This window comes from Marmota flaviventris, chromosome 9 (genome assembly GCF_047511675.1).
Source record: "Marmota flaviventris isolate mMarFla1 chromosome 9, mMarFla1.hap1, whole genome shotgun sequence".
In the NCBI taxonomy this organism is placed as follows: domain Eukaryota; kingdom Metazoa; phylum Chordata; class Mammalia; order Rodentia; family Sciuridae; genus Marmota; species Marmota flaviventris.
The window spans coordinates 128,263,351-128,407,529 of NC_092506.1; the positions used below are offsets into that span (position 1 = coordinate 128,263,351).

Below are 144,179 nucleotides of genomic sequence, written 5' to 3' on the forward strand. Positions count from 1 at the left end.
CTTAGCATGATATTTTCCAACTCCATTCATTTATCTGAAAATGCCATAATTCACTCTTCTTTAAGGCTGAATAATGAATAATATTCCATTGTGTGTGTGTGTGTATGTGTGTGTGTGTGTGTATATATATATATATATATATATATATATATATATATATATATATTCATATATTCATTCTACATTTTCTTTATCCATTCATTTATTGAAGGGCATCTCTGTTGGTTCCATAGTTTAGCTATTGTGATTGAGCTAATACAAATGTTGATGTGGTTGTGTTACTGCAGTATGTTGATTTTACTTCCTTTGGGTACAGACTGAGGAGTGGGATAGCTGGATAAATCGTGCTTCTTTTTCATGTTTTCTAGGGAATCTCCATACTGCTTTCCAGAGTGGTTGCACTAATATGCAATCCCACCAGCAATCCCCACTTCCTTGCCAACACTTATTGTTGCTAGTATTCTTGATAATTGTCATTCTTACAAGAGTGAGATGAAATCTTAGAGAAATACAAATCAAAATTGCTCTAATTGTTAGAGATGTTGAACATTTTTTCATATATTTGTTATAGATTATATATATTCTTCTGTGAATTATCTTTTCAGTTCCTTAGTCCATTTATTGTTTAGGTTATTTGGTTTTCTATATGTGTCTGTTTTGAATCTTATGGTTTGGGTGTATATTCACAGATGGTCTAATTAATAACTGAGCATTTTCCTGTTTCATTGGCTCTTTATCATCAAATTCTTCCTATTTTTTCTTGCATACAAAACCTCTGGTTAGTACCTCCTATTTCTATGCTGCTACTTGATCTCATAGAGGTACTATTCTCCTCAAAAGTGACACATTCTCTGGTCCAAAGCACATTCTAAGTTCCTACCTTTAATTTAATTGCCCTCTTTATCAGATTTTTTCATAATCAGCCTCACACAGCACTGACTGACATGATTCAAATTGCATCCACAGTGGTATTCCCCTCTCATCCTCCTTTTCTCTGTTCAATCTTTGATAATTCTCTGCTTTCTTGAAAGGTTCAGAACATTGTTCTCATTTTGAATGTTGATTTACTCAATTTGTGTGAGTTGAAACTTGCAGTCATCTCCCCCTAGTTATGTCTAAACATAAGCTATGGCTAATGCTATTTCCTTTTCTCTTTCTGCATGGTTTCTTGGAGGCTTTGTGAAAAGACATGACTTTGGGATTCAGCTATTATCTTAGAAGAATCATGAAATGCCAAGTAATAGAGCATTAGTACTCAATTAAAATAAAGGCAATTAAAAATCTTTTATTAGAAGAATTATTAGAGAGTCAGAATGTTAATTGATTTACATTTCAAACTATAAGAAGAATTGAAAGATCTAACATTTTGTGGTACTTTCAAAGAAGTTTGAATACAAAATTAGCTTAAAATAATCACTTTTTCCAGAACTCAACAGATGAATGCATAAATAAAAATATGTGAATTTGGAAATTGTGCCAATATTTTAATATCATAAAAGCCAATAGATCAAAATGGTACACAATGTTGTCCCTATTCAGTAGATTATCAAATAGTATCTATTAAAACATTTGCTCTCAGTGTATGATAATAGACATATATCACAAAAGTTCCCATCACCACATAGAAAATGTGGTAATTTATAAATGTACTTACAATATAATAAATATAGATTATATTTTAAATATTTTTAAAATATTAAATATAAACTAAGTACAACATTATACTTAAGCCAAGGAACAATATTTCTTTTCATCTTTTCTAAAATATTAGATTAATAGTGATGAATTGTTGATATTTCTTAGTTACTGTTGCAAAAGTCATGATACATAATTTCCACCTCATGATCTCTCCCTTTCCCTCATTTCAACTATGAAAAAGAACATACTCTGACCATACTTTGTTTTCTCATTTCCAAGACTCTACTTATGGAATTCCTCCTTTTCTGAAAATTAGTTTGGTACTGGCTTATTTCACTTAGCATGATATTTTCCAACTCCATTCATTTACCGTTCCTCATTTCCTGGTAAAGTCTCATTTATCCACATAATTTTTGTTTAATTTTTTTTTCCATAGATATATCTTTCATATCCAATCTCTAGAGCTCTAAAGTTTTGTTTCTCTACAAGAATCTTAAGGCTAACTGTAGGATATATGGTCAGTTTTGCATTACTATAATGAAATGCCTGAGACAATCTTATACCTAGAAGATAAAAAAAAATTCCACCAGAAGACTGCTAGAGATGATAAACTAATTTGGCAAAGTAGCAGATTAGAAAATCACAAACAAAAAGATCAACAGCTTTCCTATATATCAACAATGAATCTGCTGAGAAATAAATCAGGAAAACAATTCTATTAACAATAGCCTTTAAAAAATCATAGGAATAAATCTAACCAAGCAGGTTAAAGAATTTGACAATGAAAACTATAGAATATTGTACAAAGAATTTTAAGAAGAACTCAGACAATGGAAAGACTTCTCAAGTTCATGGATAGGCAGAAATAATAGCATCAACATGGTCATATTATCAAAACTATATATATATATATATATATATATATATATATATATATATATATATATCTCAACAAATATGTAAAATGTATATGTAACAACAACAAATACCACCATCATGTACCATTATAATGTATGATGGTGGTATTTGTTGTTGAAAGAAAACATACCACCCATAACCTTCTGATTTTGACTTATTTCACTTAACATGATGGCCTTTACATTCATCCATTTTGCTGCAAATGATGTAATTTCATTTTTCTTTATGACTGAATAAAACACCATGGTGTGTGTGTGTGTGTGTGTATATATATATATATATATATATATATATATATATATATATATATATCACATTTTCTTGATCCATTTATCCATTGGTGAAAATCTAGGCTAGTTCCATAGTTTGGCTATTGTGTATTGGAATATATATATTTATATTGTGTTTGGAATATATATATATTCCAAAGCAATCCCCCATCAAAATAACAATGATATTCTTCGTAGAACTACAAAAAAGTCCTAAATTCATTTTGAAGGAAAAAAGACACCCAGGATAGGCAAAGCAATTTTAAGCCAAAAAAAAAAAAGCAATAATAGAGGCATCACAAAACCTTCAAATTATACTATAGAGCTATAGTAACAAAAATAGCATGGAACTTGCATAAATACAGACATACATACTAATGGTACAGAATAGAAGACAAAGAGACAAACCCATGCATCTTGTTATCTAACCCTTGACAGAGATGCCAAAAAACATACACTGGAGAAAATACAGCCTATTAAAAAAAATAGTGCTAGAAAACCTGGTTATCCATATGTAGAAGAATGAGAACTAGGAATTAGATCAGAAACGATACAACCCATAGAGGAAAACATTGGTTCAAAACTCCAGGGTGTAGAAACAGGCAATGACTTTCTCAATAGGACCCTTAAAGCTCAGGAAATACTTTTAAGGGTTAATAAATGAGATGGCATCAAATTAAAAAGCTCTGCACAGTAAAGGAATCAGTTCAGAATGTGAAGAAGTAACCTGTAGAAAGGGAGAAAAATCTTTGCTAGCTACTCTTCTGACAGAGGGTTAATATCTAGAGTATATGAAGAACTCAAAAAACTTTACACCAAAAACTGAAGTAATCCGATTAATAAATGGGAATGAATTAAACAGATACTTTGCAAAAGAAGAAATACAAATGATCAACGAATATAGAAAAAAGTGTTCAGCATCATTAGCAATTAGAGAAAATGAAAATCATAACTGCACTGAGATTTCATCTCATGCCAGTCTTAATGGCAGCCATCAAAAATACAAATAACAATAGATGATGAAGAGAATATGGAGAAAGGGAACATGTTTACACATTGGTTGGATTATAAATTAGTACAACTACTATGGAATCAATATAGAGGTTCCTCAAAAGACTAGGCATAGAACCACCATATGACCCAGCTATAACTCTTCTTCATATTTATCCTGAAGAATTACAGTGATTATACTATAGTGATACATGCATACCCAGCTTATAGCAGCACAATACACAATAGCCAAACTATGGAACTAGCCTAGATTTTCGTCAATGGATAAATGGATCAAGAAAATGTGATATATATATATATATATATATATATATATATATATATATATATATATATATATATATACACACACACACACACACACACACACACACACACACACACACACCATGGTGTTTTATTCAGTCATAAAGAAAAATGAAATTACATCATTTGCAGCAAAATGGATGAATGTAAAGGCCATCATGTTAAGTGAAATAAGTCAAAATCAGAAGGTTATGGGTGGTATGTTTTCTTTCATTTCTCTAGCGGGAGCTAGAGAGGAAAAAGGAAAAGAAAGATGGGGGTAGATCTCATGAAAATTGAAGGGAGATCAGTAGAGGAAATGGACCAACAGGTGGGATGTGAAAGGTATGTGGGATGGAGGAGGAAAGTACTGGGGTGTGATATTGGCCAAATTATATTATTATATTGTGTGCATTTATGAATATGTAACAACAAATACCACCATTATGTACCACTATAATACACCAATATAAATGTGGGGAAAATCTATTTTTCACATCTAATTTCTACAACTCTAAATTTTTGTTTCTCTACAAGACACTTGAGACTAACTGAAGACTACAACTTCAGACTACGCTTTTCATTGCTGTAACAAAATGCCTGAGGCAACTTATAAAAAAGAAAAGGTTTATTTAACTCAAAGTCCTGGAGTTTCCAGTCCAAGAAAGTTTGGCTCTGTCACTTTGGGCCATTAGTGGGGATACCAGATGGTAATGGTGCAAGTCACATGACAGAGTAAACTTCTCACATCAGGGGCCAGAAAACAGAGAAAAATGAAATTGGGGTCCCACAGTCCCCTTTGAAGGCATACTCCCAGTGATCTAAGGTGTGTACCTCCTATAAGGGTACACACCTCCAAAATGTCCACAGAACCACCTAAACGCACATCCCTGAGATCAAGCCTTTAACACGCGGATCTTTGGGAGATAGGCTTAGACTATAATAAGACTTATTATAAAATCTTCTTAAAGATAATCTCAGTATCAGGTTTTATGTAATAATCCCAATGTTATTTTATTAAGCAATATTGCAGAAAAAAATCTAATAAAGAAAAATCGATCATTTAATGGGTACCCATGAATCATGAAACTCCCTTAAAAACTTCACAAACTTAAAGTAAGACTTGAGGTAAGTCACAGAGATGTCAATAGTGGCTCACTACAAACCTTGAAGTTATAGCACCATATTTCATAGTAGTGGTCAGCATCAATCATTTATTTATTAGCTATTTTAAAATATTATCTGTACTGTGAAATTGAAGATATTCTTTAATGTTCTGACAAAAGCCACATCCATCCCTTGAGCTGTGTTACTACCTCCTTTTTTAAAAAAAATATTTTTTAAGTTGTAGATGAACACAATATCCTTATTTATTTATTTTTATGTGGTGCTGAGGATCAAACCCAATGCCTCATGCATGCAAGGCAAGTGCTCTACCACTGTGCCACAACCCCAGCATGTGTTACTACCTCTTTCCATCTCCTCCTTTCCCCACTCTTACCCTATCCTCACCAAATAACTCAAAGGCCAGCATAGATATTGAATTAGTTGTTTCATCCTTCTTCTGACAGTGTCATAGAGCTAGCACACTTTCATTCTCTTCTATGTATGACATACACTTCTTTTTATATTGCTTTCACCACCTGTTCACACTCAGTTTCCTTACTGGAATCATATCAAGTCACATCCCAATAATTTTACACCTGATATTGTGTAAGCATATAATATACATAATGTGAGATGGGAAAGAGTAAGGACATTGTCTAAGCTTTTCTAAATGGAAGTTAAAAACTAAGGGTTATAGGAAAAATTGTGTTTATATCAACAAACATCAAAAATACAAATGCTCCACACCAAGAAGGAAATCAAAGATCAGGGAATCTGGGATCATAGAATGAGAATGAAACTCAACAGACTTTCCCACTTTCCAATAGTTTAATTCTGATTTATCTATTTTACAAATGTAACCACCACACTTCCCAAGTACTAAATAAAAAATATCTGAGAGGTGGTATCAGGTGAGGAAAAACCATCCTTGCTCTCCTGTGTGGTTTTGCAATGCTGTGTCCACTCTATCATAATGGCCATGATAGTTTAAGAATTAATTAGGTACAAATAATCTTTCAATAAATTTTACCCTACTAGTATTAGCTGAATTGTGAGTAATTTGATAGGAAAAAATAAAATGGAAAAATAAGAACTATTTCATCAAATATACTAAAAATATAAAGATCATATTAATAAAAAATCAATTTAAAAACTATTAAAAACAGGCTAGAAGCATGAGCCACAACCCCAGCACGTGTTACTACCTCTTTCCATCTCCTCCTTTCCCCACTCTTACCCTATCCTCACCAAATAACTCAAAGGCCAGCATAGATATTGAATTAGTTGTTTCCATCCTTCTTCTGACAGTGTCATAGAGCTAGCACACTTTCATTCTCTAGAGCAATTGCCTAGCATATTTGAGGTCTTGGGTTTGATTCCCAGCACTGCAAAAAGAAAAAAAAAATGAAATATAATATGATCATGGGGCTATGATGTTCATTAAGAAAAAGGTAAAATAGATAATACAACAACATAGGCAAAAAGCAAATATTTGAACAAAAATGTTTCTGTGGTGTATAATAATTAGTAACATTATCTAAACTAAACATAATCAAAACTCAACATTTGAGATATAAAGTACTTTAACCCTTGATATAAATACATAAAAATTAGAACTTCCTCATTTTGAAACATTCTAAGAAATTATGGGGCTTTTGTGTGACTCAATGATAAGACATTTGTCTGGTATGCTCTGGAGTCAATCACCAGTACCATACACATACACAAAATCTTTAAAGAAAGATGAAACAGGGTTAATATGAACTATGGATATGAATATGATGAAGACAAATATAATTAGAAAATAGTTGATTTTATATTTAATATTAAAATGAAAAACTTACAAAAAGCACAAAGACTTATGTAACTGGCAATAATTCAATCATAGTGTATATTTTCATTGAGAGAAGGATTGTTAAAGCAAATAACATTAGCTTTATCATCTCAGAACTAAATGCTAAATAGCATTATATTTAATTAATAAAATGTATCTAGTTCACAGTTTAATCATATCAACTCAAAGAACACTATTGTTCTGGATATTTTCCTAATGTCAAAGATTACTAGCTAGAATTTTAAAGTCTTATTTGTTATAAACCTTTGAAGACTTTGAACATTCATTTTATCAACTTTGAATATCTTATATAGTAAAAAGTGGTTATATACAAATTTCTTGCAGATATAAAGAAATGTAAGGACAAGGAGATCAAAGAAAGAAAAGTCTCTTTCATCCTATGTAATGCAACTTCTTCAAAATGAAAACAGTAGAACTGTTTTCTGTGAATATTACAGTTACTTTTAAGTAAGTGATTCTTACAATTAAAACTACTGGTGAAATAAATTATCAAAACAAGTAACCTTCTACCAAATATTGCCATGACACCATGCACCGTGGATTGTTTCTTTAATTATTATTATTTGGACAGAAGAATGAAATGCCATACTTTAAAAGGGGAAAAGAGTGCTGTAGTTTTCATCTTAATACTACAGTGGGAACTCATGATTCACACTATGCTTAAGTCTGTTGTTGACAATATGTGCAAAGCTGATACTTCTTTTCAGATTGAGGCCACTTAAGCAGGCACCATTGATAGTTTTTATTAATCCACAAGAAAGTATTTGTTATCTAACATTAGAAAAAGCCTAGAATAGAAGGAAAATATACACTAAAATAACATTTCTAAGCAAAGTCTATGAAATACTGCAAAATCTATGAGAAATTAAACAAATACAACATTAAATTACAAATGACATAAGTGTATCAAATCTTGGATGAATTGGGTTATGGTAGTGGTTTTTAAAACTTCACTTTGAAGTAGTTTTCTAGTGTTGTGTATGTGTACATGATAGCACTTCCTGAGCTTCCTTCATAACACCTTGGTGACACTCCCCAATCTGAACCCAAACATGAACTAAGCACTCTAATAGATGAATATTCCCTGTTAGGAGAAGTTCCCTGGAATTTTTCAAACCTCCAAACTCACCTTTATCTTCCATGTTCTTGTTAAATTTTGTAAGCACTCATTTTTATTATTGTACATTTAGCAAAGTTAATCAAATCTCACATATATTACATAGATTCTAAACACAGAGATCACAATTGCTTTTTTTGTAAGATAAAACTCTCTTCAAATAAAAATCCAAGGTCCAATACTGGAATGGTGTGAGGCCATGAATTAATCATTACTCCTTGGACAGCTAATTGGGTCAAAATTTTTCTAGGCAAGATCTGACCTTGTTCTCTCAGTCCCCTCACACCTGAGTTCCAGCCAGTCACTGAGTACCTCCATTTCCCACAAAGAAGAAATTTCCTGTCTTTGAAGAGCACTTTTATATTTGAGAGCAGTTGGCTTTAAGTTTTTGTTCAGAGTCATTCTTCCATGTCTTTATTGCCCCAGGATTACCAAGAATACAGCTCCCCATATGCTGATCCTACTGTATCAGAATCAAACAGCAAGACAAACAATGCAGGAATGAGGAGAGAATTCACAAAATATAATGCCAGAGTGCAGCCTTATATTCTGGACCTGGAAAATAAGAATGAATATTGTCTATTGTCTATGGTAAACTATTTTGAATTGGAGTGTTTTAGAATTGTTTCAATTTGCAAGTGCTAAGCTAAAGATTTTCATTTGTAGTTAAGTAAAAGGATAGCTTTATTTAATGAGTAATGAGTTTGAAAATTGTCCTGAGATTTGTAATTTAAAACCGCTGAGGAGCCACTTTAATGAATATCAAACTATATTAATAAGACATAAAGGATCCAATATTACTTAATCTGACAATTGTTCAACTAAAAAGACATGAGTTGCTGTAAAAGATCAGGAAAGACTACCATGCCTAAGTGGATGCTGATCAAAGGAATTACCTTAAAATATATTATGACAATTTTTCAATTAAATATCAGCAGTAGACATTTATTATTGTGAAAATAATTTGAACAGATTTAGAAATACTAAATTAATGATAAGAATTATCCCCCAAATTTTGGATGTGTATCATTACCTTATTCTATTTTGTTTGATATTTTTGAATATTCATTGATATATTTGATTCTTTTGGTCAGCCTTTTCACCACTGTAACCAATAAAACATGAGAAGAACAATTTTAGACAAGGAAAAGTTTATTTGGGGGTTCAGAGGTCTCAGTTTAGAGATGGCTGGCTCCATTTCACAGGACCTGAGTTAAGTCAGGACACCATGGAGGAAAGACATAGCAGAGAAAAGCAGACTAGGACAATCAGGACATGGCATCAGAAAACATAGACAGAGAAAGACTCCCCTTACCACAGACAAAATATATACCCCAAAGGCAAACCTCTAGTGACCCACACCCAGGTACACCCTACCTGCCTAGAGTTACTACCTAATTGATCCCTATCAGGGGATTAATGCACTAATTTAATTAAGGCTTTCATAGCCCTTTCTCACATTGTCTCACACATAAGCTTTGGGGGGATATTTTACATTTAAATCATAACATTGACCATCAAAAAAGTCTTGAGAAATAGAAAGACAACCTGAAATTTGACTGAGATATCTCGAGTTTAGAATACTACAAATGAAACATGCCCATTTTATTTTTAGTATTCCCCAACATGCTGCAATTTAGACTAAATTATATGAATACTATGGATATAAATTCCTACTTTATAAAAGAGGAAATCAAAGTTCTTATAAGAGTAATAGATAATAGAACTGGCATTGACCAGGAAGCTTCTGATCCTCCATTTTTAAAGGTATGTTCTTCCAAGAAACAGGGCTAGATAATTTCTAACATGTATTTTTATTTTTAAATAGATTTTTTCCTAACAGAATGACTACTAATTGGTAACCAAGTTTCAAGACTTGTAAAAGTATACAAACAGTTACTATGACAAAAAAGAAATTCATATTTCAAGAATCAATTTGTTACAGTTGATTAAAAATAGAAAATAGAAGGTATGATAAATTAGAAATGACCAAAAAGAGTCTTTGAGATTCTTCCCCCAAATAAGTGACTCTATGTTCACTAAACTTGAATCTGCCTGGGTTTTGTGACTGTTCTGAGTAATAGAATATACTGGATGTATACTCAAGTCAGTTTCCAGCCCAAGGCCTTAGAAGACTCTCTTGAATTCTTTGTCTCTTGAAATACTTTGGGAATTTTGAACTGCAATGTTAAATCCATCTACTAGAAGAACTGAGTACTAAGATAAATGTGTTATGTTCAAAAGTCTCAGAGGACTCAGACCAGACCAGGAGTCAAATCAAAGACTTAGGGACCAGGCATGTTTGTAAAGTAATCTTGACTTTGCAGACTATCCCATCTACCAGATGAATCTTAGAAAATGGCACTGTTCAACATCATAAAGAGAAGTGTGGGCTATATAAGCCCTATCAAATTAGTGAGTCAGAAAATCATGAAATGTATTAAATCATATATTGTTATAAGCATCTAAGTCCTAGGGTAATTTGTTATTTAGAAATAGATAACTAGGACAAAATTTGATACCTGTAAACGTGTTGCTATTATTTAAAAAAGTATTTAAAAAAGAATATTTGAAACTCAAGTTTTATGGTGGACAGGAACTGGATGGAACTATTGATGAACCTTTGAATGGTCTTAGGGAGACTAATGGAACATTATGGATGATGAGGAAAACTTTATTAAAGGCCAATATAAAATACAGTTGAGTTATGTACAGAGGGAGCAGCTAGAAAAACTACTGTTTACAATAAAATATGGAAAACATAAAAGAACTTTGCGATCTCAGAAATCTTGCTAAGATTTGCAGGCTCAAATTTTCCTAACTTCCTATGACAAAATGAAAGATTAAAGAGCCAAACTGCTGAAAAACTCCTGGAAAAAAAATACTAAGATCTCAGGACATCTTTTCCAAACTAAAAAGTAAGAAATAGACTCAGAGAAGATGTCACATGCAGGTCCCTCTTAGTAATGCATGGTCTGAGGGTGAAAGTGAAGCCAAGAGTGAACGTGTAAATCCCTTTTTTAAGACCTCAGCAAGACTAAAGGTGTTTTTTCATGGTTTCTTTCATTTGGACCAAATGACTACTAAGGACAAAAAAAATTCTTAGGCAAAACCTGTAGAATATATTTGTTAAAATAGTAGGCTTACAAAAATCTTGAGGTCATCTTCTTAACTTCACAGAGTGCTCTAAGTATAGAAGAATCTATTTTGAAAATATTTGTGGGTGTAGTATTGTCTGTTGGAATGAATTGTAAATTAATACACAGAAAGTTTACAAAGCTTTTAAAAGATTTATACCAGTTGGACTGGAAAAATATAGTTACATTACGGAATGAAAAAGACAGTTGGGTCTCTAATTTTCTGTAGATAAAATTAAAGCTGAGAAAACTACTCAGCTACAAACATAAACCATGTTTTATAGAATGGAAAGATAAATCCAATGTCCCAGATGAGAATCTTATCCTTCAACAGCACTGGACTCCAATAATTAAAATGGCCACATGTACCTGACTAGATTTCACAATTGCTATGGGCCATACATTCCCATATGCTTCCTGTTTTTCCCCTCCTTTTTTAACAAACATGTCTATTGCTGTTTTTAATGACTATATCATCATTGTATATTGTGTGTGGAGAAAAAAAAAGATAATTTAGCTCTTAATCACAGGTTAAGCTCCAGAGAAGCCATACATAAAGCTGTGTAATACATACCAGTCCTCATTTCAAGTGGAATGAAATTTTGAAATTCATAATAATACTGAAAGAGGATGAGACAGTGAGATTTAGAAGTGAGTATATTTTCCATGTAGAACAAATATAAACTATTTACAATTCAAGGCAAACCATGATGGGTAAAGATGACTGCATATTTGAAATACCTCTCATGATAAGAGTGGACCTATCATCCTTCTCTTTGAATTAAGTGGACTGTATTATTGCTTTAACCAATATAATTCAATAGAAATGACACTAGGCCTATTTAAACTCAGAAAACTCCTTCAACTCAGTAAAATAAAAAAAAAATGTGCACAAATAGTCTACAGCAAATATATTGTATCTAGTAGTGAAAAGATTAGACATTTTCCCTCTATGATTGGGAACAAGACAATGATGTCATGTCTTAGTATTTCTATTCAAGATCACACTGAAAATTCTAGCTTGTATAATAAGAAAAAGAAACAATAATTATACATTTTACAAAGTAAGAAATAAAATAACAATTTCCACATTGAAAACTCCCAAAGAATCAACAAAAAATTAAAATGGGACTGATTAATAAGTAAACCAACTTCTCAGAATCCAAAGTCAATCACAGGCTAATTATTACTTTCTTATAAGCCAACAATAAATAGTTAAAATAAGAAATCACAAAACAATATCATATCCAATATCACCAAAAAAGGCAATACATTGGTACAAACTGAAAAAAAAACTACATATAGGATTTGTATGTAAAAACTATAAAACACTGATAACTTATATCAAAGAATGTCTAAAAATTGAAAGATATTCCATGATCATGGATTAAAAGACTTGATATTATTAAATTATCAATTCTTCAAAATTTTATCTTTAAATTTATCTGAATCTTTCTCAAAACCCATGCAACTTCTTTTGGAGATATCATCAAACTGATTTTAAACCTTAAATACAGAATCAAAAGGCCCAGAGTTACCAACAAAATACTGTAGAAGAAAAATAGTAATAACTAATTCATTGATTTCAAGACCTACTTTAAAGCTAAAATAAATCCACATGTACATATGCAATATAGATATATACAGTAAGGTAAAAGAATATACAACCTATAAATAGACTCTCAAAAGTAGTCAACTGATTTTCTTTGAGAGAATGTATTTCATTATGTTGCCCAGGCTAGTTCTGAGCTGCTGAGCTCATGCGATCTTCCTGTGTCTGCCACCTGAGTAGGTGGGAATACAGGCATTTGCCACCTGTGCCTGGCTCATCTAATTTTTTTCATAAAGTCTTAAAAACAATTCAATGAAGATATGATAGACTTTGCAACAAAATGCACTGAAAGAATTGAATATCCATTAAAAGTAAAATAATACAGATGCTATACCTTCCAATAAAGTTACCTAAAAATGGATTTTAGATAACAATGAAAAACTAAAAAAACAAACAAAACATTTTTTAAAAATTGCTAGAGGAGAACATTGGAGAAAATTATAACCTTCCATTTAGTGATGAGTTCATAAAATAAATATAATATCAAATCATAATCCATTAAGAAATAATAAATTAGACTTCTTAAATTAAAACTAAAACTTCTGCTCTGAAAACACACTGGTAAGAGAACGAAAATGGGGCTGGGTTGTAGTTCGGCAGCACCACATTTGTCTAGTACACCCAAAGCTTTGAGTTCAATTCCTAGCACTGCAAAAGGGAGAGACAGGAAAAAAACCATACAAGACAGAAACTGTGAGAAAATATTTGCAAAACACATATCTGATACCAGATTTATATTCAAAATATTTGAGGGTCTCTTAAAGTTCAACAGTAGGAAAAAAGTCAGCCAATTAAAAATGAACAAAAATGTGAAAGGATATATAGGTAGCAAGCAAGTACATGAAAAGATGCTTAATATAATTTGTATTTAAGAAAATGAAAATTAAAACAACAATAAGAAACTACTAAACACCTAGTAAATGACTTAAATCCAACATTCTAACTCCATGTATATATGCCAAAATATATTCTCCTATCATGAATATCTAAAAAGAACAAATAAGGAAAATTAATTAATTTATAAAAATCCAGTATTCTAAAATTATTAATTCCTGAAGACCTGCAGGAACTCTTATTTGTTGCCAATGAGGATGCAAAATACTACAGTCACTTTGGAAGACAATTTGACAGTTTTATACAAAGCTAAACACAGTTTTATTACATGATCCAGCAATCACATGCTTAGGGGTTTACCTGATGAATCTGAAAACTCACATACACATAAGAACATGCAAGTGAACATTTGTAATGGATTTATTCATAATCACATAACTGGAAGCAACCAAGAGGAGCTTCATTGGGGCTATATAAACTATTTGGATACATTCATACAATGCAATACTATTGCTATGGTCTGAGTGCCTTTCCAAAATTCATATTTTTCCAATTTTAACCCTGAATTGATTGTATTAGAAAGTAAGGCTCTAGGGAGGCAATTAGATAAAGAAGGTGGGGAGCATCCTAAGAAAAGGCCTGAGAGAGCTGCTTGCCCCTTTCACCATGTGAGTTTGTGGCAAAAAGATGGTCATCTAGGAAGCAAGAACTTGCATTAAATTTGCTAGTGTCCTGTTCTGAACTTTTCAGTTTTTAGAACATGAGAAATAAATTTATGTGGTTCATAAGCCTCCCATTTTATGTTATTTTGTTATAGCAGCCCAAACAGACCAATACAATCATCCAGTGATTAAAAAAAAAAAAGGAATGATCCCTTCAACCATTTGAAGATATGGTGAATCTTACTAGTATATTGTTAAGGGAAAAAAAAGATCGACTGAAAAACTTCTGTATTGTATTGTTCCAACATATGACATCTGGTAAAGACAAAACTATGGTTACTCTACCAAGGGTTGGAGAGGGAGGGTTTAATGAGTGATGCCAGGGGATTTTGTAGGTCATGAACTTATTCAGTATGGTAAGATTATAGTGGATACATGATACAATGCATCTGTCAAAACCAAGAGAACAAGAGAGAAGCTTAACATAGTCACTTATTAAAAAAAAAAAGGGAAATAGAAGTCACAGGGCTCCAGGATAGAATACAAGTGTGACAAAACAATGTAATTGTATTACAGGTATCTGAAGCCAATTCACTGAAGGGATTGGGGGTTGGGGGTGAGCTTACCTTAGTAATGTGGGAAATGATAGAATCTGTAAGACTAATGGCAGAAGGACCTATGCACAAGTACTATACTTTAGTTGACAAAACTGCTTCCCTGAAGGTATAAGCTTACAATTCTAGAATTACTTTGCATAAATACAGAAACTGAACACATAAGTAAGTGGATGGCAGACAGCGTTAAGTAGGTTTTCTCATTGTTGAAATGAGAGATTATAGAGGATAAAGGAAGGAGGCTAGAATTAACCATGTGGAAATGGATTGGAGTTGGTTTATGAACTCATGTTTAGCTTAATAAAGAGATAGAAGGTATAGAAATGTTTATAGATATGTAAATACATATTCATGTCTCTTTGCTCAATTGGCTAAGAGGGCCTGGAAGCAATAATATTACAAGAGTAACAAACATGCTTAGGACTCAGATAGTAATTTCTAATAAGATTCTCCTAGGATTCTTAGAGAAATTCCGGATTTTAGAACTGAGCAGTAAATATACATGACTAATTTGGAGCATGCTGTAGTAAAACTCCTCCCCCCCCAAAAAAAAAAAAAAAAAAAAAAAAACTAAAGTATACTACTATGATGGAATAGTTAATGGGAATAGAAGCCAACTGAAAGTTCCCATTGGGCAAACCTGGAGCAACAAAATAAACAAATTATCATTTCATTATTAACCAATGTATAAACAACATATCCATAAATAAATACATTTTATTTATTGATATAAAAGATTTCATAAATAGACAAATGAGAGAATATTCTGTGTAGATAAATTCCAAATGATTTATATAATACTCTGTTCTCAAGGAGGTGGTCCCTAACACAAACCAGGTAATCAAGGTAAACATCAATCATGTGGTAAATCACATTGATAGTATATACCCTTCATAAACATCAAGGTATGCATAGCACACACCCATCATATAACCTTGATGTCTTGAAAAAGGCATTTTACTTCTGTGTCTTCCTCCTGAAAATACATTCCTTCAATCTGATCATGAGAAAAACATCAGACAAATCCCAGCCAAGATATATTCTATAAAATACCTGATGAGTACTCTTCAAAACTGTCAAGGTCATTGAAAAGAGGAAAATCTGAGAAACTGTCATTTAAAGCCAAGAGGAGTCTGAGAAGACATGCCTACTAAATTTTCTGTCATTTGCTGGATAAAATCTGTACCAGGAAAAAATGGCATTAAGGGAAAACTAAGGAATATGAATGATGTATGGACAGCATTCAATGATAATGTATTAACAGTGTATTGCTAATTGTGACAATGTACAAGATGCTCATAATGAGGAAACCTGAATATGGATTATATGGGAACCTCTGCCATGTTCTCAATACTTGTGTAGATGTAAAACTGCATTAAAATAGAAAGTTGAATTTTAAAAGGAGGAAGTTTGGAAAATTTACAGTATGTGAATTGAAATTAACTTACATTGCTAAACTATGGTAATAAAGACTGGTGTTAGCATTAAGAGACACATAGGATGACGGAATAAATACATGGTCTAGAAATATACTCACATTAGTATTATCAGTTGATTTTCAGCAAACTTAATAAGGTAATTCAATGAAGAAAGAAATTTTTAACAAATGGAAATGGAAGAGTTGAATATCCACACACAAATAATACAAAAAAATATTTTGTTTGTGTTTATAGAAAAGTAGATAAATACAATTTAGAGACATGTATAGAGAGAAATCAAATGTCATTTTTAACTATTGAAAAAACAACGTGACATATGAGCATTCTTTTCACTATTTTTGAAAATTATCTGTATGTCTGAAAGTTTTGAAAACTAAATATTTGGGGGGAGAATATAATAATAGAGTCAAACAGAGAATAATAAAGGCTGCACTGCTGGGTTCAGTGACACAGCCTGTATTTCCAGCAACTCAGGAGGCTGAGACGGGAATCACAGGGTGTAGGCTAGAGTCACAACTACAGAGACCTGCCTCAAATAAATAAATAAATAAATAAATAAATAAATAAATAAATAAATGGATTGTAGATGCTTCTCGGAGCTAAAGCACCTCAGTACCAAAACAAAACAAAAAAACTGCTTTATAACATTTCTGCAAATGACTTGAAATAATTAAATTTGATTGTATTAAATATTCTAGCCACAGCAATCAATGGCTTTAAAATGAAACAAAAGGAATTGGTAAATGCTGACAAATATGCAATAGATTAGAGTAAGATAATGACAGAATAAAACTCAATTGAATTTAGCATCATAAAGGTCATTTGTAACTTACAGGAAAGTAGTCTCCACGGGCACTGAGGGTGGAAATGAATTGTAAGTAGATGGGTGTAAATAAACAGTGAATAAATAAAAACAGCCTAGCAATAACCTCTTTGAGGAGATAGATACAAGAAGTGTTTCTATTCTAGGAGGACAAAACCAGGAGGAAAGGGATGCAAAAGTAAGGTTTGGGACTGTGGGGAGAGATGGCAGATTTTGCATTGGTTGTCTTCTATTTTTTTAAATAGAGAATGAAGCAAAGGTCTTCACATTAAATTTAGTCTGGAGAAATCGAGAAGCCTGAAGAGTTGGAAAGTTAACTTTTTAGAAGATCATAGTAAGATTTCTATGCTATTGTGGCAGTCCAGAATGAATTTGTAATAGAATATGGAATATTCATGGATGTACATAAATTATTGTTAATTAGGTAGCAGTGTATGTTTTGCATTTATCTGAGAGAAATTATAACTATGTTCACTCAGAACACTGTATAGAAATCATTACAACAGATTTAATTACTCAAACATCTCAAATGTCTTTCAACTATTAGATTAGATACATTCATACAATGGAACACTAGTCCCCTGCAAAGAGGAAGAAACAAAGTTCTGAAACATGCAGCAACAAGGAACCCAAAATGTCTTATGTTAAGTGGAGGAAGGCAGACTTGAAACAATGCAAAATGCAGAAATTCATCTATATGAAGTTCTAAATATGCAAAATGATAACCTATAGAAAATAAACCAGTAATGACTTATGGCCCAGGGATGATAATGGAGTAGGCTACAGGGGTATTCTTGGGCATTTCTTATATTGATGAAATTGGTTTACCTTTTGATTGTGGTGATGCTTACATGGCTCTATATGTTCATCAAGTCTCATAAAACTGTACACTAAAAGGAAGATTCTTATTATATGTAAGTTAAATATTTTTGCAGTTTTTTTCTCATTTAAAGAATATGTATTTTTATCTTTTTAACCCAACAAGACTTTTAATACTAGCCCTAAATTCTTATTTTATTGGTTCTTCAATATTAAGATGCAATATCTTAATATTAAAAATGTAGAGTTTTGGACTTTAGATATTGCCTGAGGAAAATAAACAATTACATGAAATATGATAAAAGTGGTCTTGACAGTCTCTCAAAGTAGAAATTCCCACTGTCCTTCCAAGTGGATGTTACAGGTGTATCAGGGATGCTGATCTCTTGTAGTTCCAGGGGCAGCTGAGTAGACCTTGGGCCCCAGGGCTCCTAAACTAGCCATTTCAGCAGGAAGCAACTTCAACTGTTGACTACATTCTGACAAGGGAATGGGAAATTTATTTTTTTTTCCTCTAAACGTAATGAACATGTAAAGGAAAGATACTGCTACACATGTGCTATGCATGCTGAAAGAAAGTCCCTACTTGTCATTGAGGGTGTGGCACAGTAACATACATGACAGAACCAACACTTCTCTATGGGTCTGTACAGTGATGGCAAAATAACAATGAAGAAGGTAAGAAATTTTTTTTTGTGTGTGTGTGGTGCTGAGGATTGAATCCAGGGCCTTGTACACGTGAGGCAAGCACTCTACCAACTGAGCTATATCCTTAGCCTAAGAATCACTTTCATAACAGGAGAAAAACTAGGGGAAAAAATCCAATAGCATGATGAAGAGGGAAACACTAGAATAAACTAATCACATCCTCAGTTTTTTATTTCCTATTCCCTCACTAATTTTTTTAACTGAGTAACAGTTTTCAAAATTATCTAAGACAAATTCTTTTAATTAATGGTGGACTATAGATATTTCTAAGTATTGAAGGAAATGGAGGTGAGAAGTACAGTAACATAAGTGAAGAAATAATTCCAAGGAATACTTTACATCTTTACCAAATGAGTACCATGGGAGACATGTACCAAGGAATGAAATTATTCCAGGGCCTTGAGGAATTTCAGAAGATGTGCTCTATGTAAACTAAATTCCTTTCCTGTGATGGAAATGTAGTGCCAGCAAGAAAGTTGTCATTGCATGGTTGCCCATTTCTCAGAGAGCTCTAGAGATCCTTCATGTTGGGGATGAGGATGTGGGAAGTTATTAAGGAAAAAAGTATCTGAACTTGATCCTTGGAATCATGATAGGTAAACAGATATTTATCAAATTATTTCATATGTGCCCTGAATATACATTGCTATAAAAACTTTACAAGGAAAATATTTTAGAACAAACAGAAAACAACAGAAGGGTAGCCAGCCATTGCAGATAGGAAAAGACCATTTTAAATGGGGGATGATCATATATTTTCCAATATGGAAAATTTCTGTATGGGATTGGATCTAGACATATTCTATTTTAGAAAGATGATAAGAAAATATAATTTTATAACTGCTGCAAGAAATCATAGAAGAGAAAATATAGCCAAATACTGCAAACAGTTTCCTGATTTTTTAATCAGGGGACAATATTGATTTATTCATTCACAAAATATTAATAAACACAGAATACATGTTAGTTCCTATGATAGATTGGAAACTAGAACAATGAAAAAGAAACATTGATTTTCCCATGAATTGGACTGAATAAGATAATAGACATTAAAGTTGATGGGAAATGAGATAATTCACTAGGGTTGGAAGTTAAATACTACAATTTCTCTTTAAATTCTCACTTATAAATAATAAATATATAAAGCTATACTAATATTTAATGTACAAATTGGCATGAAATTTCTTTTTGAGCCCAAATGCAAGACCTCATATGTGCTGTATAGCTTCTTGAGATAACCTGATGAAACTGTGGGAGTTCAATAAGACAGGTGACCTTGCTCCAATTTGAACTGTTGTAAGTTAAGCACACTAGTTAAGTATCTCGACAGATCACATTGTCTAGTTTTAATAAAACACACACCAAAAATGAGGAAGAAATCTTAAAAGATTTTTACAAAGTAGTCCTCAAATGGCAGGCTTAATATAACTGAATAGTTAGAAACTGATAGTGCTAAGATCTTGATTCTTCTTCATTTTTTATCAGACACTTATGAGTTAAAATCAATAATACTTCCATGAGATCTAATATAGTCATGTTCATTAATAGTATTGATATTGACTAAAACATAATTATTAAAATCTAATGAGAAAGTTTTCTACTAATGGGAAATTTTGAAAATTATTTTCAAAAAAGAAAATAATTAATATTACATTCACCTTTTCCTCATTCTTTTTATATTTCTATAATTGGCAAAGTTTTATAATTAGATATCATATATTTTATTATGTTTATATTTTAATACAGGCCATAATTTATATATTGTGTTAGCTTTTCATCACTGTGACACAATACCTGATAAAACCAACTCAGTGAAGGAATGATCTATTTTTTCTCACAATATCAGAAATTTTAGTCCACGGTCTCTTGGTATCATTGCTCTGAGTTTGAGGTAAGGAAAATCATCAAGGCAAAAGGGTGTATCAGAGCTGCTTACCTCAGAGAAGCCTGGAAGCTCTTGCCTAGCATGTGCGAAGCACTGGGTTTGATCTTTAGCATTGAATGAGAAAAACAAACAAACAAACAAATAAATGTTACCTTCAAACAAAAAAAGATGTCCTTCTAGGACATGTGTCTTCTGGCTTACTTAGTCCAACCAGGCCCCACTTCCTACAGTTTCCATTGTCAATTCCCAATAATGCCAAATTATAATTTCATCAATGGGTTAAGCCTTTTTGTGAGGTTAGAGGCCTCATGATCTAATAACTTTTTCAAAGGCCTCACCTCTGAACACTTCTACATTGGGGATCAACCTTTCCATTGGGGGATATTCTAGATCCATATGGTAACATATAATTAAAACGTTAGTATACAAATTCATGAAAATATTTACTTTATGAGAGGCACATCAAAAACATTTTCTAAATACTAGTTCAAGGAAACTAATATCAATAACCAGGAACATGATAAAAGAGATGTTTTAGGGACATTTGAAAAGCAATGTGAACATGATACAAAGAATGTAATAATCATTAGAAACCAACATGACTTTTCTAAAAAAAAGCACACAACTGACTTCATTTATCTTTTCAATATCATTCTTATATTTAGAAAATAGATTAAATATCACCATATTGTTTTGAGCAAGACACTCAAAAAAAATCAAGATGTGAATAAAATAGCAGACTTGGAAGAATAGCTTGTGTGATAGATAACCAGAATAATCTTTCCAGCTCACTTCCTCTAGACCACAGCCCAAATTTCTTCGATTACCCTGAGAATGAGGTCTACAATCCATTGATTCTACCACCCTTCACTGACTCCCAAGTGATGCCTTCACTACCCTATTTAGCCAGTTTAAATTTCACAGCTCAATCATTACAATCACTCTTACTAGGCCCTTAGCTCCCTTGGCTCTTGCTGGCTTTCTCCACTGAACTTCCACCCTCTACACCTACATCTATGATTGAATCTTATCAAGGCTACAACTGAGCTACTCTCAATCACATATCCAGTATCACTTTAAATTCATGAACACATATTCTTTAGTACCACAAAAGATCACAATATTTGTACAAATTCTTGTTTGTTCACATTTTCACCCTCTTTAATAAGAGTTTTAGACATTTTTGTCCTTTCCAGTCATCAATAGGTTTTCTTCCATCCCTGCTATGTTTTAATAAATTTGCCTCCAATTGAATTGAGATAACTGGAGTTATCACAACTATTCACGTCTATGATCATAAATCCTACTTACCCTTCTGTTAACATAGAAAATTGCCCAGATCCTAGATGTTACCTGTCAAGAATTATGAAGTTTATTTGTTTATTACAATTATTTTTATTTTATTTTATTATTTTTTTATTAAATTTATTGTTTTAATTTTAATATATTTAAGTTTAATTATTTATTTTACTTTGAACCTGAAAAGTTAGCTTACCAAAAGCCATGAGAGTCTTGGTTTTTATACAAAGCACAGTTTAGTACTGTTAGAAATTTCAGTACCTCATTCATATATCGCTGGTAGGACTGCAAATTGGTGCAAACACTCTGGAAAGCAGTATGGCGATTCCTCAGAAAACTTGGAATGGAACCACTATATGACCCAGTTTTCCCACTCATCCACATTTATGCAAAAGACTTAAAATCTGCATACTATAGCAATGTGGTCACATCAATGTTGTTAGCAGCTCAACTCACAATAGCTAACTATGGAACCAATCTAGGTGCCTTTCAATAGATAAATGGATAAAGAAAAAATGTAGCACATATACAGAATGTAATATTTCTTAGCCATAAAGAAGAATGAAATGATAGCATTTGCTAGTAAATGAATCGAACCAGAGACTATCATGCTAAGTGAAATAAGCCAATCTCCAAAAAACCAAAGGCCTAATGTTCTCTCTGATATGCAGATACTAACTCACAATAGCATTAGGGGGCAGGGGCAGGAATGGAGGTTCACCAGATTGGATGGGGGGGACGGAGTGGTGGGAAGGGGAATGGGAATGAAAGAGAGAGTAGAATGAATTGGACATAACATTTCTATGTTAATAATGGTTACATGACCAGTATAACTCCACATCATATACAATTACAAAAATGGGAACTTATACCCCATGTATATATGTCAAACTCCATTCTACTATCATCTATAAATAAAAATAACAAATTTTATTTTTAAAAAAGAAAATGCAGAACCTACTATACATACATTTTCTTGTGATGTGTCATCCTAATCAGGCCATAGGGGCCCCACATATTTGTCTAAAATTATTTTGGGGTGTTTCTGGTTTTCTGGTAAATATGGTAATTTCAATTGCGTACTGATGTAAGCAGATTGCCCTCCCCAATGTAGGTGAGTCTTGCCCAATCCGTTGAATGCCTGAATAGAATAAAAATCTGAGTCAAAAAGAATTCTCTTTTTTTCCCCCAATTTACTATCTTCAATCTGGAACTACAACTACACCATCAACTTTCTTCGGTCTCTAACTTGTCAACTGCAGATCTTGCACTATTCAGCCTCCATCATTGTGTGAACCAATTTGTTACAATAAATTAATTAATTAATTAATCAATTCTGTTTTTTTATACCCTAATATAGTTCCCTTGGCCCTGATATCCACAGGGCTTTGTATTGAGAATAAGCAACATCTGTATATGCAGTGGGTTGCATTACAGGAAAGGAATTTTGAGTTTAGGGAACCTGAATATTTTATAATGGGATGTGAACAACTTCTCTTGACCTGTACCCATAGGGAGACATTATCTTTATTATACTGAACAGTAAGAAAACCTATCTAACTTGCTGTGCAAACATCCTTGAAAAAATAGTCCAGAAAAAAAGAGAAATATGATACTTTTCTCTCAAGACACATATGAATTTGAGAAAAGATGAAGAATTCATTTCTAACTTGGCCAACCCCTCAACATACATGTTTATTTTAGCCTGTCCCCTATTGCCTACTCAAGAATTTTGCACAAGTAATTTCCCCTTCTCCCTCCTGAGTGTGTTTTTCTTTCTTTCTTTTTAATTGAATCATTTCTATTTACATAAATTTCTCCTATCTTAAAAAATGGGCTCTTTTTCCTCTCATTAACATCCTCATCTCTCTTCTTTCTTTCATACCAAATCTCACAAGGAAAAAGTAAAACCCTATTTAAATTCATTGCTCCCAGTTTTCTTCTTCCATTATCTCTGTAACTCATTGTAACTAGGTGTCTTCCTTCCAGTCACTCTACCAACCTCCTCTTACCAAGATCACTTTCTTAGTCCATATAGCTGCTGTGACAAAATATCATAGGCTGTGTATCTTATAAAGAATGGAAATTTAATACTTACAGTTCTACAGGCTGAGAAGTCCAAGATCAACATCACAGTGAATTCAATGTCTGCTAAGTGCTTTATGGAAAAGTGCCTTCCTGTTGTATTGTCACATAGTGGAGAGGGTTGAGCTAGCTCCCTAAGGTCTATAGTGTATCAATATGTGGGCTCTTCTGTGGTGACTAGTGACTTCTATAAGGCTCAACTTCCTAATACCACTGACTTGGGAGTTAGAATGCTATCCTAACAATTTCTAGGGGACACAAACATTCAAAACATAGGAACCAACAATGACTTTCCTGTTGTTAACTCTGATGACAATCATCACTTCTCATCTTGGTCTAGTGGCAGCACTTGCATCTTTTGGGCTCCCTGTCCATTTTGACCCCATTATTCTTGGGGCTTTCAGGAAATCATTTCACCACATTTCCACTGCTCTCTATGTCCAGCCTTTCCTAGACTTCTTGGCCAGTTTCACCTCTTCTCTAACTTTTAAATGCTGAAGTGCCCCAAAGATCAGTCCTTAGATTTCTTTTTATTTATATCTTCATTAATTCTCTTGATCATTCATCTAGTTTTTAATAGCATCAACTATATGCTGCTGACTCCCAAAGCTATTTATCTTTCTGGCTCATATTTCTTGCCAGAACTCTAGACTCATGTGTCAACATGTTTTTCCTGAATATTCACTTGTTCTCTCAAACTAAGAAGCTGCTGATAGCTCCTGCTTGCCTTGCTTCTATTGTAGTTTTCTCCATTTAGAAGACTTCTCCATTTATAAACTCTCTTAAGTCATCCATGACTTCTCTCACATTCTGCATTTTATCCTTCAGCTGATGCTTCATATTTTTCCTTAAAAATATAGAAAAGATAGCTGATCTTTACTACTTGCACTGTTACATCCTAATCCAAGCCACGGAAATCTCAAACTCCTCTCCCTATCCCCAGAGAACCTGGTCCTTCTTTTGGATCTTGGCCAACTTTTGTTTATTTTCAAAAGAACATCCAAAATAATCCTGATTTAATGTAAATCACACTATATCAATCCTCTACTTAACTTCTCCCCATGGTAAGAACTCACATCTTTTGCAGTGATGTATAAAATAATTCTTTTTCCTCTAATCCCATCCTAATCTCCTTTTTTTATATCACTTCATCTACACTAACCCTGACTTGCTTCTTGAACAAACCAGGGAGGCTTTGCCCTCAAGACTTATCCAGGAATGATCAACCCCCAAAAAAGTCAATTAGCACTATACTGTTTCCTTTACATGGTAACCATACATGGCCATCATATCTAAAATTCTAACACCTTTCCTCTTCCTTCACAGTGCTATCTCTCATTACATTCCCTAACATTTATTTGTTTACATTCCATATCTCATTTATTTACTCTGCTTATTGCCCCCACTAGAATGTGAGCCTAATAAGAGAAGATTAGTTCATTGCTCTGTGCTCAGTACTTAGAATAGCAACTGGGACATGGAAATGGCACTCAACACTCATTTACAATAGTCACTCATTCAATGAGGAGTTCAACAAACAGGGATGGATTACATTTAGATGCAAAAATCATGGGTGAACTTGGATAAGAATATTCTAAATGAAATAATTTAGTCACAGGAAAACACCACAAGAATCCACAAATGTGACTTATAGAAGCAGAGAATAGAATGGTGGTTGCCAAGGTTGGGGGGTAGAGGGAATGGGGAGGTGCTATTCAATGGATATACAGTTTCAGTTACGTAAGAAAAATAAGGTCTACAGATCTGCTGTACAACATGGTACTGTAAGTTAATACTGGGTAATGCACTTAAATTTTTAAGGGGGTAGATCTTATATTAAATATTCTTGCACATATGAGCACAAGAAGGTAGAGCACATGGACAATTTGGGATGTGATGTTTATTGCCTTGATTGAGGTGCTCAGTTCAAACTCAGCACGATACACATTAAATATGTATATTTTCATATATAAAAATACCACAATAAAGCTGTTTTCAAAAACCTATCACAAAAATAAAGGAGAAAACTTTATTTGACTTCTCTTGCAGTTTTCCACACACAGCTTATTTAGACTCAGTGACTGTGTATATGCATTTTTTTCTGACCTACAGTCCCTTTCTTCTCATTACTCATCATAGGTTTCAATTGCTCGATGAAATCTCTCAGGTTATTAAGTGGACTAAATCCTCTTTTAGCATTGCTCTGTAATATGTTCAGACTCTAGTTGTTGCCCTTATTATGCTATATTGTAATTATTGGTCTTAAACTGTCTCTTAATAAGCTATATGGTCCTACATGCTAAGATCCATGTTCATAATATGCTGCCTTCCAAATCCCTGTATTCACAGTACATAACAATTATTCAAATGTAATTAAATTTATTATTGAAAAAGAGCTAGAGTGAAGAAACTTTCCAAGAGCTTTAGTATATGGCAAAATTGAAAATACTAGATATTCATTATCCAACTATGCAAAATAGTTATGAAATACTGTGCCCCAAACACTGCCTTATGAGATACTGAGCCTCCCATGAATGTGGAGTGTAAGGGGAGCTTGCATGGCCAGTGCTCAGGGATCAGGGTAAAAGACTCTCAGATCACAAAGGGAATTATACTGGGAAGCCCTCCTGCAGGATCTATAGAATTCTAGTACCTCATTCTCCATTTTTTCTGTTTTTAAATTTATGGTACTCTGAGGTCATTAGCATTCTATACTATCCTGATTTAGTACAATTTGGATCCAACTTAAGGATTACACAAAGTTAAATGTAAATCTATACTGAATACATTTGCTCAAATAGCCTAAATGACTTTATAGTCAAAATATAGTTTGTTTGTTTGTTTGTTTATTTATTTAGGTACCAGGGATTGAACTCAGGTGCACTCAACCACTGAGCCACACCTGTATCCCTATTTTGTATTTTATTTAGAGACAGGGTCTCACTGAGTTGCTTAGCACCTCGTTATTGCTAAGGCTGGCTTTGAATTCCAGATTCTCCTGTCTCAGCTTCCTGAGCCACTGGGAATACAGCATGTGCTACCGTGCCAGGCAGACTATATTTTAAATTTAAAGGTCTCAATCTATTTTCATGTTGCATGTTACTTTTTACATTATTAAGTTTAGCTTTCAAACAATATTTTGCATTTCTAAAATGTTTATTACTATTGTCAACAAGTACATGAAAAAATGCTCACCATCTCTAGCAGTCAGAGAAATGCAAATCAAAACCACCCTAAGATACCATCTCACTTCAGTAAGATTGGCAGCCATTATGTAGTCAAACAACAACAACTGCTGGCGAGGATGTGGGGAAAAGGGTACACTTGTTCATTGCTTGTGGGACTGCAAATTGGTGCGGCCAATTTGGAAAGCAGTATGGAGTTTCCTCTGAAAGCAGGGAATGGAACCACCATTTGACCCAGCTATTCCCCTTCTTGGACTATTCCCTAAAGACCTTAAAAGAGTGTACTAAAGGGACACTGCTACAACAATGTTCATAGCAGCACAATTCACAATAGCTAGACTGTGGAACCAACCTAGATGCCCTTCAATAGATGAATGGATTAAAAAAAATGTGGCATTTATACACAACGGAGTATTACACAGCACTAAAAATGACAAAATCATGCAATTTGCAGGGAAATGGATGGCACTAGAGCAGATTATGCTAAGTGAAGCTAGCTAATCCCTAAAAAACAAATGCCAAATGTCATCTTTGATATAGGGAGAGCAATTAAGAACAAAATAGGGAGGAAGAGCATGAGAAGAAGATCACCACTAAACAGGGACGAGAGGGGGGAGGGAAAGAGAGAGAGAAGGGAAATTGCATGGTAAAGGAAGGAGACCCTCATTGTTATACAAAATTACATATAAGAGGAAGTGAGGGGAAAGGGGAAAAAACAAGAGAGAGAAATGAATTACAGTAGATGGGGTAGAGAGAGAAGATGGAGGAGAGGGGAGGGGGGATAGTAGAGGATAGGAAGGGCAGCAAAATACAACATACACTAGTATGGCAGTAGGTAAAAAAGTGGATGTGTAACCGATGTGAATCTGCAATATGTATATAGGGTAAAAATGGGAGTTCATAATCCACTTGAATCAAAAGTATGAAATATAATATGTCAGGAGCTTTGTAATGTTTTGAACAACTAATAATAAAAAACAAAGTGAAAAAAGGAAAAAAAGCAACAATAAAAAAGTTTATCTTTCAAACAATATTTTGCATTTCTAAAATGTTTATTACTATTGTCTTTTAGTTATTATTCCCCATTTTTTCTTCTTTTCTTCCCTCTTTTCAAAATTGAAATGCTCTTGATCTTTGTATATAATTTTAAAATGATTTAAAATGATTGGATTTAGAAGCATCATTTAAATACTGAGTGTAATACTTTAGAAAAAGTGCATTCAATCATAATAGTGTTAATGCTTTAAGAGTTTTAATTCTATTTTGAAATACCTTAGTGACTCTTAAAACATAAAAATAATGATTTTATTGATACTTTATCATACACCATATTTTATAAAGTGGTTATTTTTCTCAACTTTGTCCTTAAAAAAAGTATCAAATGTAGACACTGCTGTCTTCATTCTATGTGTGTATTCTAGCATGCAAAGGATTAAATGTCTTCTCCAAGATCATATAGAATGTCAGGGAAGATTTCAAAGGAGAATTTTTTTTCCTCATTTTAACCCTTAATTGATGGATGGGTAAGGTTTTTTAATTTTTCCCCCAAGATTTTCCTCAACTTATTTAAGAAAGAAAAGTTCCATTTTATTTTTTCTTAAACTAAATAAAGAAAATTACTATATATTTTAACTAAAATTTTTTCAATTTACTAGTTACCCAGAAGCTCAGACTAGAATCATAGAATTAATATAATAATCTGTCCTTGAATCACAGTACTCCACTAATATATTTTTTCCATCAATCTCCCTCACTTTCTACTCATCTCCAATAGGATGCTTTCAAATATAAATTCCCATCTGTCAGAAGATCAGTCTATTCTTGATTTTAAAGAAATCTGACATAACTTAAAATCATTTAAAGCCAAAATAGTGCACTTAATTTATTGGCTAGTTATTTTCTGCTTTTTATTATGCAAAACTACAATGACTTATTTCTTCTAATGTAAAATAAGACAAGTCACTACCTATATTTCAGTAATTATTAGCAAAAATAAAAGAAAACCATAACTATAACTTGCTAACACAATAAGTTTTCTCTGAGGACTAATTTCTGAAGTTCAGGAAATTTTAGAAACTGTGAAAATATTCCAAAAAAGTATATGTCTTATGATTTCAAATTCCATTTGCTTTGCTTATTATAAATTCATACATTTTTCTACTAAGATATTTTTATCACAATAGCAACATATTTTTAACCTCATAATATGAATGGAATGGAAATAAAAATTTTGAACCTGATAACTATATACATTGTCATGCAGTAAATCCAAATCTCCCAAGAATATAGACAATTATTTGAGGAAATTAGTAGAGAAAATTTGAATTGGACACAATAACTTTGTAAGCACATGTGGAATTGGAGTAGAAAACATAATTTACTACAAGATATCCTCAGTGATTGCCTGAGACATATACACGATGTATCTCAGATTTTCGCCCTCTGTTTTGGGTCTACATAAAATCCAAGTAAAGGAAAATCAATCTGTAGAAGGTAGATATCAGTCTGTCCATAAACAAAACTGCTAACCATTTGTTAGGTATCTTAACTTCGCTATGTTAGCCTTTAGCCCCTAATAGTAATTAAAGAAATGGATGTAAGTTAAAAAGTTGCCTCATGATGGGCAACTTTTTACTATGATATTTAATAGCTATAATAAGCAATTAACTTTTTAAAATAATTTTTTAGTTGTTGATAGATATTTATTTCATCTATTCAATGGGCAATCAATCCAACTAAACCTATGCCAGTCGTTTTAGAGTCCCTTGTACATCCAGAAAGAAGGAAGAAGTAAGGAAATAATGACAACAGTCTTCCAATACTTCTGTATGTCAAGAAAGAGGACACTTATGACCAGAATCAACCTCTGATTCCTTAGCAGAAATGTAATCAACAAAATAGGTTTCATTTTCCTGAAACCAGGAAAATGATTTAAAGCAGTTCAATTTGTCTATTTACCTTAATCTTTAACTATTCCCATATGTCTGGCTACATGATGTATGACTCTTCATAAACCAATTTTTCAAAGATATACACGACAGAAAAAAGTCAGGCTCCTAACCTTTTATGTGCTGAACTTTTATGGAGCTCTGGAAAACAAAATGCTTTTAGGTTTCATAAAAGGGGAACAAAAACGACGAAAGGTTATTTTCTTTTCCATTCTTTTTAGTAAATATTTTCATCAGTGAAGATAGCGTATGCACTAATTTCTAGGCATATGAAAAGTCCTTTCAGAGGTTCCTCCCAAACATCATGATAAAGATTTTTGCTTAGAAATATACAAAGTTATTTTTAAAAATTGAAGATTCATAAATTCACATCATTGAGTTCCCACAGATTCTACAGTTGAAGAAGGAATATTGTGCTAGGTATAATACCACTCAGCAAGGATATTTAGAGAATAAGAAATGCAGATTAGGGATTCCTTGACATGAGGAGTCTGAAGATTTAGAATACATAACTTCAATCACAGAAAAAAAAAACAGTACTCAGAAAATTTATTCAAATATTTATATTTGAAATAGAAAGTTCTTTGTTTTTAATCACAAGATCATTAAATAAAGTTTCAAATAAATTAGAAGATGTAAATAAAAGAAAATTATATCTCTTTGTCCATTCATGTAGCCAATATTTACAGGGAAACTGTTATGTGCTTGGAGCTAGAAAAACAACTATGAGCAAGCCAAAGTCACAACTATGTCCTCTTGGAACCGATGTAGTTTCAAACTAAAAACTCAGCTTCAAGACCATTACTATCAGGGTATGATTGTGAGCCAGTCTAGAAGTGAAATTTGTCTAATACCCTTAGTCCTTAAATCCTCTTGAGCTCAGTTCTTATGCAAATTTTCTTTCTATAGCCTGTGTTATTTTCAAAGTACACTGTAATTCCCCAGCTGGTTTGCCTAAATTAGAAAATGTAGTCTTCTCTCATAGAAAGGCACAAAACCTTAGAATCTTTACAATGAATATAGAATGTGGAATAGAATGAAAGAGTTAGCATTTGTTCCCCATCTAATGATCCCACTTCCAGGCACTTTGCATATGTTCCACACAGACATGCTCACAATATGCAAGCATTAACATTTTTCACTGCAAACATTCACATCTTTCATAAGCAGATTAAATCAACTAAGTTGTTTTATAGAATAGTAAAGTCTTTATCTTAGCATTGGAGAAAGTCCAATAGAACAACCAATGAATCTTTAAAATCAATTCAGTGTGGATTAATTAACTGTGTAAAACCACTATGTCTACACTTATAGTTAGAGAGACAGCATTTTCTTATGCAGATTTTTGTGAAGGTCTTAATAAATTATTAAATAATAAATCATGAGATTTAATACAACTTCCCAAAAGTAGTAGTTTATATCTTTAAAAAGTAAGCATGTCAACCAATATGGAAAAAAAAAATTAACATTCACATTATCATCAAGTATTGTTTAAATATAAAAAACAAATTGCATCAAAATATCAACCAGATGCTGTGCAAAGCTTATCAGAGCATTTTATTCTCAACATTGTAGTATATCATGTTTATTTTATATATATATATATATATATATATATATATATATATATATATATATATATATATATATTCATCCATATAAATTAGCATAAATACCAGACTTAAATTTTAGAATCAGCTTCTAACATTCAATGAATTTGTCTCATATATACATCTATCTATGAAACATTGAAAGTATCTTTATACATATGCATGTATAATATTTATTATAGTATGTTTAAGTATACTTGTAGTCCTTAAAATACCAATGAAGCTACCCTTAAAATTTTGAAAATTAGAAACCTAAAACATGCAAATTAGGTGCTAGAATTTATCTAATAAGGTGCCATTTAAGTGCACATCTTTTAATGCATTAAAACTGTGAATAAAAAAAAAAAAAACTCTGTGAATGAGGATGACAAGAAATTTTTTTTTTAAAGATAGAGTGAGAGAGGGAGGGAGAGAGAGAGAGAGAATTTTTTTTAATATTTATTTTTTATTTCTCGGCGGAAACAACATCTTCGTTTGTATGTGGTGCTGAGGATCGAACCCGGGCCGCACGCATGCCAGGCGAGCGCGCTACCGCTTGAGCCACATCCCCAGCCCCGACAAGAAATGTTTATATTGCCATTTTGTGTTATTTTTTTTCTGTTGGTAGGAAATCTAATTTCTAATCTCATTCCAATTTTAGGCTAGCAAAGTTGTCATTTTCAAGCAATCTGAAATAACTAAACAAATAAAACCACCTAATAATTAAAAAGTATAATGTTGATATATGTTTAGATGAAAATATACTGGCAATTCTCATAATGTAGTAAAAAGCAAACATACTTGTGTGACATTTGGTAAATGGCTTTAGGCTTTTTACTTAGAAATCTTGCCACTTAACTTGCTCTTAACCTAATAATACAATAAGGAAAAATAACAATGTAATATAAATAAGACAGACATCACAAAGTGTGTGTTTATGGATAGTTATTTGTTGTTCATTAATCAGATTTTAGGTGAATGAAGTAGATGAGCATTTAACTATACATACACAAAAAGAAATATTATGCAACTTTAAATATTAGAAATTATTTTTTTTAAATACAGTAATTTTAAATGCATTTAACCTCCAACAAACATGATTAGATTTTGCTGTTTAACTCATTTGAACTAATACATTAAAAATTATTTCACACAACAAAAAAATCTTATTTAAAAATTGATTTAAAAAAAATCCTGGCTTTGTTTAATGGCTCTTTTTAAAACTTCAAGTATGCTTGAAAAACTGACTGTGGATCATGTATACAATGTAGGGTCAATGCTGTATTGAATTTCTAGATCATTTTCAGACTACCTTCTGGCAGTGGAAGCATTTTGACCACTGACACTCCCTATGGGTATATCTGACTATCCTGGTACAATGCACCATTCCCCATTATTGAATCTACAACAAACTGCTGTAGGTTATTCATTGATTGAGTGTTTAAGTATATTCTTTAGGAGCAAATAGAGAACTAATCTGTAAGCAATCACATAAAATAAAAAAAAAAATCAGCAGAATCCCTACTTCAAAGATGCTTTGAGCTACAGCACTTAATTATATGCATTCTTTGATTATATTGTGTCATATCCAATAAAGATATGTAGGAATTCTATTTCTTTATATCACTGGATTCTTCTCAGCACTTCATTTTACCATGCAAGAAAATTAAGACAGCACCTGCCAAACCAACCCTACCCAGTTAAAGCACCCCCATTCGTTTTTTAAACTCATGTTTTGGGGCCTGGATCAATCACAAAACTCACCAGAATGTTTATTTAACCAACAAAGATGCCCACAGTGATTCTATGTTTTCTAATACACATAAAACTATCAGGAAATACCTGTATGTGCATGAATCTGCATTCATCTTAACTACATGGTATTTCAAGAATATGATTAAGGGCCTCTTGCACAATATTCTTAAACAATGCAGAACCTGAGAAAGCATGTGGTGGCATGTGTGAGAGAGCAGACAGGTCTGTATCCCTTCACAAGGTCCTTCTGTCAGTGTGTATTTAGGACAGTTTTCTAACATGAAATCCCCTCAGCTGCAGTGTCAATTTCAGGGGGTTCTGAGAAAGAGAGAGTGAGAGGCAGACTACTTTAGCTCCTTAAAATGCATTTTCCTCTTTTTTGAAAACTGAAATATGTTTCTGATTCTCAAATAGTGACTTTGTGAGCATATATCTGCTTTACCAAACAGATTTCTTTTTCTTTGAATCAGGTTAGTAGGCTTTGAATATTGTAACACATAAGCATTTAGAAATGTTTCAGAGGAGAATAAAATCTTTAAAAAAATCTGTGCTTTCAAAAAATAATATAGAAACATGTATACCACAACACCTGCATTTTAAAGGAAGTAAGAAGAAAGTGCAGTGGAAATATTTTTGCAATCATATATTGTTCACATTTTTAAATTTTATTCTTTTGTAAAGCATACTTTCAGTTGGTTAGGTCCTATGTAGGTTCTCAATGAAGTCCCCTTTTGTGTAACAAGGAACAAAAGAGGACAGAATGAGACAGTGTTAATATCAATAAACATTAAAAGCCACAATTTTGTCTAAATTCTTTTTTTTTCCAAAATTCAACCAAATCACTTTTTGAATGTTGATGCTTTTTATTTACTTCATTATTTTCAATATAATAGTAGCATAGGAGGCATGTGAAGAAAGCTATTCATTTGTTGCCTTTCTAATACAAAGTTCAGAAAAATGTAGAGATCATTCTAACTAATGAAATGCTTTGTTATTTTTAGAGATTACTAAATATGGAGATAATTTATTGCTAATAAAAGTTTTCAGTAATACTGTTTTTCAAGTGAATAATAATCAGGTAATAGAAAACAATTTTAAAATACAAGCAAACAACAGAAATAAATAAATAAATAAATAACACCATGGTTGATGTCACATTGCAACTCACCTCTCTGTTAGTTTATAGAGTTCTTTAAGTGTAGCTATTAATGCTCCAGGTCAATTAATCTACATGATTTTCCTGTGGGAACCTATATGTGTAAGAGAGTGTGTCCCATTCACAAAGGACATTGCATTATGGCACAAGACAACAGAAATGAAAGAAAGTTGCTTATAAAATAGTAAAGAAAATATGCTAGTTTAAAAACGAAATAAACTGATGATATGGAATGTTAGTAAAAATGATGTATGCTCTTCTCTCAAGATACTTTTCCTACATTCTCATAATTTTAAAAGTAATTGAAATCAAGTTGGAGGAAATGACATGCAATTTTTTTTTTGCAATCCTTTTACAGTATCATGCAAATTTTTATTCCTTGGTAAATTATGCTTTGGTAGGTTAGGTTTTGTAAGGACACTGAGAGTACTTTCCATCTTGAGGTCAAGCTATTACATATATATATATATATATATATATATATATATATATATATGTATGGAATTTATTAACTCTATCTTTTTATTCTGTAAAATACATATATTTAGCTAAGGTATTCACTCAGAAGGACATTGGGGAACTCTCCAATAATTTTTAATAGAATCATTTTGATTCTTTCAAGTAGGGGACTTTTCCTAAATTTAAGAAAGATTCTTGCTTAAAAGATAGCCTGCTAAAGGTTAACACACATGTAGATATGCCACATCAAACACAATTTTTATAGTTGCAGCCACCAATGACCCCCAGCTAACATTGTCCTACTGGCATTTTTTGGTTAACTATGTTTATTCCCTTATTAGACTGGATTATTATATGTTATATGTAATAGTCCTTATAAATGATAAAGGTTTGAAAGATTTGAACTGTATTTCATTCAAAGTTTAATTCAGAGAGGAACATGTAGCAAATGTGTAATCAGTATTTATGGAAGGACAGAATGAGACAGAAAGAGAATTGTAGGTGTTAATGAAGGAGGGACAGAATTGAATAAGAAACCTGAATAACAGGAAAATCCCAAAGATAAAGAATGGTATAAAATATGTAGCAGGACTAAGTTAAACAGCTTTTGCTATCACACATGGGATAGCATTAAGTCACAGATATAAATACAGTCAAAAGCTGACCATTTGTCTATTATTAAGAATTTCAAAAAACAGTAGAGCATGTGCTTTAGCATCAAGGCCCTGGATTCCAGCATCCACACAGACACTCACATGACAACAGATAAAAGACTTTCAATGTGGAGTTTTTTATGATATAAAGTAAGCTTACTTCATGATAATTTCTCAATAATGCATTTTATGATAGTGGGATTTATGCTTTTATTTCAAATAAAGAGATTGCATCCCACCCATCACTATCTAGTTTCTCAACCATATTGTTATAACTGATTTTCTCTTCATATAGAATCATAAGAACATCTGTGAATTATAATGCCACCCTCCCCCCTTGGAAACCACTGTGCAACAGCAGCAGGCAGCAGTACACCTGGGCTCCAAGTCCTGTCACATGGAAAGACTATGCTACCAAGAACCTTGGACCTCAGGTCTAACAGGTTTGTAGTTGCAAACATCACCAGTTTCTGCTACCAGGGTCACCAGCACAGAAGAAGTTATCACACAGGTACTGTATGAAAATGTATTCATTTTTATTAATTACTAAATATAAGCAAGGCCTTTATAAAGTATTTTTGAAATTTTGACACTCAAATTTCATTCAATCATAAATTAAAGTTCTATATGCTACAGTTTTCTGCTGGTTATGGTGGTGCACGCCTGTAATCCCAGAGCTTTGGAGGCTGAGGCAGGAGGGTCATGAGTTCAAAGCCGGCCTCAGCAAAAGCAAGGCTCTAAGCACTACTCAGTGAAACCCTGTCTCTAAATAAAATCAAAATAGGGCTGTGGATGTGGCTTAGTGGTTGAGTGCCCCTGAGTTCAATTCCTGGTACCCTGCCCACTCCCCAAAAAGTTCTATATGCTACAGTTTTCTGACAAAGAGTAATATATTTTCATCTCAAAGCTAATATGGATTCCAACTCTACCACAAGATATGGTTTATGCTATGGTCTAGAACAGGCATCTGTCATTTGGCATAGGGTCTGAATGCATTGTTTAAATCTGCATGATATATTTCCCTTGAGTTTTAAAGCTAAGGAAAATTAATTCCAGTGTCCTAATATAAGGGCAATGCATTTTTATTGTAAATAGTAAAAATACTTCAAATTAGAAAATAAGTTAAAGGCCTGGGAAACAATTGTAAGATAACTCTATAAACCCAGAGAAGACACCTAAAATGCTTAATTCTATAGGAACAGAGTGGAGTCTAATTTTTTGGAAAGAGGAGAGAAGAATGCTTAATTTCTTTTGAGTCAGCCCAGTTTTACTAATTTTTAGATACTTTGGATAATTTTTAATAAAAATCATTCTTTAGCTCAATTGTATCTGACTTGAAAGAAGTGTGCATATACTTTGTACTTCCATAACGGAGCCTAATACTCTGTATGTACAATATATCTTGCTGAATTTTTTGCACTTATTTGAATTGAATGAGAGATTGGGTCACTTTCATCTGGCTTACAAATGATGAGAATGCATGCTGAAAATAGTGAAAAAGATTTTGATAATTTGTTTGTGAAAAGAGAGAGGTTAAAAGGAAATTATTAGTCAGATAAGCTTTAAGCTGAGCTGAGAGAACCTCACTAAAATATTTCATGAAGGTTTATTTGGTATTGACATATACATGTATTTCCCTCCCAGCTGGAATGACTAAAAGGGCTGTCATGGTTGGTTGAGTAAATAATACATGCTTTAAAAATAATTATAAATCTGTATTCACCTGATGGACTTTGTATTCATTCTAGTCAATTGGGCATATAATACTCCTTTAAAAAATAAGTACATATAATGCATTAAAAACTGCTTAAACACCCATTTAACCAGAGGGGCCAAAACAGCTCTAAAATGAAGCATGTGATTAACACTAATGGAAATTATGCATATGTAATGAAAGGAGAACCCCAAATCCTTTTAAAGAGGACTATGACAGGAGAATGACAGCTGGGAAATATGAAGATTTAAGATGACTATTGTTTCTAAAGTACTCTCTGCCCTTATAGCAACCAATAACTCCCAGAGTGGTTAGTCTTGGGGTCCAAGGCAATAAATGCACTGATATTTAAAATAAAACATTGCTAAAGGGAAGAGCATAACAGACTGATGATAAATAATGCAGCAATGTAATTGGATTGCATCTCTGTACTTAAACAGCTATTTACTTATGATGGTTCCTGTCATGCTTAGAGGTCTTACCCAAGACTCCTTCTTTATAATGTTAAACACAAGAGACACTCATACCATACTGCATTTCAAGTTGTTAATGAGCTTAATTTGGAAATAATCTCACAATATTTTTAGATTAACAACATTTTCTTTTTAAAGAGGTTGAAGGGCATATGCAACAGTTGGCCTAAAACACATAATAATTCTGGCTCATTTCTCTTTTGGTTGGAGTTTTAAGAGAGTATTTCCCAAATGGCCACATAGATGATGGAAATTCTGAAGCAAATACTAATCTACCTATTGACCAAAATTTTTCTCCATTAGCCTGAAAAACAAGTTTGGCATTATCAACATGGGTGCTTTTTAGGGGGTAAAAGTTGGTTAGGATGTCCACTGTTAAAATGAAAATATATTACCTAGACACGATATATATATGAACTCATAAATACTCTTCAGTCCATCAATTCACTTTTCAGATAAACCATCCATGACCTAAGAAAGCACAGTGGTCTTGTCTGAGTGTGGGACACAGGAGCAAGTGGTCTGATGCAGAAAAAGGCCTAAGAAATAAATATATAGTGTACTTGCAGGTTATGCAAAAAGGCTATGAACAATCAATGAGCAGAATGAATGCTGAGACAGTCTCAAGAAAACCTCAAAACAGACTTTCATATTCTCATCCATTACCTTGCTGATCACTTTCAAAATGATATCACAATATCAGATTATGTATAGGGAGAAACAAATTTGGATCTCAAATTGATATCACATTGGTAACCACTTAAATTCCACCCCAGTCCCAGGCTCTTTTATATTTCAAATACTAACAACAGCAATTTGAATGTTGCTAGAATGCATGCATCTGGAGGACAGAGACTTTTCTGTGTATGGTATCTAGGCAGTATTATTGATACAAAGAAAAGCACCTGAAATATAGGAGATTCATAATGAATATTTGTAAATGAATGAACTGAATGAACAAGTGTAAGTATGATAAGCCTTTCAGAAGCATAGGATCAGAAATAAATATCAAAGTCAAATGATAATGATGAGTTGGCTTCTTACTTAATTTTGTCTTCTCATGTATAATAAAGATAGCTTAGCTCTAATACATGCTTTGAATGAGTAATAGCTTTGACATAGAAAAAAAGAAAACACAGAGTAGAAAATAAGAAAACTTGCTGCCTTCAAGAGGAGAATGGAGAAGACCAAAATAAATAAACAAACCCCAAAGAATATCTTAGAGTGCCATTAACAGGAGAACATGGAAATAAAGATCTAAAAACCAAAGTCCCATCAATATCCCTGAATCTAGTTCTGGTCTGTGTGAAGACTGGCTTGTTATGAATACTTCTTTTATATTCCCATGAGATAAATGCTGCCTTCCGAACTCCCAGGTCATATGAAGATTAGAAAGCAGAGAGAGAGACTCTATGCTCCAGATACAAAATATATATCCTATAACCACGCCCCCAATGACCCACTTCCTCCAACCACATCCTATCTGCCTCCAGTTATTAGTTAATCCCATTAGGGATTGATTTACTAATCAGGTGAAGGCTATGACCCAATCATTTCTCTGCCAAACCTTCTTACATTGTCTCACACATGAGCTTTTGGGGGACCCTTCACATCCAAACCATAACAAGGAGGAAGGCATAAAAATTTATATTTGAAACTAATAAACTTATAGAGGAAGTAAGAATGGAAAAGTTGGTGAATAGCAACTCTCAGTGGCCTTGAAGATCATATGATACAGATTTAGATGGAATAAAAACAACTTTGTTTTTATTTGGTTCTTCAAATTACTTTACATTTTGGAAAAAAATCTAATCTAATACATTATGCCCCAATGAACATGGAAATAAAGATCTAAAAACCAAAGTCCCATCAATATCCCTGAATCTAGTTCTGCCCCAATGATATTTTTAATACCATTTGCCCAAAGTGCTTGCCTAACATACCTGTCAGATAGATGTTTCATAAGTTGCTCTCCCAATTTCACTCTAAACATAAACATATTCAATGAGATATTCAAACCCAAATATTTCCAGTGCAAGTTGAAAGGTAGCTCTTCTTAGCCAAAATCTTTAAAACACACACACACACACACACACACACACACACACACAGAGAGAGAGAGAGAGAGAGAGAGAGAGAGAGAGAGAGAGAGAGAGAGATTTGTACACACACTTTTTTTTTTACATTTTTAGAGCTTAAACTATACATTTTCCTCCATTCTATTTAATATTACCTTAATGACAGATGTGTCTTTTGTTTCAATTTAATCTCCCTTGTGTAACTTTTAATGCTTTCTTCAAAATTCAACAGTTAAATCCAGAACCATAGAAATAAAATCTCGATGACTCTTAAAGACTTTAAGATTAATGCAGGAAGAAATTACCTTGGTTAGTCATGCCTATTCTTATTAGTAGCCTGCAGTTTGCCTTTACCAAAGAACTGGTGGGAGTTTGATGTACATAATAAACAGAAATGAAAACCGTCCTTCTTATTTAAATTATGTCAACAAAACAAGTAAGTAATTCTATGGTGAAGAAGCAAGTTTAGAGGATTTTTTAATGGAAGCCCCATATAAATATCACGAATATCTTTCTAAATAAGAATATCGTGGACAGCTAAGCAACATCAAGACATCTATTACCTTGGGGAGCTTGTAATTGTTCTTTCAGAATATGCTATCAACACTGCAGTGTTTAATCAATTAATCATGCAGCTGCTATCACGAAAACCTCTACCAGGTGAACTGTCAGTGTATCTGCATACTGTGCATGAACTAAGAATGATAACACACACAAAAAAACAATGTCTTTTTTTAACCTGCTTCCCCCTTTTCAAAGAAAAAATAGCAGAGCCAGTTGAAACTCTGAACTAAGAATATTCACACATAACTGAGAGAGTGATTGCAATCTTCTCATATCTACCTTATTTAATATATAATAAAAATACCACTCAGATTTTTACCAATGGACAAAAGTAATATCTAATTATCTATTGATAATTGCATGTCAGATACAATTTTGAATTCTTTATGTAGACCTCAGTATTCCTACTAAAACATTTTTGTAGTGGTTTTGCTTCCAGGGACATTCACCAATGTCTGGAACCATTCTGGTTGTCAGAACTCTGGGGAATGGTGATGCTATTGGCATATAAGAGGTGTAGGTCAGGGATGCTGCTAAACATCCTTCAATGTACTGGACAACTCCCACAACAAAGAAATCCAATCCAACATGTCAGAAGTGTAGAGAGTGACAAACTCTGCCCTGTTTTCCTCTTCATTTAACAGATGAAAGCACATGAATCTTAAAGAGTACATAGGCTGCAAAAGGTTCAGTGGCAACAAGCAGTAGAGCTGAAATTCCAGCAAAACACAGTTCAACTTCAAAACCTATATGCTTTTGGTGTGGGTAGGCGGTAATCTACCCACCTGATCTTCATGACCCATTCAAATTCTTACCAGCAAGCTGGGAATTTATAGCTAGAGCTTTCTTGTTTCTCATAACTTTCTATGGTTCTAACTATGAACCTTCTAGAAAGGTTATCTGATTGTCTCTCCATTCCTACCCTGGGTGAGGATGAGGCCTCCCTAAGGTTTTGCCCTACTGTTACCTGTTTCTTGATGTTGTAGGGTTCCTATTGCTCTCTTATTCTGCTACTTGGAATTAAATCATCATTTGAATCTTTACCAGGGAGAAGCTGGAATGCTTACACAAATGCAGATTTCTGAGCCCCTTTGTATAACTGTAGAAGAGTCTTCAAGAGACAATTTTGGTGCATTTGGTCCACAAATCACATTTTGAGGAGCACAGCACTGATAGTCCCTATTATCTTCAGTGTTCCAATATTGGAATCTCATGCCCAATGCAGATCGTATGCTGTTTTTAATTCCTTATTACTGACAACCTAGAGAATAGGTTCAAGTTTATCAGGGGGACAAACTCTTCAGAAATACTGTATTTCATACTATGCCACTTACTAATATTTCATCATCTAATCAATTAAAACTTACAATAATATTTCCACAGATTTTCCAGGCAGTGCATAGAAAACAGGAATAGTTTATGATTGCTTATAAGTAAAAATCAGGTGCACCCCAAAGATGAGATTAAATAGATGGGGGATAAGTAGTATGAAATGTTCAACGACAGTACAGAATATATTTTCACTGTATATTTTAATATGTTAGCAATATCACATCATCTGCTGGTGATGAAACTACAGTTGATGTTTTTCCCAATGTTGCCTAATTTTTCTGTAATGAAGATGTACTATGCATGTGATTTGTTTTAAGAAAACATATCCTACAATTTTGAGAAAAATTGTGGGTGTCAGTGAGGACTCAATGCTGCATTCAGCATTCTTGCAATATTTAAACAATCATCATCATCATCACCATCACCATCATTATCCCTCTAAATCTCACAACAAAGCTTTCGATTAACCAGAAGCTTCATGGATGATTTGAGTTATTTCACAATGAATTTGGGTACTTACTCCAAAGCTGTGATTTAATAACCTTTCTGTTAATAATTGTGACATGGAGTAAAGACAATTCTGGAAAGCACTGAGGAGTTAAGAGACACAAGGGCAAGAAAGCACAAAGGCTAAGCTATTTTCAATGAGAAACTAAGGAAAAGGTATTAAAGGGATGGAGCTATAAGATGACAAGAACTGAAGAGACAGCATCTAGAACTTAGAGGGGAGGAAAACAATTGTTTTTTTTTTTGTTGTTGTTGTTGTTGTTGTTTTGTTTTTTCTAAAGGGACTAAAAGTTAACCAAGTAGATTGCAATTCCAGATAAGAAACTTCCTCCTCCTATAGAAAAGTGTTAAAAATTACAATGTGCAGCAAGAAGAAAGTAATATCCTTTCTTAAAACATGTTCAAATAACCCTCCGCCTCCCCAGTACCTGTGTAGGATGCATGTGCATCTAGGGTACTGGTGCTGGAAGATGACTGGGGAGTTTGATGCTAAAGCCAATTTGTAATTTTCACCAAGCCTCCCAGGTGAAAAGCTGGGAAAAGCCTGGCTTCAGAAGTTAAAAATAGGTCTCTTTGCACAAAAATTATTAGGCTCCTTTGAGTTACCAGGATCACAGACTAGGGAGAGAGTCTAAATTTAGATTATTTTCCTTAAGGAATAGGCAGGCACCTGCCAAGATGCATGTTCATCATCCATAGAGAATTAATGGAAACTAATGAATCTCCATATTTTGGCAGAAAAGTAACATGCTCAGGCTCAAACTCTGGATTGTTAGGATGAGACAGCAATAATACAAATGTGCATTTTACCCAAAAAGATTGTCAGGTCACATTAAGAGCCTACTAACAAATGTGGTCAAATTTAGAAAAGTAGGGAGAGAAAATATACAATTTAAATAATTTCATCCTGTATAGGCAAGTTTGTCTTTCTTCCTAAAATGAAAGGTTGTTTTTTTTTTTTCTAATTAAAAACAGCATGCCCATTCATTGGAAAGCTACATGGAAGGAAAAGATAAACCAATTTATAGTCACCTCCACAACCCACTAATTTTATGTGATAGGGAGAGCCAGACCAACTACTTCTATCATTTTGTTCAGATTTTTCTAGCATGGACACACACAAACATACAAGCTGGCCTTGAACTTAAAATCCTCCTGAATCAACCTCCCAAGGCAAAGAGCTTCTACATGCACACACCCACACATGTTTTTTTCTCATTGTAGTAGAAATTTTTCCTAATAAGTGTAAGTAGATGAATGATCAATTCATTATGATCCCTGTTAATAAGTATTTGGTTTGAAATTTTTCACTATTACAAATGGTATTATGGGAAACATCTACTCTTATTTAGTCCCAATCCATGACCCACAAAGCTTTAAGAAGGATCTTATAGGAATAGAAATCTTATTTTATCTTTTTTATTTGTTTGTTTAAAGGCCATTCATGGAATTCCATTACCATTAGAATTAGGCTCATACTTCTTTCCATGGCCTAAAAGATTAGAATGTTTCCTGTATCTTCACTACCATCTTTACCCACTATGCCCACTGATGATGATCTTTATTTGTTCCTCAAATGTGTCATGTTATTTTTTGCCTTGGGGCTTTTTACACATTTCTTTCCACTGCTTAGAAAGCTCTTTGCCTTGGGAGGTTGATTCAGAAGGATTTTAAGTTCAAGGCCAGCTTCAGCAATTTAGCTAGGCTCTGTCCCCCCAAAAAAGAACTGGGGATATAGCTCAATGATAAAGTATCCCTGGGGTCAGTCCCCAGTACCATAAAGAAAGCAAGCTCTTCAACCAGAGCTGTCTTTAATCTCTCAGTGTTCATCTTTCCATCTTTCTCCTCAGGTTTAACCTTCTACCTGTTATTGGGCTCTTTGTTTCTGTCTCCATTCTTCATCTTTATGCCCCAGTTATAGCTTCCTATGTAAATAAGGTATCAGGTCTTAACTATTCCCTTCAGCATCTGCCTTAAGGCTTCACCTTCTTATATAAAGAAGTTCTAAGTAAAAACAATTCTTGCTCTAAGAATTCTCATGATGTTAAAATCAATTTTTCACCTACATGAATATCCATTCTCCTAGTCTCCTAGACCCTAAAGGTACTAACTGTTTTCTATACCTCCCTTGCTGCCTCCCCATGCCTCTCATCCAGTGGCGTGTGATATCACTGACAAGTTCTCCTATACAAAATATCTCTCCATGCCCAGACTCTGGAGCAGAATCTTCTGGTTATTGCCAAGAATATTCAATATCTCTCTGCTGAGTTCTCCTCCTGTGCTTTCCTTCTCCACCTTACTCATCAGACCATGGTTGCCCTTCTCACTCCAGATCATAAGACTCCTTCTAAGATATAATAAATTTACACATTCATTCATAATTTTGAGAATTTCTGATGTGCAGGGCAGAGATAAAAATTTAAATAACACCCCTCCATGATTTCAAGCAGGTGAAGTGTGCAGGGCAAAATACTGAAGTGCCTGGCTATGGTTTTACTTAACTGGAGTATCAACTGCTTTGCCTATCATTGGAAATCCCCCTAATGCAGCAGGAGCTTGCCTGTGTTCTATTTGCCTTGACTTTCCTTTCTGTTATACTGTTCCACACGCTTCAGTTACAATGAAGTTATCATTTGCTGAAAAACTCTTAAATTCAATCTCTGTCCTTTCCATTCTGGCTGGCACTGCCCTTCCTTTTGATGACACTGCACAGTCCTTTCTCCAGTGCTTTGTAAATCTAACTCCTGCAGCCTTCTAGAAAGCCACTTCCCTCCTCCCATCTTTCAGCAAGTGTAACCAATATCCCTCTCACTTTGTGTTTATAGTAGAACACTTATCCAGCCCACCTTCTAGAATAGGCACTTGTACATCTGTACTGTTATTCAATTTTGCATCTCTAAAAGTGTCTTTCACATAACAGGCACTCAATACATGCTGGAGTGAACATAACAAGCACACAAGGCAAGAACATCATTTTCAGTTCATAATCAGATTGCTAACATTAAAGGAGCCTGCAAAGGGATCTGGATCTACTGTGAGTATAAAATCAGCTAGAGAGACTAAACAATACACTGTTGAATGATGAATGGATAGTAGAAGAAATCAGAGATGAAATACTTAGAGGTAAATAAGAACACTGATACAACATATCAAAATCTTTGGGACACTATTAATGGAGTATTAAGAGGAAAGTTCATTGTGTTGAGCTCATTCATTAAAAGAATAGAAAGTCAATGAATAAATGACCTGACATTACATTTCAAAGCCCTAGAAAAAGAGGAATCAATCAATACTGAAAGCAGTAGAAGACAGAAAGTAATTAAAATCAGAGCTGAAATCAAAGAAATTGAAACAGAAGAAACAATTCAAAAAACTGACAAAACAGAAAATTGTTGTTTTGAAAAAAATAAATAAAACTGATAAACCCCTAGCAATGAAAACAAAGAGAAAGAAAAAGAAAACTTAAGTTACTAAAATTTGTGATGAAATAGGAAATATCATGACAGAGATTATTGAAATACAAAAGATAATTAGAAATTATTTTGAAAACTTATACTCCAATAAAATAGAAAATCTCAAAGATTTGACACATTTCTAGAGACATATGACCTACCCAAACTGAATCAGGAGGACATACACAATTTAAACTGGTCAATTTCAAATAATGAAATAGAAGACACCATCAAAAGTCTACCAATAAAGAAAAGTGCAGGACTAGACGGATTCTCAGCTGAGTTCTACAAGACCTTCAATGAAGAATTAACACCAATGCTTCTTAAATTATTCCAAGAAGAAAAGGAGGGAACTCTTCCAAACTCATTCTTTGATGTTAGTATCATCCTGATATAACAAAACCAGACAAAAACACATCAAGGAAAGAAAATTTCAGACCAATATCTCTGATGAACAGAGATGCCAAATTTTTCAATAAAATTCTGACAAATTGCATACAAAAACATATTTAAAAAACAGTGCCCCACAATCAAGTGGAGTTCATCCCAGGGATGCAATGTTGGTTCAACATTTGGAATCCATAAATGTAATTCATCACATCAATAGACTTAAAGATAAGAATCATATGATCATGTCCATAAATGCAGAAAAATCATTTGACAAAATACAGCACAACATTCTAGAACTAGTAAATGATTTCAGCAAAGTAGCAGGATATAAAATCAATAACCACAAATCAAATGCATAAATATACATAAATGATGAATCTACTGAAAGAGAAATTACGAAATTAGAAATTACCACCCCATTCACAATAGCCTCAAAAAATAAAATAATTGGGAATCAATCTAATAAAAGTGGTGAAAGACCTTTACAATGAAAACTACAGAACACTAAAGAAAAAAAAAATTAAAGACCTTAGAAGATGGGAAGATCTCCCATGCTCCTAGAAAAGCAGAATTAGTATCTTCAAAACGTCCATACTACAAAAAGCACTATACAAATTTAATGCAATTCCTGTTAAAATTCCAATGATGTTCTTCATAGTAATAGAAAAAACAATCATGAAATTCATTTGAGAAACTAAGACATCCAAATAGCCAAAGCAATCCTTAGCAAGAAGAGTGAAGCAAGAGGCATCACAATACCAGACCTTAAACTATACTACAGAACAATAGTAACAAGAACAGCATGGTGTTGGCACCAAAAGAGATGTGTAGACCAATCATACAGAATAGAAGACACAGAGACAAACCCACATAATACAGTTATCTCATACCAGACAAAGACGCAAAAAAACAAATGGTGCTGGGAAAACTGGAAATCCACATGTAACAAAATGAAATACAACCCCTATCTCGCACTCTGTACAAAACTTAATTCAAAGTGTATCAAAGACTTAGGCACTAGAACAGAGACCTCTGCCTAACAGAAGAAAAAATAGGCCCAGATCTTCACCATATCCTCTTAAGAACTGACTTCCTTCACAAGACTCCTAAAGCACAAGAAGTAGAATCAAGAATCAATAAACAGGATGGGTTCAAACTAAAAACTTCCTCACAGCAAAGGAAACTATCAATATGAATAGAGCCTACAGACTGGGAAAAAATCTTTACCAAGGAACTTCAGATAGAGCATTAATCTCTAGGAAAAAAATCTTAACACCAAAAATGAAAAATAAAAATAAAATATAACCCAATCAATAAATGGGCTAAGGGATTGAACAGACACTTCACAGAAGAAAAAAATACAACTGATTAACAAATATATGAAAAAATGTCCAACATCTCTAGCAATTAGAGAAATACAAATCAAAACTACACTGAGATTTCATCTCACTCCATTCAGAATGGCAATCATCAAGAATACAAGCAACAATAAATGTTGGTGAGGAAGTAGGGAAAAAATACACTCATACACTGCTGTTGGGACTGTAAATTGGTGCATCCAGTATGGAAATCAGTATGGAGATTCCTCAGAAAACTTGAAATGGAGCCACCATTTGACCCAGCTATCCCACTCCTTGGTTTATATCCAAAGGACTTAAAATCAGCATACTACAGTGATGCAGCCACATCAATGTTTATAGTAGCTCACATTAGCTAAGCTATAAAAACAACCTAGGTGCCCTTCAACAGATGAATGGATAAGGAAAGGTGGCGTATATATGCAATGGAGTATTACTCAGCCTTACAGAAGAATGGAATTACAGCATTTGCAGGTAAATGGATGGAGCTAGAGAATATCATGCTAAGTGAAATAAGTCAATCCCTAAAAAACAAGGTTGAATATTTTTTTTTCTGATATGAGAATGCTAATTCACAATGAGGGCAGGGAGAGTAGTGGTACGTTGCACTAGGCAGAGAGATGTGAAGGGACAGGAGGGGTAATGGGGGTTGGAAGCATAGTATAATAAATCAGACATTATTACCCTATATGCATACATGACTACACGACCAGTGTAGTCATGTATAACAAGAAGAATCAGAAGTTATAAATTTATGCATGATGTGTAAAAATGCATTATACTGTCATTTATAACTAATAAGAACAAATAAAAAATAAGACTTTAAAAAATCAGAGGAGGTCACATTCACATAAAAGTTTGCTAATTCCTCCAAGATGAACCAATCACTTAGAAAGTGTTCTTTCAGCTTCCCTACACTGTCCAGGCAATTACTCTAAAGAAAGTCTTCAACCTTCTCAACTTCCCATCATATCAACCACTATATTTAGACAGAGGAAGTAAGACAATATATAAGAATACCAAATCATACTTTTATCCTTTTAACCACAGGTAAAAAAACAAAAGCATGGCCATCTGTGGGATCTAGTATAGGTAGGCACACTTTGATTGTCTACTCAGTCCCACAAATGGATGGCAGGACCCTGTTGCAGTGCTCATGGGCACTTTCATCAAAGCAGACTCATCAAAATGACTGAAACAAGGACAGAGGCACAACATGGAAAGTACAGTGTATTGCTCCTGCAGGAAGGGTAGATGAGAGGTAGCATAAAAACTGCACTGCCTGGAAAGAATAATATTGCAAGGTGGAGGACCTAAACATACAATTATTAATGCAATAATAATATACATTAGAATTCTAGACAATGTGCTGAGTGTTTTATTTGAATGATTTCATTTAATTGCCAAGACAACTTCAAAAGTGGTGGTGATGATGGAAATAGTAATGCTTAGTGGTGGGGGTAGTCCCCTCTAGGGGAAAAAAAAACCCAAAACACTCCACGACTAGACTATGAAGCTACTCAGAATGGGCTAGAATTCAAATCTATAAAGTGTGATAGCAGAGCTATCATCTCAACCTGGTTCCTGGTACCTTGTGTATTGTGTGGCTCTGAATTAGAAGGTGGTAAATTATTTATACTTACAAAGGATATTGGCATGGCAAAAAAACTAAACACTTGATACTCCAACTGAGAAACAAATATTTATGACAGTGAGAAATTCATTTGGGGGATTTCTGCTATAAGCTTTTAGGTCATTATTGTGATGTGCTCTGCCAAAAGGTTGGACTTTCTTTAGGCCATCACTAAAATCATTTTTAATAATGTATAATAAAATCCCTCTAATTTGTGACCTGAGGAATATGCAGTTAGAGACATTCTAAGCAGTACCCCAATTATGAGCATTCCTAAAGGTCCCAGAAGGTCTAAGTGTGAGATCCAAGACTGGCACAAGGTGACACACTCTACAAGAGATAAACATGGAGGTTTGGCTGTGGGAATGTTCAGTGAATGTTACAATATCCCTACATTTCAAAAAACTACTCTGTGCCCCATTAGTATTATGAGTAACACTGTGAATCACCCACCTATTCCCAAATTAATATAGGACAGAAAATTGTAAGACGTATATGGACAAGAGTCAATACAACCAGAAGTAGACACAGCAAGGCACAGCACAGCAGGGTTTCCACCACATTGATAGTTATGTCTCTATATAGTTCATGTGCTTTGAAATTCTATCTACTTTACTTTACATATTTAAAAATATTCTAGCAAAGGGGTCCATAGGCTTTACTAGACCACCAAATGGAACAAAGGCACCACAAGCATGATAACTCCTGGCAATGGAATAGCTTTAAATCAGTAAAGCCAGCTTGGAATGCCAAGCTGTAACCTTTGCCAATGACAATCATTCCCCCTTAGGGTAATTAGGATCCAGGGAACAGTCTGATCTGCCGACCAGAATACAACCACCACAAGTAGAGTTATCCTTGTTGGTATTCAAAAGACAGAGACCACATGAATTAATTGATGCTGAACACCCTGAAACAGTAAAATAAAAGTCTACTCATATAAATCAGTACTTTCCTAATATAGGTGTAACAACTAATTATTCCAAATTAAAGCACCCTAATAATTTTAGTCTTGTTGGATTAGTTCTTCCAAATATTTCAAAATAATTGCCTATTCCTTCAATATATGGAAATAAAAAAGAACATCAAGGATTGGATGGCTGCAGCATTCCCTTCTTTCTGAGAGAGTGAGGCATGCCAACACCCACATATGAACAGAAATAGAAGAAAACCAAGCTAATCTGTCATCATTCCCATCCTGACTGGGGCAAAATAATATAATATGGCTAAATCACAATGTAAAGGATTCCAAAGGTAATTTACATGTTCTGGGGAATGCATTTCAACACTGGAGTGCCTGTGAATGTGTCTGGCATTCTCAGATTTAACGTCATAATAAATTTACACACACATACACACACATAGCCACACAGAGGCAAGTAGCCCTTTTTAAAATAAATTAAGAAAACAATACTTTCCCTCTGTGTTATGGTTTAGATATTAGGTGTCTCCCAAAGGCTCATGTGTGAAACAATGCAAGAAATTTAGAGTGAAATGATTGGGTTATGAGAGTCTTCAACTAATCTACTGCATCAATCCACTGACAGGGATTATCCATAGTCAGGTAAGTGTGGTTGGAGGAGGTGGGTACCTGGGGATGAGCCTTTAGGGTTTATATTTTATCCCTGGTGAGGAGAGCTTGCTCTCTCTCTGCTTCCTGGTGGCCATGGCTTTCCTCCACCACCCACTTCTGCCATGGTGTTGTGCCTCATCTCAGATACCAAAGAATGGAGTCAGTTGTCTATGGAATGAGACCTCTGAAACTGTGAGCCCCCAAATCAACTTTTCCTCCTCTAATTGCTCTTGTCAGGTCTGTTGGTTGCAGCAGTAAAAAAGCTGACTAAAACACTCCATGACCATTTCCTCAGTAATTTTGACTTTTGATTTAAAATTAAAGTAAGGAATTTCATATAAAATCTGAGCTCCCCAATAGTAACTTTAGATTAGCAATGAAGTTAGAAACACAAATAACAAATACAAGCACAAATTGATCAAATTATAAGAATTAAGTATTTAAAATATTACATTTTATGATATTTGTTTGAAATGGAGATATCATGAGAAAGTGCATTCAAATTCATAACACAGTGTGTTTCTATAAATTGGAAATAAATCAGAAATACCCAGGCCCATGATGAAAGTTTGAAAGGGGCAAGTGTGATTATCTCCCACTATTCCACCAGCAAGTCCTGTGTCTTTCAGGGTTTGTGGACACCTGACCAGTAATTTATTTATTTACTTTTAATTTTTTATTAGTTATTGGTGGACCTTTTTCATTTATTTTTTTATATGTGGTGATGAGAATCGAACCCAGTGCCTTACACATGCTAGGCAAGCAGTTTACCACTGAACCACAATCCCAGCCCCATGACCAATAATTTATAATAGTAGATTAATGTTCTAAGTTTTATTGCTTTAGGAGTTAGATTTGCACTGAGAAGTAAAGTGAATATTAAAAATCCAATAAGTAATTCTTTTTCAATAATATTGATTTTATTCACATTTCATGAATGCGTTCTATGCTTTGTTAACAAATATGTATAGTTTTTAATCTAAAAGTGAATTATGGAGTTTTGAAATATTGACTAAAAAAAGCTATCTTTCCAACAAGCTTGTTACAAGGCTCAGTTAGAGGGGATGGGCAATATTTTGTATAATATTGAGGTTTACTTGATGTTTTGTTTCTCCTCTTTTTTTAAAGAACAATGATTATTCTTCCCACCAAACTGGGAACAAGAATCATAGAACAACAACAACAAAAACAACAACATCAAAACCCAGCCAAACAAACAAAACTAAAAAGTAAAAACATCCCAGATTGTCTTGGAGTGGTAACAGGCAGATTACTGTCTCAAGTATTCAAAATCTTTGGCTTCCATATTGATGTTGCCATGCTAAAAAAACTAAAAGGGGCACAAAGAGAAGAACAGAGATTTACCTATTAGGATCCTCATAGGTCTTGAATCTTTCTTTCTACCTATTTTAATTGGTTTACTGACTTATTAATGAAAGGATCTAATGAATGTTCTAAAAAGCATGAGTTAAACATGAAATATTAAGGTGACAATGTTATGTTATCATAGTTTATATATCATAAAGTGTGTGCAAACTATCAAATTTTTTAAAAGAATTTGATCATTTTCTTAAAAATAGATAATCTCAGCCAATTATTAAGAAGTGTAAAAAGTGCAATTAACAATGTGCCACTAATATGTTCAATACTAGTATAGATTTTATGGTACAATTGATAATTCAATGACTTTAATGAAAGTTTTCTAGAAAAAAAAAAAAAAAAACAATTTACTTCAAAAAATTTTAAGCTGCTACCACATAGTATGATTTGATCCTTTGGCTATAATAAAGCCAGAGAACATACAATTCAAAATTGTTTTTAGTTTTATTAACAAGTCATGCATACTTTCTTTTAATTAAAAACTAAAGATTTTTCATGCTTCTTAATATTAAAAAAGTAGTATAACTGGAATTCAGTTTGCAAAATGGTCATTCTGAAACCTGATTTCTTCTTCATATTTGGTGTTTGAGAATTCTAGGGCTGTCATATTTTAAAAAGGAGCAGATAAATGTTTGAAGTATTCATATTTGAAGAAAATACAGTAATATATGAAACCACAAAAGAACGCTCCAAATCATTTTTTCTTAAGGTTTAATTTCAACTTACAAATTTTAAATGACGATTGTAATGCCAATCCAAGTTTTTGCTTGTTTGCAAAGCACAAAATATTTTTTATAACTTTCAGGTGAAATATTCCTTTCACCACAGTATTTTTACCCTTATTTATGCTCTCTTTTTAATATTTTTCCCCCTTGAGTCTTTTCTCTTGAACAGTTTAACATGTAATTTCTGGTTCAGCTATAGCGCAATCCTAGAACAATAATGTTTCAACTTGCAAGGAAGAACACCCTTCTTGAGTTGGTAGAACTCCACCAGCTGGATTAGATCCATAAATCTAGTGTGGCCATCATCTAGCATGCGGAACATTTCACCATCATCTTCCACCTGCAATAGGAAAAGCAACAAGCTGGTAAATAGGGTAAAGAATCCAGAAGGATGATGGTTGTTCCACTGCAAGCTATGTCTTCATGCCAAAATTGACAAGTTTATAAAACTAAGGATTGTGCAGAGAACAGCATGGCATGCCCACTTCTTTAATTTCACTTACATTTAAAAGAAGTATCATCTGATCCTTGGATAAGAAACATGCCTCCACTTTCTCTGCATCTAATTCTCCCAGAGTTCTGTTTAGTTAGGATAGTTTAACAATTTTGAGTCAATGAACAGAAAGAAATCTGTACTATTCAGTGTAAAAGTAGACAGGAGATTTTAATGCCTCTGTGTACAGAAATTAATTTCTGTTTCTAAACATTGTCTACTTAATGCCTCAGTATATTAAAAATGACTATTCATATAATTTTTATCAGCAAATTCATTCTGAAGCAATAATATATTATGCTAATGGAATGTCAGTTGACTTTTTTTGTTTGGTGGTGAAGTCTTCTAGCATTAAACGCTCATAATTGCTGGGGACACTGATCAAATAATCAAAAAAGCAGGGTTGGTACTCTCTATGGCCTTTGAATGATTTCAAAAAGAGGCAATTCAAAGGAAAGCATTAGTAAGTTAAATAAGACCTTCCTGAAAGTAGTTTGAATCTGTTTTACTCTGCCTGATTCCAATATGCATGTCACATATGTACATATGTGCACATGCTGACACACATCAGCAGAAGTGAAAAAAAAAACCCAAAGCAAGTTGTGCCAGACAAAAACAGAGTCACAGATATTTTAAAAATGTTCCCAGGATTATTTAAATGTCCACCAATCTCACAGTTCCTGTGTTTCTATACAAATAATTTAAAACAAATGAACAAAAACTAGCAACAATAATAGCAAAAAATGTCTTTGAGAGAAAAGAAGAGAAAGGGTTTTAAAATAATGTTTTTTTTTTTAAGGAATGGATAGAACTCAGAAAAAAGAATCTTTAGTGGCCTTTTAAAAATAGGTGGCATTGGGTCTATACAATATTGCTAAATCATATTTCATGGAAAAAAGATAAATTTAATTTTTACAATTCCTGTATTTCTTATATTAATTCAGGCTCATAAAACCATTTCTGCCAAACTTAACTCTGGTCAAAGCACAAGCTCCCACATTATATTTAATAAAAGGAACAACAGAAAAACAAAGTTTCCAAAAGCTTATGCATTAAGATCATATCTAATATACAAATGTGAAATCACAAATTACTTAGTGGTATAATTTGAAAGTGCTTTATTTTTTGTCCATGACTCATTGACAGGACAAAATTTTGGGGTTACTCTGACTACCCCTTACCAAGAAAACTCTAAAAAGAGAGAGGAAGAATTTCAATATGTTTCTAAATTTACTCACAGATTTCATAGAAACATAGCATGTAACAAAAACAGGATATGTACTCATAAAAGCTGTAGCTGGGATCTCCTTAACTGTGTATTCAGTGGGTATGATTATTCAACTTGGTGAATGATATGTTACAACATAATCTCATACTACAAAACTGTCATCAGTGCTAATGAAGATAAAAGGTTTTTTTTGAAGATAAAAGGTTCTTTCTCCAGTTGTTTAAACTGACAACAGTTTCATTTCTCATCCAATACTCAATAAAATGTTCTCATTGTACTGCATTTGGGAAGGAACCTGGCAGTATTAAAGTATCTGAAACTGAGTAATGTGAGAAGAAAATCCTTCAGATTATAAATCTCTCATAAAATATTTTATGCTTTTCTTGTGTACTCCATGGTATCCCATTAAAAGATAACACAAAAAAATAATCAAAAAGTACTCTTTTAATAGATTCATATTTTTAAGCTGTTAATATTTAGAGAAAAAGCAATAGGGATGTAAACAGAAATAAAAGCAAACATTGAAAACATCAGAAAAAAATTTTCTACTTAATATACCCTGCATTATACCTAAAAAGAATTACAATGTATAGGATAATGTCATAATGTAAATCATATTTTAGAATCATATTAATTACTTGTTCAAATTGAAACATTGATACCCAAAAAGAAGGTTAGTTTTTTTTTTTCCTCTCATGAATTAATATCTAAAATGCTAGAATTGGCACAGAATGGATAACATTAGTGCTCCTAGTCAAGAACAAAGAATACTATTCTTTTCTCTGTTAATTTATACATAAATACTAAGCACACTCTGTGTACTGGGTATTATACAGATATTGCTAGAATTCAATGATAGCCACTCTTACAGAACAAAGTCATTTCTGTGTTATGATAAGCCAAAATTAAAAACACTTGGTGTGCACTGAATAAATTATTATTATTTACTGTCAAAATCCAATCCAAATCCAAAATCCAAACCCAAATTCTACTCAACACTAAAAGTATCAAATTTACCCATCCACAAGTCCTTGTTGAATAATCAATCGCTGAGCTTCATCTCTGGAAATCTTGTGGTGAAACCATGGCTGGGACCAATGGATGGCTGAAGAAATAAAATGAATGAATACAAAGGTTTGCTTGCAGTGATGCAATTTCACTACATATATGTCCCCCATCACTTAGTAACCACATGTCACCAAAGTCATGTCAAGCTGCCCATCAGCTCAGTGACCATGGCTAGGAGCAGACATACCCATGTTTGTGGCAGAGGTTTGTGAGGAGGCAGTGGGTCTACCGTGACTTCCCAGGTGCAAACATCCTTTTTTCTGAGCAAGGAATGGGGGTGAAACAAACTCAAATTAAAAATTCTTTCAAGAAAGTGAAATCATGAGTATCCTCCAAGCGAGTCCTTCTTCAACTGCAACTGAAAGAGCTTTGGTGGGATTTTCTATAACTCTGCTTTTCTGACCTGAGAAGTCCATTGCTACCAGGGAGTTCTCAGATATACTTCTCTGGAAAAAAAAATTTTTGAAAAACAAAACAAAACCAGAAAACACTTGCAAGTCATGAAAATCTTCAAAAGTAATCGTTTACTGTTTTGCTGGCAATATGCTTCAATTTGAGACTGGGATTCCCAAAGTGGCTATCAGGAAATTAAAAAGTTAAAAGTACATATTCTCTATAAAATGATGCTATGGAGAACTTTGCTAAATAAGTTCAATGGCTATTTGTTAGGATAACTGAATTAAGTGCTGAGTAATGTGATGAAAATCTTTGAAAGCATGTCTTTCCCCTAAAACAAACCTCGTTTTCACATTGTCTCCTAATATGGCAAAACTCCAACTGAGGAAGAAATAACCCTTCCTACTGGCTATAAGGAACTACCACTTCTGAACTCATCTCTGTATTAAACTTTATGTCAAATACACAAACATTGAAGCCACAATTTTATGATTCAAAATATGTAAAATCTGTAACTTAGATTGATACATATCTTCTTAGAAATAGTACTCATATTTTATAAAGGAGCAAATTGGAGTATGTGTTTTGAAAGCTTATCATGTCAAGTTTCATTTTATTTGGAAAATGAAATTTAGCAGAATAATAATACATAATATTAGATTTCATATTAAAATTTTTATGATGGGGCTGGGGCTATGGCTCAACAGTAGCGCACTTGCTTGGCTTGTGTGAGGCACTGGGTTTGATTCTCAGCACCACATACAAATAAATAAAGGTCTGTTAACAACTATTTTTTTTTTAAATTATGATGTAATATATAAACACTTTTTCTTTTTTGAAGAGATGGGTGGCCAAGTTAGAGCTGCAAAAACAATTCTGAATGACAGAAGCACAGACATGGAAAGAAGACATATTTAAAAAAATGTAATCAAAACAATGATAAAGTCAGTGTTTTTGCTAATTACTTCTTATATTCATGGTCTCTAATGGGAAAGTAAAACATATAAATCCTGGATCTTATTTTTATTTTCCTTTTTCTGGCGTCCTATTTTGCAATCATCTTTCAAGAAACAGGCATGCTATCCCACAATGAGTCATGAGTACTAAAAAAAGAGAAAATTGCCAAATGCTCTAGTCAAGAGTCTCACATGTCTTATACACTAGGAACATAACTTAAAACTAAGCAAAATAAAAAAAAAACTGAATGGAAGTGTGTGTGTGTGTATCACTTATTCTTCAATAATTACTAAAAGAACAAAACCCAAAGTGAAATTACACTGGTAAATTATGAGCCAACCTGCATCTAGAGACTTGTGGCTTTCACACACACACTCTCTTTCTACATTTGGAAAAGATACTATAGTCAAATGTGGGCTTCAAATAAAACCTTATCCTCAAGAAAAAAAAAATTAGGTTCCTTTATTACTGCCTTACCCATCCCATTTTTTAGCATCATTTTCTCTTCAAACCATGTGATAATGGCCGACAATCTTATTATGGTCCATCTATATTTCTAGAGATCTGGCATGCAATCTTCCATTTGTTACAGGAGCCTTTATAACTGACAGCTGCTCTTTCCAGACAGATACTGTCTCAGTAATCTCTATTTGCTGTCACACCTTAGTTTGCCCTTCTCACCCCATGATCTTCCATGCTGGGCCTTAAACCAGTTGGATATACTTTTGCTTTCCCAACATTAATGGAAAGTGTCTGCCTGTCCAAATCAGAGTAACAAACCTGGATCCTAATGATAGATTTATTCTTATAACATCTTTAACTTCACATGCCAAGATGGGTTCTATAATGAGAAGTTCCTGATAACATAAAAATACTGTGAGGAAAAACAAATAAACAAGCTGTTGTTCTCTCCCTACCCAATACAGGGGACCAGATGTACAATAAGATCCCATGTTCCATAATTATTTGGCAAACAGAGAATACAAGACAATTAAAGAAATTTTCCATTTGCTACAATAACTACACTAAGAGGAAATAGGAGTGTAGTAAATGTTGTCTATTGAATGGCAGGTGGTGGATGAAAAAATAATAGTTTACCTTTGGTGGACAAAGAAATGGAAGTAAAGCAAAGTCTGACAAACCCAAAAGGTCATTTTCAGCTCAATTTCTTTCACATAGGAAAGCAATGCTGGTAAAATTCAGAATTGGCTGTATTTCTCAAATATTTGTTCCTTTTTCTATCTCTTCTTAGGGGATGAACAGGGTAGGCCGTAGCAAAATGAGCCATGATTTTAATTGCATAGCCTTTCTCTCTAAGAAGGGAAGCCTGCGTGTATCCTGGATTACCCAGGCCAGACTCTGAGACTGCTTGTATCCACTTTTAGTGAGGTTTACATGTAAAATGGTTTTTACACAATATAACTGCATGGCAACTAGCCATGCTTTCTCTGTCACTCTATTTGAAGGATCTTGATAAACCTGCAGCTCAGAATGACTGAACAAGAGGGCAAAGAATTCCTCCAGACACCATTCTCTCATCTGCTTCATACAGTGGACACCCCAGATGAGTCAGGAGATTATGCAACTACCCCCTTCCTTTACACTGCAGGACACCAGAGATCCAACTAAGATCACACACCTTATGGTAAAAATAGCAACCAATATGTCCCATCTAGGGTTATTTCAAGTACCACATAGTGGGAGGTAAAGGAAAGAAACTTCAGCTTAGCAAGTCTAGCCCAGGGTCAAAAGTAAAGACTAAAAAGAACTGAGCAGATATTTTCTCCCGATCTCCTCACTCCAGCCAGGAACATATTAAGAGACACTCCTTTAAATGAATTCCTCCTTTACCCTAAAATGAACCAAATCTATCTGGTTTCCTAAAATATCTGCTGATGATTCTCATTTCAAAAGTTGATATGAGTGGCTGTCACATGGTATTATGGGTAGGTGCTCCCTTTGGTATGAGAACTGTTGTTTTGTTTCTCTTCTCAAAACATGGACAAGTTTAAAAGAGAATACTGTTACTTGAGAAAGGTAACTAAATTATTCTAACTTTTCTATGTAACTCACTGAAAACAGTTCCTGAGTAGAAAGCAGCAGAGACAGGTGAGGGGCACCAGCACTATTCAGGTCACTGATCCCTCTGTAATCATCTAGAAAAGTGGGTCTCTCCATACACACAAAAGTAAACACAAATACCTCCCCAAACATCTAGGTCTCCTTCACAGACATTAAAAATAGCATAGATACAGTTCTCAGGTGCTACCTTCTATGATCACAACTCCTGTGTAAAACAAGCCCTTACTACAAGGCATTGGGACCTCTTGCCCCTATCACACCTGATTCCAGTCAGATTCACTCAAGGAGCAGTTCTTTTTACAGATGGGGTTGAATAAGCAAAGACGGGCTAAACAAACTCAGATATGCCGTGATCAACAACAGAATGACTTTCAGTGGGAAAAAGTAAGAATAATATCACACTTGTATTCTAACAAAAGTAATGAAAATGGAAAGGACTTTATTTATAACAATTTTTTTCCTATGATTAAAAGGACACTAAATAATAATTGCTTCCAAAGGTTTGGCTGCTATTAATACATCCATGCTAATAACTCTAGATTCTAAAAGAAAATTTGGAGGGATTTAGGAAAGGATTAAGATAATAAAATTCATTATTTTTAATATACAGATGGACTGAAAGATAAGAGTAAGCTGACAAACTAGAAAATATTCACCTTAAAGTGATTTCTATTATAAAAATCATTACATTCCTTAGTTTCTTATTTTAGGGCTTAAAAGTAATATGATACAAAGATGAAAAGTTATTCTTCCATAATTTAAAGCAACATAACTACAAAATAGGGGCTCTTTTTCTATATCATCTATTGTGCTTCATAATCAACATAATTTCATGCCACATTCCTGGAACTGAGCATTTCACCTGGCTCATTACATGTGGGTAAATGTACCTTCCTTGGTCACAGTCAGGAAGAACACATTATTAGCCTAAGTGGAAACACAGTTTTCAGAAATCTGCATTAACTTATCTGTAACACAGGCACATACATCTGGATTTCTAGTATACTCAATATTAAGGAGTGCAGCAAGAATTGCAGAAAATAAACTTTAAGTTCAGAAATAAATTTCTGTGATAAAGCACAGGAAATTAAAATTAAGTGCTAAAGAAGGTAAAAGATGTTCCTGTGTGTGTCTGCAAATAAATATCCAAGTTACATTTGGTAAAATTCTGAGAAGCACTGCATAGTTCATGTAATGCATAACCTATATTTTGACTTTTAGTTTTTGCATTTCCTGGAAAGCAGTCTGCTTTTTAAGGACCTGGAACTTAAAAAAATTACTGTTAGAAAGCCAGAAAGTAAAAACATACACATGCGTATATTACAGTTTTTAAAATTTGAAATCATTGGCATCTCTATAATAGGCTACAACAACCTCAGAATCAGTATTAAAATAAATAAGCAAACCCACAATCAAAGAAAATTAATTAAAAAACACACAATGCCAAGGAAAATGTTCTACAAATTATCTTATTAAGAATCTAATCCTCAAATGATGTAATGACATAGAATATACATTCCTTCAAATATTTAAAATATTTTACGAACATATAACATTATGTATTATAATTGAATATTTCATATATGTCCTATGATTTTTATCACAGACCATACACATATGCTATCCAAGTATAAAAAGTTCAATATAACATCATACATACAAAGTATAACTTTACTTGACCAAAAGGAAATGGTAAATATATTGTAGTATATATTTGTAATGTAATACCAAATTAACATAATATAAATATAAAATAAAATATAGGTTCAAAAAATCGATCCTTACTATGGGTGATATACTCTGAGAACTGCAGCCACTTCTGCCTTGATATGGAGGCATGAAATTCTGGTACAGCTTCATGCCATACTGTAAAATAAACAAACAAAAACACAATGTTACAACTTTTACTTTACTACACTGGTAATTCAATTAAAATATTATTTCATTAATCATATGTTATCAGTATAAAAAAATAATTTTATGATTTTCCTTCAAACAGACAAGTAAAGCAACCAAAATTTGACAGAAAATCTTTTAATGCCCTTCAACAATACATTTAAAAAAGATATGTTTTTTAATTTGTTTGTTTTACTGAGGCTCCCAAATTAAGGTCTTGCTCACTAGTATTACTTTATACTGGTATTACTTTATACTGAGACTTACGTTTCTACTTACATACTTACATAATTTGCAGCAAAATCCTTTGGATTGGTACCTTGTCTCGTGAAAAGAAAGCTCACTTGGGAAAGGTGTCATGCTGTACATTCCAAAGATTTAAAAAACCTCACATATGTCCTAAGCAACACTGTAAAATTCACTCTCATTCTGATGATTGATGAATTAATTTGTCTCTTTGGTAAAACTATAAATTGGGGCCTATCTGGAAAATTCTTGGCTCTATATCATTCTTGGTTAAATATTCTTATAACCAAGAATAATTATTCTCATAATACTTTTGGGCTTAACATTCAGAAAACCAAAATACTGAGGAGTCCAGCTGATTTCAGAGTTTCAAAATACAATGTAGAAGATTAGAAATGTGGGGTCTTCACTTTTAGGAGGCAGCATCTGACAGACTGAGCCATCTGGCCATAATGGGAAAGTAGGAGGTCTGGATTCTAACGGGATTATTAGTTTGAGAAAAATTAAGACTGCTAACTGCCATGAGCAAACTTGTCCTGAAGGAATCCTCATCTGAATCTGGAAACTACTCCTTTAGATTTAAGCTATTTTGTTGAGGGGGGGGGGAGCAATTATATTGGCAGCTTTGAATTTTTTATGATTTTAAATTATGTATATTTATACATATTTATTTACATTTTGGCTACACTCCACAATTCTTTCCATTTCATGAAGATATAATGAACTTCATGTTAGGTCTCAGCAGCCCTGTTCCATCTACTGCTTCCAGCTTTGTAATGTTGGCATTTGGCAGGGTGGTCATTGTGTTCTATCTCCTCAAGGCCCCAGAAGCACCTGAGCCAGCAGGTGCTGGGTCTCAAATGGGCCTGATAGTGGAAGTGTATATGGAAGGTGTGGAGGATGACTTTGAAGAAGAATGTGCTGCTGTTGATTCCATGTTGGCCCTGATGAACCATCCTTATCACCTGGAGGAGAATGACCATCTCCATGCCTGCCTCCAGGGGCTGCCAGAGTCCAAATGATAGGTAAGATGGCAATTCAGTGGCAGGTCTAAAAGGCCCCCCCTAAAGGTGCCAGCCCTTAGGTTCTTCAAAACCCCAATCAGGCCACAACACTGCTTCCGGGGTCAAGCTCTAGCCTAAGCACCACCACTTAGCTCAAGGTTTCCCGGTGGGTTTGCCTGCCCATGCCACTCTTCTGGCACCTCCCTTTGGCCCACCTGGGCCAGCCTCTATTGACCTGCATCCCCTCTGGCACCAGGTATGGGTCTGTGACCCACATATCTGTCTACACAACTTCTGAGCAACACCTACTCTGCCCAGTACTTGAGTGTCCACCTTAAATGGGATTCCTTCATGTACCCACACAGGTGCACAGACACACACACTCACAGACATGCATGAGCGCGCGCACACACACACACACACAAAGAGTACTGTATAGAAAATATTGAATGACACCATGAAATCAAATCTTACCCATACGATAAATTTTATATAAATAGTTCAACAGTGCTATTTCTCTACTAGTTCCATAAAACCAATTCTAGCAAAGTGGATATATTTGGTAATTAGGCAAATAAACAAAAAAAAATGGGGGGAGGGGATCAAGAGAATCATTATTTCAAGATTTTGCTTCTAACATGAATACAAACCCACACTCATTTAAAATTCTGTGTGCTGACTTCTTTATCCAATTATTTCCCAACTTTAAAAAATTATTTAATTCAAGGTTTGAAGGACATTAATGGGACCTAACGAAATTCACTTTAAATCAACTCTAACCCTACAATAACTTTAAAAAGAAGACAGAAGAGCTTAATTCCTAGTCAAGTTCATTATGAAGTATAGATAATAACCTCAAACCAACACTTTAACAAGGAACATGAGGATTGGCCACCTTCTTCATTGAAAAACCTGCTACCTACTAATAAGATGGTTATCTTCCTAGATGTATTGTTCCTGACACCTGCAGTGTTAGGTAGGTACCTAGGTGCCATTGAAGACCTTTAGTAGGCATTTAACTCTTGTCAAGGGTAGTCATGGGCCAACTTTAACATTTCTCAATGAAATACCACAACAGAGAAGCCGTCTGAGTTCTAACTGAAGGGAGAGAAAGAGAGAATATGTAACTGGGACATTCTATGTGAGCAATCCACTTTTCTAAGTCTTTGATGTTCTACAATTCTATATGTAACTAGAATTTCTCCAAAGAGAGGCCGGATCTGTTAATATTCAAATGTAAGACAGACTGGTTTCTCATTGGCTACAGGTTAAAGGTACTCCTGGATGTTCGCCTCCTTTTCTGGCATCATCTGGAAAAGTTTTGTCATTGAAATAAACAAGGAACACTGATATGATAGGTAGAATAACCATCCCAGAAAGATGTCCACATCCTAATCCCTGGAACCTGTGAATATGTTAGGCTACATGGCAAAAGGAAACTGAGGTTGCTAGCCAGCTGAATGTGGGATGAGGATTATCCTGGCTTCTCCACGTGCACCCAATGCAATCACCAGGAACTTATAAGTGGAAGGGAAAGGCAGAAGGGACAGAGCTAGAGAGTTGGTAGCAAGAGAAGGACTTGGTGTGATACTACTGTCTTTGAAAGTGGAGGAATAGCCACCAGCCAAGGTATATGTGTGGCCTCACAAGGCTGGAAAAAACAAGGGAAGTGGTTTCTCCCCTGAAGACTCCAAAGGGCAAGCAGCCCTGCCAAGCCTTGACTGTGACCCATTCTGGACTTGAACTAAAAGAGTACAGGATAGCTGGGAGGAGTGTCACATGCCTACAATCCCAGTAACTAGGAAGGCTGAGACAGGAGGATCACAAGTTTGAGGCCAGCCTGAGCAACTTAGCAAAACACTTGACCAAAATAAAATATAAAAATGTGGGGGTATAGCTTAGTGGTAGATTGCCAAGTTCATTCCCCAATACTGTCAAAAAGAAAAAAAAAAGAATATAGGATAATAAGTTTGTGTTATTTTAAGTCTCTAAATTGGGGGTAATTTACTATACCAGACTTGAAAGGGTCTTTGAGAATAATCAGATGAGGGGAAAAAGCAGGAAGTGAACAATCTTCCAGAAACTAAACATCGCCAAGATGGAAGAATTAAAGGAAATTTTTGGCATATTTCATTGATTCTTGCACTTGCATTTCAAAATACAATATTTGTCTCTTCAAAGATGGCACAAAGCCAGACGTTATGTGGAAAGTAAATGGTATCCATGACTCTGAGATGAAAATGATTCAGGAAAGCCAGACTTGGAACAGGAAGAAGTTTTACAGATATCTTGACTAATTTATTTCATTTATCATTTCATATATACATATACACATACACATATAGCAATGTCTACATATTTAGACATATGTACATGTATATATAAGTAAGTCTGTGCATGCAAAAGTGAAATATGGCAAATTTCTAGCTAAGTCTAAATAAGTCTATAATAACTATTTAAATAAAAGTAAAACAAATGGCAAAAGTGATGTGAAAGTCACCTGTCATAATTATATTGTCATTATTTTTTTTTATTTTTTTGTAATATCACAAAGTGTATCCTTGTAAAATCAATGGAACCTGAGATTCTCTGAGATACTGCTTAATGGGTACATTTTGTGGTGATGAAAATGTTTTGGAATTAGATAGAAGTGATGGTTGCACACTTTGAATGCACTAAATGTCAATGAAATGTTCACATTAAAAATAGTTTGATTAATTTTTAATATCAGAATTTTACCTCAACTTAAAATTTTTAAAAATAAAAAATAAAAATTCCCTCCAAAGCTAGTCTGATCACTTATCTGATTATGATTGTTCTATCCTTCTTTACCCTGATCTCTCTCTTACACAGGATGCTAGTAATGTTTTGAAGAGCTACCAAGTGGCGAATATGGAAATGGCAGCAGAAAAACTTCTAGGTCCAAAGTGGACCTAGTAAATACATAAGCTGAGAACTCGATTATGAAGTGAAGTGTACACTCTTCAGCCTAATGAAAGGGCAGAACCCAGGGATTCTACAAGACTCCATTTCTCTGATGTTAACTTCTAAATATATCAAAAAGCTAGTTTTAGGACACACTCACTGTTAATAATCTAAATCTTTATGTGATAATAAGTGAATCATATATGTTATGCATAGAATATGAAATCTATAAGTTAATAAATTATATTAGTGATCAGGCATAAATTATAAAAAATATCTGGGTAAATGCTGAAACTTCTAATTTAAACAAAGGATTAAGAAAAATAGTAATTTGTATATTTTGTCAACTTTGGCAGTAAATGATACTAAATAAAGTATACAGACATAATCTTTGTATTTTACTTTTTCAAAAACAAACAAAAAAAATCATGATTTTTACCCAATTGTGATTATCAAAGTAGTGTCTTTATAAGGAAATGAGTGATTACTTTTATAACTGTAAAGTTGTGTAAATTTACTGGCATGTAAGTTTCAAAATAAATTAAATAAACATGTGCTTTCAATACATTCTGAAAGAAATCAGTTCTATATCTCTTTTCTACATGTATCTGCCTTTAGAAGGTTCTTACTCATTTCCAAATGCTCATCAACAAATTATGCTTATGGAAGTTGTAATTTCCATTTAACACCCAAGTGGATGATTTAAAAATATGCTCATAGGAAAATCATACAATTTTTTGATGTTCTACTAGAAGTAAGTTGTAATTATTAAGCTAGAATGTAATTTATAAAACACCTAAATGGAACATAAAACAATCTCATGAAACATATCCAGGCAGACACATTTTAAACACACTTCACACTGAATTGTAAGCAATGTTGTATAAACGTAGACTAAGTTGTATAATGAGAGACATCCATTCAGTTATACTGGCTATGGATATAATACTCTTGGAAAAATAAAAAATAAAAATCAGAGAATTTCTAGAAATGGAATATTACTTCATAAACAAAAGATAAAATATTAGCCCATTCCACTTTACTCCACAAATGTTTATCTTTTAGATTAAAAAATACATGCATTTGGTGGTGGCTATTTTTCTTCTTTCTCGTGTAGCCACAAAGATTCATATTAGGATTCACTCTTCTTTGCATTTTCAACTACAGATATTTTCAAACTTTTATGATACTCACAGCATTTAATAGAAATTCATGCCTCCAGTGAGATTACCTTAAGCAATCTAATCGTGGTCACCCAGCACATCCTACTCTGCTCTTCTTCTGCACAGAGCATTTTCAGGTCTCGGGGCCCTCCTGCTTTGTTAGGCTAGAAGGGCCACAGCACATTGTTTATCGTTAATGCACATCTTGAAGGTAACACCTATTGAAATAAAAGCCACTAAAATTATCCTATATGTAAGAGAAAGCTGTCTCTTTATTAAAAGAAATTAAAAGAAACTCAAGCTTACCTAAAAGGCTGAGGCTTGCTTTATTGATCTATCAAAATATTAAGCCTGTACCTTAAAGCAGAATCCATAGTTAGTTTGTGCTCCTTGTTTTTTTTTTCTTTTTTTTTTTTGCCCACCAGTGACACATAAATATCACTAATTCCAAATTCACTGAAAAACTGCAAATGCCATGGTTCCTTAAAAAATACATACGAGTGTTGAAATGGGTACATGTTTTGCAATATTTCTTTTTGTATGTTTATAATGTTAAATAATGTATTCCTTGGGCAAACATTACCTAAATACAATTTCAATATAATATGACAAAAAGAAAAGAAATTAAAAAAAAAAAACCTATGTTACTACACCCTTAAATAATCAGGAACTTGATACAGTTTTATTAAAATTGACAAGCGACAATTTCTTTATAATGTAACACACGCATATGTGTGGGCATACACACACACATTCTATTTTAAACTCTCTATTCTCTTTATTCATCATTTCCAGAATTCAGAGAGAGAATATAGGAAACAATGACTTTTGAACACGTTTTCCTAATCCAGGTTTCAAATTATGGTATCTCCATAAAGGGAAGAAGTTTGGTTTGAGCTTCTGTAGCAGTTAGGAAAAAGGTAAAGGGGACAATGTGTCCTGCTTCATTAGACTACAGCCATGCCTCATAGTTGTGTACTATGTAATACACCACAGGAAACAACCAGAAGGGTTGTGTGACTATCTTGCTTTACAAGAAGGAAGCTCGTATGGCTGAGCTCAGGGAAATTATCTGGCAGTGGACTGTGTCTGATTTTCAAGGCAAAGTGGAAACATGAACAGCTATTTCTTCTCTGAGAAATCTCTGAGAGTTAAAGCTGGCCATGGGAAATTACTGGGTCATATTATTCTGTGATAGGTTAATAACTTGGAGAAGTACTTAATTCTGAGGTTCAATGTGCAATCAAAATTGGACAAAATGCATCTGTTCTCTAAAACTTTGCCATTAGCAGTATGGTCTCAGACCAGGAAAATCTTTATCCTCTAGGATTTTTTTGAAAATGCAAATTATCAGGCCCCACCCCAGACCTAGTGAATCAATATCTGCATTTTAACAAGATCTCACTGATACCATATGCACTAAATTTTAGTAGCAGTGTGTGTGTGGGCATGTGCACACACACACACACAGAATAAGAGAGAAAATATTCAGCAATATTAGCAACTCCTATTAACACCCAATCTTTAGTACCAAAAAGAAAGAAAAAAAGGTGGAGGTGCAGGGAGAAAATTAAAGGTATAATCTATGTTGGACCTCAAAACCTTCAGCCTTGGATAAAGAGAAAGGAGTAAACTCGGGGTGGGTAAAAATGAACAACATATGTGGTACAGAAATAAGAGCATCCAGATATCCTCAAAGATATATAGAAACTACTTTGAAATAAAACTGAACAATTTTTAAACATATCATGATAAATCTTTAGAATACAAAAAATGTCACCACCTCCTGATATCAGGTAATAAAATCATAAATATAACAAAGTAAAAAGTCTGTTTTAATTTACAGCTAATAATCTTACATAACATATCACAGATACTTAATTTACCTTTGATGTTTGTTCCTTTAGTAGAAAAATATAAACCAGATCTTCTTAGAAGGATGTAAATTTTTTCCAGGACTTCTTTCCCTGTTTTTCCGCATGTAAGAAGCCATGGATTTCAGGATATGTGCTTGAACTTAGAAACATCTGAAAGAAAAATTAGACTCTCCCCTAATATTATGGAAACAATGATTTTGTAGCCTTTTACCAATCAAATGTAAGTATGAAAAACTAAACAATATCAATATCAAACATCAAAATTATAAACTAGTTGATTGTCTATTTGTAAAGCTGGACATCATTTATAGGGTGAAGTCCTATACTTCTCATCCTTTCCCATGTTTTTTTTTTTGTGTGTGTGTGAGAGTTGACAGGTTTACCTATTGATTTCCTTGTGTTATAACATAGAAGACCACAATCCTGACTTCAATTATTAAAGACAAGAAGTTGAGCCAACTTCACTTTGCTGATGAGAATATACAACCTCTTATCTTCCATAGTTCTGTCATGGGGCATTATGACAGGCTGGGTTTTCTCCAAAGAGGACTGCAACCATATTTCCCATCCCACATGTCCTTCTGCAATTGCATCTTGGCTTTAAACCATGAAAAGGCAGAGTTTGTTTCTCCATCCACCCTGAATCAGTGTAAGCCTATCACTGCTTGGACCAAAATAAAATTGTAGAAGTAATCCTTTGCCAGTTCTAGATATGTCCTAGCCTGATGGCTTTCAAACCAACTTGACTTCTGCAAGTCAGATGCCACACAGGAAATGTGATTATCTGGACACCCCCATGGGTGAGAAGCCCAGTGAAACTGGAAAAGCTCTGGAGGACGAAACGCCACACAGAAGGAGAAAGAGAGGACAGCAGTTGAGTGTCACAGCATGTGTGGTAAAAGGGACAACTTAGAAGGGGACCTTGAATTTTCTCTAACCACTGAGTCAAAGTGCTTCAGAGATGAAGCAAACTCTTCTTAAATCCCTGCTCCTCAAAATGGTTGCCAAAATGCAGGTGGGTCCTTTAAACCATTAAGGTTTGGAAGACTATGTTATACAGTTGTAATTAACTGAGATGGGGACACACATTGTCAGCGAAAGGAGAATGGAAGGGAGTCACTCTGTGTGCATGGCCATGCTCAGTGTCCTTAATAAGACACTGGAAGTGCATTAGTGTCTCATTAAAAGAAGAAAATAGAAATCCCTATGAATAAACAAATGGAAGAACTGAAAGTAAGAGAAATTATTAACTACAACAATGTACTTTATTTTTAAAGACTATTCATGGAAATGCCAATAGTACATACCTACATTTTTTAAAGTAATTTACTAAAGTTTTTTAAATTTAATGAGCGACAGATATTAATTAATTGACATGTAAAACAGGTAAGTAGGTTTTTTTATTTTGAGTGCTTTCCAAGTTATTAAACCAAACCAATTAAATTTTAAAAAGAGAGTCATGGAAGTCAAACTAGAAAAAGAAGAAACATTTTAAAAAGTGGAAACATTGCCTCAGTGGAGAGAAGAGGTCAGGGGCACATGCAGGACTATCTAATTCCAAAGTCTACAATTTTTCTTGTTTTTATAATTTAGCATTAAAGCAATATAATTATGTTAGAGGAGGGTTTGGGAAAGGAGATAGAAGAAAACCTCCACCAACCACTGAGTCACAATACAATGGTGAAGCCTACAGGGAGCTGAGAGTTGGGAGTCCTGAAGTTGTCATTTACCCTAACATTCAGATGGCGGGGGGGGGGGTGGTGGTGGCTGTGAAACCCAGCGGCATAGAAGCAGCCTTCAGAAAAACATCTGGGGATTAATCATATTTCTAAAATATTCTGAAGTATGAAAATAAAGCATGCCCATATTGAAAAGCCCACAGGAAACAAATCTATGGTAGATATGCCTGATTCATATATTAAAATCATATTGTATTGGAAATATTAAAAGTTATCTTTATGAAATACCAGAGAATACTGAGTGAGTTCAGGAATGCCTAGAGCTTAGCTTCAATCCTCATGAAGACATAGCTCAACATTAACCTGTGAAAAACAACTGCAGAGCTTCTGATACCAAATCTACTAATCTATCAAAATTAAAATAAACTGTTCATTTATTGTAATGACAATATCTTAGGAAAATGCCCCCCCAAAATAACTGCTAGTTTGGAAGAAATGAATCTAACAGACACAAAAGTAAGGAGATTTTTAATTAGATAACCAGCATTCATGATTCAGCTAAGAATATCTTACAATTCTATGCCAGTATTTCTGTCACAGCTATTAGAGATGTTGGTATATGAAACAAATATATCTGTATATCCCTCCATTAATTTAATTGCTAAGTATTTTATCACAAATAGAATTGAAGGTGTTTATTATGAATGCTAATACTATGTATCTATTGATAAAATGTCTTCAATTTACTGAGAATTTTGATTTTTTAAAAGAATAACATAACCTATACACACATCACAAAGCAAAACTCTAAAGTTTCCTTTCATAGTGCACATTTTTGAATGTTTAAAATCCTTTGACAACTGGCCAGAACTGGGAAGAAAAATATTTTTAGGGGGATGAATTGATTTAGGGCATTCTTTACCCAGCTTTATGTTTGGTTGGTTCTTTGTTTGTTTGTTTGGTTGGTTGGTTAACTTTTTGCCCCCCACCCAAAAAAAAAAAATTAAACATTCAAGTCAACATGTCAAAATATGAGCATGCCTAAAATTTTCCCATTGTTATGTGATTTCTTACGTATTTTAATGGAAATATAAATTTACCTGTAAAATTTGTGTTGGGGATATTTCACCAGTGGTTTCAGTTGCAAAAGACACCATATGCTCTGGAAAAAAATACTGACAAAAAATAAAGGATAAATTATCGCTAAACCTATGCTAGAAAAGTTTGAATTATGACCAGTATAGAAATCTAAAGCAGAAGATCCTTAAGCCAATGTATCTAAAATCCACATTAAGTGCTTCTGAAAATGCTGGTCCTTGGACTGTACCCTCAGGCATCTTCCGAGGTAGAGTTGGGCCCAGATGACAATGATGCAGAGAGATGCTCTGACCTGGAGTCATAGGACACTGCCCTCAAGTTGACAATGAGCTTGTTCCCACATCTCTTCCCCAAATCCTCCAACTACTCTACCAGGTACAAAAAGACTACTGACCCATTTTACAAAATCAAGGCTCACAGAAGTCAAGGGCAAAGGCTGTACCCAGGTTCACAGTCAAGAACATAGAGAAACCAGGACTCGGTGTGGAAACTAGAAGTCCAATTCTTTCCACCTACTGTTTTTCCAAACTTGTTTAATAATAAAATTCACCCATGGCAGTTGTTTAAAATAGAAATTCCCAGACCTTATTCCTGGAGTTTCTGATTCTGTAGGTCTGGCCAGGTCTTGGAGTCTGTGTTTTTAATAAGTACTGGGACTCCCTTAGGTAAATTTTATGATCATACAAGTTAGGAAAAATATATTCTACTATATTTCCTCTATGACAGGGTTTTTCAACAGCAGATCTACTAACATTTTGTCTAATAATCCTGTGTTGTGGGGCTGTCCTGAGCCTTAGAGGATGTTCAGCAGAATTCGAACTTTGCCCACTTTGGCACTGCTCCTGCTGATCCCCACCCCACTCCTAGTCCTACAACCAAAACTGTATCCAGATATTGTCAGATCACCCAGTTGAACCATTGGCTCCAACTATACAAAGTGAATGTCTCGTCTTATTTAAATTACAAAGAACAATAATGATAATAATAATAATAATAATAATAATAATAATAATAATAAAAAACAGAAATGAGCACCAAACCATATTTCTTTAAATACAACTTTTAAATTTTAGCTTTTAATAAAGATTTGCAACAAGAAAATGCTTTCCCTTCAAATCTATTTAATTTTTGTTAGAACTCTTATTTTCTTTGTCAAAGATCATCCCATTATGTTTCTATTAATAGGTTAAAATAAAAGAGAATGTAAGAGGTCTTTCAGGGTTTGAAAATATTTATTATGGTTTGTATCATATATTTTTCATAAAGGATCATTTCAATCCAATTATCCAAAACTTCGTGTAAAAATATGCTACTGCTGCAGAGACAAAAACAATTTAAACTAATGAGCCCAGAGGCTATTCTGACTTCTCTATATCCCTAGTCTTCATTAGAATGTGACATACATTTATTTTCTTTTAAAGAGAATTATAATGAAAGTAGTATTTGCTATATAATATGCTACCCTTTATCTCATTTCTATTTAGCTCAAAAATTATGTCACTAAAAACAAAATAATTTGAAGCATCAAGATTCATGTCAATCTTAAATTTCTGGCTAAGCTACACATTCCCAATGATTACCAATCTATTTTTGTTTTAGAGAGTTTCTTACTTAAGTTTCCAAAATATTGTGAAAAAAAACTTAAACTACATTTTGGAATAGATTTGAGGATCTATAATAATTTATCTCAAAGTCAAATGTACAGTTGCTTTGTCTAGTTTTCCTCTAAGGCAAGAAAAAAAAAAAAAAGCAATAATGCCTCCAAAGTAGGTTTACCTATATTTTTAAGTTAAATGACTAAATGCATCTCAATTGAGATTCTGCAAGTAAGGCTAAAGAAATGTTTTATATGTGTCTGAACTTCTTGTATCATGGTGACTAATCATTGTTAGAATAAGAAATGTGAGTATAATTTTAAAGGGCCAGAATCACTAAATGGAACTATATTTTATTGATAGTGACCATATTCTTCATGTAAAATTTAACTGACTCATTTAATTTTCATTGACTGTTAATGGAGATTTCACTTACCATTGGGTTTTTAGAGAATTCATATTTGGCATAATTTTTTTTCTAAAGTACAGCTTATTTTCTTCTTCCATTCCCCAATTAGACAGCACTTCAATCACCAGCTCATGGTCTTCTAATGTTCTTTCTGTGAAGAATGCTTCAGTGAATATGTTAACAGAAAAACAGACACACACACAAATAACTGTACAATCGTTTATAATAGATTTTGTATACATGTCTCATATGCATAGAAAATTTCAACTCAATTCCTAAATATCCAGATTGATAAAAATTTCTCATCAATTTTGAATTAGTAATTCAATTTTTATACCAAAGCAGTCATCTGAAAAGAAAAATTACATATCACAATGTACATTTTGCTAATTCTCAATTTCCTTTTATTGCTATGCAAATTATGATATAAATTTAATAACAAATCTGCATTAAGATACAAGAGCTATTCTTCCTCCAACTCATCATGGTGCCAAAATTAAAATATTTGTTTCAGGGTTGAACAATTCACCTCATTAAGGGATGAAGATTTTTTTAAAATTTTTATTGTTGGTTGTTCAAAACATTACATAGTTCTTGATATATCATATTTCACACTTTGATTCAAGTGGGTTATGAACTCCCATTATTACCCCGTATACAGATTGCAGACTCACATCAGTTACACATCCATTGATTTACATATTGCCATACTAGTGTCTGTTGTAGTCTACTGCCTTTCCTATCCTCTACTATCCCCCTTCCCCTCCCCTCCCCTTCCCTCCCCTCCCCTCTTCTCTCTCTACCCCCTCTACTGTCATTCATTTCTCCCCCTTGTATTATTTTTCCCTTTCCCCTCACTTCCTCTTGTATGTTATTTTGTATAACCCTGAGGGTCTCCTTCCATTTCCATGCATTTTCCCTTCTCTCTCCCTTTCCCTCCCACCTCTCATCCCTGTTTAATGTTAATCTTCTTCTCATGCTCTTCCTCCCTACTCTGTTCTTAGTTACTCTCCTTATATCAAAGAAGACATTTGGCATTTGATTTTTAGGGATTGGCTAGCTTCACTTAGCATAATCTGGTCTAATGCCACCCATTTCCCTGCAAATTCTATGATTTTGTCATTTTTTAATGCAGAGTAATACTCCATTGTGTATAAATGCCACATTTTTTTATCCATTCATCTATTGAAGGGCATCTAGGTTGGTTCCACAGTTTTGCTATTGTGAATTGTGCTGCTATGAACATCGATGTAGCAGTGTCCCTGTAGCATGCTCTTTTTAGGTCTTTAGGGAATAGACCGAGAAGGGGAATAGCTGGGTCAAATGGTGGTTCCATTCCCAGCTTTCCAAGAAATCTCCATACTGCTTTCCATATTGGCTGCACCAATTTGCAGTCCCAACAGCAATGTACAAGTGTACCCTTTTCGTTTTTTTTTAATATATGTGAACATGTAAATGTCTTTATTCATTATTATTTATGCATGTAAAAATATATGTTTATGAAGTACACATATATGGATGTCTTTACACTTGTATATATTTCTTAATTTGGTCCACCAAAATATCTAAACAAGATATCACAGCAGCAATAAAAAAAAAAAAAAATCTCGACTGAAGTGTACCCTTTTCCCCACATCCTCGCCAGCACTTGTTGTTGTTTGACTTCATAAAGGCTGCCAATCTTACTGGAGTGAGATGGTATCTTAGGGTGGTTTTGATTTGCATTTCTCTGACTGCTAGAGATGGTGAGCATTTTTTCATGTACTTGTTGATTGATTGTATGTCCTCCTCTGAGAAGTGTCTGTTCAGGTCCTTGGCCCATTTGTTGATTGGGTTATTTGTTTTCTTATTGTTTAATTTTTTGAGTTCTTTGTATACTCTGGATATTAGGGCTCTATCTGAAGTGTGAGGAGTAAAGATTTGTTCCCAGGATGTGGGCTCCCTATTTACCTCTCTTATTGTATCTTTTGCTGAGAAAAAACTTTTTAGTTTGAGTAAGTCCCATTTGTTGATTCTAGTTATTAACTCTTGTGCTATGGGTGTCCTATAGAGGAATTTGGAACCCGACCCCACAATATGTAGATCGTAGCCAACTTTTTCTTTTATCAGACGGCGTGTCTCTGATTTGATATCAAGCTCCTTGATCCATTTTGATTTAACTTTTGTGCATGGCGAGAGAAAGGGATTCAGTTTCATTTTGTTGCATATGGATTTCTAGTTTTCCCAGCACCATTTGTTGAAGATGCTATCCTTCCTCCATTTCATGCTTTTAGCCTCTTTATCAAATATAAGATAGTTGTAGTTTTGTGGATTGGTTTCTGTGTCCTCTATTCTGTACCATTGGTCCACCTGCCTGTTTTGGTACCAGTAACATGCTGTTTTTGTTACTATTGCTCTGTAGTATAGTTTGAGGTGTGGTATCGCTATACCGCCTGATTCACACTTCCTGCTTAGAGTTGTTTTTGCTATTCTGGGTCTTTTATTTTTCCATATGAATTTCATGATTGCTTTCTCTATTTCTACAAGAAATGCCGTTGGGATTTTGATTGGCATTGCATTAAACCTATAGAGAACTTTTGGTAATATCGCCATTTTGATGATGTTAGTTCTGCCTATCCATGAGCAGGGTATATTTTTCCATCTTCTAAGATCTTCTTCTATTTCTCTCTTTAGGGTTCTGTAGTTTTCATTGTATAAGTCTTTCACCTCTTTTGTTAGGTTGATTCCCAAGTATTTTATTTTTGGGGGGGATATTGTGAATGGAGTGGCTGTCCTCATTTCCATTTCAGAGGATTTGTCACTGATATACAGGAATGCCTTTGATTTATGCGTGTTGATTTTATATCCTGCCACTTTGCTGAATTCATTTATTAGCTCTAATAGTTTCTTTGTAGACCCTTTTGGGTCTGCTAGGTATATAATCATGTTATCTGCAATAGTGATAATTTAAGTTCTTCTTTTCCTATTTTTATGCCTTTGATTTCTTTCATTTGTCTAATTGCTCTGGCCAGTGTTTCGAGAACTACGTTGAACAGAAGTGGTGAGAGAGGGCATCCCTGTCTTGTTCCAGATTTTAGAGGGAATGCCTTCAATTTTTCTCCATTCAGAATGATGCTGGCCTGAGGCTTAGCATAGATTGCTTTTACAATATTGAGGTATGTTCCTGTTATCCCTAGTTTTTCTAGAGTTTTGAACATAAATGGATGCTGTACTTTGTCGAATGCTTTTTCTTCATCTATCGAGATGATCATATGGTTCTTATTTTTAAGTCTATTGATGTGGTAAATAACATTTATTGATTTCCATATATTGAACAAGCCTTGCATCCCAGGGATGAATCCTACTTGATCATGGTGCACAATTTTTTTGATATGTTTTTGTATATTATTTGCCAGAATTTTATTGAAGATTTTTGCATCTAGGTTCATTAGAGAAATTGGTCTGTAGTTTTCTTTCTTTGAAGTGTCTTTGTCTGGTTTAGGAATCAGGGTGATGTTGGCCTCGTAGAATGAATTTGGAAGTTCTCCCTCTTTTTCTATTTCCTGAAATAGCTTGAAAAGTATTGGTATTAGTTCCTCTTTAAAGGTTTTGTAAAACTCTGCTGTATACCCATCCGGTCCTGGGCTTTTCTTAGTTCGTAGTCTTTTGATGGTTTCTTCTATTACCTCCATTGATATTGGTCTGTTTAGGTTGTCTATATCCTCCTGACTCAATCTGGGCAGATCATATGACTTAAGAAATTTATCGATGCCTTCACTATCTTCTATTTTATTGGAGTATAAGGATTCAAAATAATTTCTGATTATCTTCTGTATTTCTGAAGTGTCCGTTGTGATATTGCCTTTTTCATCCCATATGCTAGTAATTTGAGTTCTCTCTCTTCTTCTCTTCGTTAACATGGCTAAGGGTCTGTTGATCTTATTTATTTTTTCAAAGAACCAACTTTTAGTTTTATCAACTTTCTCAATTGTTTCTTTTGTTTCGATTTCATTAATTTCAACTCTGATTTTAATTATTTCTTGCTGAGACGGAACTGGGACCAATCACAGAGCAGGCCCAGCGGCCTGCTGAGGGGCAGAGCCGCCCCCCACCCCCCTCGCCTGCCAGGTAGGGGAAGGGTGACCACCGACAGAAAAGGCCCAGTGGTCCAGGGCGGGACAGAGCTTCCAATCACTCCTGCAAGGTAGGCGGGCCTGCGACCCACCGGCAGAAGAGGAGCAGTCGCCTGCTGAGAGGCTGAGCCGCCCCCTCCCCCTTCGCCGGCATAGTAGAGGGAACTGGGACCAAAGACAGAGCAGGCCCAGCGGCCTGCTGAGGGGCAGAGCCGCCCCCCACCCCCCTCGCCTGCCAGGTAGGGGAAAGGTGACCACCGACAGAAAAGGCCCAGTGGCCCAGGGCGGGACAGAGCTTCCAATCACTCCTGCAAGGTAGGCGGGCCTGCGACCCACTGGCAGAAGAGGAGCAGCCGCCTGCTGAGAGGCTGAGCCGCCCCCTCCCCCTGCGCTGACATAGTAGACGGAACTGGGACCAATCACAGAGCAGGCCCAGCGGCCTGCTGAGGGGCAGAGCCGCCCCCCACCCCCCTCGCCTGCCAGGTAGGGGAAGGGTGACCACCGACAGAAAAGGCCCAGTGGCCCGCGGCGGGACAGAGCTTCCAATCACTCCTGCAAGGTAGGCGGGCCTGCGACCCACTGGCAGAAGAGGAGCAGCCGCCTGCTGAGAGGCTGAGCCGCCCCCTCCCCCTGCGCCGGCATAGTAGAGGGAACTGGGACCAAACACAGAGCAGACCCAGCGGCCTGCTGAGGGGCAGAGCCGCCCCCCACCCCCCTCGCCTGCCAGGTAGGGGAAGGGTGACCACAGACAGAAAAGGCCCAGTGGCCCGCGGCGGGACAGAGCTTCCAATCACTCCTGCAAGGTAGGCGGGCCTGCGACCTACCGGCAGAAGAGGAGCAGCCGCCTGCTGAGAGGCTGAGCCGCCCCCTCCCCCTGCGCCGGCATAGTAGAGGGAACTGGGACCAAACACAGAGCAGGCCCAGCGGCCTGCTGAGGGGCAGAGCCGCTCCCCACCCCCCTCGCCTGCCAGGTAGGGGAAGGGTGACCACAGACAGAAAAGGCCCAGTGGCCCGCGGCGGGACAGAGCTTCCAATCACTCCTGCAAGGTAGGCGGGCCTGCGACCCACCGGCAGAAGAGGAGCAGCGGCCTGCTGAGAGGCAGAGCCGCCCCCTCCCCCCCGCGCCTGCAAGGTAATCGGAACTGAGACCACCATCAGAACAGGTCAGACCTGCAACCGAGAGACAGAAGAGGCCCAGTGGCCTGAGGAAGGGTAGAGCCGCCCCCCCCCCCACGCCTGCAAAGTAGGCGGACCTGCGACCCACTGGCAGTACAGCCCCAGAGGCCTGCAGTGGGGCAGTGCCGCTGCCTGCGCCTGCAAAGTAGGCAGAACGGCGACCACCGACAGAACAAGCCTAGCGGCCCGCAGAGGGACAGAGCCGCCGCCCGCGCCTGCAAGGACGGCGGACCTGCTACCGACTGGCAGAGCAGGCCCAGCGGCCTGCCGGCGTGGTAGGCACATTGCCCCAATTGGCGGAGGGGCAGAGCCGCCGCCCGTGCCTGCGAGGGAGACTTTGCAACTATACAAGACCAATATAAATATATAGGGGGAAAATTCAATAGCACAACAGTTTCACCAAGAAGAAAGGAACGCGAACAGTATGAAGAGACAAGGAAAGAAAGGACCACAAGCATTGCAGGTCAACTCAACTTTAGAAGAGGTAATAGCTGCAGCTGAGGGAATGTCAGATAAAGAATTCAGGATATACATGCTTCAGATGATCTGGAGTCTCAAGGAAGACATCAGACAGCAAAATCAGACAATGAAAGATCACTTCAACAATGAATTACATAAACAAATCCAAGAAGCAAAAGATCAACTATACAGGGAAATAGAGGTTATAAAAAACAAACAAACAGAAATCCTAGAAATGCAGGAAGCAATAAGCCAACTTAAAAACTCAATTGAGAATACTACCAGCAGAGTAGAACACTTAGAAGACAGAACATCAGACAATGAAGATAAAGTATTTCAACTTGAAAAGAACATAGACAGCTCAGCAAGACTGTTAAGAAACCATGAGCAGAACATCCAAGAAATATGGGATAACATCAAGAGACCAAATTTAAGAGTCATTGGGATACAGGAAGGAACAGAGTTTCAAACCAAAGGAATGAGCAATCTATTCAATGAAATAATTCGAGAAAACTTCCCAGACTTGAAGAATGAGACAGAACCCCAAATCCTAGAAGCCTACAGGACGCCGAATGTGCAAAATCATAAGAGACCCACACCTAGACACATTATAATGAAGATGCCCAACATACAGAACAAGGAGAGAATTTTAAAAGCTACAAGAGAAAGGAAGCAGATCACATTTAGGGGTAAGCCAATCAGGATAACAGCTGATCTTTCAACACAGACTCTGAAAGCTAGAAGATCCTGGAATAACATATTTCAAACACTGAAAGAAAATGGGTTCCAACCAAGAATTGTGTATCCAGCAAAATTAAGCTTCAGGATGGAAGATGAAATTAAAACCTTCCACGATAAACAAAAGTTAAAAGAATTTGCAGCTAGAAAACCATTTCTTCAAAACATCCTTGGCAAAACATTACAGGAAGAGGAAATGGAAAATAACAATGAAAACCAACAGTGGGAGGTAGGACACTAAAGGGGGGAAAATAATCAAAGTGGAAAACAAACCATGTTTAGTAACATAAATAAACAAATATGGCTGGAAGAACAACCCATATCTCAATAATAACCCTAAATGTTAATGGCTTAAACTCACCAATCAAGAGACACAGGCTAGTAGAATGGATCACAAAACAAGACCCAACAATATGCTGCCTACAGGAGACGCATTTGATAGGAAAAGACATACATAGGCTGAAGGTGAAAGGTTGGGAAAAATCATATCACTCATATGGACTTCGGAAACAAGCAGGAGTATCCATACTCATATCAAATAAAATACATTTTAAGCCAAAGTTAATCAAAAGGGATAAAGAGGGACACTACATACTGCTCAAGGGAACCATACACCAACAAGACATAACAATCATAAATATATATGCCCCAAACAATGGTGCAGCTATGTTCATCAAACAAACTCTTCTCAAGTTCAAGAGTCTAATAGACCACCATACAATAATCATGGGAGACTTCAACACACCTCTCTCACCACTGGACAGATCTTCCAAACAAAAGTTGAATAAGGAAACTATAGAACTCAATAACACAATTAATAACCTAGACTTAATTGACATATATAGAATATACCACCCAACATCAAACAGTTACACTTTTTTCTCAGCAGCACATGGATCCTTCTCAAAAATAGATCATATATTATGTCACAGGGAAACTCTTAGACAATACAAAGGAGTAGAGATAATACCATGCATCCTATCTGATCATAATGGAATGGAACTGAAAATCAACGATAAAAGAAGGAAGGAAAAAGAATTTATCACTTGGAGAATGAACAATGGGTTACTGAATGATCAATGGGTTATAGAAGACATCAAGGAGGAAATTAAAAAATTCTTAGAGATTAATGAAAACACAGACACAACATATCGGAATCTATGGGACACATTGAAAGCAGTTCTAAGAGGAAAATTCATTGCTTGGAGTTCATTCCTTAAAAAAAGAAAAAACCAACAAATAAATGATCTCATACTTCATCTCAAAATCCTAGAAAAAGAAGAGCAAAACAACAGCAAAAGAAGTAGAAGGCAAGAAATAATTAAAATCAGAGCTGAAATCAATGAAATCGAAACAAAAGAAACAATTGAAAAAATTGACAAAACTAAAAGTTGGTTCTTTGAAAAAATAAACAAAATCGACAGACCCTTAGCCATGCTAGCGAAGAGAAGAAGAGAGAGAACTCAAATCACTAACATACGGGATGAAAGAGGCAATATCACAACAGACACTTCAGAAATACAGAAGATAATCAAAAATTATTTTGAATCCTTATACTCCAATAAATTAGAAGATAGTGAAGGCATAGATAAATTTCTTAAGTCATATGATCTGCCCAGATTGAGTCAGGAGGATATAGACAACCTAAACAGACCAATATCAATTGAGGAAATAGAAGAAACCATCAAAAGACTACCAACTAAGAAAAGCCCAGGACCGGATGGGTATACAGCAGAGTTTTACAAAACCTTTAAAGAGGAACTAATACCAATACTTTTCAAGCTACTTCGGGAAATAGAAAAAGAGGGAGAACTTCCAAATTCATTCTACGAGGCCAACATCACCCTGATACCTAAACCAGACAAAGACACTTCAAAGAAAGAAAACTACAGACCAATATCTCTAATGAACTTGGATGCAAAAATCCTCAATAAAATTCTGGCCACTCGGATACAAAGGCACATCAAAAAAATTGTGCACCATGATCAAGTAGGATTCATCAATGGGATGCAAGGCTGGTTCAATATAAGGAAATCAATAAATGTTATTCACCACATCAATAGACTTAAAAATAAGAACCATATGATCATCTCGATAGATGCGGAAAAAGCATTCGACAAAGTACAGCATCCCTTTATGTTCAAAACTCTAGAAAAACTAGGGATAACAGGAACATACCTCAATATTGTAAAAGCAATCTATGCTAAGCCTCAGGCTAGCATCATTCTGAATGGAGAAAAATTGAAGGCATTCCCTCTAAAATCTGGAACAAGACAGGGATGCCCTCTCTCACCACTTCTGTTCAACATAGTTCTCGAAACACTGGCCAGAGCAATTAGACAGACGAAAGAAATTAAAGGCATCAAAATAGGAAAAGAAGAACTTAAATTATCACTATTTGCAGATGACATGATTCTATACCTAGCAGACCCAAAAGGGTCTACAAAGAAACTATTAGAGCTAATAAATGAATTCAGCAAAGTGGCAGGATATAAAATCAACACGCATAAATCAAAGGCATTCCTGTATATCAGCGACAAATCCTCTGAAATGGAAATGAGGACAACCACTCCATTCACAATATCTTCAAAAAAAATAAAATACTTAGGAATCAACCTAACAAAAGAGGTGAAAGACTTATACAATGAAAACTACAGAACCCTAAAGAGAGAAATAGAAGAAGATCTTAGAAGATGGAAAAATATACCCTGTTCATGGATAGGCAGAACTAACATCATCAAAATGGCGATATTACCAAAAGTTCTCTATAGGTTTAATGCAATGCCAATCAAAATCCCAACGGCATTTCTTGTAGAAATAGAGAAAGCAATCATGAAATTCATATGGAAAAATAAAAGACCCAGAATAGCAAAAACAATGCTAAGCAGGAAGTGTGAATCAGGCGGTATAGCGATACCAGACTTCAAACTATACTACAGAGCAATAGTAACAAAAACAGCATGGTACTGGTACCAAAACAGGCGGGTGGACCAATGGTACAGAATAGAGGACACAGAAACCAATCCACAAAACTACAACTATCTTATATTTGATAAAGGGTCTAAAAGCATGCAATGGAGGAAGGATAGCATCTTCAACAAATGGTGCTGGGAAAACTGGAAATCCATATGCAACAAAATGAAACTGAATCCCTTTCTCTCGCCATGCACAAAAGTTAATTCAAAATGGATCAAGGAGCTTGATATCAAATCAGAGACGCGCCGTCTGATAGAAGAAAAAGTTGGCTACGATCTACATACTGTGGGGTCCGGCTCCAAATTCCTCAATAGGACACCCATAGCACAAAAGTTAATAACTAGAATCAACAAATGGGACTTACTCAAACTAAAAAGTTTTTTCTCAGCAAAAGATACAATAAGAGAGGTAAATAGAGAGCCTACAACCTGGGAACAAATCTTTACTCCTCACACTTCAGATAGAGCCCTAATATCCAGAGTATACAAAGAGCTCAAAAAATTAGACAATAAGAGAACAAACAACCCAATCAACAAATGGGCCAAGGACCTGAACAGACACTTCTCAGAGGAGGACATACAGTCAATCAACAAGTACATGAAAAAATGCTCACCATCTCTAGCAGTCAGAGAAATGCAAATCAAAACCACCCTAAGATACCATCTCACTCCAGTTAGATTGGCAGCCATTATGAAGTCAAACAACAACAAGTGCTGGCGAGGATGTGGGGAAAAGGGTACACTTGTACATTGCTGGTGGGACTGCAAATTGGTGCAGCCAATTTGGAAAGCAGTATGGAGATTTCTTGGAAAGCTGGGAATGGAGCCACCATTTGACCCAGCTATTCCCCTTCTCGGTCTATTCCCTAAAGACCTAAAAAGAGCATGCTACAGGGACACTGCTACATCGATGTTCATAGCAGCACAATTCACAATAGCTAGACTGTGGAACCAACCTAGATGCCCTTCAATGGATGAATGGATAAAAAAAATGTGGCATTTATACACAATGGAGTATTACTCTGCATTAAAAAATGACAAAATCATAGAATTTACAGGGAAATGGATGGCATTAGAGCAGATTATGCTAAGTGAAGCTAGCCAATTCCTAAAAAACAAATGTCAAATGTCTTCTTTGATATAAGGAGAGTAGCTAAGAACAGAGTAGGGTCGAAGAGCATGAGAAGAAGATTAACATTAAACAGGGATGAGAGGTGGGAGGGAAAGGGAGAGAGAAGGGAAAATGCATGGAAATGGAAGGAGACCCTCAGAGGTATACAAAAGTACATACAAGAGGAAGTGAGGGGAAGGGGAAAAATAATACAAGGGGGACAAACGAATGTCAGTAAAGGGGGCAGAGAGAGAAGAGGGGAGGGGAGGGGAGGGGAGGGGAGGGGGGATAGTAGAGGATAGGAAAGACAGCAGAATACAACAGACACTAGTATGGCAATATGTAAATCAATGGATGTATAACTGATGTGATTCTGCAATCTGTATATGGGGTAAAAATGGGAGCTCATAACCCACTTGAATCAAATTGTGAAATATGATATATCAAGAACTATGTAATGTTTTGAACAGCCAACAATAAAAAAAAAATAACTTTGTAAGAAAAATAGATAAATATTAAAAATGTTTTTGATAATCTAAAAAAAAAAAAAAATTATTTCTTGCTTTCTACTTCTTTTGCTGTTGTTTTGTTCTTCTTTTTCTAGGATTTTGAGATGAAGTATGAGATCATTTATTTGTTGTTTTTTTCTTTTTTTAAGGAATGAACTCCAAGCAATGAATTTTCTTCTTAGAACTGCTTTCAATGTGTCCCATAGATTCCGATATGTTGTGTCTGTGTTTTCATTTATCTCTAAGAATTTTTTAATTTCCTCCTTGATGTCTTCTATAACCCATTGATCATTCAGTAACCTATTGTTCATTCTCCAAGTGATGCATGATTTTTCCTTCCTTCTTTTATCATTGATTTTCAGTTTCATTCCATTATGATCAGATAAGATGCATGGTATTATCTCTACTCCTTTATATTGTCTAAGAGTTGACCTGTGACATAATATATGATCTATTTTTGAGAAGGATCCATGTGCTGCTGAGAAAAACGTGAAACTGCTTGATGTTGGGTGGTATATTCTATATATGTCGATTAAGTCTAGGTTATTAATTGTGTTATTGAGTTCTATAGTTTCCTTATTCAACTTTTGTTTGGAAGATCTGTCCAGTGGTGAGAGAGGTGTGTTGAAGTCTCCCATGATTATTGTATGGTAGTCTATTAGACCCTTGAACTTGAGAAGAGTTTGTTTGCTGAACATAGCTGCACCATTGTTTGGGGCATATATATTTATGATTGTTATGTCTTGTTGGTCTATTGTTCCCTTGAGCAGTATGTAGTGTCCCTCTTTATCCCTTTTGATTAACTTTGGCTTGAAATCTATTTTATTTTATATGAGTATGGACATTTCTGCTTGTTTCCAAAGTCCATATGAGTGATATGATTTTCCCCAACCTTTCACCTTCAGTCCATGTGTGTCTTTTCCTATCAAATGCGTCTCCTGTAGGCAGCATATTGTTGGGTCATGTTTTGTGATCCATTCTACTAGCCTGTGTCTCTTAATTGGTGAGTTTAAGCCATTAACATTTAGGGTTATTATTGAGATATGGGTTGTTCTTCCAGCCATATTTGTTTATTTATGTTACTAAACATGGTTTGTTTTCCTCTTTGATTATTTCCCCCCCTTTACTGTCCTACCTCCCACTGTTGGTTTTCATTATTATTTTCCATTTCCTCTTCCTGTAATGTTTTGCCAAGGATTTTTTTGAGAGATGGTTTTCTAGCTGCAAATTCTTTTAACTTTTGTTTATCATGGAAGGTTTTAATTTCATCTTCCATCCTGAAGCTTAATTTTGCTGGATACACAATTCTTGGTTGGAACCCATTTTCTTTCAGTGTTTGAAATATGTTATTCCAGGATCTTCTAACTTTCAGAGTCTGGGCTGAGAGATCAGCTGTTATCCTGATTGGTTTACCCCTAAATGTAATCTGCTTCCTTTCTCTTGTAGCTTTTAAAATTCTCTCCTTATTCTGTATGTTGGGCATCTTCATTATAATGTGTCTAGGTGTGGATCTCTTATGATTTTGCACATTCGGCGTCCTGTAGGCTTCTAGGATTTGGGATTCTGTCTCATTCTTCAAGTCTGGGAAGTTTTCTCGTATTATTTCATTGAATAGATTGCTCATTCCTTTGGTTTGGACCTCTATACCTTCCTGTATCCCAATGACTCTGAAGTTTGGTCTCTTGATGTTATCCCATATTTCTTGGATGTTCTGCTCATGGTTTCTTAACAGTCTTGCTGAGCTGTCTATGTTCTTTTCAAGTTGAAATACTTTGTCTTCATTGTCTGATGTTCTATCTTCTCAGTGTTCTACTCTGCTGGTTGTATTCTCAATTGAGTTTTTAAGTTGGTTTATTGCTTCCTGCATTTCTAGGATTTCTGTTTGTTTGTTTTTTATAACCTCTATCTCCCTGTATAGTTGATCCTTTGCTTCCTGGATTTGTTTATTTAATTCATTGTCGAAGTGATCTTTCATTGTCTCATTTTGCTGTCTCATGTCTTCCTTGATACTCCAGATCATCTGAAGCATGTATATCCTGAATTCTTTATCTGACATTCCATCTGTTGCAGATATTACCTCTTCTAACGTTGAGTTGACCTGCATTGCTTTTGGTCCTTTCTTTCCTTGTCTCTTCATACTGTTCGTGTTTCTTTCTGCTTGGTGAAACTGTTGTGTTATTGAATTTTCCCCCTATATATTTATATTGCACTTGTATAGTTGCAAAGTCTCCCTCTCAGGCGCAGGTGGCGGCTCTGCCCCTCCTCCAATTGGGGCAATGTGCCTACCACGCCGGCAGGCCGCTGGGCCAGTTCTGCTGGTTGGTAGCAGGTCCGCCTACCTTGCAGGCGCGGGCGGCGGCTCTGCCCCTCTGTGGGCTGCTGGGCCTGTTCTGTCGGCGGTCGCAGTTCTGCCTACTTTGCAGGTGCGGGCAGTGGCTCTGCCCCTCTGAAGGCTGCTGGGCCTGTTCTGTCGGTGGTCACAATTCCGCCTACCTTGTAGGTGTGGGGGTGAGGGGGCGGCTCTGCCCCTCAGCAGGCTGCTGGGCCTGTTCTGCTGGTGGTCACAGTTCCGCCTATCTTTCAGGAGCGGGGGGAGGGGGCGGCTCTGCCCCTCAGCAGGCCTCTGGGCCTGTTCTGCCTGTGGGTCACAGGTCCACCTACCTTGCAGGTGTGGTTGGCAGCTCTGCCCCTCCGTGGGCCACTGGGCCTGTTCTGGCGGTGGTCACAGTTCCGCCTAACTTGCAGGCCCGGGGCCAATGTCATTTTTTCAAAAAAAATGTCCTTTCCTTTTGAAATTAGTGGAAATGGGGGTTAAGAAAATTTCCTATGGTGTATAATCTCCTGTTATCAAGTATTCCTAAAAGTGTGGAGTATTCCAGGTATGGTGGCACACACCTGTGATCCCAGCAGCTCAGAAGGCTGAGACAGGAGAATCATGAGTTCAAAGCCAGGCTCAGGAAAAATGAGGCTCTAAGCAACTCAGTGAGACCCTGTCTCTAAACAAAATATAAAATCAGCCTGAGGATTTGGTCGAGTGCCCCTGAGTTCATTCCCCAGTACCCCCTCACCAAAAATATTAAATAAATTAAAAATGAAAACTATAAAGAAGTTTAATCATGAGGACAGTATGAAACAGTAATATAGAGTGAAAACTGTTATAAACAATTCTGTAAAATCATCCATTAACATGCATGAAAATATACCAGGAAATGCACCCAAATTTCAGTAGTGACGATTCTGAATGATGAGCTTATTAGTGACTTCTTTTTCTTTATGTTTTTCTCCAGTAAAAAGTCCCATTCTTTCCTACAATGAATAGTTGCTTCTATTTAATAATCAGAAAATGCAGAATTTTTATGAAAATACAAATTCTGACAAAGCTTCCCATCTCCTACCTGTTTAATTACAAAAGCGAGTTCATAGGTTGTAAGTAAACAGTGAAAAAAAGAAAGGTTATTCCCATCAAAGAACCCCTGGGGCAGAGCTGGGGCAGGCAGTGGCCATGCCTGTGATCCCAGCTGCATGAGGCTGAGGCAGGAGGGTGGCAAGTTCAAGGCCAGCCTGGGAGACTCAGGGAGATCCTGTCTCAAAGTAAAATAAAAAGGGCTGGGGGTGTAGCTCTGAGGTAGACCACTTGCCAAGCACATACAAAGCCCAGGGGCCAACCCCCAAGACCCCAAAAAAGAGTTGAGAGGGTCTGTATAAGTCTATAACCAGCAATCAATGAACAATGAATGGAACCTTTCTGTACCTAGAGTTTACCATCAGTTTCATGAATTTCCTGTAAAATCACAACATAAAAGTACCCCCCGAAATCTAAATTGGCCACAAATGTTCAATTCAGAGAATTAAGCCTTCTCAGATGGTTGGAGCATGTGCCAAGCAGCTCGCCCACCCCCCATACACTGCAAGCACTCAGGTATCAGTACATTCTCCATAATGATAAAGAAAGCCCAAATCCTTTCTTAAAGGCAATGTTATCTCAAGTATAAATTCCTTGATGTACAAATACTGGTCTGCCTCACATAGAGTGGACGAGAATGGACCACTCAGCCAGTCACCAACAACCAAGTTGCTCTTTCCTGGTAGGTTTAGGTTCAGCACCAGTCCCTCAAAGTGAGGCTCTGGGATCAGCAGCATCAGGGTCACAAGGGAGCTCAGAGACAGGCAGGATCCATGCCCCAGCCTAGGCCTCCTGAATCCAGATCTTTTAACATGGCCTGGGAGCTATAGGACCTGATGGGCAAGGTCCCAGGCTGGTGCACTTGGGGGGCTGTCAGGTGGACGGACGGTGACGTGCCAATGCTGCACCTGGGCACCAGGCACACACTTCTTGGTCACTCCCTCAGGGATGCCAGATACAGCTCAATGCACCTCATTAATTCTTAGCCTGACCACTGCTTCTTTGGACAGGGAGAAGCATCCACTTTCTGTCATGCCTGGTCTCTCTCATACATGATCCAAACAAATCCTCGCCTAGTCCTGGCCTAGATGCCTCGGGCCATGCCTCAAACACCTCCTAGCTGGTCTTGACAGCCACCTGGCCACATCCAACTCTGGGGCTCCCTGCTCCCATGGGGACAAAGGTCAGCCCCATGTCACAGGCTGGGGTGCAGTGGACACAGGGAGAAGGTCAGGATGCAAGGTCCAGGGGCCTGTATTTTGTGTCATAGATTTAGGAATACACAGGTGTGGCCACACACACTCGGGGGGTGTGACTAAATAAACCACAGAAAGCATGCTCTCAGGGAGGAAGGCCCAGATCCTTCAGAACATGTGCCCAACAACCCATGGGCATCTGTCCCCACCCAACAAGCAGCAGTGCAGCCTGCTGGGGCCTGGCCGGGCTGAGAACATGAAGATGAATGCTGACAGGACAGGCCCCCCAGGGATGCTGCCTGGGAGGGAGAGGAGGAAGTAAACAATGACAAGGTGGTGCTGGCCCAGGGGACTGAGGGACACAGACTACAGAAACTGGTCCAGGCAGGGGAGGAGTTGGCATGGCACGGGTGCAGACTGAGCATCCTCAGCCAAGCCAAGAGTCGCCCTGTGGGAGCAGGGAGGAGGGGCTGTGTTGCAAGTGCAGAGAAGGCTGTGAATAGCCAGAGATTAGTGGACAGGTATCCCAGGTCAGCATGAGGCAGGAGGGCCAAGGGGCTAGAATGTGCTCAGAGCTGGAGGAGGAACATCACGGTGCTATCAGCATGTGTCAGGACCAGAATTTTCCCTCTAGAAAGCTAGTACTCAGTGGGGGGCAAAATGGGAGGAGAGAGCCTGGCCATTTTCTGCTATTTTCCAAATATTCTTTAAATACATGCCTCCCCTCACTTATTATTTTTTAACTGAGTTGCCAACTCATTTGTGATTGAAGATGTATCTGAAACTGACATCTGTCAATCAGAATGGACGTCCTGAGCTCCCAGGGCTGTTCTGCAGGTGTTCATTAGGATCTTCTCGCTTAAATTTTTAATGTGAAAAATGTAAATCACAACCTTTTCCAAATGCGAAGGTGCTGATATCATTAGTCATCAGGGAGATGCAAATTTAACCCATAATGAGATACCACCACACACCCACCAGAGTGGCTAAAATTAAAGACTGACAATACCAAATGCTGACAACAGTGTGGGATGGGATGCGTGTTCCCAGGGGTTGGGGATATAAAATGGGACAACACACTGGAAAACTGACAGTTTCTATTAAAGTTCAGCATGTGCCTCACTTATGACCCAGCAGCTCCACTCAGGAGAAGAGACTATCTCCACATAAAGACATGTACAAAAATGTTTAGGGTGGCTTTATTCAGAAAAGCCAAAAACAGCAAAAAGCTCAAATATTCATCATCAAGAGACTGAATGAGTAAACTCGGCTGTACCCAAACTCAGGAAAACTGCTCAGCAACAAAGAAAACGTCCTGGTTGATACACAAGAACACTGACAGACCTCAAACACTACACTGAACACCACAGCCAAATACACACACACACACACACACACACACACACACACACACACTTACACACACACACTTGTTTTTTTATTCATCTAATGAAATCCAAGAATAAGCAAGATTAAAAATTAATACACAGTGATGGGAAGAAGGTGGGGATTAATGGAAAGTGGCATAGAAAACTTCTGTGTGACAGAATCATCCTGTCTCAATATGGGTGATATTTACATGTGCATATATAAATTTGTCAATGCATTAAGTTTTACTTTTATGAAGTATGTATTTCCCAATATGCAAATATGTCAATAAAGTAATGATAGCATGAAAAAGCAACACAGGCAAGGAGAAGACACAAGTGGCCAAAGGCACCTGAAAAGATGTTCGACAACATTAGTCATCAGGGAAGTGCCAACCAAACCAAATGAGATGCCACTCACACTTCCTAAGATGGCTGTAACTTGACACAGAGACAAACCAACAAGTGTTGTCCAGGATCTGGAGAAATCTGAAACTTTCTGCATTGCTGGTCATAATCTCAGATGTGCAGCCACTGTGGTCCTCAAACAGCTGGACACCAGAGTTAACATAGGATCCTTTTCCATTTCACTCCTATGTTAAAAGGAGGGTACAAACGGACATTTATACACCCATGTTCCCAGCAGAATTGCTCACAATAGCTAAAACATGAAGGCACCCAAGTGCCCGTCAATACATGAATGGATAAGCAAACTGGTATATCCATATAATAGAATATTATCCAGTCTTAAAAAGGAATGAAATTTACACTATGACATAAAGGAAGCTTGAAAACATGTTAAGTGATATAAGCCAGACACAAAAGGACAAATACACAATTCTGTTTATGTGAAATAAGTCGAATAGGGAAGAATGTAGATTAGAGGTTACAGGGGCTGGAGGAAAAGTTATTGCTTAATTGGTTACAGGGTTCTGTTTGGGGTGATGGAAAAAAAATGAAAATAGTGGTGATATTGCACAACATTGCAAACAGAATCAATGCCAGTAAATAACACACTTACTATAATGATTAAAATGACCAATTTTATATTATCTATATTTTAGCGCAATTTTAAAAATTCAACATGAATTATGCAAAAAAATACATTGAGTTGTAGACTTTAAATGGGCAAACTGTATGCTATGTAAATCATATCTCAATGAAGCTATTTAAAATGAGAAGTTTAAAGAAGCAACTCAGTGGTACACACAAGATAGGTACATCTCAAACCCAGTGTGTTGAGCGACAGAAACAAGGCACCACAGCCTGTCACATGCAAGTCCTCTGAATTTCAACCCAGCTTCACTGTGTGAATGGCGGTTGGCTTTCATGGGTACAGACTAACTAAAAGGAGCAGGAGGAAACTAACTGGGGACAACAGAGCTTGTATTTTAGGAGGGAGGACGATCACCAGGCACAAGTACAGCAATGTGCCACATAAGACATTTCAGTCAGTGACATCCCACGTACAGCCGTGGTCCTGTAAGATCCCAATATATCACTTGGGAGGCTGAGGCAGGAGGATCACAGGTGCAGATCAGCCTGGACAACGCAGCTCATGGTAAAGCACCTGCTTCTCATGGCCAAGGCTCAGGGTTCAATCCTTGGTACAATGTTTACATGAAGCTGAAAGACTTCTGTCACCAACGGCTTCAAGGCCATCATAAATTCATGTCTAGAGTGAGCTGACGTAAATTAATTTACTGCACAAAGTCATACAAAGTGTAGCGCATACTGTCATGTGTAGTACATGACATTTGAGGACAATAAGTGACCATATTAAAGGGTGATATGTTTACTGTTAACTGAAGTTTTTATCATTATTTCAGAGTGGACTCCTACTTACACTGTGCTTCCATTAGACTCGTGTCTCCAGTTTATTACTTTTCTGAGGGGGGGGCGGGGCATACCCAGGATTGAACCAGAGCAAGCACTTGACCATGAGCTACCTCCCCAGCCCTTTTTGTTTTACCTTGAGACAGGATCTGGCTAAGTTGCCAAGGCTGGCCTCAAACTCCCAATCCTCTGCTGGCCTCAGCCTCCGGAGGAGCTAGGATTATAAGTGTGCGCCTCTACACAGGGCACTGTGTTGCTTGACAGTACAAGAGGCCACCCAGTGATGGGCCTGCACCACCTGGGCGGTGCGTCATCACACTGCGTGATGTCCCCACAATAAAGTCACCTGACAACTCGTTTCTCCAAACACTTTCCTGTTGCTAAGTGATACCTGGCCATATCTGTTGAAAACCACCTGCTGGCCATTCAGAAGGTGTGCATGTCACCAGTATAAATTACACCTCCATCAAGTGCCACAAACGTAAAGCAGGGCTTGAAGATGACAAGGCACTGCCAGCACTGGGACAGGTGGGGACAGAATTAGGAGGCACACCAGAAGTCACCTGCATAAAATGACACGGTGAGTGAAGTGGCATCTCCCGGTGCCCCAGGACAGGCTCAGAAGTGACTGAGGTGGGGGATTAGACACCTGATGGGCATGGGGAAAGTAGGGGCCTGGCTTCTGACCTGGGCCCCATGAAAAATAAAAGAGCCAGAAAACCCAGGCCTCTGGGTAAATGTAGCAAGGTCCAGAAACTCAAAAAGAATTTTTTAAAAATCCCACACGCATCTGAGATATATCCAACTTGCATTAGAGGTTCATATTAGAAAGAATAATTAATTTCCAAGGGTGCTGGCAAATAATTAAGTCATTTTGTTGTTTTGGTTTGATTTTTTTCTAGCCTAGAACAATCTGTTCTACTCATGCCAAGAATAATAGACTCCCCCGCGCCCCCAGGCACAGGCAAGACGGGATCTTGTCAGTTAGTTGATCCCCCATACAGGGTCTGTGGCCAGGAGTCTCACCAGATCCCACCACCCACCACACCCTGTACCTATGTCCAATGCCCAGCCACAGAGAACACACGATCCACTTGGTGATGGTGAGGAGACTCCCCACAGCCCATCCAGTCTCCTTCCCAAGCAAGCTCAGGACCAGACACCTTCCATCAGCAGATGCCCCAGGCCAGGCTGCTTAGCTCAGGAGCTCTGGTTAATGCAGGCAGACCTTCTGCTGGCCTGGGAACCTCCATGCCATGCCCTCCCTCCCTGTCTGCAGCCTTACATCCAGAACAACTCCTTCACCACCACTGCACAGCCCTTCCCATCCTCCACCACCAAGAAAACCCCAGTTCTGCTCCTGGACCTTGCAGCCATCCACCTCCCTGTCCCCACCCATCTGTGGTCAGGTCCTGCCTGTTCCACATCCTCCCTGTGGGTAACTCAAGCCCAACCCCACCCAAGCCCCCAGGCCTGGCAGTTTGGGCTCCAGGCAACATAATGTCAGAGAATCCCTCTCCTGTTACCTCCTGCTCTCCCAGTAACCCTTCCTCCAGGTCTCTGTCTTAGCCACCTCAAACCCTCTATGGCCCTGAAGGTCTTCCAGATCATACAGGGATGAGCACAGCTGCACAGAGGAAGAGGAAGGCAAAAAGGATCATGGGAATAACATGTGTTCTGAAGATCCCCATATGTCACAAGCCATCCCCTCTCAACCTCTTCTTAACCAGGAAATGAGAAACTACACTGAATAGGGAATATCCTCACCACAAGGAAGACAATGGCGGCCCCTGGTCAGCCAGAAGAAACCCTCGCCCGTTCCTCACTACCGCCACAGGTGGCCCCTCGACATTTGGTCTCTCCAGCTTTGCTCACTATAGAGACATTGACTGGATCTGATTCTGACTCCTCACCACCCCAGCACATGATATGACACCACAGGTAGGTCCAGAGACAGCCCAAAAACCAGCCTGATGGATACAGCAGTCTTGTGGCAGAGAGGAGCTGTTCTCGGTGGGAGGAGGCAGGGGAGAGTGTGTGAACAGGGGCACAGGCAAGGCCACCTGGAATAGGGTCCAGGGTCAGGGGTGTTGAACTCTGAGCTGGGGTGGGGGAATCTCAAAGGTGGGTGAGGGAGATGGGGTTTGAGTAAGGGTCAGGCCTGAGCCAGGTGCCTGGGGGAGGGAGCTGGGGATGGAATCAGGGGTCTGGAGGGGAGTAGGGTTGGGGGAGCTGAGCTAGAGCACAAGGTGAATGAGAGGCCGGGCCCAGGAGGAGCCACAGTGAGCCGGGGCTGGTATGGGCTGGATAAGCTACAGTTCACAGGAAGTTTAGGCCTAAAATGCAACCAAATATTAGCAAGGTTTTAGCTTGTCTCCAGCAGGCCAGTGGCTTGTCCCTCCAAATGCTCCTCTGTTATCTTCTCCAGTGCTTTTCCAGTGCAGCCCCATCTCCGTGGCCTTGCATGCACACAATCCTGGCCAATGCACTGATTTATCTCCAGGAACACTGATGTCCAGGCTGGGAAACCCACAAAGGAGGGCAGGTACTGGGTACCTGGGGTGAAAACACCAGATGCCACAAGCCAGGGCCCCACAACTCTGGGGCAGGATGATGCTGAGGGTCCTTGCAAGGAAAATGGCGCCTGCTGGGCTGAGGGCCAGGAAGAGCTGCACCAGCTCTCTCAGGAACCTGAGACACAAAGAAGGTGGGAACCCGGTTCTGGAGGAAGAGCTGTGGGATGGTCAGTGACCCCTGAACATGCCTGCAGCAGTAAGGGGGCCCCCTCAGCAAAAGACACAATGAAACAGGACTGCAGCAAGTGTCCTCACTGGGCCCTGGGATTGCAACCCCCACACACACACCCAGGTGACTGATGGGTGCTAGGTGGTCCATCTGCATGGTTATAGCTGGTCCTCTGGGAACCCAGGCAGATCAGAAGGAGGGACTAGAGGAAGGGAAGCCATCCTGCTGGCCAGCTGCACTCCTCAATGTTGTCCACAGCTTGTCCTTCCTGACTCTGCTCTGGGCCAGATGCCACTCTCCTTGTCTCCTGGGACATGGGGGGTCTTCTGGTCCTTGCAGTGACTCACCTCAAGCATAGGATGGCCCTCATGACCTCCCACTGCCCTTCCCACACTTCTGCAAAGAGATCCTCACTAAAGTCCCCTGCACCTGCCCACCAGAGCAGACCATCTCTTCCCTGCTAGGAGCAGAGAACTGCAGGTCTCCCTCTCACCATGTCAGGCCTCCTGCTCCCTGGTGCTCTCAGTGCTCAGCTAAGGCTGGCGACCCCTACTGCTGAGGCACCTGCCCCACCTTTAGACAGACAGGTGGGACCCTCAGAGAAGAAGCAAGGGGTCCTGTGCCATCCTCCATGCAAGATTCAGGCTGGTGGGAGGCCGTGGCCTCTTGTGGCCTGGTCTCGTTAGCAGGTCACAGATTGCTAGGGACAGGGCTGGCAGTGCTCTCCTCCTGACCCCAGACTGGAAACCTCAACACAGCTGTCAACATAGGAATCTGTGCTGGCAAGTACAGTGCACTGCTGGGCTACAGCCCCATCCAGGGTCCCGTGTCGTTCCCAAGAAAGTCCAAATGAGAACACAGCACAATGGACAGAGAGGTGAGCCCTTCATACAGCTCCACGTGTTCAACTTCCAGAACAGTCTTTTTCCCTCAGAAGCTGCTCTTCCTCCTTTTTTTGATGTTCAATTTCCCTTTTTATTCTTGGTCCCTATCAAGTACCATGGAGGGGCCAGTTATACGTGCCCCTCCATCATTCTGAACTCAGAAGCATGTCAGCTGATCCAATGTGGATCTAATGTCTTCAGTAGAAAGACCAGCATCCCTTTGTTAGTTCAAGAGTTAACTATTTCAGTGTACCTGGCACCATGCTCAGAAAGGCCCTTTAAGGACCAACTCTGTTCCTGGCCTCAGTGGCATCCTGTCAGTGGCAGCTGCTTTGAGAGCAGGTATTCGCTTTGCACATTTGCAAAAATAAAAACTGACTGTGCTGTGCAATCAAGTATTCAAAATACCTAGCAATTTGCTTAGTTTACACTCATTCAGTCACCAGGAACCTCGACTTTTACTGTGAGGGAAATCATGGCTGGCAAGGGATATGAATGGAACACACATTTGCAAATCAAGCCCAGTAACATACATGCTGTTCTTTCAAATGACTAAATGCAAACATAAAAGAAACAAATCACTCAGCAACCAACATCATCAAAGAGATCCCACGTCAGTGCCAGGGAGAAGCCAGAGTTCACCTGCTCACAGTTTTCTGAAACACGCTCCAAGCAGGGCCCATTGACTTCTGGCCCACTTCTCACTCCCCAGTTCCCAAATCCCTCTTTAAGAGAGCTGTACATTCACTAGGATCACTCCCTCCCAAGCCGATGGCACCATGGGACTCATTATGCCTATGTTACTGACAGTTAGCTGTCACAAGCCATTGCTGCCACTGATTTACCCTGGCTTCAGCTCTATTATTTGAAGTTACACCTGCCCCTCCATCTTTTTGAAATCAGAAGCATGCCAGCTGATCAAATTCTCCCAATATCCACCTGCAAATTTTCTAATACCTGAACCAATGTCCTAAGTGAAATAAAGCCTATGCTGTATCCAAATTGCAAAAGTGAGGCTATGAAAGTCAGACCAATTCTGTTTTCTTTTCCTTAAAGAGGCACAATGAATTAACAGCTATAGCTTTATGAAAAAAAAAAAAAAAGAAAATTAAAAAAAAGAAAAGAAAAAAAAACACCAAGTAAAATGTATGCTATAGCAATTTAAAATGCATTATTGGTCAGAAAAGGAGAGGCAATCCTAGACTGACTCACCAGCTGACTCTTCAACCAAGGATAGAGTCGTTTGTTTTTTGAACTTGAATGTTAATTCCAGCTTTATTCATAAAGGCCTCAAGCTGGACACAACAAAATGTCCGTTAAAAGATTGATAGAGCCAGGTGCACTAGTGAATGCCTGTAATCCCAGCAAATGGGGAGACTAAGGCAGGAGGATGACAAGTTCAAGGTCAGGTTTTGCAACTTAGCTAGGCCCTTAGCAACTTGGTCAAAATAAAAAACAGAAAGGGCTGGGGATGCAGCTCAGTGGTAAAACCTGGGTTCAATCCCAGATCCCCAGTAGCAAACCAACCAACCAATAAATAAATAAATAAACAAGGTGAGATATCTCCACACAATGGATTTTGTTAAACGATAAAAAGCAATGAACTACTTGCTGAAATGACAGGGATGGGATTTCACAAATATTAGGCTCAGTGAAGAAACCAGACTTGATGTACAACCTACCAAACAATTCCATTTACATAAAAATAACAACATAAAAATAACCACATAAACGTTATTTGTTTTCAACCTGTAAGATCAAATTCTAAAACTGAGATAATAAACACCATGACAAAGTTAAGGAAATGTCGTTAAGCTCATCACTGGAAAAGGAGTAAAGACAAGGACAGTGGATGTGGAGAGGAGAAGGGAACAGGTTAGGAAGGTCCTTACCAGTCAAAAAATGCTGGCTACAATTGATGGATTGATGGAAAGGAGTTGATGTTGAAATAAAATATATTATACAAGGAACTAAAACATACACAGGCAGAATTATGGGTGGATGTGTCTGACTGGAGCCAGGGAAAAGTAAGGTAGTAGCAAAAAACTCCATCTGTCACAGCAAGGAACCCTAAGTATTGTCCTGAAGGGATAAACCAAGACAGGTCACTAGAGCAGGCTGCATACCGGCAGCCAGGGACCACAGACAGGGAAAGGAGAAGTGGTCACAAGCGATGGCCCTAAACAGCAGACAGGTGGGCTGAGGTCAGAAAGAGTAACGGCCGCTTTCACTCCCAGCCCCTATGGACTCTCTGTTCTATCACATGCACATACCATCTTAACAAAAATGAGGAAGAGAAAAAGTAGAATACTAAAAAGAATAAAAACACAAACAAATTGGGGGGGGGGAAAGAGAGCAGGTGGTCCAGAATAAGACCCTTCCTTTAAAGGCACATATGTGTTCTAGGAATAATCTGGACAACAGATGAAATATTTCATCAACATTGCTGGAAAAGTGAATGATTGAGCAAGACACATACCATGAATCAAAATATAAAAAAAAGGACTAAAACGTTAAAGGCAAAAATTAATGTTAGCACACATCAATATCCTAAGGCATCTGCTGATCATGAGATGAGGAAGGATCTCAAAAGCATAAAAACAATGAATGAAATGCCAATAAATACACAAATGTATTTAACTGCATAAAGCACAATATTCACTTATATCAAAAAAATCATAAGCAGCTGGGTGCAGTGACACATGCCTGTAATTCCAGCAATTTGGGAGGCTGAGGCAGGAAGATTCCAAGTTCAAAGCCAGTCTCAGCAACTTAGCAAGGCCCTAAGTAACTTTGCGAGACTCTGTTTCAAAGTAAAAAATAAAAAGGGCTGGGGATGTGGCTCAGTGGTTAAGCACCTCTGGGTTCAATCCCTGGTAGAAAAAAAAAATCATGAGCAAAACCAGGTATGGTAGGTACACCTGTAATCCCAGCTACTCGGGCAGCCAAGACAGGAGGATTCCAAGACTGAGGACACCCTGAAAAACTTAGCTAGACCCTGCCCCAAAATAAAAAGTCAAAAAGGCTGGACACTTGCTTAGCACACATGAGGTGCTTAGTTCAATCCCTAATACTGTGAAAAAATCATAAGCCAAACTAAAAGGCAATCAAAAATCAGCAATCAAAATTAATAACATAAAGTTTATTTAAATATCAACAAAATATATTGAATATTAACATGAAAACACCAAGAATACAGTTTTTCAAATGAGTAAAGAACAGAAAACCCCCAAATTAGCTAAGAGCTAATAAATATGTGAACTATGTAGAACCTCACTAATAAGCAAAGTCATGTAAATAACACTATTAACAGGAAACCAGATACTAAACAGTAAGAATCATACTTTAGAACTTCACAGAAAACTGATCACTCAATCAGCAGTGCTGGACTAACACCTGGCCATATGGGCAAGGGTGAGGTTGGATCTCCACCTCATCTCTTATGCCAAAATGAATCATTGAATACACAACAACACTGGAAGAAAATGTAGATGATGACTTGGATAAACTTGGCTTAGCAAAAGCAACTGAAGCATGATAACACAGCCAGAGACCACAAAGAATAAGACAGATAAATCTGACTCTACAAAAATTCAAACCTTCTCAGCAAAACACTGGAAAACAGACCAGGGACTTTCTCTTTCAGCCATAAGACACTAGCTTCAATCAGACCCTCTGCCACTGAGATCAAGTAACAGCACTGACTCCACTTGTTAAATACCCATTCAGAGGCATCGCATTTCCAACACAACCAGGTCTCACAGCCCCCTGCCCAGGAATAAGGTCACATCCTGAAGATGGGCTGCCATTCTGGTCACTATCCTCAGGTGGCATTTGTGAATTCACATGGCTGTGAGGCTCAGAAACCACACAGAGAGCAGCAGGGAAGCATCAGAGCTCGGCTGAGCCTCCAGAGAGACAGTCTGAAGATCAGGGAGTTCACGGCTGCATGTGCAATACATGGCATACATTATTTTGTGCTAGGTTTTTATCCTATTATTTTAAAACCCATTTCAATTTCAAATAATAATTATAGCAACTATTTTAAAACTGGACAATATGTTATAGAAGAAATGTGTTTATTATAGATGCAATGTTTTTAAATAACTCCATATAAGCATATAAACTATATAAATTAAAAATGAAAATTTATTTTCTCTTGTTCCCTAGTCTCACAGATTTACACATTCTTAACTTTATTTGTTTTGAATACTAAAATTTAAGAGATAATTTCATCTGTCTTTTGATTCATTACCATTAGAAATCATTGATGCTCCATTAAAAATGATAATTTACATAGTTCATTTGAGCTCCATTTTTCTTTCTCCTGCTCCTTCAATTTTCCCTGGCTACACAATTTTTAATAATATTGTTTTAAAATCTTTTAATAGACACCAATTTTTTAGGTGATCTAATTAATATCTGGTTCTTGACATGTCTTATTTAGGTGGTATCTAGTGATCCTTGATCATGAAAGCTTTATACACAAGTGCCAATTTTTATTTATGAACATTTACTTTATATGATGGGGCTACATTGCTATACAATTACAGTAAGTTTTGTATTTTCTTTCTATAAATTGATTACTTATAAAATGGATAAAATGTGATAATTTTGGTATGTATGTATTATTTAAGTAATAAAGCATGTAGTGCAGGGCTGGGGATGTGGCTCAAGTGGTAGTGTGCTCGCCTTGCATGCCTGCGGCCCGGGTTCGATCCTCAGCACCACATGCAAACAAAGATGTTGTGTCCGCCAATAACTAAAAAATAAATATTAAAAATAATTCTCTCTCTCTCTCTCTTAAAAAAAGCATGTAGTGCAATTGGTCTCAAGAAGGAAATGCAATTCAATTAATAAATAATTTCTGAATAAAAAGAAAATCTTAATATTCGAGGTTTAGTAGACATTCTTTTTAATTTCATTTTCCATTCCCTTGCATGTGAATTTTCAATGCAGTTTTCTGATATAACGTTATTTAAATCTTGAGGATATCAGGCGAACTTTTAAATCACATTGAAAATTTTCATACATATCTCCATTTCTTATTTTGAAATCCTCCTTAGGACAAATTGAGGGAGTAGAATGAATCAAATACTGTTTGCAAATACCTTTCATACTCAGTCTACATATTACTGAATCATATTAAAAACAGTTTAAGCAAAGATGCTTCTAGAAATAAATACATGTAACAGTTTATCACCTTGCTCCCAGCATTTGATTTCTGTTGAAAAATATTGGCTATATTAGAGAATATGTTATTTCAAGTTTATATTGTATTTACATACCAAGTATGAGTGACTATTGGAGATGACAAGGGGAGTGACTTTTGGTAAATGTATTTACTGTAACTTTCCCTTTGGTATTTCCCTTCACAATTGTAATATTCATTTTGAGAATATTATATAAATCCTAGTGATGTCAGAGGATTAAAAGCAGAAGCTAACTTCTGTTGAAATTGTAATAATTTAAAAGATAATTTCATCTATTTTTGATTCACTACCTTTAGACGCCATTGATGCCCCATTAAAAATTGTAATTAACATTCTTCATTTGAGCTCCATTTTAACATTCTCCATTGCAATTAACATACTTCATTTGAGCTCCAACTATAATAAAATAGAAAGCTAATACTCACCAAGGAAAAATCATGAGTGATAATATTATGCCTACTCTTTACATTTATTTCATTACTAAAACCTATGTCACTTCTTTTAATAATGTTTATATTATACGTCAAATTGCTGAGCAGCCATGCCTACTTCGATATCCATCATGCATCACAATCTCAGTATTCTAAACAAAACTTGTCATCTTCTAGTAGGTTTTTTCTTCTTTTAGATTCTCTGTCCCAATGACATAGTTATCAAAATAATTTTCTATAAAGCCCCTATGTGTCCTTGACACTTAACCTCAGACAATCATCTATCTCAAGTTCAAGAAATTCTACTACTAAATAATTTCCAAATCTATCTCTTCTATTTTAGTTGCTAGTGTTTTACTCCAGGACCTAATAAATGTTTTTTCAGAATCAGTGCAATAACATTTTAAAAGTAGTCTCTCCTCTTATTTTGTTTCACTTAATAAATATTCCATATTGCAGCAAAACTAATCTTTCCAAACTAGAATGAGATTGTGCTTTACTGCTTCTTTACAAATTCAAGGTAATTTAAAATGCATTACCATCATTCATTTGGTTCTTCATGATCTGTAGACTGGCTATGTTTACTGTGTACCAATTTCCAGGACACTATAATCCACCCCACCCCAAAATATTACTTTCTGCCTAATGAATCTGATAAACTCTCACAGGTAAGTTTGTGTTTTATTATACTTCAACCAAGTTTAAACAAAAATCTACTCTACAATCTTCTTCATCTTGTTTAGGATCATTATTCTTGTGATTTAAAAGGAAAATGATTTTATACATTTCACTTTTTGCATCTGGTGCAAAAAAATTGGTTTGATGCCTGCAGTTACAATGTAAATTGGCTTTCCATATTTTCATTCTTTCTAAATGAGCTGAGAAAAGCAAACATGGTGAACTTCTTAGAGAAAAAAACACCTAGTTTTCATTTATCTAATGCAACCAATTTATTGTAAAATAATTTCAGGACAGAATTTCTTGATAAGGAATTTTACCCTCGAAAGTCAATCACAAAAATACATCAGTGAAGGAAGCACCTGCCTATCAAGAAGCTGTTCTATATTTTCTTTCTATTATAACACATTTCTCTGAAAGAAACTTTTTAGCAACCCTAAATATTATTATTGCATACAATACCATCTCCATTAAGTTTATTATGAAGTACCATATGTTTTAGTTTGGTCTTTTAAAGCAAAGAGAAGAGTACTTTTTTTTTAAAGTAATGTTTTTATAAAGTAAACTTATGAGCAATTAAATTTAATTTTGTATTTTATTTTCAAATATTGACAATTCTTGTTTCTCAAGAATTATATATTTTTTTTTTTCATTTTTAAAATAACCCAGGGAAAAAGTGTATGTAGTGGGGCTAAATACTTTACTCGGAGTATGTAAACACAACTCTAGAGTTCTTTTTTTTTTTTTTTTTTTAGAAGTAACATTTTTATTTGTATGTTTAGATTATTATACGTGGTCCCAGAAAATAATATTTAGAAGAAATCTTGAGTAACATCATAAGTAAGCTTGAACTAATATATGAACAACTCAATAAAGAGACAGTGGCTATTTTCTGGGGCTCATGGGACATTTTCAAATGTCAACCATGTGTTAAAGCACACATATGCCAAGCCAACTCAGAATCATTTCATACATGGCATCCTCTTAGTGTAATGTAATAATGTCATAAATCAATAGTAATATAGATTGTCAAATGATTTTGTCTATCTAAAAAAAACATTCCAAGTAACCCATAGGTTAAGGTGAAATCATGAGGAAGATTATGAGATATTTAGAGATGGACAGCAGAGGAGGCACCACAGGGCAGTAGTCATGCCACAGCCCCAGACAGTATGGATGGGATACTTAGAACCCCCAAGACAGCCATCAGGTAAGGAGGAAAAATCAAAAGAAAGAGGATTAACTTTTCAAGAGGAAAACCTAGAAATAGAGCAAGATAGTAAATGTGTGGTGGGGGCAGAAAGAATGACATTTAGAGGAAAATATCCATGAAAGAGAGCAACATTAACAATCAAAAACTCAGTGGGGTGTGGGAGGAAGCAATATTTTCAAAGTTTTTCTTTAAGAGAGGTCTTTATAGTATTGATCAAAGTATATATATATATATATATATATATATATATATATATATATATATATATATACACACACACACACACACACACACACACACATAAGTACATAAACACAGAGAGAAATAATTCATAAGTTTATGAAGTTGGAGCCCTACCTCACACCATATATAAAACAACTCAAAATAGGTTGCACCTAAAATGTAAGATCTAAACACATAAAACTCTTAGAAAAACATAGGCATGAATTTTCCTGTGTTTGGAATAGAGAATGATTTCTTAGATCTGACATCAAAAACACAAGTGACAACAACAAAAAAGTAAATTGGACTTTATCCAAATGGAAAACTTGTGTACCATGAAGGACATCATCACAAAAGTGTACGGGGCTGGGACGTAGCTCAGTGGTACAGTGCTCACCTAGAAAGTGTGAGGCTCTGTGTTCAAAACCCAGTACTGAAAATAAGAGAAAGAAAGAAAGAGAAAAATAACTGATAGCCATTGAATGGGGGGATATTTGTAAATTTTATATGATGGATTTATATCTTTAATGTATTAATGTATTAATATATAAAGAATTCTTGCAATGCAAAAATAAACAGGCAACCCAATTAAATATTGGGCAAAAAATCTGACAGATAATTCTCAAAAGAATTTATACAAATGATTATTAAATATAAAGAGAAGATCAGCATCATGAGTCATCTGGGAATTGCAAATCAAAGCTGCAATGAGATACTACTTCACATCTATTAAGGTGGCTGTCACCAAAACCAGATAATAAGTACAAGTGAGGATGTAAAGAAAGTTGACCCCATGCACTGCAGATGGGATTGTACAATTTTGCAACCTCTTTGGAAAAGAGTTTGGCAATTCCTCAAAGGATTAAAAATAGAGTTAAAATAGATACCATAGGGATTTACCCCAGAGAAATGAAAGCCCACTAAATTAAAACTGTTGCACCAACTTTCACAGCAGCATTATCCATAGTAGCAAAAATGTGGCAACAACTTGAATGTCCATCAACCTATGAATGGATACATAAATGCGGTCTATCCATATAATGGAACATTCTTTTTTTTTTCCTTCAATTTTTATTGTTGGTTGTTCAAAACATTACATAGTTCTTGATATATCATATTTCACACTTTGATTCAAGTGGGTTATGAACTCCCATTTTTACCCCGTATACAGATTGCAGCATCACATCGGTTACACATCCACTGTTTTACATATTGCTATACTAGTGTCTGTTGTATTCTGCTGCCTTTCCTATCCTCTACTATCCCCCATCCCCTCCCCTCCCCTCCCATCTTCTCTTTCTACCCCATCTACTACAATTCATTTCTACCCCTTGTTTTTTTTCCCCTTTCCCCTCACTTCCTCTTGTATGTAATTTTGTATAACCATGAGGGTCTCCTTCCATTTCCATGCAATTTCCCTTCTCTCTCCTTTTCCCTACCACCTCTCATCCCTGTTTAATGTTAATCTTCTTCTAATGCTCTTCCTCCCAACTCTGTTCTTAGTTACTCTCCTTATACCAAAGAAAACATTTGTCATTTGTTTTTTTTAGGGATTGGCTAGCTTCACTTAGCATAATCTGCTCTAATGCCATCCATTTCCCTGCAAATTCTATGATTTTGTCATTTTTTAATGCAGAGTAATACTCCATTGTGAATAAATGCCACATTTTTTTTATCCATTCATCTATTGAAGGGCATCTAGGTTGGTTCCACAGTCTTGCTATTGTGAATTGTGCTGCTATGAACATCGATGTAGCAGTGTCCCTGTAGCATGCTCTTTTTAGGTCTTTAGGGAATAGACCGAGAAGGGGAATAGCTGGGTCAAATGGTGGTTCCATTCCCAGCTTTCCAAGAAATCTCCATACTGCTTTCCAAATTAGCTGCACCAATTTGCAGTCCCACCAGCAATGTACAAGTGTACACTTTTCCCCACATCCTCACCAGCACTTGTTGTTTGACTTCATAATGGCTGCCAATCTTACTGGAGTGAGATGGTATCTTAGGGTGGTTTTGATTTGCATTTCTCTGACTGCTAGAGATGGTGAGCATTTTTTCATGTACTTATTGATTGATTGTATGTCCTCCTCTGAGAAATGTCTGTTCAGGTCCTTGGCCCATTTGTTGACTGGGTTATTTGTTTTCTTATTGTTTAATTTTTTGAGTTCTTTGTATACTCTAGATATTAGGGCTCTATCTGAAGTGTGAGGAGTTAAGATTTGTTCCCAGGATGTAGGCTCCCTATTTACCTCTCTTATTGTTTCTTTAGCTGAGAAAAAACTTTTCAGTTTGAGTAAGTCCCATTTGTTGATTCTACTTATTAACTCTTGTGCTATGGGTGTCCTATTGAGGAATTTGGAGCCCGACCCCACAATATGTAGATCGTAGCCAACTTTTTCTTGTATCAGACGCCATGTCTCTGATTTGATATCAAGCTCCTTGATCCATTTTGAGTTAACTTTTGTGCATGGCGAGGGAAAGGGATTCAGTTTCATTTTTTGCATATGGATTTCCAGTTTTCCTAGCCCCATTTGTTGAAGATGCTATCCTTCCTCCATTTCATGCTTTTAGCCTCTTTATCAAATATAAGATAGTTGTAGTTTTGTGGATTGGTTTCTGTGTCCTCTATTCTGTACCATTGGTCCACCCACCTGTTTTGGTACCAGTACTATGCTGTTTTTGTTACTATTGCTCTGTAGTATAGTTTGATGTCTGGTATTGCTATACCGCCTGATTCACACTTCCTGCTTAGAGTTGTTTTTGCTATTCTGGGTCTTTTATTTTTCCATATGAATTTCATGATTGCTTTCTCTAATTCTACAAGAAATGCCATTGGGATTTTGATTGGCATTGCATTGAACCTATAGAGAACTTTTGGTAATATCACCATTTTGATGATGTTAGTTCTGCCTATCCATGAACAGGGTATATTTTTCCATCTTCTAAGATCTTCTATTTCTCTCTTTAGGGTTCTGTAGTTTTCATTGTATAAGTCTTTCACCTCTTTTGTTAGGTTGATTCCCAAGTATTTTATTTTCTTTGAGGATATTGTGAATGGAGTGGTTGTCCTCATTTCCATTTCAGAGGATTTGTCGCTGATATACAGGAATGCCTTTGATTTATGCATGTTGATTTTATATCCTGCTACTTTGCTGAATTCATTTAGTAGCTCTAATAGTTTCTTTGTAGACCCTTTTGGGTCTGCTAGGTATATAATGATGTTATCTGCAAACAGTGATTATTTAAGTTCTTCTTTTCCTATTTTTATGCCTTTAATTTCTTCGTCTGTCTAATTGCTCTGGCCAGTGTTTTGAGAACTTTGTTGAACAGAAGTGGTGAGAGAGGGCATCCCTGTCTTGTTCCAGATTTTAGAGGGAATTCCTTCAATTTTTCGCCGTCAGAATGATGCTAGCCTCAGGCTTAGCGTAGATTGCTTTTACAATATTGAGGTATGTTCCTGTTATCCCTAGTTTTTCTAGAGTTTTGAACATAAAGGGATGCTGTACTTTGTCAAATGCTTTTTCTGCATCTATCGAGATGATCATATGGTTCTTATCTTTAAGTCTATTGATGTGGTGAATAACATTTATTGATTTCCGTATATTGAACCAGCCTTGCATCCCAGGGATGAATCCTACTTGATCATGGTGCACAATTTTTTTGATATGTTTTTGTATCCGACTCGCCAGAATTTTATTGAAGATTTTTGCATCTAGGTTCATTAGAAATATTGGTCTGTAGTTTTCTTTCTTTGAAGTGTCTTTGTCTGGTTTAGGAATCAGGGTGATGTTGGCCTCGTAGAATGAATTTGGAAGTTCTCCCTCTTTTTCTATTTCCTGAAATGGCTTGAAAAGTATTGGTATTAGTTCCTCTTTAAAGGTTTTGTAAAACTCTGCTGTATACCCATCCGGTCCTGGGCTTTTCTTAGTTCGTAGTCTTTTGATGGTTTCTTATATTTCTTCCATTGATATTGGTCTGTTTAGGTTGTCTATATCCTCCTGACTCAATCTGGGCAGATCATATGACTTAAGAAATTTATTGATGTCTTCACTGTCTTCTATTTTATAGGAGTATGAGGATTCAAAATAATTTCTGATTATCTTCTGTATTTCTGAAGTGTCTGTTGTGATATTGCCTTTTTCATCCCGTATGCTAGTAATTTGAGTTCTCTCTCTTCTTCTCTTCATTAGTATGGCTAAGGGTCTGTCGATCTTATTTATTTTTTCAAAGAACCAACTTTTAGTTTTGTCAATTTTTTCAATTGTTTCTTTTGTTTCGATTTCATTAATTTCAGCTCTGATTTTAATTATTTCATGACTTCTACTTCTTTTGCTGTTGTTTTGCTCTTCTTTTTCTAGGATTTTGAGATGAAGTATGAGGTCATTTATTTGTTGTTTTTTTCTCTTTTTAAGGAATGAACTCCAAGCAATGAATTTTACTCTTAGAACTGCTTTCAATGTGTCCCATAGATTCTGATATGTTGTATCTGTGTTTTCATTTATCTCTAAGAATTTTTTAATTTCCTCCTTGATGTCTTCTATAACCCATTGATCATTCAGTAACCTATTGTTCATTCTCCAAGTGATGCATGATTTTTCCTTCCTTCTTTTATCGTTATTTTCAGATTCATTCCATTATGATCAGATAAGATGCATGGTATTATCTCTACTCCTTTATACTGTCTAAGAGTTGCCCTGTGACATAATATATGATCTTTTTTTGAGAAAGATCCATGTGCTGCTGAGAAAAATGTGTAACTGCTTGATGTTGGGTGGCATATTCTATATATGTCAATTAAGTCTAGGTTATTAATTGTGTTATTGAGTTCTATAGTTTCTTTATTCAACTTTTATTTGGAAGATCTGTCCAGTCATGAGAGAGGTGTGTTGAAGTCTCCCATAATTATTGTATGGTGGTCTATTAGACTCTTTAACTTGAGAAAGGTTTGTTTGCTGAACATAGCTGCACCATTGTTTGGGGCATATATATTTATGATTGTTATGTCTTGTTGGTGTATGGTTCCCTTGAGCAGTATGTTCCCTCTTTATCCCTTTTGATTAGCTTTGGCTTGAAATCTATTTTATTTGATATGAGTATGGACACTCCTGCTTGTTTCCGAAGTTAATATGAGTGATATGATTTTTCCCAACCTTTCACCTTCAGCCTATGTATGTCTTTTCCTATCAAGTGCGTCTCCTGTAGGCAGCATATTGTTGGGTCTTTTTTTGTGATCCATTCTACTAGCCTGTGTCTCTTAATTGGTGAGTTTAAGCCTTTAACATTTAGGGTTATCATTGAGATATGGATTGTTCTTCCATCCATATTTGTTTATTTATGTTACTTAACATGGTTTGTTTTTCCTCTTTGATTATTTTTCCCCCTTTACTGTACTACCTCCCACTGTTGGTTTTCATTGTTATTTTCCATTTCCTCTTCCTGTAGTGTTTTGCTGAGGATGTTTTGAAGAGATGGTTTTCTATCTGCAAATTCTTTTAACTTTTGTTTATCGTGGAAGGTTTTAATTTCATCTTCCATCCTGAAGCTTAATTTCACTGTATACACAATTCTTGGTTGGAACCCATTTTCTTTCAGCGTTTGAAATATGTTATTCCAGGATCTTCTAGCTTTCAGAGTCTGTGTTGAAAGATAAGCTGTTATCCTGATTGGTTTACCCCTAAATGTAATCTTTTTCCTTTCTCTTGTAGCTTTTAAAATTCTCTCCTTATTCTGTATGTTGGGCATCTTCATTATAATGTGTCTAGGTGTGGATCTCTTATGATTTTGCTGATTCAGCGTCCTGTAGGCTTCTAGGATTTGGGATTCTGTCTCATTCTTCAAGTCTGGGAAGTTTTCTCATATTATTTCATTGAACAGATTGCTCATTCCTTTGGTTTGGACCTCTATACCTTCCTGTATCCCAATGACTCTTAAGTTTGGTCTCTTTATGTTATCCCATATTTCTTGGATGTTCTTCTCATGGTTTCTTAACAGTCTTGCTGAGCTGTCTATGTTCTTTTCAAGTTGAAATACTTTGTCTTCATTGTTTGATGTTCTATCTTCTCAGTGTTCTACTCTGCTGGTAGTATTCTCAATTGAGTTTTTAAGTTGGTTTATTGCTTCCTGCATTTCTAGGATTTCTGTTTGTTTGTTTTTTATAACCTCTATCTCCCTGTATAGTTGATCTTTTGCTTCTTGGATTTGTTTATTTAATTCATTGTTGAAGTGATCTTTCATTGTCTTATTTTGCTGTCTAATGTCTTCCTTGAGACTCCAGATCATCTGAAGCTTGTATATCCTGAATTCTTTACTGACATTCCATCTGCTGCAGATATTACCTCTTCTAACGTTGAGTTGACCTGCATTCCTTGTGGTCCTTTCTTTCCTTGTCTTTTCACACTGCTTGCATTTCTTTCTGCTTGGTGAACCTGTTGTGTTATTGAATTTTCCCCCTATATATTTATATTGCTCTTGTATAGTTGCAAAGTCTCCCTCGCAGGTGTGGGCGGCTCTCTGCCCCTCCTCCAATTGGGGCAATGTGCCTACCATGCCGGCAGGCCACTGGGCCTGTTCTGCCAGTCGGTAGCAGGTCCGCCTACCTTGCAGGCGCAGGCGGTGGCTCTGCCCCTCCGCGGGCCACTGGGCCTGTTCTGCTGGTCGGTCGTAGGTCTGCCTACCTTGCAGGCATGGTCGGCGGCTCTGCCCCTCCCCCAACCAGGGAGATGTGTCTACCACGCTGGTGGGCTGCTGGGCCTGTGCTGCTGGTGGGTCACATGTCCGCCTAACTTGCAGGCGTGGGCAGCGGTTCAGCGGTTCTGCCCCTCCGCGGTCCACTGGGCCTGTTTTGTTGGTGGTCGCAGGTCCGCCTTCCTTGCAGGCACAGGCGGTGGCTCTGCCCCTCCTCGGTCCACTGGGCCTGTTCTGCCAGTCCATCGCAGGTCCGCCTACCTTATAGGCATGGGCAGCAGCTCTGTCCCTCCCCCAACCAGGGCAATGTGTCTACCACGCTGGCGGACCGCTGGGCCTGTCCTTCTTGTGTGTCGCAGGTCTGCCTATCTTGCAGGCACGGGCAGCGGCTCTGCCCCTCCGCGGATTGCTGGGCCTGCTCTGCAGGTGAGTCACAGGTACGCCTATCTTGCATGTGCGGGCAGAGGCTCTGCCCCTCCTTGGGTTGCTGGGCCTGTTCTGCAGGTGGGTCGCATGTCTGCCTACTTTGCAGGCGCGGGCGGTGGCTCTGCCCCCTGTGGGCCGCTGGGCCTGTTTTGTCGGTGGTCGCAGGTCTGTCTCTCTACAGTTCTTTTAAAGTCTATCTTCTTTAATATAAATTCATTAGTCTTTTAATTCAATCAAATTTCAAAGATGTCAGAGCATAATTTTAATCAAACTGCATGCAAATTGAACTGAACTTCCGATTGAATCCCAAGAACTACCAACTAAAATTACTCATCTGGTTAAAAGCTGAGCTCAATGTCCAGCACGTGGAAAGCATTTACTGAATGATGAATACAACCATTATTAGTATGTGCAACTTGGCAACCACTACCACTGCTACTTGATGACCAAGGAAGAAGATAAGAAAAAGGAGAGAAAATATGAAGAAAAGGGAGGAAACAGTGATGGCAGAAAATAAAAGAAAGAAAAAAAATGTAAGAAGCAGGGTGAGGAACAAGAAGGAAAAGGGAATCAGGGATAGTAAAAGGGGACAAGAAGAGAGGAGACAAGAAGTAGTACAGTCAGTGTTTCTTGAGACAAGTTGTTTTGGGGATGAGGAGAATTTACAAAATTTAAAGTGGAATTTGAGTAAGTATTAATTTTTCTCCAGTATTTGCTTTTTTGGCAGTACCAACACAAGATAATGTGCTCACGTTAATGTACTTCATCAAACATATATTTTCCATTAATTGCTGTATTTGTTTTAGCCAAATCAATATGGGGTTTTGGGTGACTCAGTGGTAGAGCATGTGCCTAAGCATGCACAGGCTCTGGGTTCAAGCTCAAGCACCATAAAAATAAAAGATGCTTTGGTAAACTAAAATGATGTTTGGAGGTTACTTAGGCTATAAACTAAGTAACAATTACCAGTATTCAATTTTGTACATGAAAGAACAAAAATTTTGATGAGACTTCAAAACTCTTTCCAAATACTGCCTATTAACTGCATGTTTGAAATTTGTGACTTATTTAAAAATTGCATTTAAAAAATTTTGCTTGGTATTTTCACACTATATGAAGTGTCCTTTCAAAGCAATTTTATAAGGTCATCTTTCAGAACGTATATTTTCATTGTACATGGAAATTTTTTCATTGTAAAATAAGCAGATTTTAAACTGTACAATATTATCTAGGTATAAAAAAACTATATATACCATCACAGAATACAGAAAATGAAAAACAAAAACAAAAAAAAAAAAAAAAAAAATGACTTAAATGAAGAACGTGAAGTATAGTAAAGGTATCAAACTTATATATATATATATATATATATATATATATATATATATATATATATATATATATATATATATATATAATTCCTTATATAATTAATACATTCTGAATATAGATACAAGTTCAACATGCACACACATCTGTATATATTCCCCCAAGATAGCAGGTGTTCAACAAGATGTCCAACTTGTATAGGTTACTGCCTCAAAAAATGATGCCAAGAATCCACAGGATTAGAAAAATGGACTACAGGATCTAAAACAACAACAACACTAACAAGTATATTTTAAACTGCTCTGTTGAGGGAGTGAGTGGCCAGCTTAGGGCAGAGAAGAGCTAGAGGCAACACAGGAAGATCAGTTCCAATTCTTCTTTAGCTCTCCCCAACCCATTTCCCACCTCTTTGCCTTTGGACTCTTATTGCCTATCCTTTTGCCCTCACACCATTGCTGTGGGGATCTTCTTGGGCAAGAGTTCTTCTGTGTAAAGTTAAAGTAGGTGGAGGCTGACATGCTTTGTGCATTCAGTCGTTTACTTCTCTAATCTAACTCCCAGTGTTTGTAGATTGCAACCTGGCAAAACTGTCTTCTATCTACATTCCAACATAAAAAAAGAACTTGGGGTGCCATCTTGACCACAGTTATTTTCTGCTGGGCTATTTCAAAATCAAGTGATAGCTGTCTTATGATGCACTGCATGGGTCTTTCTGTCAAAAAGTCCATGTCCCATGCCCTGTCCCACACACAAGATTCTTCAGCTTTCTTACAGAGATAAACACTATGTTCTGGCCTTTGGTTCTTCTCCAAAACCAAAGAACCAATAAAGGTAGTGGAATAATTTTAAATAAATATAATAAACTATGATTCACGAATATATAAATGTAAGAAAAGAGAAAGATTACTCATGTCACCAGAAGTAAGTAATATTCTGGGCATCATAGAGATGGTAAAGACATGAGGTTTACTAATGCTCTTCTTTTCTAAGAGGGAAGATACAGCCACTGATATATTAGGGAAACAGAAGTATTGTTTGTGTCTCTAAAGAGAAACAGAAATAAAATTATTGTATAAAACTTTAAACACCAGAAGAAAATATTATAGAAGTTAATTAAAAGAGCACAGCAAGTACAAGAAATAGAAAGAACATTAAATAATATGGCAGAATAAAAATCTAGTTAGAAATTAAAACAAATGAAGATGGATTAAAGTAACCAAATAAAAGACAAGGATCCATAAATTCCACAAAGGAAAATAAAATCCAACAATGTGTTTTCTGCAATAAATTGAAGACTTGGAAATGCTGAAAAGGACTAAAAACATATGCCTGATAGATATAAATCAAGGGAAAGCTTGAACAAAAGTCTTATGTTCTCACAAGCAAGCAAAAGAATCTTGCTTTGGATGTTTCAGAGCTTTATGTGAGTTTACAGGTGATTTGTATAAATGGTCCTGATCCAATCTAAGTGAAAAAGCAATAATCCAAGAAGAGGGTGGCTAGTGGGGGTGGGGAGAGGAAAAAATAAAAGAGGAAAAAAAAACATGTGAAATAAAGAATTTATAATCAACATTCTGCCATCAGTACAGATGTAATAGTAGGCCAATCCTGCTTTCTAAGAGTAATTCTAATTATAAAGAACCATCTGCCTTGTGGATCTCTCATCTTCAGATTTTATGACGTCAATAATGAAATATGTTTTAAATAATTGTATTTAAATCTATCCAGTGTATTTAAGAGAAAATAGAAAGGGGAGTTTTTCCTTTCAGCTTGCTAAGTGATGTTCATTAATAAAACATGTTATATGGAATGTAATGAAAGAGATCGGATAGAGAGAGTGCCATTGGGGAAGAAAGAAGTTGATGTGACATTGTGGACTACTCTCCTTACAGATCCTGTTGATATTACCTTTCCAGGCAGGAATTATACTGTTCAATGATTTATCATAATGATATAAGTTGAAAAGGGAGATTTTAGAACAAAAATCAAAATTGTTGATCAGTAAAAGAAAAATGCCTTGAAAAATGAGAGTGGACATACGGTTAATCTTTATACTTGTTTTTTTAACTACAGAGAAATGAAATACTTCCTCTTAGCATGAATTCAAAAGAAATCACTGATGAAAATAAATGTCATGTTTAGCCATTGTGCTTATTTTTTCTTCTGATTAATCATGCCACTTGAGAGTAAAAATAGTATTTTGAATATACTAGCATGCATTAAGGAGGTCCTTTCCCTGAGAAATATTTTAGTGTTAGGGGGAATTTGTAGCATGCAGCTGATGTGTTTAAATCCATGACCTGTCTTTATCAAAGTGACTTTATTTTAAGAATGTATTTCTATTCACTAATATTTTAAAACTTTGTAAAAAACCTTCAAAGATTATATATGTGTATAATACATAACACCAGAATTATATAATGGTAGTATTTTGTTCTGAAAATAAAATTTTAAATAAACAATGAAGCAAGAATCAGAGAGGAAGATAGGCAAGGGTTAGATCAAGAGAATGGTGGGATTGAAATGTTAATGCCTTCAGAGCCCTTTCTCCACCCATATCAAGAATAACCCTGCACCTGTTCCAACCTGTTGCTAAGATAACCTGTCCCAGAGATTGTCCCTTCCTATAGGGAGTTGTTAATTGCCTTCCGGCCCTGATGGCTCCAACTTGGCCAATCCATCCCATCTACTGCTCACATTTTGGCCATCACACTGAGCAGCTCCTGGGCCTAGTCACATAAGCAGGAAGGAGAGAGATAAGGGGAAGAGAGCAGGAGAACAAAGGAAGCCTAAGTCTAATTTAAAAAAGGCAGAATGGCCCCACTTCTAGAAACACCATCTATGCCCCCCTTCTCCCTCCTCAGAGAAGTCTATGCTATCCCTTGTTAAGTAAAACCTGCTTTATATGCTTGCCTTAGTGTGCATTTTCTAATGTTCTACTTCAACATATGAGGGAGCAGAACCAGCAGTATCAACAACATAAAATAGAATTATTTTTTAGAAGACTTGAAACTCTAATTAACTGTTTAATTAATCATTTACAAATATCCTTTATCTAAAAATAAACTTTAATCTGAGTATGTTACATCTATATTTTTAAATATATTTTTAAGTTTCCTCAACTTAGCATATTTCCTCACTTTAGCATATTTATATCCTCCCCCTTTTTTTCTTTTTCTGTTTCAATTTCAAAATAGATTATATTATGTGGTAAAATGGTTTGTACATGGTAAGGGTTTCCCCCAGATATCCATCAGGATATTATTATTAATTTATTATATAAAGCAATTATGTTAATTTAAGTGCCTGATTTATGATGATGATACATGTATACCAAGAAGATATAAATAACCACATTTTTTTCAGTTTTTTAACAACTTTCTTATAATCTCTGTCAACATTACCCTAGCTAGTACACCTCAACATTGATTTACATTACTTTTCTAAGGTTCAGTTTTCCTCATAAAATTGGGTTTGTGGCATATTATTTCCCCAATAAGAAGCTTTCAAGTACATGTAAGGAGAAAAATCCTACTAGATTGTACACAGACTGTCTAAAGAGGCCCTCAGCATTGTCCTGCCCATCTCCAGAGTCTGTCAATATATCAAGATATCACTCTGAAGCTTATCTTATGTTTTATGGTACAGATCACCCTTAAGTAGGAAAGTGATCTAGAAGACCTAACCAGTCACATAAGCCCTTCAAAGCAGAGTCCCTTCTCTGGCTGGGACATAAATAAGAGATACTTGAAGCATAGGAACTGATCACCGAGGGCACTCTGAGAACTGAAGAAGCCAAACAAGAAGGAAAGGAGGAGGACTTCAATCCATGAAACAGGTCTCCAGTTGACAACCATCAAGAGCATTGGAACCACAAATATGCAACCCCAAAGAAGTGAATTTTACAGTAGTGAGAAAAGTTACAAGGGGTTCTTGGGTGTTAACTTCAGACTTGTGAGAATGATTGTTTTAAAAGATTTTTTTCTTTATTAAGTCATCAAGTTCATAGTGATTTGGGTCACAGGGATAGAGAACAAATACATACACAAAGGCAGCAGAGTCAGAGAAAGACTTCTTGAGAAAGAAATAACTAACCATAATCCCAAAGTTCAGAAGAAATGTATACATGGTAAAAGAAAGGGAAGTGAGAAGGGCAGAATGAAGATTCCCAGAGGCATGAGTTTGGGGTTTAAGTAGTATTTTGATACAGGAGTGTAGAGATGCGTGCAAAGAGAAAAAAAAAAATAACGGAGTCACAAAAGTCAGTTATTCTGTAGTAATAAATTCATTGTTATTCAGAAAGCTATGGTACATTAATTGTGAACTCTAATCCATTAGAAAGTATGCTGGGATTTAAATACATGCACCTTAGTCCTGATATAGTACTAAGAACAGCCCAATGGAATAGAGAGTAGAGACAGGTCAAAGGCTATTTTAACAATCCACATAAGAAAGAATTAGAATTTCAACTAATGAATTTGAATTTGAAAGCTACCCAGAAGATAAATAGAGTATGGAGAGGAAAACTAGGGAGGAAAGAGTGAAGGATTATTCCACTTCTGGCGGGTTTACTAAGGAACTGGAAGTACTCCTCACTGCTGTTCAGAGTTACAAATTTCAGGTAGAACTTCAGGATGAGAAATCTATGCATTACATTTTAATGACATTTATGGAATTCAGCTGAGCTATGTATCAGTTAATTATTTTTAAATGAGAAAAAAATCCAGCTAAAGAAATTTAATAGGCATTGACTACATGGGTATAACATTGGAAGAAAAGGAGGTTTGGTCATCAAATGGATATTTGAGAATTACCAGCATGTTGATATAGTAGAAAACCAAAAAGATTTAAGAACCCTGAGAATATGGGTATAGTAAAAAGTAAAAATTAAATAACTATGAAGTAAAATAAAATGAACAGATGAAGAATAAGGAAAAGACACTGTCACAATGGCTTAGAGAGGAAGTAACTTAAATGATTTTAGATGTAATAGAAGTAAAATAAAAATAATATTTTTCATTGGATTTACCAAAAAAAGTAAGTCTTTGTGGATTATAACAAAACAGTCTCAGATGGTATGTGGGGGTCAAAATCTCAATTAGAGAGAGCTAACAAATTAACTGTAAAGTGAAGTAGTAAATTCCCAGCTACACAATTATCAGAATGCAAACTTCTTTCAAGAAACTTGTGAATAGTACAATGAAGATGAGTAACTGACTTAGTCTATTTTTGTGTTGCTATAACAACATACCCGATAGTAGATACTTCATAGAAAAAGAGGATTATATATCTCAGCTCTGGAGGTGGAGGATCATATTGTCAGCATCTATTCTCTTCTGGTAATGGGCTCATTGTGGATGTCATCACAATGGTGTGGAACAGAGAAATCACATGGCAAGATAGCCAGTGGAAGATGGTAGGACCTAGGCTTTCTTTCTATATAACTATCAGCTCTCATGGGAACTAATTCACTTCTATGAGATTTGTCCCACTTCCAGAGATAGCATTATTCCATTCATGAGGACTCAGTCCCTATGATTTAGTTACCTTCCATGGTCCCACTTCTCAAAGATTCTTAATATTGCCATACCAGGAGCCAAAATTTTAGCCCATTAATCTTTACGGGAACATAATATTCATACAAATACAACAGATGATAGAATTGAGATGGTGATAATGATGAAGATGAACATGTGTGTGTAATTTGTTATATATATATATATATATATATATATATATATATATATATATATATACACACACACACATATATATATATAATTACATGAAAATTATATAATTATATATAAATCACATATGTATGTGTGTGTATATATATATATATATATATATAATTTAGACATGTGATTTTTTAAGTAATTGGTAAATGGGCTAAGAGAGATAAAGGGTGGGAAGAAGAGAGTAGATAAAGATGACCATAAGTTTGTCATTTTTAAAGCTCTCCCAAGAATTTATTGTTATTTTTTAACATGGGGTGGCACTAGTAATGAAGAGATTTACTAGCAAGTACAATTAAACAGTTTTTAAAAGTCCTTTACATTATAAAATACCCCTCTCTACATATTTTGTTGTTACTTGTGACTTGATTCCTGAACAGCTGACTACTTAATTCCATATCTGCTGTGATATTTTCATCTTCACATCACACATACCTAATCATTCAAATGAACTATAGAAGTTACAGTTTAAACCTTGATTAATGCAGTTATGAGAGCAGCCACCACACAGGAAGTATCACTTCATTCAACCATCTTGAGTGCTCATCAAAATTTAGAGATAAGTCAATATCATCAATGTCAAGGTCACTTTTTTTCTCTAATCAGTACATGATGTAGTTCATGGAGACATGCAATTCTCTAAATTCATTTTCACACATGATTAGCTTGCAGTGAGAGAAATATCACCCCCAGACCCTGCTACCCATACTTATTCTCCATTCTATCTGAGCTCTGCAAGTAAAACAACCTTAAAGACTGAAAATTAAGGGACTATATATACCACAGATACCCAGCATTTTATTGTCTAAATATTGAAAGCAAGCTTTAAGTATATAATAATTAAATTATTATTGTTTAGTGATAATAAATCTATTTAATGAAATACTATGTATTTTTAAATGAATGTAAAGTTAACATGTAAGTGGAGAATACACTCTTGTTAATGGAATTTTTTAAAAAATGTGCTATTACAAAAAAAAATTCTGCAGAATTATAATTTTGTTAGAAGTGTAGTTTTATATGTGAATTACTTTTCTTTTAAATTTTAAAGTTCACTTACATGCATATAAAATTAAAGGCTCTATGTTCTAGAAAAAAAAATCTATAGGAAATAAAATATTTATCCAAAGGCATTTAGTAATCATGTAACAAATTGAATCTATGGTAGGCATGACTGAGTTTCAGAGTAATATCATATTTGAAAGAAAATATTCCAGGTCCTCCCCCCATAATTTCACAACAATCAGAGATTTTCATAATTATATCTTGAACATCATCAATAGAACATATTCAAAAACGTAATTTTTACTAAAATCTACCGCTTTTTCTTTATAATTTTCCCAGATTCATTCAGAAGTTCTTTCAAGTGCCCTGCAGACTTAAGAACCACTGGTCTTTCTATATGCCCAGCTTGCCTTCTGAATCTGCATCAGATAAGCTCTCAGAATATATCTGACAGAGAAGAACCCTCCAATTAAAGAGCAGGGATGAAAAGGACAAACATCAATCTTTGTTTATGTTTTTTTTAAATGAATAGGGAAGAGGTATAGTTTAAAAACAATTTCACATAAACATTCCTACCTCCATAAAACTATGACTTTTTATTACATAACAAACACGGATTGAAAGGGCTAAATTGGAAGCACCTGCAGTTGATGCTTTGACATTTGGGGTCTTCCTGAAACCCTAGGGACTTTCTTCCACTTCCAAACTTTGCTAATCACTAGAGATGGCAATGTGGGCCTGAGTAGACTTTTGAAACATGAGCCAGCTCATGCCCCAACAGCCTGCTTTACAGAGATCTCACTCCCTGTGTCATCATCCACCTGTGCTAATGCCCTCAGGAGCAGATATCAGATAATAAGGAACAGCCCTTTGCCTCAAGTCCCACTGAATTAATTAAGCCAGACAATCCTAAACCTCACTACCCCACCCCACTTCTTCCTAATCATAGAAACCACACCAAGAGCTCTTGCCCACATTTCCTCTCCCTTCTGTGTTTTTTTTCTTCTGTGCTTTTGACTGATGCCAGTGCTCCCAGCCCCTATGTGGCACTCATGTCATGGTGTGGAAACAGAACTGGAAACAGAACATAAGAAGCTACCTCTTCAATGGCAGCTTCCACTGAGCTGTTGGCCCTGCCATACCTAAATAATAATGAAGACTATGTTTTAAAACACACACACATTTTATTTCTTGGAGATTTGAAATTGGACTTTGCAGATGCTCTAGTGTTTGAGATCACCTGATTGATAGGCTGCCTCTTCCTCTCCCCTTCAAACCGAGTGGTGTGCATATTATCTCATTTCTATAGTAGAATTTTGGTACCAGAGATCGAAAATATTGGGCCCAGCAGCCCACCACTGGAGGGCATGTCAAAATAGCATCCAAGGCAGTGTCCTCCACAGAGGGCATAATGGCGTGGAAGCCGCAGGAACTGGCTCAAAATTGCAGGAGGGCAGCACGGTGAGTTTGAAAATTGATTAGCAGAGGGGGCAGTCTGAGCGCAGATTTCCCCTCTCTCAGCCATTTGGCAGTGAGTGGCGAGCTGCAGAGGCCCATGCCTAAGCTGGCAAGTGGTTTGATGCTCATTCTTTTCAGCATAGGGTATGGGTGGCTGTGAGTGGTTAGGGCAGCAGCTGAGCGTTTGTCCTTATCAATTTTTCAGCCCCCTGAACTGGCAGTCTGGAGAGGCAGCGGGGAAAACTGTCCAGACCCCATCTCCATGGTCCCCGTGTGGCACCTGAAACCCTGTGGCACCTGAGACATCAGTCAAAAGCATAGCAAGAGGCAGTGGGCTGCAAAGTTCAGTCCCAGTTGCCAGGGATGCTGGGCGCTCCAGCTGCACCTGTTCCCAGCACCAGAACAAGGTAGGTGGGTCTGGAGAAGCGCACTGCCACAGGCTCCTGAGCCTTTCCATGGGCCCAGGCCAGGCAGGCTGGGGTGGGCACAGGCCTGAGGTGTCTCCTTGGTGGGCTCGGGTGGGCACAGGCCTAGAGTGGCTTCTCAGTGGGCTAGGGTGGGGGCAAGCCTTTTGCATCTCCTCGGTGGGCTTTGGCGGGCACAGGCTGGGGTTATCTTTTAGGTGGGTGCAGGTCTGGGGCACTTTCTCCATGGCTTCAGGAGGGCATAGGCCTGGGGTGCCTCCTTGGTGGCTTCAGGAGGACACAGGCCTGGGGCGCTTCCTCAGTGGGCTCAGGCCTGGGGCATCTCCTTGGCGGCTTTAGCAGGGCACAGACCTGGGGCATCTCCTTGGCGGCTTTAGCAGGGCACAGACCTGGGGCACCTCATCGGTGGCTTCAGGAGGGCACAGTCCTGGGGCACTTCCTCAGTGGGCTTAGGCCTGGGGCACCTCCTTGGCAGCTTCAGCAGGACACAGGCCTGGGGCACCTCCTTGGTGGCTTCAGCAGGACACAGGCCTGAGCCGCCTCCTCAGTGGCTTCACAAGGGCACAGACCTGGGGCGCCTCCTTGGTGGGCTTGGGAGGAAGCAGGCCTGGAGCACCTCCTTGGTGGCTTCAGGAGGGTTCAGGCCTGGGGCAACTCCTTGATGACTTCAGGAGGGTGCAGTCCTGGAGTGTCTCCTTGGTGTCTTCAGGAGGGCGCAGGCCTGGGGCACCTCCACAGTGGGCTCAGGCAGAAGCAGGCTTTGGGCACCTCCTTGGTGGGCTTGGGCAGAGGCAGGACTGGGGAACCTCCTTGGTGGCTTCAGGATGTCACAGACCTGGGGCGCCTCCTTGGTGGCTTTAGGAGGGTGCAGGCCTGGGGTGCCTCCTTGGTGGGCTTGGTTGGAGGCAGGCCTGGGGAAGCCTCCTCAGTGGGCTCAGCTGGGCACAGGCCTGGGGCGCCTCCTTGGTGGTTTCAGGAGGGTGCAGGGCTGGGGCACGTAATCAGGTGGAGGCAGGCCTGGGGTGCCTCCGCCATGGAATCTGGTGGGTGCAGGCTGGGGTCTCCTCCTCAGGGGCTCTGGCAAGTGCAGTCTGGGTTCACTTCCTCGGTGGGCTCTGCAACTGAGATATCTAGAAACTGCACTGTGTTTGCAGCTTCCCGAGAGGAAAAAAAAAAAAAAAAAAAAAAAAAACACATGCAATGTTTAAGGAGCAAAATGGAGTGCAATGTGGCCAGAAGGATAAGGGCAAGTTTGAGGAAGAGAATAGTAAGACAAGAATTCCAACAGTCAGTAACCAAATCATATACGGCAGTTGCCATGGAAAATATTCTTTTTGAATTTTTTAAATTGCAATTTTTTGACACTTAAAAAACTTTTATTTTCACTAAATTAAATCCACATTAAAACATTCTGAAAAGGTACAATTTTTTTTTCATTTTTAGCAAAGTATTATAAAACATAAAGACCCCAAAGACAGAATACTTGACCTTTCTAATTGAAAATCAAATTAACAGTATATTAAATATTTACAAAACTCTCTTTTAAAAATACTTATACAGTTACATGCAATTTTGTAGAAATTACAAAAGAATGGCTAAAAAATGGAAGAATATTCCTTCATTCCTAAAAAGAAAGCATGTCCAATAGAAGCTGCAAAGGTTTCATTCTTAGCACCAATGCCTTATCTCTGCACATGGGAGAAGTGATACACGTGGCCACCATTCCTTCCTCTATGTGAGAAGGGATTTGTCCTGGCCCTTTGGCCTCCAACAGCACAGTAAATGGTTTTATAGAGTACTGCAAGAGTGGACCACATGCCTCATATAAATTCAGCCCTGGGACTGTTCAGCAATAGCCTCATTAGACTCCATTGCTTTCAGTTTCACCTGACTTGTTACTTGCAAATCATCTGTGCTTTGGAAAGGATGGCCATTGCTTCTCAGCCTTTTGGCTAAGATCAAGTGTGGAAAGGATGGCCAGCCCTGCTCAGGATCCACAGGACCATCCTTAGAGAGGAGGCTGAACAGGGAGATCATTTCCCTCACAACCTTTAGGAAAGGCCAGCAGTTACCAGGATAGGAGACTAGCATCAGACAACACCATGGAGGTTGGCTGCAAACACACTACCCTGAATGAAGAAAGGCCGCAGTGGTGTGAACAAGCTAACTCCCTTAGAGTTAGCAGATGGTGCTGGCTTTTTAATACCCTGTCACATATGTATGTTCAAGAAAAATCTTTTGTCTTTATTTTTATTTTAACTGATAGCTCCCATTTCCTCAGTGCTCATTAGCAATTAGAAGTTTTAATGTTAAACACTTTCCAATTTTTGATATTACCATGGAATAAAAATTAGAAAATAAGCTGAAAATTGAGTATTTTGCTTAAAAAATCAGAAAGATACACTTATTTAACATAAGTCCATCCCAACGCTGTTCTACCTGGGATTGTACATTCCTCTGTCCCCTTCAACACATGGCAGGCTATGAAGGCAGGTTCTGAAGAACACAGCACCATGCAAACCCATCTGGTTCTGGGTAGCAGGACAGGATGGCTCCCGCAGGCCAGGATGCTGTATCTTCAACTGATTATGAAGTATTCTAGTGAAGTGAAAGATGCTTTGGGTGCTTACTGACTGGCTACATTTGGAGAAAGACTCATTAGCAGTAACTCTGCTAGTCAAGGTCTGCTCATCCAATCCGAGACTGAACATGGGTATAGGCTTGTGGGTGGGCAAGATTCCCTTTGCATCTACTTCTCATGTTGAGTCACTCAGTTCCTGACTGCACAGCCTCGCACCACACATTTACATTCAGAGAGGACCAGAGATTTTCTGTGGCTGAGACATAGCCACTGCTAGGTCAGGACTGATACACTGCACTCTGAATATCACACTTTAGATGGAAGTTTTATTTTAATTTTTGTTACATTAGGGTTAACCCCTAATATTTATCAAAACAGTATTAAGTGTAACAACATTTTAATTTCACTATAATGACACTAATACTTAATAAGATTTTATTCTTTTGCTATGAGACAATTTGAATTAGGCTTTATTTAAAATATTTCTTTGTTTAAAAAAAACAACAAATTGAAACTTTAGCTTTAAGCACATATCCAGCCATTGTGATAGCCTTCAGTAGTATCAAAACCATAAACATTTATGAGCATTCTACTATTCTTGAACACAACAGGACAAACTCCAATCTGGTGCTCTCTAAGGCAAAGTTGTGTCAGCTCTTGATATTTGATTTTTTTTTGTAGTGTTGGATTAAGCGATCCACATCACTGTTACTTCCAGAACTATATGTAATACTGTGTACCATGAATAAAGATGAATACAGAGGTCAATTCCGAATAGCAAAGAAGTAAAATTCTACTAAAACAATACTACAAAAATTTACATAAAAGTCTTTCATAAAAAAATGTAAAAAAAAAATCTGCTTTATGTTCCTTGAAGTCAGGAAAAGGATCTAAAATTTGAAGCCTCATAGGAGTATTGCAAGTTCAAACCCAGCCTCATCAATTTAGTGAGGCCCTAAATAACTTAGAAAGATCCTGTCTCTAATAAATAAATATGTATACTTAACACTGAGCCACTCAGTGTTTAAGTGTTCCTGAGTTCAGTCCCTGGTACCATAAATAAATAAATATTTTTTTTCTAGGTAATGGTTATAACTTTCAAGTTTGTGCTTAGATATAGATGGAACACCAAGTAGGGAGAAGAAAAACAAATACATTTTTTAAGGAAGTATTATGTGTGCGTTTAGAAGAATGCTATTTCTGTATAATACCCTTAGTGTACGGAGCATGTGTTTATCTACCCAAAGGAACACTTTTATTTCTCTATGGTCCTTTCCCAGTATTGATTTCTAGATGTTTTAGTCAGCTTTTTCTCTGGTGTGACTAAGAGACCTGACAAAAACAGTTCTAGAAGAGGAAAATTGTATTTGGGCCTCACAGAGATCTCAGTCCATAGACAACTGGCTCCAATCCTCAGGGCTTGAGGGGAGGAAAAACATCACACCAGGAGACTGAGGTGGAGCCAAGTGGCTCAAGACACAACACTAGGAATCTATGATGTGGAGGGGAGGAGAGGAGAGGGGAGGGGAGAGGGGAGGGAGAGTGTGCATGCCAGAGAGCGAGCACACACTTAACACAATAAAGACAAAATATGTGCCTCAAATTCATGTCTCCTGGGAACACTCTTTCTCCAGCCACACCCTAACTGCTTTCAGTTACCACTCAGAGATTAATTTACTACGTGGCTTAAGACTTTTATAACCCAATTGTCTCACATTTAAACCTTCTTCTATTGTCTCACACATGAGGTTTGGGGGGACACATTGGTAAATCATACCACCGGATTTGAAGAAAAAGAGTCTGCTTGTATCAATGTCAAGGATAATTCTATTATAATATTTTTATATTCTCCCTTTAAAAACTGAACTCACACAAGAAAGATTATGAAACTAATATTGATTCAATTATTCTCCACATTTCTAATTAATAATTATTTCTACTAGTTCAGAGCAGCCCTTAGAGTTCACTAAATCAAGGAATTTTATATAATATTGGATAAGGAAAGCTATTTATAACCATTATACTAGGGCTGATAAGTCTTAATCCAGGAAATATGCAAAGGTTAAAATGCAGAATGAGTATGTTTTGACAATAGCCAAATTCTGTGACAACAAAATAAATGAAGCTCCACTGGAAAGACAGAAATGAGGCTTGGGCCCTGTGCAGGGTGGAAAGAACCCAGGTGTCCTATACTCTCCCATCAGCTAAGTTTTCTTACCCACAAAGGGAGAAATGTTCTGTCAACCAACTGTCCTCTCTACATGAAGAACCACTTGTGAGGCTATCTCTTATTCATATATGTATTCCTTGTGCTGGTTAATATTGGGGCTTCAATGAATGTTCACTGGATCTGCTTGAGAGGAGGTGCTCTCTTCTATGAGCAGGGATGTTTCCTTAGGACTCACTGTAACTTGGAGGACATCACCTTCTATTTACCTATGGTCTGATTCTGAGATTAACAACTCAACTTCTGGCTACCAATTTGACATTTCACCTTCTATGTATTAAGAATGGAATGCATTGGATAAATGATGTGAGTGTTCTGGTTGTGATGTATTGTTTTCATATATCAGCCACCTGTGAAATGAGTAATTGAATATTTTAAAATGCTGAGGTTGGGCAAAGGCTCAGCACCTGCAGTGCCCCTCTGGACAGCGTGGACTCTGAAGCCAGATGGCCCAACTTGGGATCCTGACCTTGCAGCTTCCTAATTGTGACCTTGAGCAATATATTTTTTTTTACTTCTCTGCACCTCATCAGGAAAATGACTGGTCCTAGTACTTACCTTATAGGGTTGTAATGAGGATGAAATGAGCTGACCTATAAAAGCACCTACAGTAGTATCTGATGATCGAGCAGAAGGCATGAAAGATGCCCAAGAAGGCATGAAGATGCCAGTGTTGATTATAATGATGATGGGGGTGAAAGACAGTGGGGTGTGTGGCTGCTGCAGCCTGATCTGTCTCCTCTTGAACAAATCCACTGAGATCCACTACAGACAGGGGCAGAGAGGGTGTTCAGCAGCTATTTTCTGGATGAGAAAGGGCATATAGGAGTGGCTGAGAAGAACCTAACAGCACACAGCAGCAGGGGCCTGGGGTCCAGCTGGGACTTCCTCCCTCATGGCTTCCCCTCCACATATTTCATCTTGTCCCAGAGCAACACTCTGTGCCAGCACCTTCAAAGGGAATATGTGGAGCAAACTTTGGTGGGGGGTTGGGGGGCGTGTTCCATGTAATTCACGCTTTGTTTGTCTTTTCTCCCTCTTCTCCTTACAGGAAAGAACAGCTGGAGTCAGCCGCCAGGTGAATTTCTGATTATAAATTCCCTTCTCCCCACCACTGGGTCAGGGTACAGGGTCCAGTTCTCCCAGTATGCTTTGGTATGGTGGGTGGCCCCCGTGTGGCCATGCTTGTCACAACATAGAGTCTCTGGGGTCACTTTTGCTGATGATGGCATTTCTCCTCCATTTTCATGCAGACATAATCAGAGAAACTTAATGGGAATCATAGCAGCAGCCACTTACTATCCTCTGGGCCAGATTTTGTGCCAGGAATTCTCTCTGTGTTGCCTCCTTTGGTCCATAAAACCCCAGTATAAAATAAGCTTTGATATCCTCCCTGGTGGATGAGGGGAGTGGGGTTCAGAGAGGTTGAATCATTCCCCCTGGTTTACACAGTGAATGTGTGGCAAGACTAAAATCCAAAGTCTGGCAGTTCTGAATATTAAGAAGTTATTTCCATTACATGGAGTTTCATTTGCTTCTTGGCCTCACACATGGAACTTCAGAAAATGAATCAAGACCATAATGCATGGTTCCCACACCTGCAGATGCTTCCCAGCAAACAGTCCTCACTGCAGGCTGCTGCAGAGACTGCAGGAGCCTCTGGGTTCTAAGCATTTCTCTAACCCTCCTCCTTCTCCCTCTCAGAAGAGGCCCCAATGACAGGGAAACCGTGGACCCTGCTACAGATGGTAAAGAAAGGCCATCTTGTAAATACCACTGCAAACTGCTTATGTATTTATAAATATAAATAATTACACACACATTATTATTTGTTGGAAAACCACTTACAAGGTCTCACAGACTTTTTAAAAAATTGTATTTTACTGTTCCTTTTAGCTATGTATGACAGTAGAATCCATTTTGACATAGTTATACAAGCATGAAATATATTCTTGTATCTTAAGCCAATGCTGTGCTCCTAGAGCTGACAGAATTTGGGCAGAGGAGGTGACAGGAACTTGGACTGCTTGCAGGGAACCATTTGAGAACACTGGCCTTTGAGAACCTGTGATTGGACAACCTTGACCCTTGAGTGATCTGCATGGTGCTCTCCCCATACATCATGCTGCTTAGAAGAAACCATTGCAGTCAGAACCATCAATTTCCCTGCAGAAATATATGTCAGGATTTCCAGGAATGTGTATGTATAGTGAATGGAGAGTTTCTTGCCTGCACCTAGCTTGGACTGTAGAGGTCATTGGGGGTGGACTGTAGAAGAGGGCTAGATGAATTTTGATGACAAGGTCAGAGGACATTTTCTAGAGAAATTGCAGCAGCTCATGACTCACAGAGGCAGAGTGGGAAGAAAACCAGACTACTCATCTAGATAGATTTATACAAACTGAGAACCCTCGAGGAGACAGGCTCACCTTATATCACACAGCGCATGAGCAGCAGAGGTTATATGATCCAGGTCTCAAGACTCCCTCCAGCATATTCTTGATTTTCATTCCCTCCAGACCAATGAGGTCTTCAATCATGCATAAGTTCACACTGCCTTTGGAGTCTTTTCTATATTGACATAAAGAGCACATTCCCAAAACTGATTATCCATATATAGAAGAATAAGACCAGACCCTCATCTCTTACACTGTACAAAATCCACTTAAAATGGATCAAGGAATTGGACCAGAAACAATGCAACTCCTAGAAGAAAACATAGGGTCAACACTCCAGCATGTAGGCACAAGCAACTACTTCCTCAATAGGACCCCTAAAGCTCAGGAAATAATGCTTTGAGTAATAAATGGGATAGCCTCAAATTAAAAAGCTTCTGCACAGCAAAATAAACAATTGGGAATCTGAAGAGAGAACCTACAGAATGGAATGAAATCTTTGTTAGCTACTCTTCTGACAGAGGAGTAATATTCAGAATGTATAAAGAACCCAAAAACTTAATGCCAAAAATCAAATAACTCAATTAATAAACAGGCAAATGAACTAAATAGATACTTTTTCATAAAAAGTGGAAATTGCTAAAATATTTTAAAAATGTTCAACATCATTGGCAATCAGGGAAATGCAAATCAAAACTACTCTGAGAATTCATCTCACTCTAGTCAGAATGGCAGCCATCAATAGTACAAAAAATAATAAATTCTGGAGAGGATGTGAAGAAAAAGGAACACTTTTACACTGTTGATGGGACTGTAAATTAGTACAGCCATTATGGAAATCAGAATCCAGGATCCTCAAAAGGGTAGGCAGGGAACCACCATATGACCAGCTATATCACTCCTCACTATTCATCTTAAAGACTTAAAGTCATCTCACCACAGTGATACATGCACGCCCATGTTTATAGCAAGACAATACACAATACTCAAACTATGGAACTAGCCTAGGTGTTCATCAGTAATGAACAGATAAAGAAATGTGGTGTATAGACACAATGAAATCTTATTCAGCCATAAAGAAGAATGAAATTGTGACATTTATAGGAAAATAAATAGCACTGGGGAACATAAGTTAAGCAAAATAAGCCAAACATAGAAGGTCAAGGGCCATATGTTTTCTTTCGTATATGGAAGTTCAAGAGGAAAAAGAAAAGAGCAGTAGGAGGAAATCAAAGGGAGACGAGTAGAACAGAGAAAAGTTACCAGGGGGAAGGAGGAAAGAAGGGAAGGATAAATACTGTGGAATAATATTGGCCAAATTATGTTATTATATTGTGTGCATAATAAATCCCACCAATATGTACAACCATAACACACCAGCAAAAAATATGGAAAAAAGAACACATTCCAAGATCTAGTGTGGTCTTGGAATGTGTTCTTTTTGAATGTTGAATGTTTTGAGATTAGCATTAATAAGCACTGGAAAATAATATATAAATCCCCAAAGCTCATCTCAGTTCATGTAAAAGAATAAAATAAAATTTAAAACACCACACAAACCTTTTTTTTTTTTTTTTTTTTTGTGGCCCAGGAAATTGTATCCACTATTTTCACAAATGTGGTAAGCTTTCCACTGCTTCTGTGAGAAGAGGATTATTTACCAAGATAATGATGATAGCCAGCATTTATTAAATGCTTCCTGCATCCCAGACAGTGGGCAAAGTACTTTACAAGCATTACTGCATTTAACTCTTCGTCAGCTGTGTGAAGCACAGGCTCACTGTCTTTATTCTGCTTGTGAGGAAGCTGGAGACCAAAGAGCACAAGTTATGTGTCCTGGGTCACATGGTTCACCAGGATGTCTCTTCCCAAAGCCCATGACCTGAGGTACCATGCTGAGCATCCAGATGTACTGGGCAGGGGAGTGTGCTAGGCCCAAAATAACTAGGCAGAGGCTCTGCCTAGCAGATGTGGAAATGGTTTATCCACACAGTGTGTTAATATATGACAGAGAGAAATATAACATGACTTTGGAGCAGATGGGGAGTATCTAATTTCCAAGGGGGGACACTTGTACATAGGTTTGCAGATAGGAATGAGGTTGTCTGAGGAGGTGAAAAAGGGCACTGCAGACAGGTGGACCTGTTTGTGTGGGAGGACCCTTTGGGAAGGACAAAGGGCTTGGTGAAGATAGAATGATGGAGCCACTTGGAGGTGTAGCAGGTCAGGTAGGCAGGGGCCAAGAGGGAAGATGGCCTGAAAATTAAATGCCAAAGCCTCTTCTTCCTTGGTGGGCAGGTTTGCCTTCTCTATGTGCTCAGTTCACTTCCTGCCTTATCCACCATTGACATCTTCTCTGCCTATTTGCTATTCACCAAATATTGGTCAGGAAGGCAGCTCCAAAAATTTTGACTTCAGCTTAGGGAAGATGGAGCTGGTTGAATATTGGAGTTTATCTAAATGTACCCTGGGCTGGTTATTCATGGGGTCCTTCAACCAAACTGCTGTGAACAGTGCAGGATGAGATAGAATAGCCCCAGAGGGAGCAAGAAATAAGGGGTGCCCATTGCTTATTCTCATAGTCATCTGTTTATTTACTTATTTATACAATATTTCTTAGTGACTTCTATTTACCAGGCTGCAGGCAGGATGTGTCACAGATAACATCATGTGTAACAGTCCCAAAGCCTCTATGAAGCAGTTGTCAGGCCCCTGTACCAGATGAGGACCTGGTGCTCAGGGAGTGCAGGAGTTCTTAGCAGGGTTGGCATTCCCACCTGAGCCCTGCAGCCCCACCCTAGGACCTCCCTCCACACAACCCTAGGCTGCAAAGGCAGAAGCCCACAGCTGTGGCAGTGACACTGGCTTCTCAGAACACAGAGTGGTCCCAGGCCCACAGGGAACTGATGGAACCCCCATACACATTCACCCTCTCATGAGACCCTATTTTGTGCTAAGCCCCATGTAGAGTACTGGAGAGGAAGCCAATGACTGGAGCCTATTTATGTGGGAAAATATGCAATATGACTCTCCAGATATCTTCACACAGAAATCACTATTTCTTATCCAACTAGTGCAACAGCACAGAGGGTGGGAAATAGAGGGAAGAAATTCATATCTATTTATTTTTGGGGAGGGATATATTGGGGATTGAACTCAGGGGCACTCAACCACTGAGCCATATCCCCAGCATTATTTTGTATTTTATTTATAGACAGGGTCTCACTGAGTTGCTTAGTACCTTGCTTTTGCTGAGGCTGGCTTTGAACACATGGCCCTCCTACCTCAGCCTCCCAAGCTGCTGTGATTACAGTCGTGCACCACAAGAAATTCATATTTAAAGAGCACCTACCATGTATCAAGTTCTTTGTCAAATCTTTGACCAACATCGTCTCATTGCAACCCAATGGAACAGGGAATGCTTACCTTTATTTTACAGATGAGGCTTCTGAGGGTCAGGAACAGCATGGCTTGGCCAATGTCAGCCAGATGGGAAGGATAGACCTGGCCTCAAGTGGAGGTGTTATATTGTACCAGGAGCTGATATTTTGTACCAGGACAACTGTATGTTTGTTATCAACTACTTTTTGTGCCAAGAACTTTTGTGGCAGTCTGGCAAAACCCACGGATTCTTTCTGAGAATACTTATTTGAATCCATAAATAAAATATAATATGCAGTTATAAAAGAAACTGGTTGTTAAGTATTAAATAGAGTTAAATACTTAAAAATTTGAACTGTCAAATACATGCTTCATTGTGTTGTACTAAAGGACAAGACCTAGTGGCAGGTTGAATACTATGATAACCTTGAAGCTGCCATGAGCATAAACAATACCTTGAACTAATAGGACATAAAATTATCTATAATTTCTTTTGTGGGCAGTTATAGGCATTGGGGATATTGGTGGAATTTGTTACCTGTATTTGTTAATTGAAAGAGATGATAAATTTTAGTTAAAGGCTAGAATCTTAAAGGTATCATTTTCCACCCAAGTTCCTGGACCCCCTAGATTCTGTCTGTGGATAGCAGGTTAAAGGTGCCACTTTATGGCTTTATGTTATTTAGTTCTATTCAAGGGGCATTTGATAAGGATCTGCCTGTGTAAGTCATATTTTGCACCACAATGTGGTAAAAAAGGAAAGACAGAAAGTCATTGATAGAGAGGGGAGAGACATGAAGAAGCAACAAATCTTTTCAGCATGAACTATGAGACAGGAACCTCCCAGTAGCCCCTCTCATCCACAGGGGATGCATCCAAGATCCCTATGGATCCTGAAACAAGGTGATGCAGAGCCTGACATACACTGGGTGTTTTTTGTTTTTTACATATACACCCACACCTAGGATAAAATTGAATTTACAAATTAGACACAGTAAGAGATGAACAGCAATAACAGATAATAAATATTTATAATAATAGGATAAAATAAAAGTTATGCAATGTGCATGCATTCTCTCAAAATATCTTAATCCTTCATTGCACTCTAGTAACATTTTCAGATAGTGGTAGACAGCAGATAGCTGAAACTACAGAAAGGGAAACCCTAGAGGGGTGGACGCTCTTACTGAATCTTATGTGCACCCCACTTTAGCATAGGAGGAAGCTGGGTCCAGAGAGTTGAGGAGATCTCCCAAGATGTGAGGCTGTGCACTGGTGCCCAGCATGTGAGCCCCAACCTGTCCTACACTGGGCACTACTCCCCATCAGCCTTGGAGGAGGACATTGAGTCTTTATGGAAGGATGGGAAGTTACAAGAGCCTGAACTTAAGGAGGAAAATTGTTCACTTTTGCTTATTTTGTAGCCAAAAGCTAGGTCTCTTGGATCGGGTTCGCCTTTCTAATCCTCGTGGTAGCAATACTAAAGGAAAGCTATTTACCCCTCTGAATGTAGATGCCATAGAAGAAAGTCCTTCTAAAGAGCCAAAGCCTGCTGGCTTAAACAATAAAGAGTGCTTCCGCACCGTCTTCCGCATGAAAGCCTACGCTTTCTGGCAGAGCTCCCAAGGTAAGGGCCTCCTGTCCTCCTGTCCTCTGCCTGTCTCCCCGACTTCTGCTCTCCTGAGCACACCTCCTCCCCACCTCCCCTCCTCTCCTTTGAAGAACTCTTGAGTCCCCAAAGTGCCTCTCCCTTCCCTCCTTCTCCCTCATCTCATTCATGCATCAGGGCTCATAGGACAGGAGGCTCCTGAGTTAGCTGCTTTCCTGGCTGTCTCCAGGGAGCTGGGGGCAGGTTGCCATGGTTTCTGAGGTGGCCCTGAAGGGCAAACAGCTTTGCAGGTCAATTTGAAGGCAGAGACCAGTTGCACAGCCATCTGCAGATGGACGCCTCAGTACCCAGGTCTGGGGGGAGGAAGAGGGGTCAGAAAAGCCCCCCCCCCCCCGTGTTGAGGAGCCATAGGAACAATGGCCTTGTATGCATCTTCTACTCATGAAGAGGGAGGGCCAGCAGGAAAGCAGTGACTCCAGTGTCTGAGGCCACTGGGTCCTTCACTCTCACCATATTGCTGGGTACTCTGTGAGACCTGTGAAGTGTGAATGGCACAGATAGTGACTTCCCAAGGTCACCAGGACAGTCCAACAGAGAAAGAATCCCACTTCAGATCTATCAGACTTTGAGGCCCTCAAAGGTGTCCATTGCTGTCTCATGGGACCTCTTGGATCCTGTGGGACATACTTTGCCCACTTCACATGCCCTCCCCAGCCCTCGGGCCTCTAACTCAAACTTCTGGACAAGAAAGGGGGTGCAAGGAAGGGTGGGTGCTGTGGCAGCTGGAGGCCACAGTGCGGCCCCACAAAGTGGAGACAAAGCCTGAGGCCTGGAAGCTCCTACTCCAGGGAGAGTCTCAGAGCTTCCCCACATGTTGAGGCCTGCCATTGACACCTGTGTCTCCCTCCCAGATGCTGGGACAGGCTATCCCATGGCAGAAGACAGGGGCTACGGAAATGACTTCCTCATCGAGACATGATCCCCACTCTCAAGGCCACCCTCCGAGCCATCAGGTAATGACCACCCCCATCCCCTTTGTGCCTCCCTGGCCCAGTTCAGCTCCCCAGGACATGGCTTGTAAAGTGCCCATGGGCTTTGGGCAGGGACAAGAAGATTCCAGTCACTTCTGGCCAACAACCAAGGGTTTTAAAACTCTGAGGGGGACACTGCCTCAGGAACAATGGCTCTCCTTGGCCAGTTGTCTTGTGACTCCTGCAGAAAGGCTTCCAGTGTGCTCATATAAAAATGGGGTTCAGTGAGAACTATAAAGGGGTTTTGGCCACTGAAATCACCTGGCAAATCCCACATCCTGGTTTTATTGAACTTTGCTATCAGATTCCTTGACCTCCCCAGTGTCATTTTCTTTTAAAATTAAATCACCTAGTTCAGTTTCTGCAGCTTGAAGCCCAAGTCCCCAACCGCTGCCCTGTCTCTACAGCATTGGGTCAGGCTGTCAGAATAAACCATACTTATACAGAAGTCATTATACAGAGGCTTTCTCTTCTGAGACTGAACCCTGAGAAAGATGGCCATGACCAGATACCTATGCTTCCTCATTCTGAGATGCCCCAGGCTGGCTGGAAAAGAGATCACAGATGACTCTTGTTTGCCATGTAATTGTGCCCATCCTGTGCTGAAAGGGTAAGAGAAGGTGCTGAAGGCCACAGAGCTTAAAAAAAAGCAGAAGGCCATGTCCATTGAAAACATGCTTTTTAAATCTGGCTGGGCTCTTTCACAAATAGGGCAGGGACCGCTGCTAGTTGCTCGACAGTGCCTCTTCTGCATCCATAATACAAAGATAGTGCTGAAAACATGCTCATATTTATGCAAATAAAGTATTGTCATCATCTGGAATTTTGTAAATGGAGATACTCTGTGGTTAGCAGAGTGGTTCAAGGTGAACCATTGAAGATGTGGGGTTCAAACGTGACCAGAGCCCAAAGGTAATTGTCCCTTAGACTCAGTGGTGTCACAACCATGGGCATCTCTGCAAGATCTCTTTCATTCATTTCAGGTGGAGTTTTCAAGGAGCAATGGAGAGGCTAGGTGACAGGGAGGCTGGTGTAGGAGTGATCTTGATGGAAAACCATGCCTAATGAAGAAGAGCAGAGCCATTTGGTATGCTAGTGGATGCTGGTGGAATTGGGCCAACCCAGACTGCAAACGTTCCAGAGCTAGAGGGAAAAACCTGCAATCCCAGAGTGTTAAATATGTCATCGGAGGATGAGTCACGTGGACAGAATGCAGAGGATCAAATGGGTGGAGTGGGCGTGGCTCTGCAGAACAGTGCAGGTAAGAGACCAGATGCTTGGTGGAGCCTATGAAAAAAAGTGGAGAGGACCTAGTGGGCAGAGCTGGTGAGGCAGAGTCAGGCTGAGTGAGTGGAGCCCAACTCGTAAGAACAGTGGGCGGGGAGAAGACAGGGGAAGCACGTGGGAGGCAGCACCCCACCCAGGACCCCTTAGTTGAACACATCCTAGGAACCAGGAGGCACAGTGATGCAGGAACAGAGGGCATGGTGGGTGCATCCACAGGAGGTAAAGGGAGTCAGGAGAGGCATCCGGTAATTCTGTCAGGAGTCACTGTGGACCCAGAGGGGAAGCAGGGTCTTTGGGCTCTCAGATAGCAATTTGACCTCAGGGTCTTCTCCATTGGGGGCCTCAGTTTCCCCTCTTACCCACTGAGGCAATAGAGGGAGGCTGAAGATGGCATGGCACAGCCTTTCTATCTTCCTCCTTCTCATTGGATGCTGTGCACTTTCTATATTTTCAGGTTGGTTGGTTCCCATTGGGTTTCTGGAAGTTGTCCTTGGGATATCGCCTGAGACACTTTGTTTTGGGGGAACAATATTTTTTTCCAATGTGTTCACAGAGACTTCTCTTGGTGCCTGCTGTTTACATATTGAGACCCTGAAGTCCAGAGAGGGTAAGCCTGTGATGCAGCCGTCACTTGCTGGAGCCTGATCTGGATCACACATTCCCCTTCACTCACTCACTCACAGGCAGGGGTTTCATTGCGTCTGGTCAATAAAAAAAGCATTGATGAGGGAAGAGGCCTTGACTCTTTCCAGGTGCTACTTTGGGACACTCCCTATGTCTGTAAAGTAGGACACAAAGTGGCGTCTGCCTCTCAGGCTGGTGTAAGGCCATGTTCCAGCTTCATGATTCTCTAAAAGGCAGTTTGCAATGGATGGGGTAGGGGATCTATTTTGACAGTATTATCATTTAGTATTTTTTAACATTTATTTTTTAGTTGTAGGTAGACACAATACATTTATTTTATTTTTATTTTATGGTGAAGCTTGAACCCAATGCCTCATGCATAATAGATGACCACAGCCTTCATTTAATTTTATATATTGAAACATAACTCCTTGCAATAAAAAAAATTAAAAAAAAAAACTATAGTACCAGGCTCTGTCCTAGGCAGAGAGGACACAGACATGAACAAAACAGCAAGGAATCTCTGCTCTCATTTTCGTGGGGGCTACAATTCCCCTGGACTTACCCAAGAATTCAGGCACTAAAGAGACATGAAGTACTGACCCCCTTTAGGCATCTGATCTAATGTTACCATCCATGGCAATGTTTTAACTTCTCAATTATTCTAAAACATACCCTTCTCCATGTGATTTAGCTGCCCCAATCCTTTCCTACCTTGCCTTATCACACATAGGCTTGTTCAACTATTTATGCCCTTCTCCTATTTTATATTTCTTTTGCACATGGCTTTGAAGGCCTCATGATTTGGCATTTCTTATAATTTTTTTTTTTTTTTTGCAGCTTTCAAACTACTCCAAATTCAACCATGTGGAAAATTAACAGTAGGTATTATAGTTTTTATTTTATTTTATTACCATTTATTTCAAGTCTCCAAATCTCTCTCAAAATATCTTTTTTTTTTCAGTTTTATGATACTTTTATTAACTCTTCACACATTGACAATGGTTGTGATAAAGCAGTATCTTCTGACTCCAACACTGGAATTTCAGTGACCTGCTTGAAATGATTGAACTTTCTTTTGATTCTACATTACAAGTCTCCATTTTATTTTTTATGCTTTATATAACTTTATATATAGTACAGACAAGACTAAGCTAATATTACATGGTTTGTCTCAGAGAAAGTGCAGGCCTCCCCTCTACCTTCATTAGTGAATATGAGGGCTCATCACAAGTTCCTTAGGGTTGCCTTTAAGCATGGGCTCTGACTCAGCTCCATGTTCAATCTTCCTGTGATCTCCTCAGCCTGTGGCCTTCAGTTCTTCTCCTTCTTCCTCCTCCTCCTCCTCCTCCTCCTCCTCCTCCTCCTCCTCCTCCTCCTCCTCTTCTTCTTCTTCTTCTTCTTCTTCTTCTTCTTCTTCTTCTTCTTCTTCTTCTTCTTCTTTTCTCCTTCTTTTGAAATTTCAGATTAATTTTAATACTTTACACAGAGCCTGAATCACAAAAAAGCCAGTTTAGAAATGGTGGCAAGCAGAAACAACACTACCCAGAAACCAGGTGCTTCATATGAGAAAAAGCTAGGGAAGAGGAGCCTATCACACATGATAGAGAGAGGACCCTCAGAGCCATGGTGTAACCATGGGAGGTGCCAGAAATCCCTCACCCCAAAGTGGAGGTATTGTAAATTGTTTAATTGGACTGGACTAATTTGATCTTATGATCAGAGTAATAGCAATTTTGTTTGCACATGATTCCCATTGAGATGCTTTTCCAAATATGTCCAGAAAAAAATTTGGAGACCAGCTATCCCAGGATTGCTGTTATCCACCAAAGAATAAGTAAAATTAAGAGACAGCTTATGTATTACACTTGGAAAGCCTCAGTTCTGTGTTTTCCAGGGAGATTTTTGTCATATTTCTCTATAAAATAATATTATAGGCCTGAAGAGACAGAACTTAAAGATGTCTTTCCTTAAAACATGCAACTCTTTAGGCTATTACCTGCACCACATCATCCTTTGCCTCATCCATCTGGATAAGTGCCTCTTCATTCTTACATTCAGAAGTAGTGTGCAGTTGGGTCATGGAAAGGCTGTGGAAGGAGGAAATTTTAGCATAATTGAGGTTTCTTGTAGATGCAGAAGAGAGACTTCAGCTCCAACAGTTTTACTCAATCCAGACGACTGTGTTCTGTATGGTACATTGAGGATATTTTCTTCTAACAATGTTTGCTTCTTTAATTTATATCCTCCTAAAATGAGTCATTTTTAATAGGTAATAATGATTAATTTTAGTTTTCTGTTTGTTCTAAGTTTAATGAGTTCTAGTGATACAACTTACATATGGAATGTCATCTAGAGATTTTAAAAATTACTTATTTGTATACATATTATAAAAGAAGACATGAGTTTAACTTGATATTTTATAAACTTTTATTTTATTTTATTTTCATGCGGTGCTGAGGATAAAACCCAGGACCTCACACATGCTAGGCATGTGCTCCACCACTGAGCCATATCTCCATCTGTAATTTAGCATTTTTTATTTATAAACTTGCTTCTGTAATAATAAAAAATAAAATAGAGCTACTATTGATGTGAATTCTATAATTTGAGTAATTATAATTTTTTTAAATTTTTAGAATGAAATGATATTCTATGTTCAAAACTTCATTTCATAGAGGGCAATATCACAATGCCATAAACTACTTATATTTCTCATAAAGTCTTTGGATCCAATTTAACTCAAAAGATTAAAAATTTCCTGATCCTGTACTCTTTCAGTTAGGAAATGACAAATGGTGTAAAGCAGTGGATGTGTAACCGATGTGATTCTGCAATCTGTATATGGGGTAAAAATGGGAGTTCATAACCCACTTGAATCAAAGTGTGAAATATGATATGTCAAGAACTATGTAATGTTTTGAACAACCAACAATAAAAATTTTAAAAAAAGGAAATGACAAATGAGAGGATCATGATAAAAGGGTTTGGAAGCACACTGAATATTTTTGAAAATCAAATGGACGTACTAGTAATTTTCCATTCCTGTATTAAAAATACACAGGAATATAATTTTCAAGTTTAGAGGAGGAATATTTGTGTTCATCCGTTCTTTATGTATTAGTTTCATGTGTGTATATATATGAGACTATATACATACATATATGCCCTTTCCCATTTTTGTCACAATGGAAATGTCTGAATCTAATTTTTCTTAAAGGAACACTTAGGTCAGTGGAATCTCATCCTACCCTGATCACTGTACAAAAATTTCTGATGTTTCCACAAACTCAGTTGTTTTTTAGTTCTTTTTTTGCTTGCTTGTTTGTTTGTTTGTATGTTTTTTGTCTTTAGCATGAACAAATATTTGTGAACATATCTCATTCTCTGGTCACTGAAACACAAAGAAAACGATGACACAGGAAAGCCAAAGTTGTGGGGAAGAAAAGCAGGATTTGAATTTTACATAACTACATCAATCAGAGAGACAGACTGCCCTCTAGGACAGCTTGGCATCTGTGAAGAAGCACCTCTCTGGCTTTCTATTTCTTTACTTTAATATTAAACAGATCTTAACTTTATGATCCATATAAATTTATTGATCATCAACTATGTGAAAACTCTAAGGCTAGACTCTGGAATGAGGAGTTCTTTAAGCCACTGTGCATTTTCTAGCTTGCATGGTAATTGCTCTCTAATTTAAAAACTGTATGATTACCAAGAGTTTCTAAAAATATTCTATAATTAGAAAGAGGCATATAACTCATATAAGCATATATTACATTATTACATCTGAATAAATGAAGTACGTGAGATCACAAAAAAAAAATCATAGAACTAAAACTCCTCAAACAGCTATAAAAAGTGCTGCAATTACAAAGCAAAATAACTGTCTTTTAGGTGCAAAGCATGTGTTTTCAAAGTCCTGTAGCTAATAAATGTCTATACCTTCTTTATTCCAAATTTATTGCTGTGCGTGAATTATCATGATTTGTTTGAGGGATCATGTGTTGATATAGGATTTCATTTCAAAAAACTCTCTTAAAAGAACTAAGAATTTTTCTTGTAACATCCATCACTATTTGTATTAGTACCATAGTTATATGGTGAATTTTGAGCCTATAGGAGAAGTTTACTTAAAATTTAAAAATTCTGTGTCACTGAAAAGGTAGGAGATATATTATATTAAAGCTGACCTTATTGTCTAGGAAGTAGAAATCTGTCAACGGAAATATATCCAGGTATTTGGTCATTTTTGAGGTATTGATCTGTGTATAATAAGTAAAATTTAATTGTATTTGCAGATTTATGGAACTGTGCTTCAAAATAAATGTGCCTTGAGAAATAATATTAGTGTATTTAACCTCTACATCTATGTCTAGAAAATTTACATAATATCATAAAAATTATATGATTTGCATAGAAGTGCTATTCACTGTATAGTATTTTGAGGAGATTCATGGATTTGGTATTTTTGCTTCAAATATCTTTTGTCAAAAATAAACAGAACTTGGTTATAGTGCTTTTTGTTTTATATTATATCATCAATTTATGGTGACATTATTATTCTCTTTCAAGCACAAATATATATTAAAAATAGTGATTTTTTTTCTTGGTGTCATGTTATCTTCCAAAATTCTTATCCTTTGTGAAAAAAAAGATAATTTTGTAGTGCAGAATTACATCCTAATAAATCCTAATTTATTTCCACCAATTTTAATCATGGATCTAAATTCATATTAAAATGTATTGAACATTTTTGATTGTGTATTATAAGCTCATAAACTAACTATTTTACTTAGAGATCTGGATCTTCAAATATGCAATCTATTTTACCGACAATGAATTAAGGTAACAGTAAAAGAGAAGCGTAAAATGTGATAAACATCCACAATGAAAAGAGGAGGTAATCTCCAGTGAAAAAAAGATTTCAAAGAACTTCTGGAAAACAGAAAGTCTGGAAGTAGATGAAGGATGCATCTGAGTTCTAATTAGGGATTCACAGGAGGTGGATTAAGACCATGACTAGTCATCTTGGAAGTCCATAAGTTAGTGTGCTTCAGATCAGCACAATGGAAATAAAGGGAAGGAAGCACATTTGGGCACACAGAATCTTGGGTTGCATTCTAATCTCAAAGGAGGCTTCTGCTTACTCAAAGTGAAATTATGGATCTGTCTTGCACTCTCATATTTTTCCTACTTGAGACATGGAGTGTGATTTACATGAGTCTCAAACAGTCTTGAGTTTAGGAAGCCTTAAATGGTAATAGCCAGAAAAACTATCTTCTACTAATGAAAATACTTTGAAAAGACCACTTTCAGAAATTGTCTGGGAAATGAATCCTTCAGTCCTAATTGTGACATAAAGCATAGTTCCCTATTGTGACACCACAAAATCTCACTTTTCAGTCTAAGTTCTGTACTTAGTTTATGGTACTGGTGAGACTCTATTCCTGAAGAAAACTTATAAGAATGGAAAACAGTGCAATTAACTACAGTTTCGACAGCTGTGTAGACTGAATGTCAAATTAATAGTCATCTTGTGTCTCTTCTGTTGTTCAATTTAGATCCACTAAACATACTTCTTTTGGTCTCTATACTCATCCCCAAATCATTTGAGGCTCCTCACTATAATTTTCTCAAGACACAACTACTGCACTGATCCTTTTACAATTCCTGTATGGAAAGTGAATACTAAAAAGTAGAGAATTGGATCATCTGTTTTCAAATTGAATCATCTGATTTTTATCTATAAATATACAATAGACTTTTATATTTGGATACAGTGGATACCATGGTCATTGACCATTAGTAATGTTTTTATTTTTGTTAAGTGTGGTCTGATTCAATTTTACATATGATGTATTGGCACTTTATTAGTGGTACTTGCTTAGCATTGCAACATGGAATCAATGTCCTTCTGGTGAGGAGAGTGAATTGACCTAGCTAGGATTGTAATTTCTCCTCTTGCTTTCTGTAGTACATAGAATTTAGAGTCCTCAGGTGCAGTTTAAATTTTAGTTGGAATTTTGTTAGACATCCTGTTGGAAAAGTGTCCTCTTAAATGATTAAGATTTCTAAAAGTGGAGGATGCAGAGGCATGGCATAAGAAAATATAATTGCCAAGTGCATTAATAAGAGTGATGGTGAGTTAAGACTCTTAAACTGTGACACTCTGGTTCCTGGATCTATATAGTGTGTCTCTTGGTAGCACAAACTGATATAATGATGTGAAATTTTAGAAGTGTTAGCAACACCATCATCTGTTCCAGAGTTCTACCAGGCCAGCAGCTTTTTGTTTCTTTTTTTAGATGATAATACAGTGGATACCATGGTCAGTCATAGACCAATAGTAATATCTTTATTTTTGTTAAATGTGGTCTGATTCAATTTTAGGCATGATGTATTGACACTTAATTAGTGGTACTTGCTTAGCATTTATTGTCTGTAAAAGCAAAAATTAAAAAAAAAGTGTTTGGGTTTTTCTGGTTAAAATTATTTCTGTGTTAAAAGACGTCCACTTGTTAATTTATTATGAGAAAATGATGAAAAGAATGATGCTGTAACAAGAACCTAGAGATAGATCTCTCCTCCTAGCTGGCTAGATATTTGGAAAAAGCATTTGATAGATAAAATACGGTGACTGGAAACCACTATGGTACTCAGTCTTCATTCCTCCTGTGCAGCATCAGAGGCTGGATAAAAACAACTAGCCAATTACAGTTGTCGACTTGGTTGTCTTGTACAATGTCCATGATGTATGTGCTTTGGTATGTGATAGCATGAAATCCCATGATATTTACACTGCTTTGTCTCTCTCAGAGATCCATCCTTATTACTGTAGCCCCCAAATTTTATAGTCTTCATAAGTTCCTTCTAAACCTTTGACCAAGACTTGATTTCTTCCTATTATTTTATGTACCTTCTTATGTATCTTCTTACCTGAGGTAACTTCTTTTTCCACTTGAAATTAAGGATGAAGTGTGCTGCCAAGTATAATGCTCTTTAGAAAGAGTTTTTTCTTTTTTTTTTTTTATTTTTCAAGGGTAATCCTGAAAGATACTGTACAATGGTGTTATTTTATTTCACTTTACTTCTAAATGAAGATAACTATATTTAATTCTAGTAATATTTTGATAGAGGTTGGCCAATTTCCTCTTCTATCTGATTTGCAAAGGGGACCTTTTCCCAAAGAAGGAAATGAATAGGTGTTGTATCACACCTTTGCTCTGAAATTGATTGGGGTTTTCTGAGAAAGAGTGTAACTTCAGTGACTATCTTCTTGGTTAGTTATTTGCTTAGTTATTGGTCACACTCTACAAGTGTGACCTCAGGTGAAATGCCAAAGAAGATAGAGAATAAAATAAGTAGAAGTTATCAATTGATTATACTTTTGTAACTGAAGTAAGGTTTGTGAAGTACTATATGACTTGCATATCTCTCTGCCTTCCATTTAAAATCAAAATATAAAATTCATCTTTATTTTTTTAATGTATCACCAATAAGCTTCTAAAAAATAAAATTTACATCTATTATTTTTCTAATCCTGTTCATGATTTCTCTATTTTCTTGATTATATGAATTTTTTATAACTGATACTAACTTGATAATCTGTGTCATTTTCTGGTTTACAAACACTTATTGATTTTTGTCTCATTTTAGTTATAATTGCCCTCCAGTGACTAAGGGAAGTCTTCTCCTTAGTCAGACTTCTGGTCTGCTCCTCCCAGCCCTGCTTCAGTCTCTCAGCTTCCCAGACCCTCATGCAGTTGGTTGTAAATTCTTCCAGAAGCTGTTTTACTGTCTACTTTTCAGGACTAAAAATAAAAATCAAAAGTTAAAAAAAGATACTTTAGGGCTGGGGATATGGCTCAAGTAGTAGCATGCTTGCCTAGCATGCATGAAACACTGGGTTCGCTTCTCAGCACCATGTAAAAATAAAAAAAAAAAAAAATAAAGATATTGTGTCAACCTAAAACTAAAAAAAGAATATTTTTTTAAAAGATACTTTAAAAATCAAAATGTGGAGGGAGAAAGTAGCAACATATTTTTTTTTTTTTGTAATTAGGCTTTTTAAATTTTTTTAACATTTGTCTGTTTTTAATGAGGGTCACCCACTAACACTTCATCAAAATAACAGTTTCTTTGCTGAGTTCAGGTGACCAAGGAATAGCCACACCCTTGGAACAAAACAAAACACAGAGAGAGAGAGAGAGAGAGAAAAAAAAAAAAGAAACAGAATTATCTTTAACCTAACTTTTTATATGATGTCTCAGATCCCCTTAACTTTGCACATTAGCTTCTTTGTTAAGTTGAATTGTAACTGCTTTTTGTAGTTGGAAAGAGTGTGACTATTGAACTTGAAACCTTTTATTCTGGGCAGCTTGGTGGTTTCTGGTGAAGTTAAGTGGGTGAGAGGGTGAAGGGAAAGTGGGGGATTCTTTCCTATCATAACATGAAGTTTCCCCCACAGTCTGCTCTCAGGTGGCAGAACTCAAGTATTTCTTACAGTGGTATACTTTGATTATTTTTACTTCCCCTTTACCCATAAGTTTT

The 144,179-nt window shown here is 36.8% G+C and overlaps 1 pseudogene; it reads right to left on the reverse strand.

Moving 5' to 3' along the window:
* Positions 1–53,234: 53,234 nt before the first annotated feature.
* On the reverse strand, positions 53,235–110,352 carry LOC139707027 (growth factor receptor-bound protein 14-like; annotated as a pseudogene).
* Between the last annotated feature and the right edge of the window lie 33,827 nt (positions 110,353–144,179).